This window comes from Rhodamnia argentea, chromosome 4, assembly GCF_020921035.1.
Source record: "Rhodamnia argentea isolate NSW1041297 chromosome 4, ASM2092103v1, whole genome shotgun sequence".
NCBI lineage: Eukaryota > Viridiplantae > Streptophyta > Magnoliopsida > Myrtales > Myrtaceae > Rhodamnia > Rhodamnia argentea.
Window position 1 is genome coordinate 8,446,104 of NC_063153.1, and position 122,321 is coordinate 8,568,424.

The 122,321-nt window shown below is 39.3% G+C and overlaps 6 protein-coding genes, 2 long non-coding RNA genes and 1 pseudogene across 17 annotated transcripts; 1 reads left to right on the forward strand and 8 right to left on the reverse strand.

The window, feature by feature from the left end:
* Positions 1-12,291: 12,291 nt before the first annotated feature.
* Positions 12,292-34,762, reverse strand: LOC115736128 (sister chromatid cohesion protein PDS5 homolog C-like). Of its 2 annotated transcripts, none has more exons than XM_030667648.1 (14): positions 34,749-34,762; positions 20,551-20,772; positions 18,286-18,489; positions 17,982-18,163; positions 16,962-17,088; positions 16,688-16,885; positions 14,705-15,523; positions 14,487-14,594; positions 14,043-14,116; positions 13,863-13,914; positions 13,616-13,702; positions 13,494-13,537; positions 13,233-13,295; positions 12,292-13,160 (listed from the first exon to the last, which is right to left on the reverse strand). In XM_030667648.1, exons 2-14 carry the CDS (start codon positions 20,644-20,646, stop codon positions 12,665-12,667), a joined length of 2,550 nt encoding a protein of 849 aa, XP_030523508.1. In that variant the 5' UTR covers positions 20,647-20,772; positions 34,749-34,762; the 3' UTR covers positions 12,292-12,664. The 2 variants fall into 2 exon arrangements, with proteins under 2 accessions (XP_030523508.1, XP_048133535.1); XM_048277578.1 differs by lacking the exon at positions 34,749-34,762 and having other exon boundaries at positions 14,705-14,815; positions 14,942-15,523; positions 20,551-21,010.
* LOC125314700 lies at positions 18,978-20,530 on the reverse strand. The gene is made up of 2 exons (XR_007198128.1): positions 19,538-20,530; positions 18,978-19,493 (listed from the first exon to the last, which is right to left on the reverse strand). It is a non-coding gene; the product is annotated as an uncharacterized LOC125314700 (long non-coding RNA).
* On the forward strand, positions 25,133-28,002 carry LOC115736134 (stromal cell-derived factor 2-like protein). Its single transcript, XM_030667658.2, has 6 exons — positions 25,133-25,588; positions 26,126-26,266; positions 26,355-26,495; positions 27,123-27,172; positions 27,251-27,380; positions 27,737-28,002. Exons 1-6 carry the CDS (start codon positions 25,484-25,486, stop codon positions 27,818-27,820), a joined length of 651 nt encoding a protein of 216 aa, XP_030523518.1. The 5' UTR covers positions 25,133-25,483; the 3' UTR covers positions 27,821-28,002.
* On the reverse strand, positions 31,725-35,237 carry LOC115736131 (U-box domain-containing protein 12-like). Of its 3 annotated transcripts, none has more exons than XR_004014856.2 (3): positions 34,398-35,237; positions 32,149-33,676; positions 31,725-31,988 (listed from the first exon to the last, which is right to left on the reverse strand). XR_004014856.2 is itself a non-coding variant. In XM_030667654.2 (3 exons), the coding sequence occupies exons 1-2, from the start codon at positions 35,006-35,008 to the stop codon at positions 32,743-32,745; spliced, it is 1,545 nt and encodes a 514-aa protein (XP_030523514.1). In that variant the 5' UTR covers positions 35,009-35,237; the 3' UTR covers positions 31,725-31,988; positions 32,725-32,742. The 3 variants fall into 3 exon arrangements, 2 of the variants coding, with proteins under 2 accessions (XP_030523514.1, XP_030523515.1); XM_030667654.2 differs by having other exon boundaries at positions 32,725-33,676; XM_030667655.2 differs by having other exon boundaries at positions 32,714-33,676.
* Positions 35,238-41,708: 6,471 nt separating this feature from the next.
* LOC115736127 (chaperone protein ClpB3, mitochondrial) lies at positions 41,709-49,572 on the reverse strand. Its single transcript, XM_030667647.2, has 10 exons — positions 49,152-49,572; positions 47,962-48,180; positions 47,630-47,867; positions 46,674-46,869; positions 45,990-46,044; positions 45,735-45,885; positions 45,139-45,447; positions 44,289-44,554; positions 43,275-44,204; positions 41,709-42,561 (listed from the first exon to the last, which is right to left on the reverse strand). Exons 1-10 carry the CDS (start codon positions 49,458-49,460, stop codon positions 42,253-42,255), a joined length of 2,982 nt encoding a protein of 993 aa, XP_030523507.1. The 5' UTR covers positions 49,461-49,572; the 3' UTR covers positions 41,709-42,252.
* A 7,101-nt stretch (positions 49,573-56,673) lies between these two features.
* Positions 56,674-57,590, reverse strand: LOC125314701. Its single transcript, XR_007198130.1, has 2 exons — positions 57,509-57,590; positions 56,674-56,771 (listed from the first exon to the last, which is right to left on the reverse strand). It is a non-coding gene; the product is annotated as an uncharacterized LOC125314701 (long non-coding RNA).
* Positions 57,591-57,859: 269 nt separating this feature from the next.
* Positions 57,860-107,115, reverse strand: LOC115736125 (disease resistance protein L6-like). 7 transcript variants are annotated; one of them, XR_004014855.2, is made up of 7 exons: positions 106,977-107,115; positions 106,284-106,883; positions 104,164-105,316; positions 103,361-103,642; positions 101,134-103,043; positions 100,656-100,783; positions 57,860-57,991 (listed from the first exon to the last, which is right to left on the reverse strand). XR_004014855.2 is itself a non-coding variant. In XM_048277572.1 (7 exons), the coding sequence occupies exons 1-6, from the start codon at positions 107,033-107,035 to the stop codon at positions 100,711-100,713; spliced, it is 4,077 nt and encodes a 1,358-aa protein (XP_048133529.1). In that variant the 5' UTR covers positions 107,036-107,115; the 3' UTR covers positions 66,560-66,681; positions 100,680-100,710. The 7 variants fall into 7 exon arrangements, 5 of the variants coding, with proteins under 5 accessions (XP_048133529.1, XP_030523506.2, XP_030523505.2 ...); XM_048277572.1 differs by lacking the exon at positions 57,860-57,991 and adding an exon at positions 66,560-66,681 and having other exon boundaries at positions 100,680-100,783; XR_007198120.1 differs by lacking the exon at positions 57,860-57,991 and adding an exon at positions 79,954-80,207 and having other exon boundaries at positions 100,659-100,783.
* On the reverse strand, positions 58,047-107,098 carry LOC115736129 (annotated as a pseudogene).
* Positions 81,368-91,621, reverse strand: LOC115736130 (disease resistance protein L6-like). The gene is made up of 4 exons (XM_030667653.2): positions 91,175-91,621; positions 84,453-85,617; positions 83,569-83,850; positions 81,368-82,619 (listed from the first exon to the last, which is right to left on the reverse strand). Exons 1-4 carry the CDS (start codon positions 91,546-91,548, stop codon positions 82,176-82,178), a joined length of 2,265 nt encoding a protein of 754 aa, XP_030523513.1. The 5' UTR covers positions 91,549-91,621; the 3' UTR covers positions 81,368-82,175.
* Positions 107,116-122,321: the final 15,206 nt, after the last annotated feature.

The following is a 122,321-nucleotide window of genomic DNA, read 5'->3' on the forward strand; positions in this document are numbered from 1 at the left end:
CTGTTTATGATAAAACTAATCAATGTTTTCCACTCCAATTAAACATAAAATCTTAATTAAAAAAAATTATGATGCTTGCGAATAAAGATATTATATTAAAGAATTCGATATTTATTTGTTTAATATTTATTTTGTGTTTCACTATTTGCTTCAAGCATATTGAAAGTAAAAAATTAGACGAGACAAATGTAAATGACTTATATTAACAAACACGTTGCTATTACATAGTATTAGATACATTAAAAACAAATAAGTTTTTTTTTTTTTTTGTTGAAGATGTAAGTACTACGGAGCGGATGAAGTACAGCAACTTAGGCGCAATCTCCAGTATTACAAGTAGAGCTAATATTTCAAAAAGATGGAGGTAGAAAGTCTCCACATTATTAATAGCCAATACTATATTTGTCTGGGAATGTCTAATTTTTTTGGTAAAGTTAAGCTTTACCTCTTTTATTTTTACGCACTTTGGCCAAAATAGTATGGATATCAGTTGACTTTTTTGAAACCATTTATGGTTGCGCCTTATCCAAATACAATATATGATTGCAAGGAAAGATACCTTAAGGAGTCTCGTCGCCAGTTCCTTGCCCTTTGTTGCCCTAATCATCCATGAAAGTTTCTTATTCCAGTCTCCTAAAGAATGCCTAATCCCATGTTGCTCAAGGATATTGTGCCGGATCTTGCCTATCCATTCACACGGGAAGAATAAATGTGATTTATCTTCTATACTAGCCCCGCAAGAGTTACACTAAATATCAATTGAAATCATCCATCGTGACATGATCTTTACTGTCGATAGTCTATCTTTACAAACTAGCCAGCTAATAAAATTGTGTTTATTAAGGTTGCTGCTCCAAATTAGTTTGTACCACTCCACAGCCGATCCCCCATGTCTAAGTTCGTCTATATATATATATATATATATATATATATATATATATATATATATATATATATCTCAACAACAGTACCGTGAGTTAGATATAACCGAGGTTAGAAAAGTTCGCGATTTGAGGAGACATTGCCAGCTCTTAGCCATAATACCCCTAATGTCAAGTTGCATAATTGGGGTACCTCTGCATTTTGTGTTGTGAACCCAAATGCTCCAAAGGGAAGAGGATGGATGATTGATGATGTTTCACAATGTGTGGCCTAACAAAACTTTGTTCCATAAGTTCAGATCGAACAATCCTAATCCTCCTTCCCTTTCGAGTGAACAAAATCAAATAATTTATAATTCAATGTTTCAATTGTTTCTGTATGTAATAAATTAAAATTAGGTTATAAGATGACATCGATTTTAAAAGTACACTTAAAATAAGTTATTGATTCGATTCAGTATATTTTCATATAATTATAAAATTCAAATCATTTCATTCATGAGGAGCCGGATGAGAAGAAACTCTCATGTCTAGTTTTGTAGTAGAGATGAAATTAAGAAAGAACCACCAACTATAACCCCAAAAGAACCAGATTTCATGAACATCATAGAGGAAGAATGAAAGGAATATCTTATCGAGGTAATTATATTTGTTTCGGCAAATATGCTCTTCGAGCACTTGAACCCGCTTGGATCACATCTAGACAAATAGAAGCAGGGTGACGAGCAATGACAAAAAATGTGCGCCGTGGTGGAAAAAGATGGGCACATATATTTCCAGACAAACTAGTTACGGTAAGACCTACGGAAACACTTATGGGTTCGGGTAAAGAATGTTTCGAATATTGGGTAGTTGTTGTTAAATCAGGTAGAATACTTTATGAAATGGGCGTAATAGCAAAAAATATAGCCACAAAGGCTATTTCAATAGCGGCGTCCAAAATGCCTATACAAACTCAATTTATTATTCCGGAATAGGAACGTAGAACTAAAAAAAAGAAGTCTTGCTGATAAAAAAACAATTGTAGATTTCTTTTTGACAAACAATATTTTGTTTTTTACTTCGCCTTTTGCATTAACATTGAAAGAACAGATTAAAAAAATGATATAAAACTCCTTGCTATGCTCTTTGTTAAAGAAATCACTTCAATGAATTGAAAAAAAAAAATCAGTTGATCTTTCAATTTCTCACTTTCCCCGGTCTTCGACGATATCCATTACTTTCCTTTTGTCTCCATCAGCTATTGTTACATTCCCTTACTTTCGCTACTCTCTCACTCTCTAATAAAATAAAATAAAAAACCATCCCCCCCTCTTCATACGTGTATAGTGAAAATATCATCATTAAAGAACTTAAAATACCTTATTATTAACTACATTCATTGTACATGTATTCCTTGTTATTACGTTTTCTTTTGATTTAATTAAAATGGAATAATACAGTAACCACAAGATTCATCAAAAAAAAAGGTTATGTTTTGTAGTGAATGTACATTGCGAATAGTACATGAGAAGAGTGGCAAAATAGTGTTTTAAGAAAGGGTAAGATTCTTAACCATTCACTAAGAACTTCTAACATAGTAGACAAGAGACATGCTTGTCACATATTTATAATTTGGTTGGGTTTATTAGTATTTAGACAATACATAATGATAGAATTCAAATTCGGTTGGGTGCATTAGTCTAGGATGGTTTTTGCTAGCATTAGTGAAACTGCATGAAGCATTCGAAAGTCAATCTTAGTTTGTGTATTATAGATGATTTCTGCATTAACGAGATTTGTTTACAACACAATGAAGGGTTAAACTTGTAAATAGCACTCTTAATTAACATTTCTGCTGTAAGGAACTTCAAGAGCATTCGAAGCACTTCCCTCAATGAAAATACTGCCTTTTAAGTCAAAAGGAACAAAGATGCCAAGAATGTCTGAATTTGGCCACAAAGGGTCACAAAGAGGAGCCTCTATCTCGACCAACTCGTCAAATTGAGCCAAAGTCCATTTTGAATTCTATACAAAAGTAGCAACTTCAGGATGAGAGAGAGAGAGAGAGAGAGAACCACCATGGACTATTCTATCATCAATTCACAAAAGACAAAATAGTAGCTTTTCCATCATGGGTGATGCTTCGTGGAAGTAGTTTTTATGTGATGTGGGTGTCACCTTGAAATTTCGATTTTTTTCCTCCAACTAAAGAAGGAATTTGAAAAGACAGAAATAGACCAAAAAGACTTTCTCGTCTTCAATTTTTGTTTTATAATAAATGTGCATGTACTTTTATGATAACATTCACACTGTAATTTCAGCAAGTTCTACATGGAATTATTCCGTATATTCAACTAATTTTGATTTTATATATATATTCCCTCGTTCAATGTTGGAAGATGGGTAATATATATAACATGAATATATCTTCAATCACTGTGCAAATTGATAAATGAGAATGAGCAGACTGGGAAGGTTGGGATTCCTGGGGAGTAGAGACCACGCCATTAAAAGACCTCGTTCATCCATTTGAGGACCCCAAAATCAACAAAAGGCCATGGACCACATATTTTATTATTTTTATCTACTATTTCCGATTAAAATAATTTGTACTCCATAGATTTTGGGCAGTGAAAGGCAATTCATATTTTAAGGAATTAGTTGATGTTTTGTCTGATTCCTGTCAAAATTCATTTATTTACTTTTTGGTCATCCTTATACGAAATCCAATATGATTATTAGGGCAAACTTCGATGAGAATCGATATTCTTTAAAGAGGAAGGAGACCAAATTATTATTCTATAATGAAGCATGACAAGACCAAAGAAGTTGCACGCGAGAAAACCCCCCAACATCGGGGATGCGCACCTACGGATCTCACCTATGTGTACCTACGACAGTGTTGTGCGATCCACCATCCCACTAAAATTTAGTTTATGAATTTTATCGACGAGGGGCAGAGGTGCTTTGAAATTTAACGAAGACGACACAGTTTTCAATACATCATTTGTTCTCTATTTCGCGTAATTGGTTGTTTGAGAATCGAATTATTCCAAATTATGAATCTTTATGAAAATTAAATGTGAACTATTTCGGGTTTCAGACAGGCTCCATCCGAAATTTAGAATCTACCCGTCCAAATAGGTTCCTCCTAGAACATATCATACATACCTTTGGGCACTACGTGTATTCTTAATTGAATGATTAAAATCAATTATCACATTTAATTATCATCAATTGCTGCTACAATCCACTAATCACAATTCATATTTAAACACACGAAAAATTATAGAACATTAACAAAGTAAGAGTCCCAGTCATAAATATTGATGAAAATGAAAAGCTCAGACTAGTAGATCCAGATTATATATTCATCATCGGACATCATGAAATACCGCAAAATAATGTGAAGACATATACCAAGAAAAACACGCAATTTTTTTTAACAGATTATAGGTTCCACTTACTTAGAACTTTAAACCTACCCGTCGGAGCATGTTCCTCAATTTTTGGAACCCGAGACCTACCAGACATGCATTAGAATCTGGAACCGGACAGATTCTCCACGGGTTTCACCTACCTATAATTTGAAACCTATTCCTCGAAATAAGTTCCTCATTTTTGAAACCTAAAACTTATCATGCATATCTTGAAACGTGACACCGAACGGATTCTCCACCAGTTCCAGGTTCTAGTGTGGCTCTCCTTCGTAGGAGGACCCATATTTTATTTAACGATCTTTCAACGGGCAATCATTTCACATGAACTTTACACATGTGAACAAATCATCAAAAGTAGTGATTCTAAAATTCAAGCTTCACGTATAGGATGCAATGGATATCATACAAGTAACGCGACTAGTTGAGCGCACCACATCAACATCATATCTAACACATGAAATACCTTTCCTTGCTAAGTTTCTAGGAATTTCATCAACACACTTGAAGGAAAATGTTTGATTTTTCGTAGCATTAATTATACACCAAACAGAAAAATTATGTATTGAAAATTAAAGTTATTTCCATGTTTATCGACTAAGGGTATCGACCGGACACTTGTTAACAAAATACATGTTAATCTTTGAAAAAGCAATGTCTTTCTTAAAAAAGCTGTCGAGATCAACAGTTTATGCATAGTATAAACCCCGTTATTTCCGCCGCATGAGGGTCTAAAATATGTCAACTTTTCGAACAAGCAAGATCCACTATTTTTGTTCTTCCTCGTTCATGCCAAGAATATAGTAAAATGGAATGTCCAAGGCCACTTTAATGTCGCCCTCCCTCCCCTCCTCGATCTCTCATTGTCATAGAGGCCTAAGCTATAGAGCTAGAGCTAGTCTGACTTGTGTTCTCAAAATACCAAAAAGTCATCGTTTCAAAGAAACGATACTCAAGTTGAGTGCTGGCTTTTCTTAACGGCCAACCACTGCCCGCATTACAAGAATATTTGACGTCTACGAAAACTCTAAATTCACTTTTTGACCTCCTGTCATCTTTTGAAATGGGAATGAAATCAAATTGAGTGCCCCCTTTTGACGTTCCGAGCGTGGGCTACATTCTCGTGCTAAAGCAGATTGAATCGTTTTGGTATTAATTCGCCGCACAAGAAAGTCCAATCCCAAAGCTGAGATCGAACGGCACCCCTAATCTAGACAGCGGTACAATGCATGAGATTTGACTAATGGGGGTGGATGCAGATATGTAAGAAGGAAAGCAATAATTCTGATATTATATTACAAAATTGAACCCAAAAGCTTAGTTGATAGAAAGAGAAAGACCACATAAATATAAAGAGCACGTATCAACCATAATCAATAAATATGGAACACTATCTCAACACCCCATACAAAAATGAGTCAAGGCGAAAAATCGGATCCATATTTTGTCATGAACCGTTTCTTGCGTTTGCCCTATCACCTTTAACATACAAGGTGGCGGGAAAAATTACCAAAAAAGTCTTAAACCTATTGCAATTGTGTTAATTCAATCCGAAACTTTTTTTGCCAATTCAGTCCTATAATTTTTGCAATTTTATCAATTCAATCCATCCGATTGGCTAGCCGACGCTGATGTGGACTCTGTACGGCAACATAGTAATTTAATTATTTTTGAATTTTTGAATTTTTATGTTCTTTTTCCTATTTTTCTTTTCTTTTTCTTTCTTTTCTTCCTCCCTCTCCTTCTTCTTCCTCTAGCTAGCCAACAAAGCTCGCCTCGCCATCCTAGATCTAAAATTCCATCATCGATGCGGGACTGAATACAGCTCAGAAGGAAATGGAGCGACTAAGGCTCATTTCTCCGTTCTTCGACCTTTTGCTCATGTCTCCATTCGCCTCCGTGACGAACGTGGGCGACCTCCGCCTCATATAGTCGAGTTTCCTCTTTGTCCAAGCCAAGAAGCTAATCAAGAAGCTCAATTTATCCCCCAAGCGAACGTCAACATCGTTGACAGTAGGGTTTACTAATTTCGGGCTAGAGTTGAGCGTTCCGTCAAGGATTTGGGCGGGCGAGGTCGAGCCTCGTCCAGTAATGGTGAGGCCGACCTTGCCCAACGACAGCGAGGCTCGCCCTCGCCAATGGCCTTCGGTGGGGAGGTCGACCTCGCTGGCTAAAGAAAGGAGAGGGAAAAAAAATAATGAATAAAAAAACACAATAAAAAAATTAAGATATTATCTCACCAGTCGACTCCACTCGGCGTCGGCCGGCCAAAATCGATTGGATGGACTAAATTGGTACGATTACAAAATGTTTAAAATTGAATTTGTAAAATAAAATTTAAGACTAAATTGGCACAATTACGATAAGTTTAGAATTTTTTGTTAATTTTTTCAGAAGTAGCAACATGTATGGTGGCAATAAAAAAATTTGTCGCCTATGGTACTAGAGGCGACAAAATACTACCCTTTGGTAAAAAGGTGACAAAACTCGTATTGTCACCATAAATTGGCTAATGGGACAAAAAATTCGCTGTGTTTGTATGTAGCCTTCCGAAAAAAATAATAAAAAAATAATAAAGAAAAAGATGGTAAGATTAGGTCCCTCAACACTAGTGACGCCTTCTTATGAATACCGGGCAGGGCCTATAGCTCAGAGGATTAGAGCACGTGGCTACGAACCACGGTGTCGGGGGTTCGAATCCCTCCACGCCCACAACCGGCCCAAAAGGGGAAGGACCTTTTTCGATGAGATCTTTAATACTATTTTAGACATGATTTATTCAAAAAAAAAAAAAGTACCAATTGTCTCCTTTGGTAAATCTTTCGCCGCGTTGGGCTTATTTTTAAGGCTATGCACCGAGACGAATATTTATGTTTTTGTCAAGAAATAGTGTGACGACGACGGTGACCGGGGTTGCTTGACAACGGCCGCGACCCGAACCCAATCACAATCGCGGCCGTGACAACCACGGATTAGGTCGACCCTAGGTCGAAAAAAAAAATTGTTTTTTGGTCCATCATTCCAAGTAATCCATCTTAAACCACAAGCACGAATGGTGGATCCATCCTTTCATATGGAAACAAAAGCTAAAAAAAGCAAATTCATAGCACTTGAAAACTCTCCATTTGCTAGGCCGGGATGCTTCTTAGCCGTCTCTCTCTCACTTGGTGCACGAATCACCACTCGATCACGTCAAGTTATATTCTTGATACGCATTATTGGAGCATCTCAATGCAGCTTGATTCGTCTCCAAGATACGGTGAACATGGACCATGATACATTCCTTCAAGCATTTGGACTACTTTTAGGGTTTTCTTTTAGGGTTTACTCCATGTGAATGCATTGGAGTTGCAGAACTTTTTTCTTTTTTTCTATTTTGGATGGCTAATCATATGATTTCATTGCGGACGAGGCGCGTGCAAACATTGTGGTGGAAAGTCTACTCCCAAGATGATTTACAAGGTGGATAAAACAAGAACTCTATACATGATGGTGACAAAGCTCCCATATCATCATGATAATGGATAAGTTATGAAAATATTATAAAAAATTGCGCGACTCGAATGTTAAGTAAATGGGGTATTTATACTTCAAGCATGGAAAAACTACCAAAAAATCCTAAACTTATTACAATTGTGTTAATTCAGTCCTAAATTTTTTCTCTTTTGCCTAAAAAATTATAAAAAAAAATCCTAAAACTATTGCAATTGTGTCAATTCAATCTCAAACCCCCCCTTTTTTTTTGTCAATTGAGTTATAAATATTTTGCATTTGTGCCAACTTTGGCCAATCGGCGACGACGTGACAATTTTTAAACAATAATCTAATATTTTCTTCACATTTTTATTCATTTTTTCAAATTTTTATTTAGTCCACGTCAGCACTAGAAGAACAAAGTTGGCTGGATGAACCGAATTAGCACAATTGTAATAAGTTTATGACTTTTTTATTATTTTCTCCTCAATTGGCCAAAAATGAAAGTTTAGTACTGAATTGGCACAAGTGCAATAGGTTTAGAAATTTTTTGATAATTTTCCACCACCATACTTTAGCATATTGAATGTTATTACAAATATGAGAGAATTTGTTCGAAAAGTCAGAAATCTATTGTGGCCATCTATTCAGTCATAAATCTTTCATTTTGATCAATATAGTCTTAAACCTTTTAATAATTTTTGAATGTAGTCTTTCTAGTCAATTTTGATCGAAGATCGCTTATTTTTGTCGATTTTTACAATTATTTAAAGATTTTCTGATGTTTTTTCCTTTGCGAAAAGAAAGAAAGAAAACTAAAGGAAAGAAAAGCAAAGGAAAAAATTAATAAAATCTTTTAAAAATTGCAAAAATTGTACACAATAATGCCGATCGTGCCAAACTGATTGAACCGCCGTGCCGATAATTTCCTGTTAAAATTGGTTGAAAGGATCACGTCGGCCAAGATTACAGGAGTCACTCAATAGTGATTACATTGATATCTACAAGATAGAATTTGCAAGATATGCTGACAAAGCATTAATCAGATAAGAATTGGAAAGATCACATGCTTTGGTGTGTATTGGCTAGGTTTGGAACCGAATCCATATCTCACAGGCGAAAAGCGTACAGTGGCGAAATTCCAGATTGATTTCCTGGACAGATTTCCTGGACAGCGCCCAATGAAAATTACTAGAAGACAAAAGCGACGTCGCCATCGGTTTTATCTATCAAATCTCTCAAGTCTAATGCTCACCTCTCTTCTAGGTTACACGGGCTCTGCGCTTTTCGCAGTAACATTTGACTTGGTTAAGTACCAAAGATAATGACCCTGAAAATGATGTGAAAGTAAAACAAAGGGGAAAAAAATTCTAAATTTTATCTAAAAGGGGTGTGTCCAATTAGTCTACGGAGCTCTTTTTAAGACGAATTAACAACAGACAAAGGCTTAGCCACTGTCTTGAGAGAACCTCCTCAGTGGGAGGCAAAGTGGATGTTCCGGGAGTAGAATAATATGGCCAAAGCCACTAAACACTCATCAATCAATGGAAGTGACAAAAAAAACACTGAAAGTAGGGTTTGAATAGTGGGGAGTTCATTTGATTGTGCATTGATTTATCTTTTCATGCAATAAACTTGGGGTTTTACAGGAGGACAAATGATATGAATAGTCTCTGAATTTTGGCCCGATATGTAATGTGATCCATAAATTTTTAGTTTGTTCAATGTAGTCGGAAAACTTTTAATTTATTTAATGTAATACCTGAACTTTTGGTACATATTTCATTTAGTCCTTGGACTATTTGAAAATATTTGATACTATCCATGATCTGAAATTAATGAAAGGACTAGATCGAGCATTTTCATATAATCCATCGACTATATTGAACATGTACTAAAAGTCCAGGGATCATATTGAACAAATTAAAAATTTATGGACCGCATCAAACGAATTAAAAATTCATGAATCATATTACATATTAAACCAAAGTTTAAAGACCATTTGTGTCGTTATCTTTTTATAGGATTGGAGGACCATTGATGTTGGGCTTTGAAAAGCAAAAGACAAAAGTGTATTATAGTCCAAAGTGGCTTATCTCATTGAAATCTAATCATGAATACCAAAAAGAAAGAAAGGAGGGGGAAAAAAAAAAAAAAAGAACATTGATTTGGTTGGGTTCGTGATTTTTCTAACAATGGCAATTACTAGACCATTCATTTGTGGCAGATAAGTGCGATAAGAGTCAAAGGTGCTTGTGTGGATGTGCCAGAACAAGTTGCTTGTCCTTTGACTTTTCGATGGTTGCTCCATTAATCGACCAAAAAGGTGAGGGAGAGCCAAACAAAAGAGAGAGAAATTCCGGTTATGGAATTAATTCACGATATGGTTTTGCCCATATACAACACATATGGGATTTCCATGGGAAGATGGGACCTGACCAGGGGTGGGGCTTTCTCACGGGACAAGATAGCATGATCTAAACACGACATGAAATAAGTGAATTTATGTTGAGATTAATCGTGTTTGGATTAATTCTATATCAATCTGCAAGACATGGTTAGTATTGTTATCCGATCGGGGTGACACGGAATTGACTTTGCATAACCCATTTAAATTAATGGGTTAATGTTGATATGATGATAACCGATCCATTTCGACACGATGATAAATGACCCATTTCGACATGATTAGCTAAAAGACTCTTTTTTTTTTCGAGTTGTTTACTGTTAAAGTTTAATTTGTTGGTATTTCACTATGAGCATGTCACTTAATTTGATTTGATGATTGTCCATTTATGTACTATCGCAATTCGTATATAGATTTTAATGAGAAACCGAGGATACTTCAGGTCGGCAGGTCAATGTCGTATCATGGTGAGTTATGCAATCATGTTGACCCAATAGCTTGATATTTAGTCGTGTTACACAGGTCGACAATAGGGTCATGTCGACTAGCTAATTTTCAGATTGTGCTCCTGTCGCATAGATCGACGCAATTAGCCAATCATGCCGTGTTTGTGTTAGACATGTTTTGTAGTACACCCTCACGCTAGATACCACACTAACAGAGTCTGCCAATACAAATTGCCGCCACTAGACCTTACACATGGTCCTTTCCCCATCTCTTAAGGCCATCCCCCATAGGTTTGGATGGACATCGCTTGTTATTCATCGCATTCCCACCACATAACTCTATTTTCGTTAAGGAATGGCAATGAGCTTGGGTCACCGAATTCCTGGCCAACACAAATCCAGATGGTTTATATGGAATTTTCGGATCGAAAAAGAGGGTCAGAAAGAGTCGCGTCGAATCTGTCCCGCTACCATTTCTAATTCCAGCTCCTCTCCCTCTCTCCCACGTCTATGTTTCCGGTTCGTAGCAGCCGGCTGGCGCCACTTCCTTTTGATCCGTTGTTAATTTTCACATTACACACATCCAACGTTATTGCTAGATAAAGGGGCAGGAGGTGGGTATGGAAAGGCGGATTCAGGTGGCCCTCCTCTCGATTTCGCCTACTTTCAACAACTACTTGCTGATTAAAAACCCTTCCCAAACTGTACAAGCTTCTTCCAAAGCATACGGCATCCTACTTAACTTTTAAAAGTCCTAATGACCCTGTGGTTAAATTTCTAGACTTCTGTTGCTTGGCTATTGAGACCAACTTCCATTTATCGTGCTTACAGTGTTGATTTGAGAGCTTTAAGCTAATTAAATTTGTCTGGTGGCAATCTCCTCATTCGACACTTCTTGACTTCTTTAAGCTTTATGAAAGCAAGAATCGACTTCATCAGCCTTCTTGGCCCGTATCTTCCTGAAAAGCGACCTTGATTATGGGCTTTCCGAGTTCAACGGGTGGAAAAGAAAGCCGAAAGATGCAAACTACTCCCACAGGACCATCCATGCCCAAGTTGAAAGGCTCACCTCACTCTCGAATGATCAATGCCTGATATACTTCTTTTTCACTTTTCTTCTTGTTAGAACATGTCTTCGATAGACTAGCAAAAAGCACAAAGTTGTTCGAGTCGCCTGCAGATCATAGGATGAACGCCTACGCACCGTCAAACTCATTTGCCTGATGTCCCCGTCAAACTCATTTGCCCGATGTCCCGGAAACAAGAATCTAACCACGACTTGGCTATGCTGAAGAAAAAAATTGGGAGGCAAAAGAAACGAGATTGGAATCGGAAAGAGGTTTAAGCCTGAGATTATTGCCAGGTACACTATTCAGAACCCAAATGGACACTTCAAAGCACACTTCCAGCAGCAAGGTGGCTGGTTTGCATTCCAAGCTAATGTCGGAAAAGCCGACATGAATAATGTTGCCACCAAGAGGTAATGGCAAAAGCATACCGACCGCATGCGCTACATCTCATGGGCTTTGTATGACCGAAAGGTAAGACAGGTGACATCAAATAACTCAAACTTGGTCATCGAAATAATTCGTCACTACACAACCACTTTCCATGTAAAGAACAGCCGAGATGGGTGGAAAAACTACATGAAAGACAGGCAATTTAACATGAAGATATCCTAACATTAACATTCTGATTCTTTACAACTATTGCCAACATTCTGCTACTATTTGGACAAAGCAACCTAGCACAACTTAATGTTGATTTTCTACATCTTTACAATGAAACACCAAGAATATAGAAGGAGACTAAATAACGCCGACAACCACTATGGACTAACGCTATCAGTAAATATAACCATGCCACGGTGCAGACCATGGATTCCACATCATGGCGAATCTCTACAAAATGGTTTTCTTCTTTTGGGCTACAGATTGCAGATGTTGCATTTCCACTAACACAAAGTGAAGGAAGAGAGGATAGAGAAGAGCACGAACAGCTTCAAAAACTAACACATTCAGAGGCAGCTGCTAAGGATTAAGCACCTCTTTGTCGTTTTTTCCCTGACTTTGACCCAATTCCTGGTACTGATGGGACCGACTTCTCTTCGTTAGTTTCAGTTTCTGCAGAATCCACCGAGTCATTGTCCATGATTCTATCTTCCACCTTCAATAAACCAGACTTTATCTTGTCAGATCCGTTAGACTTCAACTTCTCAGGCTTTCCACTACTATCGAGTTCACTGCCCTTAGAAGCAAACTTTGAGCCTTTCTTAGATTTTGTGGTCTCAGAGGATTCTTCCCCGGAATTTGTTGCAACATGGGGCATGCTGGGGTCTTCATCCTTGAGTTTGCCAGTCTTAGTCGTCTTACTCAATGCAACACTGCCAGATTTAGAACCATTTTCACTGGTGCGATCCTTAGATTTACCAATACCATCTTTCTCGAACTTGCCATCAGAATTACTACCTCCCTTAGACTTTCTGCCAAATTTTGTGGAACCAGTATTGGATTTGCTAGAGGAAGCATCAACCCTGGCAATTATAAATCCAAATTCATTAGAAGTAGTGTTACAATAGAAAGGGCTCAGACAAAGACATACTCACTTCTTCGCTGAAGTTTCCATCTTCCCTCCCTTCATTTTTGCCCTCTTCTTCAGAGGCCTAGTCCTAATAGTCAAAACAAATGAGAAATTAGAGACGACCTCACCGGATGTCAAGAAATCGGGAATAAGAAGAAGAGATGAGACCAAACGCACATAAATGATTTTCTTAGATTGCAAATGAGGGATGTTATAGAACATATAAATTTGCTTGGCTTGTAAACTAATGATTCAAGACAATAAAGTGCTAACAGAAAACACATACAATTCAGGAGAAGTATCAGGACTTCTGCCATCGCCTTCTTGGCCCTGTCCACAAAAAACATCATGTCAAATCCAGATGAAGAGATCCATGATGAGATTTAACCACACAGGCAAATTGCACACCTGATACGATACAGAGTTGCCTTCAACGAACTCCCACTTTTGCTTTTTGAGATTTAATATCTCTTGATCACCATCAGTGTATAAAACCTGTGTATAAAATGGAATCCGTTACATTTCAAGCAGATAAAAACGCTGTTCATATGTGAAAGAAGTGAATGCTGTTCATATGTGAAAGAAGTGAACAGGCACAAGGTGCATTTAAAAAAAAATAGAGAAAATAGAGCTCAACATCCTTCTCATGTCTTACCTTATGTCTCTTTCTAACAGGGTCAAAAGAATCCACAACACCTTCATAGAATCTGAAACATTTCCACCAAATAAAAAGCAGAAAAAGCTATTGAGTGTTACTCAAATGATAGCTACGCAGATAACTTTCATATATTTCTTTCTCTCTCGAGAAAGCATAAATTAAGAGATCTGGTCTTACGCTCGATCTTGAGGCCACCACACTTTGATTTTGCTACCAACCAGGTCCTCGCCATATTCTTTCGCATCAGATACCTGATAATCAACCAGTAGACATCTAACTTTAAAAGGTAAGACACTAGTTCCAAGGATTATGCTGAAGGAACTACAGCAAATGATAGCTATCTCCAAAATTTTAAGTTGCAGTCCTACAGTTTAATCATCAAAACAGAAGATGATGCATTGTCATCTCCATATCTGCATTTTTTTCTGAATGCACCGCGATAGAACTAATAGAAAAATCAGTTACATCGAAACCAAAAGGTGAAAATGGGTTAGGGTGAGGAATGACATTCTCCAAAAGTAATTAATACATCTCCAAATATCCAAATCAAAAACTTATGATGAGAAGTCTCAAGAAGATGCAAAGAAAATCAAAATAAAATACACATGAGAACCCACACACCTCTTTTCCCAGAGTGCGCTTCCTCTTTGAACCATCCTTAGGAGTCTCATGAGATTTTTCATCAGCTCCGCCAGCTTTCATGGCTGACTTTGGTGAAGCAGCAGCTTCCTACACAATGTCAAACCAACCTTCACCATTCTTAAAATCGAGAATACCAATCACAAAAAAACAACAGAGAGAATATTCAAGTTGATAAAAAGTCTGTTGTCATCACTTACAGCGGATTTTCTTAAATCCTTTTCAGAGGCCACTTTCCTTTTTGCAACCCCTTTCTTATCCCCTGAACGCTTTGTGGAAGATCCATCCTCCATATTGGTGCTCACAGAAACCTTCTTAGAAGAATTCTTTAGTGATTTTGCCACTACATCACTCGTAGCAGCATTTTCCTTCCGCAATATTTTTAGGGTAATTCCAGTTTTAATATCCTCAGATGATCCCAGGGAAGTATTTCTTCCCGTGTTCGAATGTGGTTTTACTTCCTTATCACTAGTTCGTTCATTTTTAGATATGTCAGCAGCAGGACCTGTGACCTCCTTAGCTAATTCTTGTTTCTTCCGCCGTCCACCTTTTCTGGGACGACTCTCATCAGGCTGACCTTCATTTTGGTATGGGAAAGCAACACTCATGGATTCATCTCCAGCAGGTTTTGGTGAAGAAGGGTTAGCGGCAGTTTCCTTTTCACTTTCTGAAGGCGAATATTCTGCAGGTGAGTTGTCATGGGGCAAATCAGGAATTGTTTGGGAACCGTCAGGAGTTACATTTGATTTTGTACTTGAACCAGGTTTCCTTCCTCTTCCCTTCTTCTTTTTCCCCAGCTTGCTTTCTTTCTTAGCTACATTCGCACTATTCAACTTGACTATGTTTTCATTGCTTGATGCTTTAGTGACTTTAGGTGGACTACTGCGGTGAGCATCCTCCGGCCTTCTATTGGAGATAGAGTCCAATCCTGCTTTTTGCGTGGCACCATTACTGATCACCGATTTTGGAGATCTTCCAGAAACAAGACCGACTTGATGAGAAGCCTTTTCTTTATTCACCTAACCATGTATAGGTTCAAAAAATACTCAAAATTATCTTCAGTCGCAGTGTTAGCCAGATAAACCAAAACAACAGAAAATGACACTCAATAACATAACAAAGAAATGTGTAAAGCACTCGTGCATAAAAGAAATAAACAGAATGAGGCATTAAAGGCAAGGTTTAGGAAGAGGTTTAGGCAGCGTTTGGCCAGAAATCCTTTGGGTTTGGTATATCCAATACATGTTGGTGAAATGAATGGATATAAAGCAGAATAAAGACATATCATATCCAACTAATATTCGATGGAATCAAAGAAAAGTTGAAATTGAAAACAACAAATCTCTACAGAGAGAGGGAGGGAGGGAAGGAGATCTTTCAGCACTCGCTGCATTTGAACAGCTAACCACCGCAGTGGACAACATCATCAGATGCCACGGCTGGCACCAGGTGCTCTGAGGAGAATCAAAAAGCGAGATCTCAGATGAAGAGAAACACACAGGTGAGAGAGGGAGCACCACGAGGGGCGGTGGCTTCACCGACGGCGACCACTTCACAATGGTCTGCTGAGAACATAGACCTCCGAGAGGGGTTCCTCGTCCCCACACAGCAAACTGCCAGGGGGGGAGGGAGAGAGACAGAGAGAGAGAGAGAGAGAGAGGGTGGCGACCTTCTCATGGTATTCATCAATCTCTCTCAGCAGCAAAGTCTTATTTTTGTTATTGTCTGATTTTAAAAGATTTTCCTGACAGGAAACCAATCCAGGTTTATCGCACCCCTCTAGTACGATCATTATACCTGTATATATCCCGTCCACAGAAACCATTAAACACCAGATTAGACAAATATTCCACCCACCAAACTCAGCCTTAGGATATTAGCGAATGGCCAGGATAGCCTTTTTCAACCTGCTATTGTAAGATAATGAAAAACCATGGGATCCTAATTGCACTAACGCTCCTCTGCAAACAACTTTCTTCTCTAGATCATACATACTTAGACACAATAAGTTCGATCAATCAGGAACCCCTATGCCAGGACATAATGAATAGAGAATACACTCTTTATACTTTACGCACAAGTACTCTAAGCAATAGTCATCTAGAATAACGAGATACGATGAATTAGATTCAGAGTTGATATATAATAGAGATAAAAGGAAATTTGAGTGACCTGGGGCATACCTTATGTTTGCTTGCAGCATGGTTGTTATTCTCTTCAACTGCAGCACTTGCCTCTTGATACATTGAAGTAATCACATTACTGTACTCATCTATAGAAGTTCCAAGGGCTTTCAATGCCTGGTAAAAGTAAGGCTGCAGCTTGGATGCACAGTTCTTTAGTACCATCTCTCCCAATTTTCTAGCAATAGGTAGAACTTCCTGAAAAAACAAATACAGAATTAGATGAAGAGAAAAAACTACATGCATAGTGTTCTCTATAGTAGGGACAATTGACCTTGTTATCACTCTTTACACTATCTAAGACGGGCGAGAGCAGATCTGGAGAAACATCTTCACTTTCATCAATGATGAGGGTCATTATTGTTTCCATTGATTGGAAGACATGTTCTGGGTGGTAGTCCCTGAAATTGTCCATCAGAAACCATTAATGCAAACTACATGGAAACACGTGCATATCGTCATACGCAGAAGAAAACCGCATGTAACTTCAAAATGTCAGCAAAATCAAAGATAAAGGAACTCCATAGTTGCAAGTACTTTCACATAACTAACAAGCCATTCAGAATACTCATTACGGATAGAAACATGCTCAGATAGATGTGTAAATTCGCAAAGAGAGACCCTAAACAATGACCTAACTAAATGAAAACTAGAGAAAGCAAATACATTGTACATCTCTAGGTAGGTCAGAAACAATGTGACTGTCAATGTACAAGGCCAAATCATTAGATATAAAACGCAAATCTCCACCATTATTTTCAACTAAAAGGTTTTTTAAAATTAGCAGTGAAGAATCCCATCGTTTTTCTTTCTTTATAAGACAGAAATGAAAAGAATGGAGAAGGAAGCTAAAAAATAGGAAGAGCTGCCACTATTGTTTCTAAGCTGTCATTGGACAAAACCCCTTTGTTGAACTACCCAAAACGACACAATAACCCTTAAATTTCCAAGAAAAAATCACACGCGCGCTTATCTAATAGGGAGCACAAGTGCCAATCCAACTCTTTCAATGTCATTCACAAAATGGCATGTCTAGAAGTGGATTGTTATTGTCTTAAAATAAGAGCTTCCACCCCACCATATCACTCTGCAGCCACATATTGCATCGCAGAAGCACGTCCACAATATCAACAATAATCTCACACAAACGCACGCGTGCATACGTATAACATGTATCTGATAAAACCCCGGTGGGCAGAACAACAACCAGCTTACAAGAGTTACTTTTCGGTGAATAAGAAAAATAAATGAGTTTTCCTTGTCAAGATGAGCGATCAACTGAGTTTTATTTTACCTTATTGAGTTAAGAAGATGCTGGAACATTTCGACAACCAAAGCATCACATTCAAGGTCCAACATCACGACACACGATCTGACTTTGGCAACAGTTTCAAGGATTGAGGCCCTCCTTGTGTAAGATCTGCTAGACTTGTCATACAATTTCTCAAACGAGGATACAATCAACTGAAAAACTTCCTGCATAATAGCATTGTGCAAAAGCAAACACCATCATAAACACATAGGAACTATAACAGATCGTACTAGTAGAACTCACAATTAAAGGAGCCCATAGCATAAAATCAATAGGTTCAAGCCACCTTCATTAGATCATCTTCATAGGGAGCTTCAGGAGCAGTAATTCGGGTAATTTCACTGATGCATGAGGCGGTTGCAACTCTAACATCAGCATCAGAATGCCTAAAAAGCTGATCAGCTACTAATGCCTTCAGGGATGGAGAAAGAGCATCTAGCATAGATGGGGTTGGCGATTGTTCCACTCTAGATAAACAATTTTCAAGCTCCTAAATTCATTAAGGAGACAAACAAAGTTAACAACAATTTTAGAGATATTCATAGAGAAAGTACTTGGGAAGTTCAAGATCCCAAAGCATTGATAATGCAGTTATCAATTTCAATGAAAATGCTAGTTCCTGACATGCTAGACGAATTATGTAATATCACAGGGAAATATCATGAGCATTTCAATGGACCTAAATTCTCTCCAATATATCCATACTTATGCTAGAGAATTTATACTTGAGTAATAATACTCTCCCTGCACTGATTAGTAGCAATTTTGGTGCATTTTTAGTATTGGTATGCAGGAGATCCAAACATTCAAACTCAATTTGACTAAAAACGGTCACAGAAACTGGTATTGAGGGGAAATATCATGCTTTCAAACCGATTTTGAATTTTTCCCAATTTTCTTCACATACAATCATAAAACAGCCAACTCCTATATTGTGACAATAAGCAGTGCGAACTTCTGTTTTTGACATGTTATTTTCTGGTTCATCCAATAACAAACTAGTTAGACACGACCATTTCTAGATAAGCAAGCATTCATAAAGTCCTAACGAAGAACACTTCTTATATAAAGTGGAAACATCTCTCCACTCAAGATTCCAACATCCACAAGCTTAGTTTCTTTTCTTCAAGCAGCAGGTGATGCCCTCGAAGCCAGGCTCTTGACACATCACTGACAACATGTGCTCCTTTTCACGTTATCAAAGCAGTAAGCATTTCTAAGGACTACATGCCACTAAATTCAACACAACAAGTAATATACTGTTATAGTGTCTCACAAGACCCATTATTTCTTGACTGGTTTAAACTGTTCTGTTATAATGCATTTGCAGTCTACAGGAAAATATATATGCACTTTGGACAATGATTAGAGCAGAACAGATGCATGCATTCTCATATTGCACAAACCATGGATGGAAGAAAAACGCGCCGATCCCAACAAAGAAATTCGTAACAATAGCTACCCGACAATAATGTAATAAACAAAGACTGTGAGCTATAAAGACAGCTAATATTATGTTATATTAGTAACTTTGTCACACTCAACAGCTTCCCAGGAGTTTCAACTTCAATGCAGATTTAACCAACGCCTGATGAATTTTGTACCATCATTTTTTAATCTCAAAGTATCAACTGGATATTGCATTAAGCAAACATCATGATCCTTAAACCTTATCCACGCACGTAACAACATATCGGTTCAAGAGAAAATCAGCATTCTCAAGCATTTCCTAAACAATACAATGAAGCCTATCTTTGCATTGCAGATCTTAACTAAAGATTAACTATTCCCCAGTTTCCATCTACACTGAATGAAAAGAGATGATTGATGGTCCAAGATAGAAGTCCACAACCTTCAATTTCGTATAATGCAAATTATAAATATTGAGTCAGCAAGCATCCACACACATATCCTGAGAAGCAAAGAAATGCAATTGACAGGCCAAGGATATTCCAGTTCCCTCCTCCTGTACAAAGTCATCTCATACAGAATCAACCTCCATATCTTGCGCCTTCAAACATCAGCATTAAGAGGAAATCCTCACTGAACATATGACTCGGATGCTGATTATATCCCCACAAGCACCAATATCCATTCACCATAACCAATGCAGTAAAGACAAATTCGAATCCCATTAAACCAATTCTTCTGTAAGTCAGCAGCTTTCACTTAAGACATTCATGCTCTGATGCACAAGCTCCGATCTTTATTCTTAATGCACGCAGATACACAGGTTATACGCGGAAATTCTCAAGTGGTGGACCACCGATCGCAAAAAAAAATCAAATCCTCTCTACTCAATCAACTGGAGAACTCTGAAGCTCTCTCGTCAAGGAAGCAATTTACGATCGAAACAACTGGATGCCACTTCCACTTAGCATGACCGAGACAGAATAGAAATTAACCGTACGACAGAGGCATGCAAAGTACTCTGACCAATCTCGAAACCCACATAGGAAAAGAGATACCCCACAAAATCCTCACAGGCCCCTCATCGCAGACAACAGAAAAACCGAAACTTTTTCCCGGAAAACAAACCGAATTCACTCGCCTCAAGAAGCGGCATGAGCTCATCAACCGAAGACGGTGGCTCCAGGAGCTCAGTCCCCGCCTTCACGAGCTGCTCCTGCAACTCCTTATCCGACATCGCACCGCGAACCCCCCCGGACAAAACTCCGTATCCCCAGATCTGGCAGAGCCTCACTCACCCGCGTCGAACCCACCGCTCGACATGGGAAGGAGGAGGAGAGGAGGGGAAGAGGGTAGAAAAATCCTCACTGGGAAGAGGGGGAGAGGAACTAGGGTTCTTCGGGAGAGGAAAGGGAGTGGGTGGACTTGGGACTTGGGAAATGAGGCAAATAGCAGTGTTAACTAAGGTGGGACGAAGCTACAAAGGGTAAAAGAGAAAACGGGAGACGATGAAGCAGGAGGGAGTAATTAGATTTGTCGGGGGTGTCCAGTCCGCCATGTCTTTCGATTTCCGCGGAGGTTTCTTTCGATTTGGCTTTTGAAAGAGCGAATCCAGTAGGGTGCGGACTTGGCGGGGTTTTATGGAATGGAGTTGAATTTGGGGGCTCAGACCCGCCCGTTTCGAATCAACGCTCTCGTCATGGGAGGCCGTGTGGCAAGCTTGGGTCGCGAGTCCATCGACACCCATCTCACCATCTAGAATATAACTATTCGTAACTGTCGAATCACAAAAACATAAATCTCAATCGTTACATGGAAGCTTTCTAAGTTTTCTAAGTTTTCGTATGTAATATAGACACTACGAATGAGTCGCCTTTGATTCTCTCATTGTAAATGTCATCTTATGGAAGATGGAAAAACGCCGGACTAGCTAAGATCGAGCCGCATAATTTATTCAACGAAACGATGCGTTATGATATCATCAGTTATTGAATAGGGCTCGCTCTGTTTAAAGGATCACTTACAAGTTTCACATCACTTAACAAAATGATTCTATTGGCATTACTTGAAAGGTTCCGAAGATTAACAGAGATTCACGGATCCCTTTACTTAATATTCTTTCGTCCAATCAGTTATATGAGCATTTTCTCGGTTAACAAATTAAGCGGATATTTAAATATGCGCTTTAAATGTGTATACATAAGAGGTCATTAAAAGTCCTTAATATGTCTATTTCAATGATTTAGACCATAGAAAATCTCAATTTTGTGTGGTCGTGTCGTATCTATCCAAAACTATTGTTCATACCATAAAATAAAAAAATAAAAAAACCCTCAAATTGGAATGCATATGTTACGTTTACACAAAATTAATTTTCATGTCACAAAAAACTCAAACCGATATACTAGTGCGGAATTTATGCAAAATTAATTTCCTCACCTTACAAAAAAATCCCAAACTAGTAAATCGATCTACCATTAGCTTTCGTTCAACGTCCCGTTCATTTTCTTCAAATTTGGCTTCATCGAAATATGCCATTTAGGAGACCCGCTTACATTGGATTTCCACACCGAGTGGCCAATCATGCAAGTTATTTGCCACATGTGTTTTCACATAATTAATATTATAAGGATATTGCGCATAATCTAATGGAGAGCAGCTTTACCGTATGATATATCGATTCGAAAATTTTTGGGATATAAAGATTTATGGGATATATTCGGTAGAAGTCCTAAAACTTGTCACGAAAGTGCAATTAAGTCCTAAAACTTACAAAAAATGCAATCAAGTCATAAAACTTGTCAAATTAGTGCAATGGAGTCCTTCCATTAACATCGTCAATTTGTCTAATGGAAAATGCTGACACAGCATTTATAAATTAATTTTTCTATCCCGTATGGCATTTTTTATTATTTTCTTTTTAACTCTTATTAAAAAAAATTATAAAAAAACTAAAATATTAGATTTAAAAAGCTAAAACGGAAGGAAAAAAAAAAAGAGCGGGGCCTCGCTAGTGAGGCGTTGCCCTCGCCGCCTATAGCCGGAGGGGCCGATAGAGGTCGCCGACCCTGGGCGAGGGTGGCTGCCACTCACCGGCCCCAAGCAAGGGCTGTCGAGGCTCACCCAAATCTGAGGGCCGGCTCCCCTCAAGAAATGGGCGGCAAAAATGACTGACCAGTAGTGGGGATGATGGTAACGATTTCTCCGAGCTTAAGCTTGCGCAAGATGGTGGTCTTATTAGTAGCATCCGGACCCACCACCAAATGTTTAGCCGGCTCTTTGCCAAGAAGGAGATGAGGATTCTAATGGTGGGTGAACATGGGAAACTATGGGTTGAGAACAGCTAGCCTTATCTTTTTTCTCTCTTCTTTCTCTTTTTTACACACTTTCTTCTTCAACCTCTTTCACGGAGGGCAGGGTTTGAGCTAGATTTCTCCCTCCCCTCCTCTTTCTCATAAACTATTTTGATTCTCTATTTCATTTTTCTTGCTTTCGGCCCGTTTGAATGCTTTTCTCTTCCAAATTAGTATAGATTTGGAAGCTTGTTTCTCTCTTTTTTGGGGAGATTTCTAGTCCAATCTAGGTTAGATTTGGAATTTTCTATTGGTATGCTTTCGGGGTTTCGCTTTCTTCAGCTTTTGTCGGTGAACAAATCCAGTTTTAAAGGAAATCGGAGGAGTTTTGTGAAGTTTTCGCTCTTACAAGTGTGAAATCTATGCTCGTTCAATCTTTTTACTCTGATCGATAATGGTGTTGGGAATGCCAAATCTAAAAGTGCATAGCGAAAAGGTAAAGCCATAGCAATAGATGGAGATCTAGGTGTGTGCTCGTTACTAAGGATGGATTCGGTGATCGGTCACCAATTTTGATGTGAAGAAGTCATAGATTTGCTCTTTAGGCGTGCGACCCATAATTGTGTTCTGATGATTTCCCTTATTATCTGAAACTTTGTTTTGAAGTTGTTTTGGAGTTGTTTTGGTTTGCGGTTGATCTATGATGTATCTTTCTTGTATCTCAAGAAAATGAATGAAATGTTATTTTGGAAAAAAAAAAAACTTCGTAAACATAAACCCCATGGTCCCAAACGCTCTAGCTCACCCCAAAATAATCACTTCGCAACAACGCGCCACCAACAAAAATCACAAGTATTAAAATAGAAATTGATCTCACCAAACAATATGAACCGATCCCGACAACAAACATTCAAACAAACATGTTGATCTAAACCAAATAAACCCAAAAGAGCTACGATCCGATGATTAGCGGAATAGGCCACACAAAGCTCAATGAAACAACGACAAATTTGCAATATAGCCGACTACTTCAATATATCCGGCGTCGTCTAGGGGCGAGGGATGATCATCGGCCCGAGGGAAGGGTTGGCCTTAACCAAATATGGGAGAGCATCGCTCGGGACTAGAGAGTGGCAGCCACCCTCCCCTAGGGCCTGCGACCTCTTCCAGCCCCTTTGGCGATAGGTAGAGGCAATCGCGCCTCACCGGTGAGGCCTTCCCCCTCCCTTTTTTTTTTTCTTTTGTTTTAGCTTTTTAAATTTAATATTTTCATCTTTTTTTAATTTTAAATTTGATTTAAATGAGAATTGAAATGAAAATAATAAAAAAAAATGCTATGTAGGATAAAGAAATTGATTTAAAAATGCCAAGTCAATATTTTCTGTTAGATAAATTGACGGTATTAACGGAAAGACTTGATTGGACAAATTTAACAAGTGTTAAGACTCGATTGCACTTTTTTATAAGTTTTAGGATTCAATTACATTTTCGTGACAAGTTTTAGGACTTTTAGTGAAAACATTCCAAGATTTATTTAATGTAAATATGGCACGGTAAACCAATTTGAAACTTCTCGTGACATGAAATTTAATCTGAAATAAATACCACGCGAGTTTATCAATTTAGAGTTTGTAAGTGTATTTAACCATTCAATTGGGGCCAAATTTTTTTTTTAAATTTCAAATTAGAGCTTGAAGTACTCTCATTTTCCGAAATAAGGTGAAATGAATGTTATTTCAAATAAGTGCCTAAAATGACATAACGGTTTCAAATAAGAACGGCCATATAATGTCAAAAAAGGGCTTGGCTTAAAGGGTATTTTCAATTTTAATTTTTTCAATTTTTTTATTTTTTTAAAAAAATTGAAAAAAAAAGAACACACGGGGGACGCGGCCCTCCCCAAGATCTAGGAGAGGGCCCAACCTCGCTCTAGTCGACGGGGTCGTCTGCCATTGCCGAGGCATCGACGACCTCGTGGGCCTTCTCCGACACGCCACCCGAGGTGGGCGATTGCCATAGGCCCGAGGGCCCCTCTCGCCCACGTGTGTTTGTCTTTTAATTTTAAAAAAAAGGAAAAAAGAAAAACAAAAGAGAAAATAAATAAATAAAGATGAAATGTGGAAAATACCCTTGAAATGAGGCTTTTATGAGATTTTATGTCCATTTTAAATCTTTATTTAAAATAAAATTTATTTCATATCATTTTTTAAGAAAATAATTATATTTCAAATTTTTATTTAAATAAAGTCCATTTCAAACTAATTGTGAAATCATAGGGGAGAGGGCCCGTTATTTTGACCAAAGACTTCAATCCCAGGAAGCAACATGACTTCCTCCTCTGGCAGCCGTCCACGCCATCCATCCTCCACGTGTAAATCTCTCATTGGCTGTCTCAACGTCACCGTTTAGCTCTTGCTCCTCTCTCCTCTCTCCTTCTCTATCGTCCTCCTCCTGTACCTCTCTCCTCTGTTCATCCTCCGAGCAGGTTAATCCAGAAAGCACACACCACCACCATACGCGATCAACGCTCCAAACCCTAATTCCCCTCGAAATCATCATCGAACCTCGCCCCTCGGCTCGTTCGCTCTGGATAGAACCGTGGCTCCTTCAGGAGCTCCGACAGTCTCTCGCAGAAGACCCAATCCCCAATCTTCTTCTTCTTCTTCTGCTCCGTCGTCGGCGGCTGCACCGACTCCTACGAGGATCATCTACAGAGAGTCCAGAACGAAATCGGGCTTCCCGTTTTGGCAGCAGAACTGGTTCATCGTCTTGCTGTTCGTGATGGCGATCGGGTTCTTCGGTCTCGCTCTGTTCCTCTTCCTCGGGCTCGATTTCGATCAGGGCTCGCCTTCCCCTTCTTACGCCGCTTCATCGGAAGGCGTCGAGGTAATGCCCGAACGTTTGTTCTCCTTTCTGGGGTCTGGGGATTGTTTGCTTGCTGAGATGAGATTCAATGGAACTGAAAGTTTAGATCTTGACATGTTCGAGAAATGTGAAATAGTTCACGCTGACGGAATTTGACTACTATGCTTGAATGAGTATTCGTTTTCACTCCTATGTTATTGGCTTCCTGTAAAGATGCAACAGGATGGAAATTGCTTTAGAAATGTAGACGAACAAGCATAGATTAGAGGGGGGATACATCGAATTTTATCTAGTTAGTTTCCTGATGGGGTAGTCCTAGCTTTCTGCAGTGGTGGAAATGATTTTTCTGTTTTTGATCTTAATCACGTGGACGCTGCTCGTTCTTTTTTCCATTCTATGAATGAAGAGGAACCAGCAAGTAAGTGATGCTCCGATGCTTATTTTGTTAGTTTCAAATGGGTGGTTTAGGCTATAGGAAGAGGTTGATTGGGGATCCAAATTTTTGTGGAATCAAATTTGTTTTTTGGTTAGTGTTTGCTAATTCTAAATCTTTGGCAGATAACATATGGGTCAGTTCTCAAGCTAATGCACGAGAAGACAAAATATCGGCTTCATTCCCATGATGTACCTTACGGTTCCGGCAGTGGGCAGCAGTCTGTCACTGGCTTTTCTGGTGTTGAGGATGCCAATAGCTACTGGGTAGACCAATCTTTCTGTTTGTTCGATAGTTGATTTTGTTCTGCGGTACATATAATTTGAGTTATGTCATGATCTATCCCTTATGCAGATTGTTAGGCCTCAGCCAGGTACATCAGCTAAACAAGGAGATCCAATCAAAAGTGGGACAATCATTAGGTTGCAACACATGAGGACTAGAAAGTGGTTGCATAGCCACTTGCATGCATCTCCAATAACAGGGAACCTAGAGGTTAGTGCTTATCTTGGCCCTTGAAGAAGCTCTCTACATTCCTCCTGAAAAAAAAGAAATATTTATATTAAAAACAGCAGCTTGTTGTGTTTTCCTGATATTGTTCTATCTCGTGTTCTCATTCAATTGAAGTTTTCTCCTTTTAATCTTATTCACAAAGCTATAATTTGCTAGAGCCTCGCATGGTAGCCAAGGGAACTAGCTTGAAGGTGCTTGTTTGCTTGGGTATATAGAGGTGGAGGATACCGTTCTATTTTCTGTCAATGACCTTGTGGTGGTCCTTCTAGTGTGATGATAAGTGCTGTTCCATTCTCTTAAGGTCGTATTCGATTTGTCTAAGTGACATAAGTACAATTTATCTCGAGGAAAGTTCATTGAGCAAGTAGTCTCGTCAGCGAGAGTTTTTCTCAAAGTTATTCATAATCTGTCTGAACCTTGGCCATTCATTTTTTTCCTACTCACCTTTTACTGGTTGTTATGTTTTGGCAGATATTTCTCGGATCACGCTGTTTGTGCTTAATTTTCCATTTATGTACAACTGACACGGGAGTTAATTGATGTACCTTGAGACAGTTAAACTGGTAGACGTGGGGTTTCTTATAATGAGAATTTTTCTGGTTGGCATAGGTCAGTTGCTTTGGAGGAGAGACTGAATCCGATACTGGTGATTATTGGAGGTAGGACCAAGGAAAGTTTTTCTACGACCTTTAATCTCCATGTGCTTAGGATTTTGAAATGACGGACATATTCTGCAGGCTTATGATTGAAGGTACTGGGAAAACTTGGAAGCAAGAACAGAGGATTCGACTCCAACATGTGGATACTAGTGGCTATTTACACAGTCACGACAAGAAATACCAGCGTATTGCTGGGGGCCAGCAGGAGGTAAGAATGGAATGGCATAATTTCCCTTTATTTCGTATTCTTCCACGCTACATGATGGAAACTGAGACATCTCACAACATGTGGAATGCAACACAGAAGCACTTTCATATAAAAAAAAATGATTCAGCTATGCTATGCTGCTTTCCTGGCTTGTGGTTGGATATAACATGTCTCGGCAGGAGTGGAGTATTGTATGGCCACCTGTCTTTGAATAAAAGTTCAACCTACTCAAAAATTTATTCCTCCTTGTGTGCATGCTTGGTCGAGATGGGCATTAACTGTTTGAAAGTTTACTTTCATGGGATGCTCTCTTTCTACAAAATGATTTGTTGAGCAACATTGGTTCATTTCTGCAGGTATGTGGTGTCCGAGAAAAGCGACCCGACAACATTTGGTTGGCAGCAGAAGGTGTTTATCTTCCAGTTACGGAAAGCAAATAGAGCACTTCCATCAAGCCGACGCATATTGTAGGACTCTCACTTGAGCAATGCGTTGACATCTTAGGAATAGGTGGGATGGGCTTAAGACTTGTGCTCGTATACTCGCAGGTGCCTTCCTTCTATAATAGCAATTGTAGACTTAAGCTCCTTAAACAAAGACCATCTCGGAGATTATACTTGAATTACTCTATCATCGATTTTGGTTGATGCATGTGACCATGTTGCTCGATTATCATGGCTGTACGCAAATGGGAGTGAAGAAATGGTGCATTGTGTTTGTGTGGGGCTTCATGAAGTAACGGCAGGCCACGGGCCATTTTGAGCGCTCTTTATTTCACTTAGGTGGACCTTTGCTGTTCATCGTGGGACTGGGACGTAGAAGTGTAAAACGTTGTCTGTATACACCCTGCTGCAGGTGGGCGAGGACAGCGCTTGTAATCACTCGGGTTTCGACACTTTCCGTGGTACAAGAAAGCCGATTTTCTTGCAGAAGTTTTTCTTGGTTGTTCGAAATCCATACCGACTCTGTCCTCATTAATCAAATGTTTATTGATTGTAAAACATGATTAAGTCAGATAAAAGATGGTTATAATTCAGATTAAAAAATTTTATATGAAGTGTAGGATAAAGATGAATACGATTTTTCAAGTCCATGGTATACGCTGCCCCTTGCATGAGGAGCACCATCACAGCAGCCACCACCGACCATCGTGTGGTTATTGTCATGTTCGACCTCAGCCAGTGAAGATCACTGGCCAATCGATTGTCATGTTGGCCAACCGATCGTGCCAAAGTTTCCCGATCAATGTCTCTACCTTCACCCATATATTTGGTGTGATGGTGAAGCTTTAATTCATTGTCCTCGCCGGATTGACAATGGCGGTGGGGAAGGCAGCGGCAACACCAACGTCGGGTTGATGACAATAGCGCAAAAATGGAGAGGATGGAGAGAAGAATTCCCGTTATGTTCGGACATTTTCCCAACACAATGTAAGGAACTACAAAATGTCATTATTATCCGACCAGATCTTTTTCTATATCACGAAAAGGTCCGAATGACCAAATGGAGCCAAACACAGGTCTCTTTCATATTTAAGAGGAAGTTTCGTTGCAAAAAAGCTCACAAAGTGAAAAACAATTGGACACATCTGCCATGGACTCCTCCTTAGCCTTCAAGCTCTCGATAAACAGGACCACAACGTCACAAAGGCATCAGTCAAACACTTAAAGTTTAGGTCCCTTTCATTACACCTTGTTGGTCACGAGTCCTCATCAAAGATCTTCCTTTGTAATTTTTGGTTTTTCCGGTCTCCAGTTGAGTAAAGTGACTGTCGTGAAGCCAATGATAAATGCATAATTGGGGGCGGCTCCAAAACAGTAAAGGCCAAAAAGAGTTAAACAAAATTGAGATAGATGGTATGGAATGATGACTCGCTATCGGAATCGTGGGTGCCGTAGAGCTTCTCACAAAAGTATATAAAAGTGCGTTGTCCACTACCCTACGGTCCAGCTGAACCTTGGAGGGTTGGCTATGCAGGATGAGCAACGTTAGCTGCACGGAGTACAATAGAATTCCTTCGTACGGTCATTCGGGAAGTCCCGCCGAGGAAAACTCGCAACAGATTCTTGCGAGAGCCGGAGAAGCCTGTGGAGCGCCGCATCTATAGAACTGCCCCAAAGAAGGGTTATCCCGAAAACGCTGGCCCGGTGGATCCACGAGCAGGAAAACCATATTCTCTAGGGGAAGGTCGGCGTCGTGTTCTGGCTGTCGGAGGTGTTCCCTTTTTAAATTATGCGTACTAGGTTAGGTTGCTATCTAGGTCGTGTCTCGGTCGGGGTTGACATACTTATTCAGTATATGACGCTCGTGAATAGATCTGATGCAAAATGGGCACTATTGATTACTAACCGAGGTTTGCGGGACGCATGTGCAAGTACATGTCTCTTAGCTTGAAAAGCAAGTTGCTTCTGGATATTCAATTGCAGAATCAGATGACTTCGCGAGCTCAGTGAGACTCCAGCCGAGGGAAACGGCGAGGACGGAAGACAGGTCAACAACAGAAGGTCAAGCAGCATTATACCTGTCGTTCAATCGCTTGTGTTGGTGGTGAGACATCATGTGAAGCAAAGACCACGACAGGAAGGGCTTGACATGATTCTAAACTAATCGACACCGTTCCGAAACAACGACATCCGAGAACAAAACCGAGCCGCGAAACGGAAAGAGGGCTTGCGGGATAGCATGAATAGGCAGGCCAGGACAGGCCTCATAATTTGAATCGAAACTTTGACTAAATAATAGATGATGCAACAATTATTTTCTTCAAATGTCTACCATGATTAACGCAAGGTTACAGCATCATGACCAAAGGTTGTCTCTATCTGTGCTCTTTCTGAGGCACATTAAATCGGCCTTGTCCGTTGCAGAGGCGTGTCTTGCTAGAGTCCGGGCATCTCAGAAGCCATCATTTAATACCTTTCTCCTTGGAAGTTACCTTTTTTAAGGAGGAAAGACAGCAGTACCATGGGTAGCGTACGTCTAGTATTTTAGGATTTCATAATGGAATCCTAAAGTGGGTTAAGGCGCTAGATCTCTACGCTAAAAAAAAAAGGAGCCAGTGATGGAAAAAATGGTTTCCGGCTCAATTCGTGCTGAGGACGCATTGATTCCTGAGGTTTCCTTTGGACAAGCCCTGTCGGCAGATGAGGCCACAGCACCTGTAATCTCGTTCAATCTTAAGGAAGAAAAGCAGGACCCCCCCACAACCTCATAAAGTGGACGGCCTCGGTCGGTGAGATTTGACAAAATCACATGCGCCATGCAGCGTAGGGTCCCTTGCGGTATGATTGAGGCAAGGACAACCATTTGATTTTCTGTCGCGTTTCATCAGAAATCAATGGGATTTTTTCCTGGCTTAGCTTCCGCAGCTCAAAGGTGGTCCTTTCTCTCATGACTCTTTCTTCTTGATCTTTCCGTGGACATATGCACAGATGGGAAGGCTTCCAAGAGCTTCCAGCATCAGAAACCATGTCTACTGAACAGAAATGGGCTTTTTTAACCAGCGTGTTGGCGAGCGAATGTATGCTTTTGCATGCACATGCTTTAAAGCTCGGAGAGAACAGATGCTTCTCATCGGGCATCTGTAAAAGTCGGCCATTCTTATAAATGTTTCAGGTGCGGTAAGAAAATGGGGTAGGTATGTGTGCAGTTCGACTCCCACGATCTGTAAAGAGGCAGAGTAAAGAGGAGAGTTCGAGTAGGACAGACCCCAAAAATATGAAAACTCAACTATTACAGTGCTTGATGACACCACCAACCTTTGGCCCAATAGCTTCCCGTGTATATGCATCAGATATGAGTTTCCGTGACACTTCGTAATTCATTGTACTACCTATAGATCTCAACGGTTCCTTAAAGTCTCAACCTTCCATTTGAATGTGGTCGAAATGGTTAGATGACTCGCCCCGAGAAAAGAAAGAAAAAATTCTGAAGTGGCTGCCAACGTTATAATGGAGCTGAATCTACCAACTCATGAGGACAGAAAGAGATGGGAGTGTCCCAGAATAACCTGAAGAGGACCAAGGAAACACCACAAAGCAGAACCTAACAACTTTAAATAGCAAAGATCGAAAGAGACATCCACCGGGCTCATCTACACAACCTATGATGTTGGTTCCATGACTCGGGGAGGGCCAACACAACAGTTTCCTCAATGCGATGATAAAGAAACTAGTTGCCAATTTCTTCGTAGTTAGTCGCTCGAATATACAGCCCCATGCCCCCGATATGGATGAGTTTTGAGCCAGCAGGTATGTATCTATAAACTATAATGTTAGGTGAATGTGAAGTGGAATTGTTGGTGAAGCCCTCAGGGGGCCTACATCTGAAGGAAACAAACATATAAAAAGCTACCCAGATAACACTGAAAGTTGCAGCAGCAGAACAAAAATATATACACAAAACCGAGATCACACAGTAATGATGCCGGTAACCCCTACATTAAACAGCGATAACAAGATGATCACTATGACTTAATCAGAACCACTCCCAAGAACATATTTATATACCTTGAGGGGAAGGAAACATGGGTTTATTCTTAATATCAACAAGCTCGGATTCTTCTCCTCCCACAACCAAAGCGAGAAGGGCGATTCATTTCCTACAGATCTGCAATCCGAAAATAGAAAATTCATCAGAAGACAAGGTCAATCAATGCATTAGCTAGGCACAGGGCGGTTAATTAAGAGTCATGTTAAATTAATCAAGCAAAGAGGGCACAATCGATCCATGTCCCCTTGGATGATCACAAAAAATAAAAAATTCTGACTTCCACCCTGTCAAGTGCTAATTAGATTCCATATGAAACCTTTTGTATAGTTCAGACCCACATTTGAAAAAAACAACTACAGGAATAGATTCCCATGTAAGGTCTAAAGCAGTGAATAGTCTCTATTTCCAGACAGAAGAAAATGACCGCCACCCCTTCCACTTCCAACACAAGCGAAGCCAATGAATATTAAATAGAAACAGAGCCCAGTGAGACTGTTGAAAATGACTCCCCCTTGATTGTTGGGTGTAGCGCTCCTAGTTACTTATGGACCAAAAAGTGCCCCCGAATTTCCTACATTTACATTCATACCACCAACCATGTAGTAACCCTACTTGATGGCTGTATAAGCCAGATTTGCCCAAGAAAAAAAAAAAAGAACAAACCCAGGTAGATCTGAAAGAAAAAGGTTGTAACTTTGGGCACTTCTTCCCTTCACACAAATTGAATTGATTCAGAAGAATGTGGAGCTGAAGTGAAATTAGGAAAACCAAAGACACGTTGTGAGCTCAGCTTTTTCACAGTGTAGGACATTTGGGCAATGTTTAAGACAAGGTAAACTAACTTCTAAATAACCTTTCGAAGCATCAGTTCTCAAAATGGCAAGCTCTTTGAAGTAGAACTAGCAGTGAGCGACTTGAGATGATCCGAAGGGACGAAATCTTGAGGCAAATTAGCTCTCTTGACAATCCTCCTCATGTTGCTCTGCAAACTCTGTTGAACCAATTGCTTCACCGCTTTCTTCTCCTCGCTCATCATGTCTTCATCCTCCATAGGCTCCTTCGAACCTCCATTAACACTCTGTGTAGCTGATGAAGCCCCGTATATAGGAGCAGATACTGCTGCACTCATGCTACTGCCTCCATAGCTCTCTGAAATCTGCTTCCCTTTATCCACTCTCAAACACTCCAGTATCCTCGAAGCTCTCTTCTGTGCCAATGTACTGCCAAGCAGCGTCAATTCGAGCAATGCCGATACGATTCCAGCCTCGATCATTGCCTGCCTATCACCATAAGCTTTGTGAGCCATCACCATCAAAATGTACGACGCTTTCTCTTGGCAACCTGGCGAGTCGGTCCAGTTTAATATGTCAACCAGTATAGGGAATGCATCTTTAACTCTGCTGATCGCCTTTCTGCCTTCGGGGGTAGATACAATATTGCTGAGTGTAGATAATATCCGTTCACTGATTTCCATGTCTCCCAAGGCATTCATAAGAAAAGGGACTAAATCAGTTTCGATTATTATGCAGACATTGGAGGGGAAGATCGAAAGGTTGTAGAGAGCTCTGAGAGCATCTTGCTTTGCTTGAGGGCTACTCTTGTGGTCTCTATCTATAAGGGTATTCACCAAAAAGGGGATTGCACCTGATGATCCGATGATGGGTTTGTTCGAATCTAAAGCACTCAAGCCAAGAAAATTCGCCACTATAGCTTCTGAGATTGACGGGTCTATGGTCTCCTCAGGAGATTCAATAAGCTTCAACATCTTATGAACAGCCCCTGCTTTGACAATGGCTGCCTTGTTCCTACAAATGAGTCAAAAGAGAGGAGATATATGAGTTCAGAGTCACAAACCAGTAGGAACTGGACAAATCCAAAATGCACTGAAAAACACATGTTGCTTGAGAAGCGACAAAAACTACAGTGGTGAGCAATTAGAAAAAGATAACACAATCTCTCAAATGCAGAATAATGAACTACATGAAGATGACACATGAGAACAGGGAAAACGACTCGTCAAAATACCTTCCAGAACAATTAAAAGTCATTATAAAAAACTGCGCATTTTACAGATGAAAATTGATGACACCATAGAAGATAGAGCTTAACAGAGAGCCTGAACCTGCATGTGAAAATACATCAAATTCACAAGCACATAACAGACAACATCGTGGTTGGTCAAGGTAAGAAAACGTATTTGATGGCGACACTAGAAACAGAGCTCGAACAAAGAGTTCATATCTGCAACACAAAACACGATCTAGACCGTCAAGTTGAGAATTTCACTAAAGAGCAGAGGCTGAACTGCAATCACGAAAAACAAGCAGAAAGGTTGTTCAGTAAAAAAAAAAAAACAGAACAAGATGAACACAGGCTCGTCATGAAAAATCCAGTTATGCATGCAAGAGGTGAAAAAGACTCGACTTTTTTTTCCCTGTTAATGGCAGAACAATGTGCCGAAACAGATCAAATGCAGAAATCAGGGAAGAACGATCTAACCCATTTCTAAAAATCCCAAGAACTCACATATCATTGCCAATGCCGAGATTAAGCACAGCGTAGAGGGAAGCAATCCGCGACTCGAGATCCGAAGAATCAAGCATTCCCACCAATGGCGGAATCGCTCCTAGCATCGCGAGCGTCGTCCTCGCCGCCGAGTCCTCCTTCGCAAGCAGCCTCACAGTGCGAGCACTCTCTCTCATCTTCCCCTCGCTGCCCACCTCTTCCTCCCCCTCCACATTCTGCAAATCTCTCACCACGCGCTTCAGCTTCTCCAAGACCTCCACCTTCTTCCTCGTCTCCACGTCGCTCTCCTGCCTCTCGTGGATCTCCGCCAGCTGGAGCAAGTCGATGAGCTTCTCCGACTTGGACACGAACGTCGCTAGGGTTCTGGGCCGCGGCGGGTCGGGGTCCGACTTTGGGGGGTCCGGGGGGGTCTCGGGGGCCCTGCGGTGGCGGTGGCGGCGGCGGGAGGAGAAGGAGCCGCCGCCGCAGCGAACGGCGTCAAGGAGGCGGCGGCGGAGGGCAGAGGCGGAGAACGAGGGCCAGGGGCGGCTCGAGGCGGTGGCGGTGGAGGTGGAGGCGCGGTTGAGGAGGAGGGAGCCGATGTCATTGCCCTGTGGGCAGGCTTTGGCCATCTTCTGCGAGGTGGAAGCAATCCCGGGGAGCTACATTTCACGGGAGACGGGTATTAGCGTGGATGTACGCGCGTCATGCTTCACATCCGGAGATGGGTTCGTCGTTTTCTTTATTAAAATTCGGAACTTGGGAGGAAGTAGGATGAGGGAGTCGGTCACTGCGCTTCACGGCTCGAGATAGAGAGAGAAAGAGAGGAGAGAGAGAGACTTTTCTCCTTCTGCTTCTCCTTCGTCGTCTTCGTTTCGTGTGCGGTTTTTTTATAGGTGTCAAAGCGTGCAGACAGCAGAGGGAGAGAGAGCGCGACTTGCGAAGTAAGTTTCTGACATTTATATTAACGGGCATTTTTTTTCTAATAACGAAATTGATTTTGTTTATTTTTATTTTGTTTTCCTTTTATTTTGGGCCTATTATTATTATTATTATTATTATTATTATTCCAGTCGTATTAAAAAAAGAGATATTCAATTTAACGTAATTTAATTTTTCAAAATACTGATTATGTAGGATATAAGCAGTGTTGTTGCACGGCCTAATTCTCTAAAAAAAAAAATCCTCAATTTTAAGTCTAATTTCAAATCTATCTAGAATTTTTTTTTTGTTCAAATAAAATTCTCAAACTTTTAATCGATTCTCGAATCCATCCATTTATCCAAAATCGCATCGTTTTGTATCAATATTAGGGAGGGTGGGCCAAAAGGTTTCGGACTTTATCAACACCCTCTTTGTATGGAACAACAACAGTCTCCTGACCACGTTAATCTTGAAGAAACTAATGGCGATTTCTGGACGATTGGACATAGTTTGTATTACAATGATAGTTGATGATTTTTATTCATAGCATATTTTAGGATTAGATCTCAAGCCTGAATTTTTCCTAAATTCAAAAGCTATGATATTATCCTAGTTGATTGCTTAATAAATGTCCGGACACTCAGTCTATGCTCTATTTTTGAGTTAGCCTTGTTAATTCCCCTTTTTCCCAAATATGAATGTGGATGGATAAATGTTACACGTCGAGTGAAATTTCAAATAGTAAATAACTTTCTTACTTGGCTTTGTTCCCTAATAAAGATCCCAAAATTTCCTCATAGTCACGGATTGTTTTCATTTAACTTCAAGACAATTAGTGTTGGGGTGACTCCCTTGACGCGTGGTTATGATTGAATTCACAGCTTTACATATTGCTTGTTCATTAGCCATTTAAAGAAGGTGTTGCTTGAATAGAAGTCTAAATTTAGCTAATTCCACTCGGATATCATTTCTATAATACGAGTAGATTGATGGATGGATATAATTCCTTAAATCCCACAGTAATTAAATAAGGACACGACAAATCACATGGATCTCTCTATTTATTAATGTACATTTTTTACATATAATTATATCATAAGAATTCTACCTTCATGCAAAGAAGTAAGTTTGTTCTGCTCTTCTTCCTAAACGTATAGATATTCATCGAGATTATTTCAAGCTATTAAGGATGATGAAAGACTGTTAAAACGTACGTCATAGACGTATTGATCTCTGTATATTTTTTTATTTTTTACACGTGTCCACTGTCGAACCAATATAACTCACTCTTCCTAATTATAGGACGGGGAAAAGTCAGATGGGAAAAATGAAAATCTCGGCATATCGTATACACACTTATAGAATATGCTCTTATTCAAGATGAAATTTGATTTCTCCTAGCAAAGAAGAAAAAAAAATACGAAATTAGAATTTTCTCCTAAGAAAAGTAGGCAGGTGTGAGACTGAGAGAGAGAGAGAGAGAGAGAGAGAGAGAGAGAGAGAGAGAGAGAGAGAAGGGGCTCGTTTGAAACGTTCTCCAAATGAGATAAATTCCAAAAATCACCCCAAAATTCCATACTTCAAATAAATAAATAAAAATCCCAAAAAAGGCAACGAGGCTCGGAAAAGCGCAAGCTTCCCTTCGGTGGGAGTACTACTTCCTCTTCCTCTTCCTCTTCCTCTTCTCGCGCATGGAAACTCGGGCAGAGCTATTTTATACTGCGGGTGCGGCGCACGACAAAGCATGGAACGAACGACGTCGCTTTCCTTCTTCCTTTGCTTCTTATTCAATCATCTATCCGGTGCAGTCCAGCTAAAAAGAGGGGCTGAACACGTGGCCACCCCGGTGGGCCCCACGTGGGGCCAGCCCCCCGTTCCTGCTTGGCTGGTGCACGTTAATTACGGTAGAGGAGGGAGCAGGGGAAGATGGGAGGGGTCGGGGGAAAGGGGAGTGAATGGCGGTGACGTGCCCGCGCAGGTGCAGGTGCAGGTGCAGGCGCATTTGCTTCTCTGACTTCAATGGAGAGGAAGCCTCCTCCGAGAAGCTAAGGGCTTTGGCTTTTAATGGAATCCTCGAGTTGCTGCTCCCTGCGATATTACCGTTTTGGGCTTCGGTTCTTGGTGGAATCACGGTGGAGCCACTTATCATTAGACCTGTCAAAATAAGTCATAAACTCGTTTTGTTAATTCGTATATAATGATCCGAGTCATTATGTGAGTTGGTTATATTCAATAGACGAGTTTTTTAAACGAATCTTTTTTTTTTTTGCATAAGTGTTTAATGGGTCGTAAATGTGTCATAAATGGATTTTACCACTTGCTCAAACACAATTCACGTCTGTGTGTGTGTGTCTCTCTCTTTTTTCATTCTCTCTCGCCCTCAGTCGATCTTGTGCTAACTCGTTTTGTACTATCGCCTCAATTTGGGTATGAATGAGCCGAATTCGATATGTATCGGGTATGAGTTGGATCGAATACGAGTCATTAAATTTGCATTGCAGTAAATGTCATAATAGGTTAAATGAGTCTATTTGGGTTAAATCATTTATGATTTGACTCCAAACCCAACTCAATACATCCGTTCGACGAGCCTATATTAGTGATGGACGGCTTCGGTTGTGAATCTTGTGATCGGCTCGAATGATGAACAGTTAGATTTGGTGGCAAAAAATTTATATGATTTGAGTCTATATCGTTCTTGGCCAAAATGGAAAAGTGCCGCACCTCTCGTGGGATCTGATTTTATATTCCCCTTTTTAAGTAATTTTCGTCACAAAAACCCCAAATTGGTTCGGCTACAATCTGATTCGTCTTCCACACCGGATTCGTCTCTCTTTTTTTATTTATTTTATTTTTATGTTATATTCGTCTTTCAATCGTTTGTCACGTGTGTTGAGACATATGGGTGGAGTGCTAACAGAGGGTAAATATTGCGTCAGGAGTACTTGTTTTGATTTATTCTTTTTTTTTTCCTATTGTGTTTATCAATTTGGGTTAGAAGCGTCATGGAGGTACGAGTTTGAGATTTTTTAGGAATATTTCAAAGAAGAGCTTGAAGGGACAAACCGATCTCAAATAAGGGCAAGCTTACAAATCAATCAAATCTTCATATGGCCAGAGGTACTTTTATCGAGGACTTTGCTAGCGTAATAGTCTTTAGGTGATTCTGAGTATAAGAGTAGGCTATGAGCCACAAAATTCCGAAAGAATAGACCCCACAATAATTTTTAATTAGTTATTATTTATTTTATGACCCAAAATAGACTGGTAGCATAATGTTATCACCTTAGGGACCTCTGCTCCGTTACTTGCTTCTGTCGACTCATCCACCTGAACGAAGCCCCGTGCATTGTCGAGGCGGTGGCGATCAGCGGCTTCGGGCCCCCAACGTCGGCATTTTGCCGGCCGGGGCGGACACTTTTGAGCGTTAGTCGACAGAGTCCGCCTCGACGATCGGCCGAGCGGGCAGCTCGGGAGGGGAAAGCCTACCGCCTCGACCTCGGCTCTTGGATCGTTCCTAACTGTGGGAAGGAATGGAGAGCACAACGGGACAAAGGTGCTGTCAATCTCCTCTTGATTTGACACGCTACCTAAGAGAAAACGACAACGGCTATTAATGAACACCTAAAATCTCCGGTTCACCATTCAAAGTGCATGTATTTAGCATTAACACCCATCAAGGCATCGATCGAGAGCAAAGAAGAACAAAAAAGAAAACACCAAAAAAATAGAAAAAAAAAAGGCTATTGGACGAAAATGTCCCTAGTCATAATGATATTTGGCTGGTAGGTGATCTCGGGTCTTGCTTTTATACGAGACTAAACTTGTCATTTTGGGTCTTTATTTGAGTCTTAATTTATTGCATCAAGTGCTTATTTAAGACAAGGGTTTACTTTTGGGCTCTCTTATGAGAAAACGCACCCACTTCAGGCTTTTATTCGAAATTTTCTCGAAATGCATTCGGTCGAAAATTAAATCGAAGTAAAATGTGTCACGAGCGTACCGATGTGAACTTTGTAACGGTATCATCACGAAATTTCGTATTCTTTCCCACGCACAATGCATGGAAGGACGAGAGTTTATGGAGACCCTCCGAATTTTGCTATGTGATTCACGGCATTAAGGAGAACAAAAAAGGAGCTAGACCTGCTCATTATGATCAAGCCGAAAGAGCTTTTTGGGACCACAGAGATGTGAAGGCACGTCCCAAAGCAACAAACATCAGAGGAAGAATTGTGTACAAGAGTACGACTGTACTAGGAACTGTACAGTAACATTGCTGTCGTGGCCTTGTTGGGACACCATCATGAACCAGAAATTGGTGAAAAATATGGAGTGGGGGGGACGATGCCGACGCGATCCACATGGGTTGATGTCATAAAAGGATGCCAATTCCTCATCTGACGGTGTTCCAGTACTAACATTCATTCTAAAGCTTGAATAATCCCCAAAAGCAGTTATACGAGCAGATGTTTGGTTCTATACGTTTAGGTTTGTTTGACAACGATTTTGATTTTCTGATTCTGGTTCCGGAACAAAAGAAGGATAAGCAACATGTTTGGTATCGTAAATGATTCTGATTCCGTTCCCAAAAACAATTTTGGAACAAAAAATAAAAATAAAAATTTGATTCCGAAAAAAAGAGTCACTTTTGAGTGAAAAAAGTCTCAATTTTTTAAAAAAGATTAAAAGTCCACGTGGACTTTTGAACTAAAAAAAAAAAATTAGATTTGAAAAATTTACTAACAACTGATTTTTTAAATTCATTTTTTAGTTAAATTTAAAAATAAGCTTTAAAAATTAACAAAAAAGAGTTAAAATTTTAAAAAGGGTGGGGGGGGTTAAATTAAAAAAAAAGATAAAAATTTAAAAAATTTAAAAGAAGTTAAATTTAAAAAAAAAATTAAAAGAAAGATGACAAATTTTAAAAAAAGAATTATAGCCACCGGGTTGTTCCCGGTAGAGGTGGTAATATGCGTCACAAACTCATTTTTTAACTTGGTTCAATACACCAAAGCCCAACTTAACCCACATGTAAACACTGTGGAACGAAACTCTGACAAGGAACAAAAATGGGTTCCTTGAGCACCGCCGTCGCCGCCCGGCGCTCGTAGCTTGTCGCTCCGACACCATCACCTTCCCCAATCGCTCGATGCTGTTATTGCTCGATCCTTGAGCATCACGGCCATTGTTTGTTCTGTTTTACATCTCTCTCCCAGACTCAACTCTCAGATTTAATGCCGACGAAAGGTTTGCGAACCTTGGATTAGAGTTCCTGGACCTCTAGATCAGCGAAGATGGAGGTTCACGACCTCCGATTTGAGGTCGAGGTCCTTCCACCGGCTTCAAATATGAGGCCGAGGACCTCCATCTTCTTCGGCTATGGCGTTGAGCTCTGTTTTCCAAGGGTCCTTTAACATGGGTTGGAAAAAAGGCGACGGCCTGAGGAGGTGGTGTGCATATGCTGGTTGGGGGAGAAGATGACATTCTGCCGCAACCATGCCGTGGAGTTGTCTTCTCTGTTTCAAACTTCCTTTTTATTTTTCAGATTTGGCCTCGAGCGGCGCCCACTCAAGGCTCGTCGGGACGGGGCTGGTGGCCTGGCTACCGCCCGTCGCCAACCCTCTAACCGGCGAAGGGAGGAGGAAAAAAAGGAAAAAAGAAAAAGGAAAAAAAGAAAAGAGAAATAAAAGATACCTTCTAAAAATTTGTAAATAAAAAAATTCACTAAATTTGTATTGCATAAAAATATTTTAACAATATTATTTTTTCAATCAAATTATAAGAAACAAGTATTGTATTATTTAATTAAATATAACAATGTTTAAGAAATATGGGTCGAGTATGAATCGGATATGGGTCGAATTGGATATGCATCGTTAAATTTGCACTGCATGAAAATGCATCAAAACGGATTAATATGAATTGAACCATATTCGACCCGATCTAAATCCGATCCAACTCACCCGTTCGACATCTCTAATTCTCAAGAGCCAAACGCGTTTCTATTCGGAAACATAAATTTTATGCGCTTATCACACACATTCTAATTTTCTAAAAATCATCTAGAGGACAGAATAAAAAAAATATGATTCTAATCAGAATTATTTTTTTGAATCAGAATTATTGCCAAACAAGCTCATAGATGTAATTTTGACGAGAATTAAAGCCTTTTTTTGAACTTGGTGGTCTCGCAGGAGGAAATTCTCGGTGATTTCTCGATACCATCCATTGGAAGAAGTTCTGTTGCGCCGCTGCGAGGCGGCCGCATCCGTTTGGCTTGACAGCATGCATGATGCAGTTCTGTCGTGCGATTGTAACTGCCTAACCAAAAGAGATCGAATCCTTAAAAAAGAGATGGCAACGATTCTAGCGGCGTCGCGTCATATGAAGTGCTGAGAATGAGAAGACAGGGATTGGTCCCGTCATCATAATGCAATTGCGCCCGCGAATATAGCAAATAACAGATCTTGAAAGAGTGACAGCTGCTGTCCTGTGCAAACGATGGATTTGGACATTTGACAACAACTGATTTCCGGTTTGACGCGGCCTAGTAACAGAATCCAAAGGTTGCTCGAACGCTTTCTCAGATTCTCTAGCTAGTGATAATAAGCTGGGCGTGCAAGGAACAACAATCAGAGTCAACCCTCTAAACCTTTTGCTCTGAGGAAACAGGAAAGCTCATGTCAGTTCTGAAGTTCAAAGAAACATTAACTCCGATATTGAAACGGGCCAATTAACAGAGAGGAACTCGCGCTGCATGGGACATTATGTACAGATAACTTATGGGACAAACCAGCTCAAGGTCCGCCTTTGGTTGCAACTATCTTGACTCATTGTACACTTTGAAGCTAACTTGAACACTAGATCATCACAACCAAAATCTTATCACTTACCAGCACGATGCAGGGCGACGCACGTGCAAGCAGCAAAGGATACGATTTATCTAATGTCAATCATTGGCAACCATCGCATCCATTGGGCTGCTCTCCAATCTCTTGATGCACAACCTTTTCTGCGGGGGGAGGTCCTTGGCTGAAGGCGACGTAACAGCATCGACAATCACTGAGTCGTCCTCCTTGAAAACTCCTCTCAAGATACCCATAGCGATTTCATTCTCGACCAGCTGTTGGATTACCCTCTTCACGGGTCTGGCGCCAAAATTTGGATCAAAGCCCAATGTCCCAAGAAGCTCAACGGCTTCCTCAGTGTAGTGAAGTTCAATCTTCTTCTGTTTCAGCCGTTCTTTCAACCGGTCCATCTGCATTAGGTGGAAAAAGGACCATCAAAATGTTTGCCATAAAAATCATATATGCCCTCCATAAAGTAGCATTTAGATGGTTATACGTGCATTAAGACACAGAACATTTACTCATTAGGATGTGCTAAGTGCATTTCGATACAGAACATAAGAATTGTGTTGAATGTATTACTCAGAAAGGTGTATCTTTATCAAACATTCAGGAACTAAAGGGCCCTAGGCATCCTGACATATAAAAAATACCAATATTGCTCAACAAAATTGATCATTTGGAGATTTAAGCAAGCATTGCAATATTCATTTTCCCCCAGACATCAAGTGCTAAATCATAAAAGTTACCACAAATGAGAATTCAACTTCTGCAACATATTGGACCTTTGCATCACAAAACAATAGCTATCAACGTGTAACCAATAAGAATTCAAGTTACTTAAACTACAGTAAGAGAATGCACAGAAGCTTTACGCGAGCAAGCGTTGGAAACCTATGCAATTGCACCACTGTTTGTTAGCATCTCATCCAAGTTAGTCATGATAAAAGGTTAGGAAAGAAAAGCTAGTTCTGCCTTTTCAATTTACCCCCACCGAGAAAAGAACATTGACGCAAGGATGAAGCTAGAATAATGGCCAACTGTAGTCTTTTTTGTGATTAAACTTTCTTACGCAATGCAACACCTCCAAGGAGAAAATAAAAGTGAGCTCAAGATTAGTTACCTGAAGCTTCACAATTTTGCCAATTTCCTTGGAGTCCAGTGGCTGGAATACGATGTACTCATCAATTCGATTCATAAACTCTGGGCGGAATGTTTGTCTGGCCAACTCAACTACTTGTCTTTTCATAATGTCGTAAACTACTTCCTTACTGTCTGTTGTATTACGGAGAGTTTCGAGTATAAAGTGAGAACCAATATTAGAAGTCATTATCACGACACAGTTTGTAAAACTGACGGTCCTTCCCTGGGAATCAGTAATTCTTCCATCATCCAACAGCTGTAACAAAATGTTGAACACGTCGTGATGTGCCTTCTCAATCTCATCAAAGAGCACAACTGAATAAGGTCTTCGGCGAACCACTTCAGTCAGCTGTCCACCTTCTTCATATCCCACATAACCAGGAGGTGCACCAACCAAACGTGAAACTGCATGTTTCTCCATGTACTCGCTCATATCTATTCTAACAAGAGCATTTTCTGTGTTGAAGAGAAATCCAGCTAAAGCCTTAGCAAGCTCAGTTTTGCCAACACCAGTAGGGCCCATAAACATAAAGCTTGCTATTGGTCGATTTGGATCAGATAATCCAGCCCTCGAACGACGGATTGCATCAGCTACTGATTTGACTGCTATATCTTGACCAACCACCCTCTTGTGAAGGACCTCCTCCAGCATTACCAGCTTTTCCTTCTCTGATTGTTGAAGGTTCGACAAGGGAATGCCAGTCCATTTGCTGACAATTTCAGCAATGTCAAGATCAGTGACCTCTTCTCGCAGCAAAGATTTTCCTGATTTCCTGAATTCTGCAAGATTCTTTTCGGCCTCTTCTAACTGACGCTGAAGGGACATGAGTGTTCCATATTTGAGTTCAGCAGCACGGTTTAAGTTGTACTCACGCTCGGCAGCTTCCATCTCCAAGTTAACTCTATCAATCTGTTGGATGGAGAGAAAGGTCAAACCAAGGTAAAATACGCAAAAGAATTACGAAAGAGAATTATATATGGGTAGAAGAGTTACCTCCTCTTTAATCGATCGAATCCTAGTCATAAGAGCCTTTTCACTTTCCCACTCCTCTGTCAGTTCTTTTTGCTTCTGTTTAAGCGAATTTAAGTCATTTTCCAACTTATGCAACCTTTCTTTAGATGCTTTATCTGTGTCATTTTTCAGAGATAACTTCTCCATCTCCAACTTAAGCACAGCTCTGTCCATCTCATCCAATTCAGTAGGCTTGGATGTAATCTCCATTTTAAGCTTTGCTGCGGCTTCATCAACTAGATCAATGGCTGAAGGACAAACACCATAACAACATACATTTAGACAACAGGAGGAGCAGGAAAGATGTGTGTTTAATGAGGTAAAGTAGAGAAGCACTCAAGACAAGAAGTAGGAATAAATTATCATATCTTCTTATCATAAATTTAAACTGTATGATGATTACATCTGAAAGTTTATCAGATGGAGTTATCCAAAAAAGTGGCATAACAACATCTTACTCCTAAGAGAGTACCTAGATAATGATCGAAAAAATTAAGCAAAAAAGGAAGAAGTCCACAGGAAATAAATAAAAAGAATAGCCCACAGAAAATACCATACTATTAGCAAATGTATATTTGAAATTGCAATGAATAAAAGTTTCACAGTTAAATGCCCCAGCAAAAGAAGAAAATAGTGCAGTTGCACGGTCTTTACACATCCTCGGGATTTAATGCGTCATTTTCAGCAAAAGGAACAGTAATCATCATTTAAAAATTCAATTGGAATATGTCACTATCAATTGAGTGTAATCAATTAGTTGCTCTCAGTGTGGAAAATGGCTAGAGTGATCAGCACAGAAATACAATCCAACAGTGGTGACATTCTTGATTACCTTTGTCAGGCAGAAAGCGTTCAGTAATGTAACGATCTGAAAGGACAGCAGCTGAAACAAGGGCACTGTCTGATATTTTAACGCCATGGTGTAGTTCATACCGCTCACGCAATCCGCGAAGAATGGAAATTGTGTCCTTGACAGATGGCTGCCCACAAAACACTTGTTGAAACCTACGCTCTAGAGCAGCATCCTTCTCAATGTACTTCCTATACTCGTTCAGTGTTGTTGCACCGATGCAACGAAGCTCACCGCGACCTAACATTGGTTTCAACAAGTTCCCTGCATCCATTGCGCCGCTTGTTGCTCCTACATGGATAACACAAAGAGTACTTTTCAACACAATTTGGATTCAGCAAGTGGTAGTAAACAGAAGAAAAGTAGCACATAGGCATCTGAATAAATCCATCACATGAAAAAGAAAAACAAAATGAAACGATAAAAGGATGTTGATTAGAATTTTCCCGATTATAAAGTTTAATTACATGATATAGGAATTAATGACTTTTTCATGCATGTCCAAAAATTGTTTTCCATTGTCGCTGATAACAATGATAGAGATGCAACCAGGAAAGAAAAGCAAGAAGGATACACACCTGCACCTACAACAGTGTGAATCTCATCAATGAATAATATAATCTGCCCATTTGAAGCTGTTACTTCCTTCAAAACAGCTTTCAGTCGTTCCTCAAAATCTCCACGGAACTTAGCGCCTGCAACTAGTGCTCCCATATCCAAGGAAATCAACTGTATAGATCAAGGTAAAGCAGACATCCTTTTAGCAGAAAACTCTGAAAAATCACATTATGATCTAACCAACATATCTTAATCAGAAAGCCAACAATTACAACCTTTCTGTTGAATAGTGGCTCCGGGACATCCCCACGGACAATACGTTGAGCCAACCTGTTAAGAGTGAGAATTACGCAAGAGAAATTACCATAGAATCCATAAAGTTACAACATTCACACTAGGAACCACGTCACTAGGCATGGTCACTTCCAAAATGACAATAACATGTACATAGTTTAACAATGACCATTCTGTGAATACTCTCTACTGCATAGCAAAAGTTACATGCTAGCTAAAAGGACGGAATCAGCACACTGACCGAGTGCCGCCAGCACTCTTTTCAAATAGTTCAGCTCTAGATTTAGATCTGTAGAACAACCTAGAGCCCAGATCAGCGCTACTGAGCCCAGATCTGTAACGCCACTGTACCTTACCAGCTTGAAGGTTAATTACATCTTCACTAACAAAGTCTGCTATTTATGACATCACAAAATAAAGGAAGCCAGCTTTTGGTCCATCAGAAAAATGATTTGCATAACTAATTTGATCCTTATAACTATAAATCACACAGAACTAAAGTTGAGAAAAGGTTAAAAACATTGAACTAGTCATACGACACTAAATAACGGCAATGTTACACTGGAACACACGAACATTATAAGCAAAAGAGAAGAACAAGTCTAACAACCCATCAGGTACTAAGATACTAATCTTAAGAAAATAAGATTGAACTGAGAACCAACCCTTCAGCAATTGCAGTTTTCCCCACACCTGGCTCACCAATAATTACCGGATTATTTTTAGTTCTCCTACACAATATTTGAATGCAGCGCCGGATCTCATCATCACGACCGATAACAGGATCAAGCTTGCCCCGCCGAGCCATTTCTGTCAAGTCATTTCCATATTTCTCGAGTGCTTCATATTTCCCTTCCGGGTCTGTTTGTAGGAGACCAAAGAAATTTTATGACCAATGCATTAGTAGTCAAAGAAACAAAGGAAATAGAACAGGACTCAAAAAAAGAAGGTCTTCATGCTTTGGCAGGACAATAACAAATCATTTGCTACAACATGCATGTTAGAGGGAATACTTAGCCAGCTGAGAAAAATTGTGAAAGGTCCGAGATAAAGCTGAGAAAGACAGTGAAATATTTGAGACAGTTTTAGAAGCTTCAGTTAAGCATGACAATATCTTCATCTTCCCCCAACTAGATATCCTGAACACCTTCGAGATCCTGAAAGCATATCTTTTTCTAATAGTTGAATATCATCAAAAGTTTCAATATGATTATTCCCACACATCAGATGGTTTTTTGCAGGATGAAGACTTGTTCAATAGCAGCTGCCAGTGGCACTGCTCTCTCGTCTCACAACTGACAAGCAAACTCTCAATGTACCTATGGACTTCTCATCGACAGAGTGAACAACCAAAATCTATCAGGAAAGCAGAAACCCATCCCAACAGCAACCCCACAGATGGACTTAGTTCGTCGATTAATAAAGTTTTATGAAGACAATGGCTAGCCTGTTTGTGGGGAATCAATGTCACGAATATGGTTAGCCTGTTCAAGTCCTAACAATTACAGGAACCTCTGAGAAAACATGGGAAGCAATGTTTTATAAGGATCGATGCCTTCCATAAGTATCGCATGATTCAGAAAGAAAATCGTTGCAGTAGTGGAATAACAATAAGACATACTTTGGTCTGTTACTCTTTGATTTCCACGTACAGCCCGAATGGCCTCCCTCAAATCCTTCTCATTAAGCTGGAGATTTTGAAATAATTGCTGCCCAAACCTCTTATCAGAATGAAATGCTAGCAAAAGATGCTCCACAGAAACAAAATCATCTCCCATTTCTTTCTTGTACTTCCGAGCATTGTCCAAAAGGGAAGCAAGATGTGAGCCCATTATAGGACCACTAGTATCACCCACAACCTGGTGCAAGATCACAGATTGTTACCAAACCCCAAATAACCTTTTGAAAAAGACCAAATTTAACTGAAAAACAAACATATAACTGAATACACGCCTTTGGTTGTTGGGATATGAAGTCGTCCACAGCCTGCAGAACTGATGTGTTGTCAAGAGCAGCTTTGGTGAGAATTCTCCTGGCTAAACCATCCTTTTGCTCCAAAAGAGCTTTCATTAGATGCTCAGTTTCCACCACTTGTTGTTTGCAAACTCGAGCTGCATCAACAGCGCCAACAATGCCCTCCCAGGCCATCTCAGTGAACTCTGATGGATTTGTCTGAGGCAAACAAAGCCGGACTTCAGGTACATTTATTAGAAAAACATATCAAATGAAACAGGACAACCTCTCTTCCACAAATTCCGACTAAAGCATGATGAGGAAAAAGTTGCCAGGTCAATCCTGCTATAATAAACACAAACATCCAGTAAATTTAACGGGGAGATACTTACTCGGTTGATAAGTAACCTTTTAATGTTTATCACACTAAACTCCAATCCACCATATCTTGAACTTTGAAGAAAATCAAAGAAAAACAAGCCGAGTACAAATTCATCAACAAAACATGAAAAAATTAAACAACCAGCTTTAGACTTTGGATGTTGAAAATCAAACACTTAGTTTTAACTCAAGGAACTGCGTTAACTTGTAAAATCAAGGAACCGTCGCCTCTAGTGCTTAGAAAATTTAATAGCTATTCAAGTGTTAGGCTGATCTTCATAAGCAAATGGTCACAGAAGATGGGGAAATTGAAAGCTGAATTTTGGTAAATTTTTTGGTTATACTTCTCTAACATATATCATAAAGGACCATCCAACGATATTCTAAATTTAATATTCATCGAGAATACAGCTAAAAGTAATGCACTTTCGCGATACAAGGACAAAAGTCCATTTCGTTAAGCTTATAATGTTTATATTGAACGCCCCGTAATCTTTTCTGTAACTGCAGCACCTTGGGAGATCGTTTCTAGAGGCGACAATCGTCACAAACATAACACAAAAAGCACCAAACTCAAGTCCCAAAAGCTTCAGCAACACCAGAAGAAAACTACAGACTAATTGCCCTAAACTCAATTTTCAAAAACAAGCACTTTTCCAAACTCTAACATAAAAAGCTCAAATTCAATGGAATAGTCCTAGGCTCCAACCATCAAGCCAACACTGAGCGACCAAGCACTTCAAAATCACACTTTTCCATAATATCTCAAAGTAACCGCATCCGACTAATGAATTCGATCGAATTCCAACCTGAGACGCACTCGCGGTGGTTGAGTAAGCCGAAGAGGAAAGGCCAAAGCTCCGGGAATCGAAGCCAATGACGCCGCGGAGCTTGACGGCACCGGCAGACGCCGAAGCGAGGACATTAGCTTCGCGAAGCAACGGACCTGTCAACGAGTTAACGGAGTTCCTCAAACCGGTAGCGGAGTCGGACAGCGACCGAGAGCGGGAGAGGGTATAGGCTGCTCCGGCGGCGGAGCGTCTTGGAGGCGCCGAGGCTGCGTTTATCGCGGCCAAGGCGGTCTTAGTGAGCTTCGAGGTGGTTCTCCTCGTGGCCATTGAGGAAGCACGAGAGGCTCTGAACTGGGTAGTGAAGAAGAAGAGTTTTCGAAGGAGGAGGAGGAGGAGGAGGAGGAGGAGAAGAAGAGTGGGGGGTGATTCGGTGATGCTTGGGGAGGAGGCAAGAGGAAGGTTGTGGAAGGAACAGGCACCTTCCCCTGCTTCCGCTATTTTTCCTTCTCCTTATTTTTCCCGAACGCAGTTTCGGATTTAAGAATTTCCACGTCGGAATGGGCTGGGCCACTGGTCTTGCCACGTCAGAGGTACGATACTGATTGGGGCTCGTGCGCACCCGAAGCATGTGATCGTTTTTCCACCGGGAGGATTTTGCCCTTGCCCTCCATTGTTGAATCCTCTCTGCTCTGTCTCTGTGCCACCTTGAAGGTCTGATTTTTAGCCACTTCCTTCGTTTTCCCAGAAAGTCGCCTTCTTCAACCTGCCCGCGTTGACTTTTCCCTCATCCTCTTCACCTTGAATTCGAGCTCTTGTTGACAGATAAGGCGCAAGCAAAGAAACTCTGCTCCTGGGCATGTACGATGCAATGCAGCCCGCTTGGTTCGTTTTAATTCCAATTCTTAAGTCTCAATCTGGTTAGAACTTTGTGAATTTTTGGCAGGGCTCTGAGGCAACTCACGAAATCGAAGAGGAGGACGGAGTGGGAGTCAACCTCGAGAACGGACGGTGCGCCAGGAGAAGAGAACGAGGCGTTGATGACGAGGGACTCGGAGTCGACCTCGAGAGCGGACGATCCCACCACAGAGTACGACGTGTTCTTGAGTTTCCGGGGACCAGACGCGCGACGGCTTCACCGATTGCCTCTACCGCAGATTGAGACTCGCTGAACTATACAGTATGAACTATGAAGAGTAGCTGTTTTGCTTCTTTCGATTTTGCTCGAGACCCCGATTTAATTTTTTTTTAATCTGTTGATGCAACTCTATGTCAACCCTATCCTATAAATCTAGCTCAGTAATACATGCATTTTGGATTTTATGGCATTGCATGCTAGTTAGCAGATCCAAGCATTATGAAAAATTATTACCTTCTTAGATTTTGGGAATCTCGTTCGTTCCATTGAGAATATCTGCTTCACATAGATCGGCTCGTACATTGTCTAAAGCATCTCCAATACATTAATTGAGTGACATTGCACGAAATTCCAATGTACGTAATCAATTGATTATGATGCTTAATTTCCATCATTAGTAACTGGAATGGTTGACTTATTTAACCATATGATCCCTAGAGACTCAGAGAAAGTCATACCCGGATCAAATTTATACCCTTAACAGCGGTTACGCTTTGCTGCAGTCATGGAGAACTAATTGATTTGGTTGTTGAAGAGGTATTGTCTAAGCTTACTGCCAATAATGTGGATGTGCCTGAATATTTGGTTGAAGATCATCGTCGGATAAAAGCCATAATAGAGAAGTTGGATGTTGACTCTGATGGTGTACATTTCCTTAGTATTCACAGAGTGGGCGGCATTGGTAAAACGATCTTGGCGAAGGTTGTGTTCAACAAATTATCTTCTCACTTTGACGACATTAGTTTCCTCAACAACGTTCGAGCATCATCACAACACGGTCTTATAAACTTGCAGAAAAAGTTAATAACAAGTTTTGTTGGTTCTATTGTTGCTGACCAAATTAAAGACATTGGAGACGGGATGTGTTGGATCAAGAGAGTATGTAATACTAAGAAAGTCCTCATTGTTCTTGATGATCTAGACAAGACAACGCAACTCGAGAAGCTAGCCGAAAAATCTGATTGGTTAGATTCAAGCAATAGAATCATCTTCACCACTAGAAACATAGATATCTTGATGACTCGAGTGGAATCATCCAGCAAAGAGGTCCTAAATCAAACGGAGGGAATTTTGGCTTATGAAGTTCATGAAATGGAATTTGGTCGAGCAGTTCAATTCTTTTGTAAGCACGCATTCGGAAGAGACTCTCCCATGGAAGGATCTACGTTACACAGACACGGTAATTTCAAAAAATTTGCCGTGTCGGACATGTGTCGGACACCGACATGTGTCCATCACGGCTGGACACTGCTGGACGCGTCTGAAGGCATGTCCATGGGTTAATGAGTCATAACACCTAAATTTTTGACCTAATTTCTATTCTCTCTCGCGTCGTCTCCTCTACCGATTGCGTTCTCGCTCCTCTCACGATTCACTTCTCTCCTCTCTTCTCGCGACCCGCCTCCTCTTGACGTAATTTTTTTTCTCTAAGTTTTATGGATTATTGAAATGAAATGTAGTTGAATTCTTCATATGATATATTTTTTGATCGCAAGGTATGATTTTGCTTTGCCGACACATGATATATTTTGTGAGACTTTTCTAAGGAGGAGATTAATAATAGTTTCGGCATCATGATGTTATTATTCATACATATAATATACAACGTGTTTCAACGTGTCGGAATTCTCTATTTTTGGAAAATTCACGTGTCGGCGTGTCGTGTCGCGTGTCGTGTCCCGTGTCTGTGTAACATAGGGAAGGATATGGTCATCTTGCAGAGAAAGTTGTCCCTAGAGTGGGCTTGCTTCCTTTAGCTGTCGAGGTGATAGGTTCATCTCTTTATTGCCAAAGCATTGCCTTGGGGCAACATTTTGATAAAAGAAATCTATGGGAAGACACGTTGAAGCGGTTAGATAAAGTCCTTTTAAAGATGTCCGGGATGCATTAATGATTAGTTATGAGGGATTGGAGAATAAGCAAAAAGAAGAATTTCTTGATATTGCTTGCTTTTCACCAACGAGGACCAAACATATCCGGTTATCACGTGGCATGATTGTGATTACCTTTCTCATAGTGCAATTGGCGTCCTTATCGTACGGTCCTTGATAAAAATTAGAGATGATAACAAGATTTGGATGCATGATCAAATTCGAGATTAGAAGGCACTTCAAGTTGACCATGTTACCAGACATGCAAGTTTCAATTGAATGAAGTAGTTTGAGGGTTATACACAATCGTGCATCACCCGTCAAATCCGAAGCAGTAAAATTTCACGTTCAATCAGTTTTTACCTTTCCTTGCCAAGCGCTAGGATAGAATCTGATCAGAGCACTTACAGTCCTCCCACCATCGCGGCGATGATGTTGCCCAGAGCGAAGCCTCCATTTGCTCCCATTTGTGCCCGATCCTCCAATAAATCCCCGAGAAAAAGTCGGAATTTGGGAGCGCAACACTGGGAAATAGAGATAAATGTGGACGAGTCCTTAGCGAGTTTTGGTCATTTTGGTCCTGCGGAAACCTTCTACGTTAGTGCCAGCGGTGCCTCATAAAATTCGTTCAAAATTAGCTTGATTCCGAAATTCGTAAAAATTTCATTTGATCGGATTGACTTAATTAGTAAAACGATTAGGATTCAATTGATAAAATTAAAGGGTTTATAATTAACTGAATTGGCAAACCTGTAATAGATTTAGGATTTTTTGGAAAATCTTCCTCCAATGGTGGAGATCAGCTGCATGAAGTAGCAATAGGCGAGGTCCTCGGGGAGGCGGCCCTTGGAGAGCTTGGTGGAGAGCTCACCGCCGTTGGCGAACTCCATGGTGACCTAAATGTTGAGACGGGTGGGAGGACTTTGAAGAGGGGTGGCGGAAGCGGCGGAGATCTCGCGCTTGATGTTGGAGATGAGGGTGGCAGAGTTGGAGGAGGAGAGCTTCTTCTCATGGATGACCTTGAGTGCCATGCTCTTTCCCTTGTGGAGGTTGTGACGGTGGGGCACCTTGGCAAAAGCACGGCAGCCCAGCAGCCTCCCGACCTCGTCCTTGCCGAAAAGGGCGTCCTCATGATGATGCTGTCGACGTTCGGTCTCTGGCATTAGTGCCATTTAGTAGGACTTAGCTTCTCATTAGTTAAACCACAACGCTATAGAACCCGAGACTCAAATTCGAGATTCGTTAAACCCCGAGAGAGAGAGAGAGAGAGGAATCCAAATTATCCCCTCAAAATTTCCCCAAATTTTCATCTTCAACCGTTCTTAGTGAATAGGGCCAAGATTTTTAGGGAGTGCAAGCCAAAATCTTTTTTTTTTTTTTTTTGTCTTCTTCTGACGGAACCCTAGGAGACTAGATCGGCGACCAAAGGCAGTAGATCAGACAAGGTGAAGCCAAATTTCCAGCATTTGATGGGACCCACGACGAGGGCTCAACAGGGAGAAAATGGCCGCGCTTGTGGTTGCCATGAACCTGAGGTTGAGGGCCAGGGGCAGCCCTCCGCCAGGCCTGGGCGAGGGCCGGCGTCCCTCGCCCGATTTGGGGAGGGCCGCGGCCATCTCCAGCCCTTGGTTGGGGCTCGGCAAACTCTGCCGACCAGCCCTCACCCATCGCCAGTTATTGTGAGTGATGGTTGGCGGTGTGCAACCCTTCTTTTTAATTTTTAATTTTTAATTTTCCATTAGTTTTTTTAATTTTTTATTTATTTATTGCTCGTGCTGTTGTGGAGCTACACGTGAATTTTCCTATGTAGAATATCGGGATATTTCCTATTGAGTGAACTTGTTCATTGAATGTTTATTTTTTACATTTTAGCTTATTTTTTAGTTTTTTACTTTTTTTAACTTTTAGCTTTTTTTTTTTTATTGTTGACTGGGTTCCTCTGGCTAGCCACTTCGGATTTCGGAAAAACTCATTAGAGTTGACACTCAAATAATTATTTTTCTAAAAAATTGACATTTAGGTGATCTAAAAAAAATTTGGCACCAAAGTGAATACCGTACACAAATTTTGACACTTGCGATGTCCTTCTGTCAAGAAAATGATATGAAATTACCACATCAAAACTGTTACGATTGATTTTATGTGGGAAGTTAACGGGAATAGAATTCGGGCACAAAGTGAAAGTTGTGATCTTTTGAGAGACAAAAAACTGCCAGTGTCATAGTTGAGACAAAGTTACTACTGAATGTTGAAAACATGTATGCATGTTTGTGGTGTCCCAAGCACGCCACCTCCTTACTAATCGCACTCTGTTTTAATTTGATATTAGCCATAATAGGACGCATGCAGAAGACAAGAAAAACATACATGAGGTCAAAACTAAAAAAAATCAACCAAACCAAACCAAACATGTGCTCCAAAATTTCATTTGGTTCTATTAACCACCGTGCCATTAATCAATCTGCAAGAATACAAATTCCACTTTGTAACGCCAAAGCAAGCGACTCTGCTTGTTAAATTATTCTAGCGAAATTCAGGTCTTCACAATGTTACTCTAACCGGGAATTCTAAGGTGGGTAGGACTTGCAAAAAATCCCACCCAGAACTAGAAACTTTAAACAATGAAAATATGGACCAAGGACGATTATTTGAAACGTCACCTTTTGACTTGGTGCCTCGCGCAGAGGAGAACTTTTATAACTGTAGTTTGTTGAGGCTAGTGGCAACACCCGGAATGGGATGAATAGGTGATTTCAAAGAAACCGATAAAACAACTCAAAATTTAAATAAGCAAGTTGAGAGCCTAGTTCATAACCAAGTCAAAGTCTGATTAAAGTAAAGATTTGAACTAGCTTCAGAGTCTATCTGTGCACAATTCTACTACTAAGAATAATATAAAGGAGTTAGTGGATAGAGAAATTGCACACAAAACTTATACGGGTTCGGTTTAGATTAACCCTACGTTCACTTCTTTATACCGATAGCTAATTGGTTGGATTCGACTATTGAATCGTTCAGAGGTTACAACTTAGTGGCAATCCTTGAGTTGATAAACCACTTTGTCTTATACTCAATCACTCGAATATGAACCTCTAATAGATTATTGTTTATAGATCAATAATGAATATGTAATGTAGAAGTTTTCTTGCACTTTGGAATTTCAGATTCTGGATTCTCACGTTCTCTTCAACGTTGAAGTCTCCTTTTATACTCATCCACCTCCAATCTAGCCATTGAAAACTCTTTAGAGGATCACTCTCCAATCAACCCGTTGGATGGGATCGTATAGGCAGGATTTCGTAGCAGTTGAGAAACAAGATTTGAATATATCGTAATCTGAATCTGAGACTTAATCTTATATAAGAATCTGAGGGTAGTGTATGATGCTCTCCTCAGAGTCCGAGCTCATCATGCATCGGCGTTTGAGTCTAAATTACAGATTTAAATCCTTCAACAAACATTCCCGTGCATTCCTTAACATATGAATGCAGTTAGGATGTTCTCCTTGTAATAAGTAAAATATGCACAAGAGTATATCTACGCATTTGTCAGATTTAGGATTGTTTTATCAACTTCAAAATCAATTAGGAGGTTTTTTCAACATAGTTTGCATGTGGACGGAATACATGTGATGTGCAAGGCACTAATAACTACTGAAATGTCTCCAAGATATGCTAACTTATCATGGCTAGTGGAATTATGGTTACCATGCCATTAAGTTTGGATACGAATTAGTAAAACATTTTCATCAAAACGCAATTGAGATAGTCAAGGGAAGTGTTTAAGGATCGAGAGGATCGTATATATTTTAGTATGCACGAGAAATGCGACACATATAATCTTCATGTAATACAACTTGAACCGTGTTCCTTGATTGTTTTTTAATTTCATGCCATAAGAGTTGCTATATAATATTCCTTCTAGGAAGTAACTTAATTCTTTGAATAAACCTAGCTGATTCGTTTAAATTGTCTTGATCACATCGTGAGACATTTTTATTATGCGAAAATGTTACACTTGATTAGAAGATTTCACTTATTTCACTTAGCTACTCGAGCCCTTGAGGATCAATACTAAATTTAAGCTACTGTCGAATCTTTCCTTCAGACATAACATTTAATAACGTGAAAGTTTTCTTTTTGACCGTATTTATCCTTCCATGGTGTTTGAGACGGACAAGCTGCTAAGTCTCCATGAATGGAACTTTAATGACTTTCTAGTTCTTACACATCAACATTTTGTTCACACTTCAAGCTAATCTTTCAACGAAAAAAAAAAAAACATAAATGACCATGCATTGGAATCACAATTATTTTCATTTCTCAATGAAACTTCTGGATCCTCCAAACATAAAGAACACCGTCCTCCAGAAGTTTATTACTTGGAATGGAAGCTCCCTCCTTTCTGTGCACGGCACCGCTGCAAAGACAAATGAAAGCTTCACTTGAAGCATAAACCAATTTCATGGCAGTTGTACGGAATATTATTAGCTACAAAGCAGATCCATTCTTCTTCTTTTTTTTTTTTTTTCCCTTTTGACAAAGAACCAAAAAAGACTTCAAGAGTCGACATCTAGTAATCCCCTTGCTCCCAAAACCCTCTTCAACAACCTTCTTAACTAGTTCTCTGGACCTACGGCAATGCACAGGCGAAGGATAGTCATTTAGTTGGGCCGTTAGAAAGTAACAGGATATCGAAATGACGATGTAATTGTTGATCTGTTGTCTTGAACAATGATGACCTAAAGATCTTTAACTCACTGCACAAATGAAACGAAATGACGAAAAAGTAGACCGTGGAGATACCGCCATGCAATTTTGTTCAACCCCAAAATTTCTCCGGATATGATAACCTATAGGGATCTACTTCTGAGAACATAATCTGTGAACGAAAACTTAATAGTTTAATGACTCTAGCGATTAAGTATTAGCACCCATTAATCTACTGCTACAACAAATTATCATCGAAAATTGCTCGTAGGAAGAAACTAAGATGCTCTAGAATTCTGGAACCAATGCGAAGTAGCTATTCTTGATAGAATGAATGAAAATGGATCCACTTACCAAGCTTGAGGATATAATCTCGTAAACAACATTTAAAATCCAGGGATCTATCTGAAAATAACATGTCAATCACTACAACAAATAATATGGAGTATCAGATGCGGGTTCCAAGCAAGATCTTGAGAATTCAGGGCATATTCTTTCAAGCTATTTTTAGGGCTATTCTGAAGAAAACAATCGGTAGCATTAAACTAACATGTGATGAGTAAGAGGTGCTCCTCTTTCTTTGAGCATTTTCTTCATCTTTGCATTTAAATCAATTGAATGACTTATCTTGTCATAATTAATCAAAATGGAAGCAATTACCCGTTAGTTTTCAGGTCGACTCCCTTGACATTCCGTACAGCTTCCTTTCAACAACCACTGATGCTCAACTGGCCTCCTTAGGTTGGCAAAGAGACCTCTTCAGAAACCAAGTCAATTACTTTTTCGAGGCTGCAGCAATGCATAAAGAACGTAATGTTTGTTTTCGTCAAGCATGCAATAAGAGGATATCGAAATGACAACCTAATTAATCTACAACTACACCAGAATTTGGTTGGACATTGCTCAAAATGAAGTACCATTAGAAAATTCGCAAACCAATGCGATGTTGCTGTTCTAGATGGAATCGGGGAAATCGAATCCAACAATCTGAAATGATATGTCGGAGCACCCCATTAAACATGGGTGTGTGAGCTTAACTAACCCTCTAAATCTAATAAACCATCGAGTTCACTGATATACTTATTCATACAGATATTCTAACCTCGTAATTAATGCACCTTAGCATTACCATCGTAAACCAATTTCATTACCACATAAGATATCTAGATCCTCCAATCAACGAAAACAGAATGAAGTTGGGGAGACTTTCATTACATTGATAGCAATTCCCTTGACAACCGACCAAAAGACGGCTTCAGGAGTCAACTTCTAACAATTTCCTTGCTTTAAAAACCTCTGCAAGAACCAATTCAAGTACTTCTTCGTAGCTGCAGCAATGCACAATGGAAGGACAGCTCATTTTAGTTGGACAGACAGAAATTAAAAGGATATCCAAATGACAATCTAATTTTTTATTTGATTTCTCAAACCACTGTAGCCTGAAGACCTTTAACTCAGACAACAAAACAACGGAAAACAAAATATGTATGGCTGTACCAGTATGCATTTCTGTTCTTCTACCACAGAGTTCCTCCGGATAGTTCTAACTAGGAGGATCTATTTCTTATTCTGTAGGATTGGATTTGATTGAGTAGACAATTATTTTGTATGCAGAAGGGTTGCTTGCAGTAACTTTGATGCTCTCTGAGTTGGGACAGTTCAATTGAATAACTTATTTACCTCATGATTTAGTGGTGAAATAGCAGAATTACCTGTTATTTTTCAAGACGAAACCCCTCATTGCTGCAACCACAATTAAGGCCTCTTTCCATGACTTCACTTCGTTGTGGTCAAAGTTCGTCCGGTGCTTGTCCAGGTCGCTTTTGTATAAATCAGTTTCGAGCTTAACATCATCAATCTCCACATCGTAGAAGATGGGGAGGATTCTTCTTTTCCCCTTTGATTCTGACGTGCATTTTACCATGTGAGCAAGTTCACGGAGACACCAATGACTGGAAGCGTAGTTTCTAGAGAAGACGGGTATGTAGATATTGGAGTTAGCAAGTGCTTGCAGAATCTTTTCCCCAATCCCTTGGTTGGACCTAAAGTCATCAATATTACTGTAAACAGAAATTTGATTGCGTAACATCCGAGCATGAAGATAACTGACAATGCTTTGATGAGTGTCTGCTCCCTTAGAACTCAGGAACACGTCATACATAGGTAATCTGTGGGAAAGCCAAGTCGATCTTGAGATATTCAACAATCTTTCCAGGATAGTGTGGCCACGAGTATCCAACACCCAGCTTTCTAAGCCCTTGATGCCCTCGATGGTTCTTAAATTTGGACAAGCTTCTAAATCTAGATGTTGTAGCTTACCCAACTTGGATAAATTGGGTAACTGTCCTATTAAATCACAATTGGAAATACGGAGGTGCTGCAAAGATTCCAGTTCCGAAAAGATTCCAGTTCCGACAAACCTTGAACCTCAACTAGCTTGTTTAGGCCCTCTAGTTCCAACCGCTCCAAACTGGTCAAGAGTGATAGACCGGGTATTTTCTCAAGGGATTTACATCTACGTATGAACAGTTCTCTCAAATGTGTTAGGCCTGGATTGACTGGTAGGTGTGAGATTGCACGATCAATTACATGCAGAACTGTCAATTTTGATAAGTTGGAAAAGTATGGCGGTGGACTGATACCCCCGAGTTTCACGATCGACAAATGAGATGGAAGCTGATAGGACGGTTGCTCTCTCATCGAAGCTGCTTCAATTTTTGAATGATAGTCCCGCCAAGTAGTGCGAGGTATATTTATTGAATTGCTGAATCTTTGTAATTCCAGATGTTCCAAACCGGTGATACTTGAGGGGTCGGGGACAAGAGAGAAGTCTAGAGCTTGAACTGCAAGGAATTTCAAACTTGATGGAAGAGCCGGCACTTGTTGAAGCTCCATCGAACCCACTTCAAGCTTTTGGAGATGGAGACGACTTATCTCTGGAGGCAATCTAGAAACACTAGTAAATGCTAAGTCCAATATCTTCAAATGGAATAGCTTCCCAATCCCCTCCAAATTTTTATCCGTCGGATCCCAAGATCCGTGGGCATGTAAACTTTCAAGCATCTCCAATCCTCCGATAGTACGAGGGAATTCCTTTATCTTTGTCCTACTTATATTCAACACCCTTAGTCTCTTTAAGTTTCCAATTGAATCGGGGAGTTCAGTTATGCCCGAGTTTGTTACATCCAACTCCGCCAACATTTTTAACTCCCCAATTGAGTTTGGAAGTTCCTTTATGCCCACACACTCGCGTAACGTTAAGGATGTCGGATTCGCCGCCCCTCCGATTGAGTCCGGAAGTTTGCGGATTTTAGGGTGGTAGTTTAATCTAAAACTCGACAAACATTTCAAATTGCCAAATCTCTCTGGAAGCTTCAAGGGTTGAAAATTTTCGGGCATGATGATCTGCTTCAAAGATTGTAGGGAACCGACTTCTTCAGGCAACTCCCCAAGACAACTACATCCTTTGACATTCAAAGTCTCTAGGAGTTGAAGCTTAGAAATGGAGGGGTCAATTGTGATTAAGTTGGAACACCGAGCAAGTACTAATGTCTCCAGCGACGTGAAATTAGAGAAGTCGGGTGTTCTTCTCAACTTTCTGCAATCCGTTAAATCAAGAACTTTTAATTTTTTTGTCATCTGCAGAAATAGAAAATGTCTAATTTAAAGATGGAAACAATCAATCAGCTTAGATATTTTATATAAGTAATCATTCTAATTTTTGTAATTCAATATACTCCCTCGTTTACTTGCAAACAGCGTAAGTTGCTCATTGTAAAAAACGAAATGCTGTTTATAATCTTCAACGGCAAGCCTGGTAATTCCACTATTTCGTTACTCTTTACTGACTCACAAGCGTTAGTACTCGTATAATCAAAATAAAACTAAAAAAATCCTACGATTTTAGAGTAAAAGAATAGTTTATTCGTTCGTAAGTTACAACAGTTATCCAATACTACTAGTAAAGTAGGCAAGCAATTCATAATCTACCAGCTGAAAAACGTGCTCGCTTGTCAAAGCGAACGATAGTTCGTAGTCTACAAGGGTATTTCAACCTGACAAATCTCTTATGATATTTGTATGTTACTGAAAAATAAAATTTGTTACTCGGTGAAATAGATAGGTGCACTGAAAGTCATAAAATTTGTCGCAAAAGTGTAATTGAGTCCTAAAACTTTTAAAAAGTGCATTTAAGTCCCATCAAATTGGTAAAATCAAAAACTTTCATCAACTCTGTCTAACTAAACGAACGAAAATGTTTATGCGGCTTTTTATTATTTTCTTTATCATGTGTGGCGCCGACGTACTAAAATCACATGGTTTGGTCCAAATTCGATTGTTTAATATAAATTTATTTAAGTTATATAAAAAATTGAGGAAAATTTAAAAACACAAAAATAAAAAGAAAGAGTGAAAAAAGCAGGCTGCCCTTGCCATTGTGGCACTACCCCACCATCGCCGGCAAGGGTCAGCACTTGGCAAGGGCCCGGGGGCTTGCGGACCCTCACTTGGATGAGGGTCGCGACCCTCCCAGATCGGGCAAGGGTCACCAGCCCTCGCCCAAGTCTAGGTGAGGGGCACCGGTTTCCCTCGCCTACGGTTTGCGATGGTAGTCGGCCATAGGCGGCCGACCATTTGCCACTATCGTCACCCCTTCCCGACCATGGTAGGGAGGCGGCGGCGATTGCAAGCCCTAACCTACTTTTTCCTTTTTTTTTTTTTTCTAATTTTCGATCAAATTGAGGTTGTTTTAGCCACATAGAAGAGCAAAAATAATAAAAAAAGCTACGTCAATATTTTTGGTTAGTCAAATTGGACGGAGCTAACAAAAAAACTTGATTGTACCAATTTGATAAATTTTAATACTTAATTACACTTTTTGAAAGTTTTAGAATTTAATTGTACTTTCGTTACAAGTTTTACGACTTCTAGTGCACTTATCCCCGTTAAAATTGAAGTGATGGCCATAACCTAGTAACCATTTACCATGATAAATGGTACTTTGTTTGTAAGATACAATAACTAAACAATACTATCAGTAAAGTATGTATGCAAATCGTAATCTACTAATTAATCAAAGTGATAACTTGTATTATTAAAAAACAATTGGTAATCTACTAATAGGTTTGATGATGGTAAAATTGTTATTTTGTTGATAATTATCGAACTAAAAAGTTGCCAATCAGTTCTTACTTATTAAGAAATAGCCCTTGAATTCTAAATCTTCCCATGGTTTAAAAGCGTTACACATGGAACTATATCTCGAGTCTACCAACTATACAAGAATGAGGCACTTATGTAAATCCCTCGCTCGTGCATCCTCATGATGTAGAATAGTAATTAAGTTCAAAAAACAGAAGATTGTAAAGCGTCATAAAATAAATTTACGATATTACAATATTTCATCGTGATCCCGTGAAATTTGATCACGGCACGTGTGGGTGGACGCATAGGAGAGAGACAACAGGGATATAAAGAGCAGATAAAATTTGTTATCAAGCAATATGACACGATATTTCAAAAATTAACCTTTAGAAATGGGACTACAACAAGCCACAAAGCATCCACAGTCCAAACTCCAAACCAAGGAGACGCACAGCTCTATGATTTTTGCTAGTACGGATTTGACGCATATCATATTTATCTGTGGCTCGATTGCTAAAACAATCTGTAATGAATGGATGAAATATAGTACAACAATCACTGCGATTATATGATGCTGCCATGTGATTCTATAACTTCCTCTACTTTCTTTTCAAATGTGTTTAGCTGGTTGTAAGCAGACTCTAGATGTTAGACTAGCACAAAATTTTTTTAGATCCGGGGAGCACCCCATCTATGCGTACCGTGCATCGAATGATCCGTGAATATGGACAGAAGGTGACCGGATTAAGGGATATTGTACCTGGATTTGGCTCCATCCACCCCAGTCATCTTCGATATCGCTCTTTGAAAGGTCTAGCACGACCAAATTAGCACAATGAAAACTCTCCCCATAAAATTTCTTTTGCGTAATTTCCCAAGAAAACCATCTCAGCTCAGAAAGAAGATTCTCGAAGTTGCCAAAAAAATCAACGCCTTTCACTTGAAGGAACCTTAGATTTGGTAGAGCAGCTAATTCTTCGGATGCAACGTTGCAGCTACAACCATCGAAATCCAGGCTTAGTGCTACAACATCTTCCTTTCTCTGCATATCACAAACTCAATACTGAGCAATGAATACAGTTTACAGAGCTAAGACAGAGGAATAATTAAGAGCTATCAAAAACTTTCTCCAATGGTTGAGCACGTGACCTACGGTTTCCATAACTATGGCTTACTCTTTTTCCCAGCAAGAAGTTATTTCTTCCATTTCTCACTGAAGATATCATCTATCCGGTTTCTGCTTTTTAGGAAATTTAACTAGTATATTAATTCAAAAACTTCATAGTTTACCTCTTTTCTCTCCAGTAGGTTTAGGGCTTTCTCACGAATCCACACCCTACAAAACTTGCGAGGATATTCTTCAAGAACAATGTACCTCCCAAAGTCTCGAACTTGGTCGTGCATCCAAAACCTATCATCTCTAATTTTTATCAAGGACCTATGAGAGAGAACCCGCGTTGTAGTGTGAGGAGAGTAACCACAACTTTTCCACATGATGACCGGATATGTTTTGTCGTCATTGGTGAAAAAGCATGCTATATCCAGAAATACTTCTTTTTCCTTATGCCCTAATCGTTCATAACTTATCTTTAACGTATTTCGGACTTCGTCAAAAGGACCTTCCTTTAACTGCTCCAACGTCTCGTCCCATACTTCTCTTTTATCAGAATGCTCCAAGTCATTGCCCAACTCAAAAAGATGAGACCCTATCACCACAACGGCCAAAGGAAGCATGCCCACTATGCGAACAATTTCCATTGAAGAATCTTCATATTCTTTAACAGCCAAGTCACTTCTGAATGCATGCTTACAAAATAGACGAAGTGCTAGATCGAATCTCATTGGATGAACTTCATGAGCCAAAATTCCTTCGGATTGGTCTACTTGAGTCTTCAGGATGCTTTCTTCCCTAGTTGTGATAATGATTCTACTACCAGAACAAAACCAATCAGATTTTCCGGCTAGCTTTTGGAGTTGTTCTTTACTATCTAGATCATCAAGTACGATGAGTACTTTTTTATTGCTAAATACACTTTTGATCCTCGTGATCCCACCATCAACATCTTTAATTTGGTCAGTAATCCCGAACTCGACGAAACTTGATAAGAGCTTTTTCTGTAAATTTAAAAGACCATCATGAGGTTGCGATGATGCTCGAACATCTTCAAGGAAACAACAGCCTTCAAAGAGAAATGATAATTTGTTGAACATAACTTTGGCAAGAGTTGTTTTTCCAACACCACCCATGCCATGGATACCAACAAAATGCACACCATGAGAACCAACATCCAACAATTTCATTATGGTTTCCATCTTAGCATTATCTTCAACCAAATGTTCAGTCACGATCATGTGTCTTGTATTTAGCTTACGGCAAACCTCTTCAACAATCGATTCGATTTGTTCTCCTTGGCTGCAGCGAAGCATGAAAATTTCGTTTCAGTCAAAGACATGATAGACCACGGGACTCTAGGGAACATGTGGATGCATAACTCAGCTATTTCAACAACTTTTTTTTTTTTTTTTGGTCCAATATTTCAACAACTTAAACGGGTGGAAATTAAGCATTATAATCAAGTGCACTGGAGATTATATTTTGGGTACAAGTTGGGTTTGACATAGTTTTTTGCGGATTTGAGAAAAAGATCCCCTTCACCCACACCTCATGTCCTCTGTAGGTTTTCGAGCACAATTTCTTCCAGGCAGACGTAGTTTGCAACTATTGACCATCAGAAAAAGTGCAAATCTTGAAATATTATTCTCTTTCACATATTATGTTCAATTTTTCCGTATTGTGTCGATAATTTTTACATCCATTTTCTGCATACACCCATCGCACGCGTACTTCAGTAACGTTTATTGTGCACTCTTTTTGGAACAAAGTCTATTCATATCTTGGAATAGGCTTAAAATCTCAATACTCCTATTTGATTCGGCAATTTACCTTGAGTATGTTAATTCTGCGAAATTTTGTGATTCGAAAATTTACCTTGAGTTTTTCCAATTTACATGATTTCCATTATACCTATTGTGATTGTGACCAAGAAAAAAAATTATACATATTGTGATAGTATGATTAAGTCAAAAAGTGACTAAGTAGAAAATATGATCAAGCAAAAGGTTGGTCTCACTTTCGGGTCATATTGGGGCGATGGGACATGAATTGAAAAATGCCTTGTCTGGGTCGGGTTTGACACTGGCTTCTTGTGCTTTAGAAAAATCAGCCATATTCTATTTTCTATTCTGGATTCTCGGATGTTTGGTCTAGCTTTCATTACGTTGTAATGCAAATCTTAAATACATGCCCGAATGCTTTATGTTCGGAAATTTGGATGGACAAACTTTTATCCAGTGAAATGTAAATATTATGCTTAGTAACCCATAAGAGGTCGAGGAATTTACCGTTTGCCAATAAGTTCCCGTCCAATTCTACCTCCAACCGTTTTAAGGGCATTTTCCCACCGCTCCAATTCACCGGAATCAAACTTCTTCTTGTGCTCGAGTATGGCGTCCTTGTACAAATCAGTTTTGAGCTTCACATCATCAGCCTTCACGTCATAGAAAATGGGGACGATCTCCTTTTGATCTGATTCTAAGGTGCATTCTACCATGCGGGCTACCTCACGGAGACACCATGAGCTCGAGGCGAAGTTATGAGAGAAGATGGGTATGTAGATCCGAGACTCATTCACTGCCTTGAAAACTTCACTGATTTCTTGACCACCTTCAAGTTCTTCACTGTCAAGGAAAACGCGGATACCTACACGTACCATGCTGCGGTAAAGGTGATCAGTGAAGTTGAGGCGCGTGTCGCTTCCCCTAAAACTCAAAAACACATCATACTCCTCCGAGCTCCTCTTCCTCTTCATTTTTGTCAGTCGTCTTAGAACCCTACCAATAATTATGGATTTCAACTTAACGAGACTCGGAAATAGGAATACCATCAAACAGGCACAGCCAATTGCTTCAAACATTTATGTGCGCAAGTTTCTTTTTCGCGCCTCAACGTCCGTCAAGATAAGGATACATCACAGCAATTATTCAAGTAGGTTACGTACCTAGAGTCCCCCCAGGGGACGAAGTTCCGAGGGTGATTAAAGCGACGCCTTGATGGAGTTCAATTTGCGGCCGATCCTCTGCTCTGCTTTCACCAAAAAATCCCAAAACAACTGGCCACGGTGCGTGAAAACAGCTGATTGCTACAAGATTAAGCGAAAGAAGAGCGACTATCGCTTGAAATTTTGGCTCTGCGATTGCTCTCGATATGAAGAAAACATCAAGAACGCCGGGAGGATGAAGGTGAACTTCTGTGCAAGAGAGGACCCGGATAAAGAACGAAACAATAGGAATTGGTGAGGTAATAAAATATGCAAACCCCCAAACAAGTTGAAGTAAATTATTCGTTCTGTCTATTATTGATGACTAGTCTTGGCCGGACTTGGAGCATCTTTTTGCGGAAGAACAGCATCTTTCACTATTGTGTGTGCCATCTACAATTATCACTGCCGTCCAAGGTATTTTATTCATTCTGTCTATTATTGATGACTATTGTTTTTGATAATTTTCCCGTCCAATTTGCGGATGATCCTCTAAGCTGCATTCAACAATCATTTGAATCAGTGTGTGTATAAAGGGGCAATTGTGAGATATAAAGTCACAAACTTCTCTGCTTTTTGTGCCCATCAATATTACAATTTACAATAAAAAATTAGGACAAAAGGGCACCACAAGTGCCAATATTTGTGTACCTCGCTCACTTTGGTGTTAATATATTTTTTTGGATTAATTAAATGCCAATTTAAAAAAAACGATTATTTAAGTGTCAACTTCGATAAGGTCTCTGGAATTTCTTGCTGTTGGCACTAAAATGATAGTTTTTTCTCCAATTTGGCACTAAAATGATAATTTTTTGGACCAATTAAGCACCATTTTTTTGAAAAATGATTATTTAAGTGCCAACTCCGGTGAGGTCGCCAAAATTTCTCGCCGTTGGCGTTAAAGTGATAGTTTTTTTTAATTTTGCATTTAAATGATAAAAAAAATATTAGCGTGAAATTGAGCGTCGTACACAAATATTGATACTTGAGGTGTTTATATGCCCAAAAAGTAGTATCAAAGCTTTTCCAATTCATAATAGGGGTGAGTGGTTCCGGGTTTCGTATGGGTTCCGCTTGGAACCCGAAACTTACTCGTCGGAACATGTTCATCATTTTTTGGAACTTGGTACTTACCCGTCATACCTTGGAACCTGTAACCTACTCTGTCACAGGTTCTAGAGTCGGTTTCAGGGTACCCGAGAACCTATCAATTTATTTTATTTTATTTTATTTTTTCATTTTTAGTTAAGCAAAATGAGAGTGAATGCTACAACATCTAAGAGAAAGTAGAGGTGAGTAGTTTTAGGTTCTATACAGGTTACATTTAAAACCCGAAATCAATCCATTGGAACAAATTTATCATTTTTTTGAATCTGAAACCTAAAAATTTGTTTGGCTCCAAATTATACACTCATTATCGGACGCCATAAAACATTGTAGGATCGTGCAAAAACATATACCAAGAAAAATATAAAAAATTTATTTTAGGATTTAGGGTCCAGGTTCTAGGTTCTAGATAGTGGAACCTGGAACCTACCCATTGAAACAGGTTCCTCAATTTTTGAAACTTGGAACCTACCTTACATACCTTGGAACTTGGAACCGGACCGGATCTTACGGGTTCCGGTTCCAGGTTCTCGGTTCTACCCTGGAACCATGCTCACCCCTAATTCATAAAGTTATGTCAGAATCGGATGGTCAAGATTGTCCGCATCCTATTAGACGCCCATATAAAGCTACATACTATACTCAACATCTCTATCGGAGATCAAGAGAAAAGAGTACAATTTCAAATCAAATAGGCATAGTGGATACCGGGGAAAAAGAGGCCAGTGAAGAGTACATATATATTTGACCAAAATAAAAAAAGTATATATATATATATATATATATATATATATATATATATACTAATCTTAAAAATAGGCAGAACTATTAATTTGAGAAATGAAGCTCTTAGGTGTTTTAATTGGGACAGCCCGTATAATACGATAACAATTCATAGATACAAAGTTTTTGGACAACAAAAGATCAACTCAAGCGTCGACATGTTTATAAACTAGTGCATGATGGGATGAAGCACTCACAACTCAAAGAACTCAAGAAGAGAATGAGATGAATAGGCCTTTCTTTATATTTCACCTTTATTTTGCGTTGATGAAAGGATCGTGAGGCTTGCCTTTATATATACTTGCTACATGATTCTATGACTCATAAATATATCTAGCTTTTCGAGGAGGTAGTTTCCTAGGAATTCACAAAGCATTAAACTAGATATAAAACCACGAACAGACTCTTGAAAACCACACTACAATAAAGACTATCAATTCGTGCAACCGTCTTTGAAGTCGAACATGTAGAAGAATATTTTCCTATATATAGAATGAATCTTTACAGTATTACAATCATTCTTATATACAATACGGGCGCTACCCTTAGCATCTCAATAAATTAGGAAAAAACTGTAATAAAGAAAAAGAAAAAGAAAAAGAAAACGAAAAATCCGTAATTTATAGGAAATATAGCTCACGCCAACACTCCCCCTCAAGTGGGTGAGAAGATGTCTTCGATACCTATCTTGACGAGTGAGCTCTCAAACACTCTACTTGACACGGCTTTGGTTAAAACATCGGCTAATTGATCTTTAGATTTGACAAAGGGCAACTGAATTACTTTAGCATCCAAATTCTCCTTGACAAAGTGTCTATCAATTTCAACATGTTTGGTTTGATCATGCTGAACCAGGTTATGAGAGATAGCTATAGTGGCTTTATTATCACAAAACAACTTCATCCCGGACTACGGTGGATACCCAAGTTCGGACAACAGCTTTTTAAGCCATAATAACTCACACAACCCCTTCGCTACTCCTCTGAATTCTGCCTCGACCTTGGACAAGGCTTCAACTTTTTGCTCCTTGCTCCTCCACATTACCAAGTTACCTGCTACAAATGTGAGATAACCCGACGTAGACCTTCTATCCATTGCGTTCCCTACCCAATCCGCATCCATATATCCTTCCACTACAAGGTGACCATTCTTTGCAAACATTATCCCTCTCCCTGGAGCCGACTTTAAATATCGAAGGATACGATATATTGCATTCATATGTTCTTCACTAGGAGCATGCATAAATTGACTCACAACACTTACTACATAAGCAATGTCCGAGCGAGTGTGAGATAAAAAAATTAATCTTCCTACTAACCTTTGATACCTCTCTTTATTGGTCGGCACTTGATCATGATACTCTCTAAGTTTATGATTTTGCACCATAGGAGTATCAACGGGCTTACAATCCAACATTCCCACTTCAGCCAACAAATCAAGTACGTATTTTCTCTGTGACTAAAAAAATTCTTTTCTTAGACCTAGTTACCTCAATACCAAAGAAATACTTCAGTCCTCCCAAGTCCTTCATCTCAAATTCTTCCACCCTTCCTCTTGAAGGTTATTGTGGTTTTGTTTTTTTCACTACTCGTCATGGTGGAAACAATGGCTGGATTATCGACTCGGGTGCTATCGATCACATGACGCCCGACCCCAATGACCTAGTCAATCATACCTCACCGCGGCGAGACAATGTGTACAATGCTAATGGACGTCGCCATCCTGTCACCGGGGCTGTGAGTGTGGCTCTCACGCTATCTCTTTCTCTATCTCATACATTACTTGTGCTCTCTTCGTCCAACCGTTTATTGTCCGTTGGACAAATTATCGATGAGTTGAATTGCCGTGTTCTTATGTACCCGGATTTCTGTTTGTTTCAGGACATTCTCATGAAGGAGATTATTGGGAGTGGTACTAAGGAGGGGCTATACATTGTGGATGATCTCAGCTCTAGTTGCGCTTATCACACTCCTTGTCGGTCTATTAGTGGAAGAATTAGTTGAAGGTACCATTAGAACTAAGGAAAGAGACGAACTCCCAGTCACCAAGGATTCCTGGCCTGCATTCTTGCCTGGTTCACGCTTTGATTTCTTCTTCTTCTCTTGAAAATCGTCCCACCAATTCGGGAATCCATGTAGCTTAAAACAAGTGTCCCTGGTGTGTTTGGGATTGCCACGGTGAGAACAGCCGCCGGGCACCCGAGACTTGGCCTTAACAATAAACCGAGAGTGCCCACCTCTACCCACCGAACTGTCTGTCATCAATTGCAGAGACGGGTCTCCTCGACCGCTCCGTGAAACCATTGTTGTACCCGTAGGCAAACCATCGGCATTGGTTAGCATCACGATTTGGCGCACATCTTTCCTCCGGACGCGTGCATAGGCTTGCTCAACGGAGGGGAAAGGCTGCATCTGCAAGACATCTGCACGAACCTTGTCAAGACGATCATCAAGTCCATCCAAAAAAAGGTAAACCCTGTCCTCTTGAACATCATTATTGTAGCGCTCAATGTCTACGGGACACACCATAGGATTAGGCCTGCGAAAATCAATTTCACACCGAAGTCCTTGAAGATCGTTGTAGTATTTTTCGATTGGACCTCCAGCTTACTTGAGTCGTGATACCTAGCGCTTTAAATCATACACCTGGGAAGTATCGGTGCCATCAAAAAAGGTGGTAGCTACGGAATCCCACACAGCTTTAGCGGTGGGGAATCCGATAAAATTGCCAATCAACACCGGATCCATGGAGTTGACGAGCCATCCTTTCACGGTCGAGTCCTCGATTTTCCACTTCCGAAAAATAGGATCTCGTAGGCAAAGGTGGGGGAGGTCTCCATTGATATACCCCAACTTGTCTTTGCCTGTGATGTACATCTCGACCACCTGAGACCATAAGCCATAGTTGGTTACATCCAATTTAATCGCAATATGAGATGAAGCGGAATCATTATGCGGTGTTGGTACTGGAGGAGAAGGAGGAGGAGTTTGGTTCTGGGTCAAAATCTGAGTCAATCTTGTGGTCAGATTCTCCAAAAACGCTTTCGTGGTCAAATTCCCCCCTTGATTTTGGTGTGGAGTCACTGCTCCTCTAGGGTTTTCATCCGCCATGGATTCGAGGTTCGGTGTGATCGGGCAAAACGAAGTCGGCTGGTATGAGACAACGGCACGGTGAAGAAGAAGAGCGGGACTGCCGTAATCGGGAATTAACATATAGTACTCAAAAGGAGCAAACCCTAGGCTCTAATACCACGTAGAAGAATATTTTCCTCTATATAGAATGAATCTTTATAGCATTACAATCATTCTTATATACAATACAGGTGCTACCCATAGCATCTCAATAAATTAGGAAAAAAATGTAATAAAGAAAAAGAAAATAAAAAATCCCTAATTTATAGGAAATACAGCTCGTGCCAATAGAACATACCTCGATAACCGCATAGCTGATCGACATCGACAACTTTTCAACTTTGATCGACAACATTGATGAATTTGGTTTAGTTACCAACAATACATCAATGCATGCATTACCATATTTGTTTTTCCCTGCTTCTTGGATAATTATATGCCATATATGTTATCCCTTATATTATATGTGGCCGCGAATTTTCTTTTTCTCTTTCTCTATTTTGAAGCTATAAAAATTACTTTCATCAACTGTGCACCTCGCATGGTCCCTAATGAGAAACCCGATCTAAAATTGGAGGGACAACTACGATAGGAGGAAATAAAGCTTGCAACAGATTAACCAAAGACTATGAGGAATACTTCCTTATTGAGGAATATACTCATTGGTTTTTCGATTGACTCTTCTTTCAATATATGAACATCAGTAGCTTGTTGAACGCATAACACACATATGTTGGAACCAAAACAATAATGATGACTTTGAAATTTAGAACAATGGCACAAAATAAAGATCGGAGGGAGAGAATCTCTTATTGGAATACTTTCTGATGGATGCCTATTCCAATACTCACCCTCTAGTCTTTATATAAAGTTCAACATATGAAGTACATTTGATGAATACACATTTTTGAAAGGCTACATTTAATGAGGACATGCGTGAAATCTTCTCAGCACTAAAGTCCAGAAATAAAAGACAAAAGTCCACAAAGTTGAAACATGATTAGAAATCTTTTGACACAAAACTAAATGCACGCATAGCAATCAAGAGGCTTGTGGTTCCGTTTGGTCTTCATTTTTCTTCAAACGCCTATCATGAATCGCGCTTTTGTTTTTATTCTTCTTCTGACACCCACCATAAATCAAGGCATGGGTCTTAACCAATGTGCTCAAATATTCAACAATCAATTTTATATTTTTTAAACAACCTCCTTTAAAATTGATTTTTGAATTTAACAACACCGAGCATCATCTTTAATTTTTTGAATGAATCCCCTTTGATGGTTTCGAGAAAATATTTGCAATTTGATCTTCTGATTTGCAGAAATCAAGCTCAATTTCATCATCTTTGACTCGCTCATGAATGTAGTTGTACTTGATGTCGATGTGTTTATTCCTGCCATGAAAAACTAGATTCTTGGCTAGCTGACTTATTATCATACATCATTTTAGTAGGACCTGTTTGTTCATGCCTTAATTCATACAGCATCCTACGAAGCCATATCGCTTGACAAGCCGCTAATGCCGTGTATCTTGCTTTGGTTGTCGAGAGTGCAACGACTTGCCATTTTTTCGAAGACCAATAAATTACTCCTTATCCAAGAGAGAAAGCATATCCTGAAGTACTCTTCCGAGTCTCAGTATCACTCTTTGTGTACCCTACTAAACTAAAATTGTTAGTACAAAAATATAGAATTCCATGGTCATGAGTTCTACTGACTTACCGTAAAATTCTTTTTGCTATATGCAAATGTGATTGGTATGGTTTTTCCAAAAACGTGCTAATAATTCCCACGCCATAAGTAATATTTGGTCTCATATAAGCTAAATATCTCAAACCACCAACAATGTTTTTGAAATAAAACTACCAACGATGCTTTTGAAATAAGTGGGATTTATCGGTTCACCGATTCTGTCTTTCTTCGGTTCCAACGGTTCTACTACGGGAGTCCGAATTGGTTTGAGCAATTCCATTTTTAATTGCTTCAAATATCATTTGTATATTTATGCTATGAAATAAATGTGCCATCATGTGCTTGCGTCACTTCAAGGCCAAGAAAATAGGACATCAATCCCAAATCTGTCATCTCAAACGGGCTGGTCATAGCCACCCCGAATCCAGCAAATATTTTTTCACAGCTTCTTGTAAATATCAAGTCATCAACATAAAGGCGCACAATTATGATGTCACCGTTACTATTTGACTTGATATACAGTGTATGCTCATACGGACACTTTTGAAAATCATCCTTTAACAGGTACGTGTTGATCTGCGTGTACCAAGCATGAGATGCCTGTTTTAACTCATACAATGCCTTTTTCGGCTTATAAACTTGATTTTCATGCCCTTTCTTCTCATAACGCTATGGTTGCTCCATGTAGACTTCCTCTTCAAGAACTTCATTAAGGAATGCTGATTGGACATCTATTTGATTGCTTATCCAACAGTTTTGAACTGCAAGTGCTAAGATCGTCCGAATGGTATCCATTCGAGTCACCGGTGCAAATACTTTAAAGTAATCAATACTTGGCTTTTGCTTGTAGCCCTTTATAGCCAATCTAGCTTTGTAACGGTCCACTTGACCATCGGGTTTATTCTTTGTCTGGTACATCTACTTGACACCAATGAGTTTCTTACCAGGTGATAAAGAAGTTAGAACCAATGATTCATTCTTCTCAATGGACTGAATTTCTTCATCCGTTGCTTGGATCCACTTTTCATCTACATTTGCTTCATCATAGGTTACGGGGTCACATTCAGCAAATAAACAAAAGTGCATTTCATCGGTGATTCCGTCACTATCACTGTCACCTTCTCTTATGACAACATAATCCCTAAATTTTGCTAGCTTCTCCCTTAGTCGTTGTGAACGACGTGGTGGTGGTTTTGAAGCTGCTGTTGGTGAAGATGTACCACTAGTCGAAGTTGATGGAGGTTTTTCTATTTCTCTCTCCAATGGTTCATCTTTGATGGTGATGCTTTGCTGGTCACCCTTTTGGTTCGGGTCCCAGGCTGCATCTTCAAAAAACTGGACATCCCCGCCGATGATTACCTTTTCATTAACGGGGTTGTACACCTTATAACCTTTAGTTGTGTCACTGTAGCCAATGAAGATGCACTTCTCGCTTTTGTCATCCAACTTCTTTTTTCATTCATCCAATATATGGGGATATGCCACGCATCCAAATACTCGTAGGACCGAAACATTTGGCTTGTTACCGCTTCTAGCCTATCCTGGGATTCTTCCAAGAACTCATTGTTGGACACTTGTTTAGTACAAATACAATACATGCGACAGCTTCTGCCCAAAACTTCTCGGGAAAATTTTTAGGTTTTAGCATACTTCTTGCCATTTAAAAAATTATCCTATTCTTTCTTTATGCTATACTGTTTTGCCGAGGCATATAGCTGTCAATCTGCTGACGTTTTATTCCAAGAATTTTATAGTATTTATCAAATCCATTTGAGGTAAATTCTCCCCCTCTATCCGATCTCAACATCTTCAGATTAAAGCCACTATGTTTTTCAGCATAGACTTTAAATTCTTTGAACTTGCCAAATGTTTTAGATTTTTTTCTCAAGAAATATACTCAAGCTTTTCTAGTAAAATCATCCACAATTATTAGCGTGTGCTCTTTTTGTCCGAATGATTCAACCTCAACAGGGCCACATATATCGGTATGTGCTAGCTCTAAAGGTTGCTTTGCTTTTCTGGCTTTCCCAACTGGAAATGATTCTCGATGTTGTTTTCTAACGAGACATCCTTCGTATGGACGATTTGGACAATCAATTAAAGGACTCTCGGTCACCATCTTTTTTTGGACCAATAGTTTTAGTCCACAAAAAATTAGATGCCCGAATTGAAGATGCCACAACCAGTTGTTGTCTTTCATCATCGCTTGAAAACCCAAGAGATTCTTTGTCGGAAGAGGCATGGGGAGCATATGGTTCTTCATCATCTATACCATCGTGATCAATTTATTGTTGACACCTCCGATGGTGCAAACTCTATTTTCAATGTGAACTTTGTGGCCATTTTTGGAAGTTGCCCAATAATTAGCAAATTTCAAAAAAGTCCGCGCCCAAAGTAAACATCTGCAATAGCAACATTAGTACCATCTTTTGACTTGATATTAATGTTACCTTTGCCCATCAGGGGAATTTTTGATTTATTCCTGAAGTTAACTTCACCATAGCTCGTCTCATCCCACTGCAAGAATAGTTCCTTCCGGACAGACATATGATTGTTGCAACCAGTATCCAGGTACCATATGTTGGTGTCTACAATGCTCGAGTCATCCTTCTTACATGCTAGCACCATGTATTTCTGCATCGTTGGCATGTGCTTGCTCCGCTTGCTTGTACGTTGTATTTACCTAGAATTGGATTTGTAATGTTCGAACATGTTGCTCTCAAAACACTTGACTTCTGATTTGTCACGTGTTTTAAATTTTTTGGTGAAATTTGAATTTCCACCTCTACCTCGAGCTCCTCTGCGACCTTGACCACCTTGATAGCCTCCTCTACTTGATGGAGAGACCCGACTTTGCAATGCTTGCCCGGGAGTTGAATCAATAGATTTTTTATTAATTCTTTGCTCATGTGAGAAAAATGAACCCATCACCCGCTCCAACGTTAAGGTTGACGCATCTTGCCTTTCCTCAATCGTTGTGACGATGTAGTCATATCTTTCGGACCTCAAGATTTTTTCTTCGACACGTACACCGTAGAGTTCTTCACCATTAATCCTCAATTGGTTAACGATGGTTTGTACACGATCAAAATACACCGAGGTTGATTTGGACTCATTCATGCGTAAAGACTTGAAATCACCTTGAAGTGTTTACAGCTGCACCCGTCGGACACGATCGTCACCTTTGTAGGATTTTTGTAAAGTATCCTAGGCTATTTTTGCGGTCTCCGCATTCGATACTTTTTCAAATATCGTTTTCTCCATGACTTGAATGATCGCATACGATGCTTTCTGATATTTCTTTCGGGACTCCACCAAAGATTCTTTCTCCTCCTTTCTTAAAACCTTGAATGCTTCGTGTTGAAAACAAATGCGAAAATGAACACAGAACACAAGGATTTATGTGGTTCGATCAAGGTGATCTACGTCCACGGGCGAGGCAAAACGAAATTCCACTATGATCAAAGAGAGTACAGATTACAGAAGTCGGTCTTATAGATCGAACAAAAGCACACGGCTCACTCGTCTCTTACATAAGGAAAATTCTCAATATCAATCAAAAAGAAACCGTAGTCGCAGTATAAAATAGAGCCCAAAATTTTTTCTGAGTTGGGCCTATCGGCCCAACTCTCCGCATCACGAACTAAATCTCAATTTTTCCTCCACTTTTTGGGCCACACAAAAATATGTCGGGTCGGGTGATAAACCGGACCGGGTACATAAAAGTCAAGACATATTTAACACTTCGGCATCAGCCTCTTCGTTGTAGCTATTTTCAACCAGATTCCACAAATTTTGGGATTGAAAAGAACCTTCATCTGGACGGACTAGTTGTTGAAATTTTGTCCGTTCAAATTTGAAAGCTGCAATTGAACGGAACTAGTGGATGCCATTTCTAGCTCTGAAACCAAATGTTGGAACCAAAACAACAATAGTAACTTTAGAAATCTAGAACAATGGCACAAAATAAAGATCTGAGGGAGAAGATCTCTTATTGGAATGCTTTCTGATGGATGCCTGTTACAAGACTCACCCTCTAGTCTTTCTATAAAGTCCAACACATGAAGTACATTTGATGAAGACACATTTGTCAAAGGCTACATTTAACGAGGACATGCGTGAAATCTTCTCAGCACTAAAGTCCAGAAAAAAACACAAAAGTCCACAAAGTTGAAACAAGAATAGAAATTTTTTGGCACAAAACTAAATGCACGGATAGCAATCAGAAGGCTTGTGGTTCCCTTTGGTCTTCATTTTTCTTCAAACGCCTACCATGAATCGCGCTCAGTCGGTTCTCTTTTGCTCTTCCTCTGACACCCACCATAAAACAAGGCATGGGGTTTTAACCAACATGCTCAAATATTCAACAATCAATTTTATATTTTTCAAACAACACACACATATAAAATTAACTAGTCGTGCAATTGCTGACTAGGAAATGTAAACATCAGCAGGTATATATGCATATAAAATTAACTAGTCATGCGAACATTAATTAATTAGTCATGCGATTGTTGATCAGGAAATGTAAACATCAGCAGTCAAGTTGGAGTGCAGAGAAAGAAACAATCTGGACACCTCAAAACCAAGTCTACAAGGTGCGCTAATACAGATTGAATCATTGGCCGTTCGAGTAAAATAAGAGGCTAAAACAAAAGTGGGTTTGGTAATTACTATGAATTATCTGGTGTGTTTGTTTACAAGTTTTCTATGCTTTTAGCTGCGGACTATGAGCTGATTATCATGCCTGTCCATGTCATCAGGCAATAATTTTCTCTTAGGGCAATCTGAGATGGACGAGATAATCTCACCTGATATTGACATATTTGGATAGCGACTAGCCGAAAAAGAGAGGAATTTAAAAAAAAAATAGAAAAACACATATATATATATATATATATATATAGAATATGAGAAAAAAATATAAAAAAGAAAAAGAAAAATTTAAAAATAAAAGTAAAATTCATGCAAATGAGTGCATTGAGGAAAATCTCCATACTAAACGGGGAGAATTATTTTTTATGTCATTTTCAGACTTCAGCCGAACACTGAAAAATATTATCATTTTTCAGAAATATTTCATTTCTTGCGAGACGAACGAAGTCTTGATAACCTTCTCTTGAAGAGTAACTCCCGTAGAAAAACACTTTGACTGAATGTGTTAAGACTCACGATAAACCAAATATAAATCTGTAATCTTCAAAATGTGGGAGGTACTCTCAACATGGATGACCTTGAGTACCACCCGCTGCCCCGTGTGGAGGTCGTGAGTGTGGTGCACTTTGGCGAAAGCGCCGCAGCCCAGCAGCCTCGCGGCCTCGTACGTGCCGGAAAGGGCGTCCCCATGTTAGTGCTGTTGTCGTTCCGTCTCTGGCATTAGTGCCGTTTAGTGGGACTTAGCTTCTCACTTAGTTACACCAAAACGCCATTGAATCCGCGACTCAAATACAAGATTCGTTAAAGCCCCAGAGAGCACTAAAAAAAAAAAAAAACCAGAGAGAGAGAGAGAGAGAGGGAGGAACCAAAACTAGATTAGGGTTTGGATCCATCTCCCCCTCAAAATGGAGGTTCAATGACTTCCTAGTTCATGCACATGAATAATTTTGTTCACACTTCAAGCTAATCTTTCAAAAAAAAAAAAAAAATACTACCAATCATCAGAATCAAAATTAGTTTCATCTCTCAATGAAACTTCTAGATCCAACAAACATAAATAACACCGTCCTACAGAAGTTTATTACTTGGAATGTAAGCTCCTTTGTTTCGTTGCACAGCACCAAGGTGAACACTGACGTTTCAAACTCCTCAATCTCCCAGCACCGCTGCAAAGACGATGCACAGGACAGTCATTTTGTCGGACAGATAGAAAGTAACAGGACATCAAAATGACAATGTAATAGTTGCTTTCATGTCTCAGACAATGGTGACCTGAAAATCTTTAGCTCGATACACAAAAGAAACGAAACGATGAAAAAAGTAGACCGTGAAGATACCGCCATGCAATTTTGTTCGACCCCAAAATTTCTTCTGATATGTAACCGATAGGGATCTACTTCTGAGAACATAATGTAAATGAAAACTTAAGAGTTTAATGACTCTACCAAAGTTTAGCACCCATCAATCTACAGCTATAACAAATTATCATCAAATACTGCTCATAGGAAAAAAATTAAGATGCTTGAGAATTCAGGAACCAATGTGAAGTAGTGATTCTTGACGGAATGAATGAAATTGGATCCACCGACCAAACTCGAGGATATAATCTTGTAAACAACATTTGAAATTCAGGGATCTATATGAAAATAGCATGTCCATCTAAAAAAATAAATAAATAATTTCGTGTATTAGACGCAGGTTCTAAGCAAGATATTGAGGATTCAGGGCATATTCTTTGAAGCTATTTTTCGGGCTAATCTGAAGAAAATAATCGATAGTATAAATTTAACATATGATGAAAAGAGGTGCTCCTTTATCTTTAAGCATTTTCTTCACATCAACATTTAAACTGGGGCAAATCTAAACATTTTCTATATAAAAGAAGAAGAAGACATAAACGTTCATTTGGAGGACAAAAATATCTCCGCTTCTGAAAGGACCCAAAAGCGCACGAACCATTACCATAGTCGATAAAAGTGTCCACAATCAAATTTTTCATCCATGCAAATTAATGTCGCATTTAACGTGGCTAATGGTCCGGATGATTACAATAGACATGTCAGGTAGGCATATGTCAGTGAGACCAAACAAAGTTGTTTCTCACCAATCAATAACGACAGCGTTTTTTAAAATTTTGAAATCAATGACCCGTCTCTTTCCTTGAGGAGAGACAGAAAGAAACCGAGATTGAGAAAGTCGGGGTTGTTGATAGAATTCTTTTTGCGCCAAACCGAGAAATTAGTGTTCCAAAGAGACTATTCGGAGCGAATTCATGAATTTGAATGGGTGGAAAACTTCAAGGTTGATTTTTTTCATCCCTTCGGCCATTTGGGAAGTGGGGATATTTTTGTCTCGTGGATATAAGTCCATGCAGTACTTTCGGATTTGGCCTTCAAGCAAGTAGAAAGCCCGTGTAAATTTTAGAAATCCTCTTCGTTAACTTAAAGATCTTAAAATTGTTCTGAAGAATAAATACTTGCTTGAGCGTGCGGCTATTTGGATGAATAAGGCTGCACTGTAGTGACTTTAAAATTCTATGTGGTGCTTAAATCAACTGAATGACTTATCTTGTCATAATTGATCGAAATGAAAGCAATTACCCATTAGTTTTGAGGTCGGCTCGCCCTTGATATTCCTGCAGCTTCCTTGCAGCAGCCACTAATCTTCAACTGCTGGAGGCCTCCTCACGTGGGCATCTAACAGCTCTCTCGAAACCTCTTCAGTGACCAAGTCAATTACTTTTTGGAGGCTGTGGCAATGCATGTCGAAAGGAGAAGTTCGTTTTGTTCAAGCATGCGATAAGAGGATATCAACAACCTAATTGATCTAAAGCTACACCAGATTTATGAAATGATATGTCGGCCTCAACAGAACTTGAATTCTGAGATGAGCAAATTAGGGGAGCGGGGTCTAGGTGAAATCTCGAGAAGACTCTGTATTCCATAGAAGAACCTTTTTTTTTTTTCTCCTTCATACCAAAAATTAAAAAAAAACTTGGAATAGACAAAATAAAAATGGCTTCCATTTATTTCCCTATACCTTAGTAGTATCCTAAACGTCAACAAAGAATATAATTTCTCCACCTCAGATTTCTTCACCCACCTTAAAAGCTCTTCCAAACATAGCGGTGAGAATCTAGTTTGAGTGTACTCGAGTATTTTTGCGCAAAAGTTTACATTGCAGTGACCTTGAAATTCTTTGGTGATAATGTTGAATTGAATGACTCGTTAGCTCTTAATTTAGAAGATAAAATGCAATTAATAAGAAGCAGCATTACCTGTTACTTTTCAGGTCGTACCCCTCCATGTCCCCGACATATCTAAGAGCCTTTTCCCATCCCTCCACTTTGTTGTCGTCGTATCTCATCCTGTGGTAATTTAGGGCATCTTTGTATAAATCGTTTTCAAGTTTAACATCAGCCTTCTCCACGTCGTAGAAAATAGGCAGGATTCTTCTCTTTTCGCCTGACTTCGTGCATTCTACCATGCGAGCAAGCTCATTGAGACACCATTGACTAGAAGCATAGCTTTTAGATAAGAAGGGTATGTAGATATGGGAGTCGTCGAGTGCTAGTAGAACCTCTCTGGGGAGTCCTTCACCAAGGGGCAGCCCCTCATAATCCCTATAAACCAGAATATTGTTACGAAGAAGGTTCTTGTAAAGGATCGTGACAATGCTATTACGGGTGTCCGGTCCCCTAAAACTGAAGAACACGTCGTACGTAGGTATTCTGTGAAAAAGCCATGGTGACCCTGGGTCATCCAGCAATCGTTCCAGGACAAGGCAACCACGATTATCTAACTTCAAGCTTTCTGTGCCCTTGAAACCCACGACCTCACTTATGTTTGGACAAGCTTCTATCTCAATGTGCCGTAGCTTATCTAACTTTGATAAGTCGGGTAACCTCTCTACCTTATGACAATGGGCAACACGGAAGTGCTCCAACGATTTCAGTTCCAACAAACCATTAATCTCAACCAGACTTTCCAACCGATTCAGATCCAAGCACCGCAGATTCTTCAAGAGTGGCAGACCACGTATTTCCTCCAGCGCTTGACATTTTCTTAGTTTCAATGTTTTCAAATGTGTCAGGTCCTGAGAGATGGAGAAGCATGGCATTGGATATTCAATTATAGGCAGTTCCAACAGTTTTTCTAAGTTGGAAAAAGCTGGTAGTAGATTGATGCCCCTACATGTCATGGTTGACAAACTCGATGGAAGCGAATGGATCGGTTGCTCTTCTGGGGAATCGTTCGTCCAAGCTATGTTAGGCTCCTCCATTGAACCAGTTACTATAGATAATTCCAAATAATCTAAATTGACGAGGGTTGAGAGCTTGGACATTGATGGGAAGTGAGGTGCTTGCATGTGAAGGTGTGTCAAACTTGAGGGAAGATCTGGTACTTCTTGTCGGTCACTTGAACTCATTTCAAGTGTTTCGAGACGAGAGAGACAACCTAGCACCATGGGAAATTTAGATACACCAGTAAATGATATGTCCAATATCCTCAAATTGGATAGCTTCTCAATTTTCTCTAGATTTACATCTGTCAGTTTCCAACACTTCTTGGCATGTAATTCTTCAAGCATTTCCATGTCTCCGATAGTATGAGGAAACTCTGTTATCCTTGTATAACTTACCCTGATCACTTTCAGTTTCTTTAGAGATCCAATGGACTCAGGCAGTTTATCTATTCCTGACTTCGATAAATCCAACTCAGCCAACATTTCCATTTCTCCAATAGAGCTTGGAAGCTTCTTTATGCCCACACACTCGCATAAAGATAAACGTTGGACTTTCACCAACTTTCCAATAGTCTGGAAGTTGGCGGATTCCAGGGTGCTCGTCCAATATTAAACTCGACAAAGAATGCAAATTGCCAAATGTCTCCGGAAGTGTGAAGGGTTGATAATTTTGGGGCATGATAATCTCCGTCAAAGATTGTAAAGAGCCGAATTCCAGAGGCAACCCATGAAGAGCCCTGCATCGGTTGATATTGAAAGTTTCTAGGAGTTTTAGCTTACCAATGGAGCGGTCAATTGTGGTTAAGTTGACACACCAAGCTAGAATCAACGTCTCCAAAGACGTGAAGTTCGAGAGGTCAGGTGTCCTTGTTAAGCGCATGCAACCTGTCAAATCTAGAACTTTCAATTTATCCATCTGCAGAAAAGAGTTGAAGTAAAAAAGGGAATGAGAAGCATCAGCATATATGATAGTGTTATTAACAGCTAACTATTCATAAGTCAATAATTGAAAATCTATTTCGGCATTGATGAATACGACAATCCATTTTAAGTTGAAAACTTTCAGAAAGAATCTGAGGTGGAAGGAAGGGTTTGCAAGAGGTGACTCATGGCAACTGTTAGTGGGCAGGTCCTTTGACAGGGGAAGAAAATAACAAGGATTCAAATTTCTAATCGAGCTGAGTTGATTTCGCACAATTTTTGCAGCCCAAGAATTGGTTAAAATTGTAATGCCAGAAGGAACTCCATTACATTTGGTCTCTACCCTGAACTGAATTATAGATTTCCATGAGACTTGATTTGGTACTTTAGTTAAAAATTAGATTCAATGGAAAGCTCGAGCCTTCGCTCATTAAGTCGAGTTACATAAAAAAGTAAGTAATATCATTTTCATTTATTTTACAGTTCATTAATGCAATTATAAAGAAATACTTACCCATTAAATTAGGCTAGTGAGCCCCTCGAATCAAGTATTATGAAGTTCAAGCACGCCTCGATTCAAATCATCAACTTGGCTATTCCAAATTAACCCGTGATCCTTTACGCCATTCAAGTGGAGTGTTGCCAATCTCAAACTTTATTCCAACTGACTTTTATACTACGAAACTTGACTCAAACTTTACAGCCATTCAAATCATTTACTGGAAACCACCAATTCCAAAGCCTAAGCAACTTGGGACATGATTGCGTTTTGCTTTGATACTCATGCAAAATGTATTCTATACTCAGATGAGTTGGGGAGTGCATGCAAACATTACGTCATCTGTATGAGGAAACGGTACAAAGAAGTGAAATATATATCTTCCTTCTATCATCACCAATGATAGAAAAAAAAAAAAAACTACATAGAATAAGACATATCATACCTTCATTTGGCTCCACCCAGCCCAGCCATCTTCAATATTGCTATCCGAAAGGTTGAGCACAATCAATCTACTAAAATGAAAGTTTTTTGCCTGGAAAGTTGTTCGACATGTCTGCCAAGAAAGCCATCTCAGCATCGACAGAAGATTCTCGAAGTCACCGGAAATATCCAAGCCTTTCGCTTGAAGGAACCTTAGTTTCGGTAAAGCAACTAATTCTTCAGCTGCAAAGTTGTGGCTGCTCCCGCCGGAAGTCAGGCTTAGTGCTTGTACATGTTCATTTCTCTACCAACAGAAACTAGAGATTAACTGAGTGCACAACATGTAACACGCTTACAGAGCCATAAAGAAAGGAAGCATATGAACACTGGTAGACAATTTTTCCAACAGGGAACCTACCATGGTACACGCCTTTTCCCAGCAAGTAGAATTCTATGTTTTCGTTCACACCATTAACGAAAATTTTCAGCTTCCATTTTAAGATATCTTCTAAATTATTTCTCCATTTCCTGTTTTCTATTCTTCAAGAAATATAATTAGCAAATCAATTCCAATGTTCTCAATTTTTCTGTTAATACGATAATTGTGTTCGAAAGTAATTTAAAAAGTCCAATCGGATAGCACGTGAACGGGCGCATTGTTGTATCAGAATTTCCCCAAAACTATTTTCCATTCTATAGAACCTAGAAAAGAAAGCTAACTATTAGGCAATCTATTTGGTCTCGCTCCACCAATATACAAGACATTTTTGACCCAAATGTTGACAGAGAGCTTCTCGCCAATAGGGCAAACGGTAAGTTAAACAAAGCTTGCTACAATATTAGAAAGAAAATTCAACAAGTTACTCCTTCCAAATGGAAATTATGTGACATACTCTACCATTTTACCTCTTTTCTCTGCAAAAGTTCTTCAGCATCCTCATGAGTCCACACCCTACTAAATTTGAAACGATTTTCTTTGCAAGGATATTCTTCAAGGACGATGTACCTTCCCAGATCTAGAACTTGGTCATGCATCCAAAGCTTATTTTCTCTAATTTTAATCAAGGACCGTAGGCGGAGGACACGAACTGCACTATCAGGATAGTATTTACAGTCGTACCACATGATAAGGGGATATGTTTGGTCCTCATTGGTGAAAAAGCAAGCAATATCCAGAAATACTTCTCTTTGCTTGGCTTCCAATCCTTTATAACTGATCATTAATACCTTCCGGACACCCTCAAAAGGGCCTTCATCTAACTTCCGCAATGTCTCATCCAATAGCTTTATTTTATCATCATGTGGCTCCAGGGCAAAGCCCAACCCATAAAGATAAGAACCTATCACTTCGATAGCCAAAGGAAGCATAGCCACTTTACGAATAATATCCTTTGAAAGAGCATCGTAATCTTTTGTGGGAGAGTTACTTCTAAGAGCATGATTATAAAACAACTGAAGTGCATGATCAAATTCCATTTCACAAACTGGATAACGCAAAATTCCTTCGGGTTGATTTTGGCCATCTTCACTAGATGATTCCACTTGAGTCATTAGGATACCTTCATCCCGAGTGGTAATAATGATCCTGCTACCAGAACCAAACCAATCAGATTTTCCAGCTAGCTTTTCAAGTTGCTCTTTCTTGTCCAAATCGTCGAGAACAATAAGGACTCTTTTATTTTGGCAAAATGCCTTTATCCAGTACATCCCACCTCCAGTGTCCTGAATGTGGTCAGCCAACGAAGAACTACCAACACTTGTTAATAACTTTTTCTGCAAGGCTACAAGACCATCAAGACCATGTTGCGATGATTCTCGAATGTCGTTGAGGAAACTAACGCGGTCAAAGTGAGAAACTAACTTCTTGAACACGACCTTTGCAAGCGTTGTTTTACCGATACCACCTAATCCATGTATCCCAAGGAAACGTACACCACCGTAATTAAGATCCAATTTTTCTATAATGGCTTTTATCTGACGATAATCTTCAACCAACTCTCCAGGAACATCCACATGTTTCCCAAGCATACACAAAACCTCTTTAACAATCGATTCAATTTCTTTTCCTTCGCTGCATCAAAGCAGGAAGAAATTGTTTCAGTCAAAGGCAAGAAATAAACGGATATAAATAATGGCTTACTTCCATGGCACCATATGGTTAAATAAGTAAATTAAGTATTATAATCAGAAGATACGTACGTTGAAATTTGATGGAATTATTTCACTCATCATTTTGACGAACATTGAGGCGTTTTAACAATGCATGAGCCGATAAGAAGGAGATATTCTTCATGGAATGAACTGAATGAGACTCATAAAACTGGACAAGGTAATTTTGTTTCCCGAATGCTTAGACCGACTCACTAAAATAATGCTGTGACATAAAATCCAAAAAGGGTCGAGCCATATTTACATAGTCGTGGCTATAGAGGTTAGATCCTCCGATAAAACATAGATCAAGAAAAATATTGTCCAAAAAGTTCTAAACCTATTGTACAACGATCGATTCAATCCTAAATATTATAATTATGATAATTTAGTCCTTAACAATTTTGACGATTTGCCAACATAGTCCTAAATCTATTAATTGTGTTAATTCAATCCTAAATCTTTTGCCGATTTGTCAATGTAGTCCTTTTGGTTAACTTTTGTAAAAATTCCTAACGTGACTGCTGGCTATCTTACGTGGCATGGTCCATGCTGATGTGGACAATTCTTACATTTTTTTAGATTTATTTGAATTTTTCCTTTTTTTTTTTTTCCTTTTCTTTTCCTTTTGCCTGTGGTAGGTAATCAGCCATTGCCAGCAACCGGCTAATGTCAAGGGTTGGTGAGGACAACAACCAACCACAAGCGAAAGGAAAAGAAAATAAGAAAAAAAAGGAAAACGGAAAATTTTAGATTTTCTTTTAAAATATTCAAAAATTATCCACGTGAGCATCGGGTATGCCACATAGAATAGCCGACAACCATCGTGCATCCACGTCAGTGATTTTTAGTCAATTTTAGCAAAAGGTTAACCAATCATCAAAAGGTTTTGGACTAAACTAGCAAATCTTCAAAAGATTTTGGATTAAATTAACATAATTGAAATGTTTAGGACTAAATTGGTAAATAGACAAAATGTAAATTAGCACAATTTAAATGCTTATGACTAAGTAGGCCGCCATACAATAGATTTAAGACTTTTTGGATAATTATCTCTAAATCCCTGGCTCAAGCAAAGCAAGAAAGATGGTGATTCTTACATGACATAGCCGGCGCTAACGTAAACATATTTTGCATTTCTTTTAATTTTGGGGAATATTCGTATTGTGTTTTTTTTTACTTTTTTTTTTTTCAACAATAGGCCGACAACCTCGCCAGCCTCGGGCCTTATCAAGACCGGGCAAGGACGCAGAGGCCCTAGCCGGCCCACGGTTATGAAAAAAAAAATAAAAGGAAAAAAAGAACAGAACATTAAACTATTGCCAAAGTTGACCACGTCGGTGCTAGTCGTACCACATAAGACAGTTGGCACTTACCGGACTATCACGTTTGCAATTTTGGATCAAAATTGGCTGGAATGACTAAATTGGCCAATCGTCAAAAGGTCTAGGGCTAAATTGGTTGATCGTCAATAGGTTTAAAACTAAATTTGCAAAATAGAAAAGTTTCAAATTCAATTGGCAAATCGTCAAAAGATTTAGGATTAAATTGGCCAAATTGAAATGTTTATGACTGAATTGACACAAGTATAATAGCTTTAGAACTTTTTTGGTATTTTTCCCGAGCATTTTCTCAATTTCTAAGTTAAGAAATCATACTTTTTGCCCAAACAGAAAATCACAAAATGGGTTTAGTTTGTAAAATTTCAGTAGATAAGGCACACAACCGGATCAGTTTCAGGTAATAGTTTCACGAAAATGGAAATGAACCGGACTAATCTTATCTGGTTTATGATTGAGTGGGGAGACATGAAGTTTGCTCAGTTCATAAATCGGATCATTTCAAAACAATTAGATCAGAGTTGACCAAATTGATATCAACTGGTAAAACTTCTATTCGTTCTTGTGATTCTATATAAATTTTGATTATAATAGAGAAGTAACCCAAACAATCTACAAGTTCAATCAATCTGTACGAAAATTCTATTCGTTGGTTTGTTTTTCTCATCCTTCAATGCACCCTAAGAAATCAAAGTACCTTATACGTATAATGTCTAAGGCAAGGGTATTTCTAATTCGATTCGGCTTTCCGGTTTGGTTTTGACATCCATAATATATAATATCTAAGGCAAGGGTATTTCCAATTCGGCTCAGTTTTCTAGTTCGGTTTTGACATCCATAATATATATGTATGTATAAGGCTGAGGTATTTCCAAATATGGAGGCGCTTCCGTGATGGACGTATTGTTAATTGCTGAAAATAACCTCTCTAAAACTATCGCTATTTTTCGATAAAAAAAAATAATATGGCTCTTCATAAGTATGCCACTACTTTAACAGTTAAAGATATCCCTCTAATAACCATCTCTCCCCATAAACGTTTTTCACTTGACACTCTGCCCCCTCTCCACCCAATTTTTCGCTCAACCACGTAACCTACCAATGCACAGAAAACTGAAAACATTACATACAAATCTAAACTATTCAAACAATAAGTTAATGTTTTTTTTGCTTTCGAGCATCATCATTTTTATTTTCAGACGGTTGAAACGGTTGAATTTTCCATGTAAACATTGTAAAACACTAAAAAATCATTAAAATTAACAAATGTGTATTTATATATATATAATATGCAATTAAAATCACATTTAATGGATCTAAACAGTAACATAAAATAAACTACAGAAAGATGAAAATGGTATGAATTATATTAATGTACCTCAGCTATTGTTATGTTGGAGTATATACTTCTTGCTTCTCAATCTTTTTAATAACTAAAAAACTCGATAAAAGTCTAGCCTCTCTATAGCGCTCTCCTTTTTCCAAAACAAATAAACTTCTCCCTATTTGTTCTTCTTTCACCGAATAAATAGCCTTATCCCACTTTTTTTCTCAATAATGATATTTCGAATTCATGTGGCATTTCCCAGGATAATAAAAGCTTTGCAAGGACCAATTATAATACGCATGCGCATTCTATTAATCTTCTAGAACTCGTAATAAATCTTTTTTTTAAATAATTTACTCTCAAGCATTATCGGGTTCTTTTTACATGGGTGCACATGGTGAGTAGTTAGAACTTCAAAATAGTGAGATCCCCAGTATTTCTTTTACCACAAATTAGATAAATCAATATACAAGTCCAACACGATTACAAAATAAAATTAACAGCAACAAGATTATAACCATATATCTAAGTTATCTTATGTCATGTTTGTCTATTTGTTACTTAATAGAGATACGTGAAAATTAAAACATCTGATAAGAATCTAACTTGGTTTCGGACCAAAAAAAAAAACTTGGTTAAAAAATTTAAATCTGCTTTCATATACATTACATTGCATATTTTTGATTACACTTAATCGTAAAGTTACTTTATCAACAGAGACGTATTTAACTAGAGAATAATACAATCCGTCATTACATAGAAACAATTTTGGGTAAAAATACAAACTAAAGATGTATGTAATTGGTGTTTACTCATTATACATCATACTAAACTCTAGCAACTTAATTTTCAATAAAAATAAAAAATTAAAGTGATAGGACTGATTTTAGATAGAATTGCTTATGGTAATTCAGTTTACAACCTTCTGCTAGTGTGCTTATTGTAAGTACACAGGAAGATTAAAATATCAACTTATAGTCTTACTTTAAACATTAATTCGCATTTCAAATCTTTGGATCCTTATTTAACATTATTTAATAGAATTTCAGTTAATTTTAGTATGAGGTTATTACAAACAATTAAATTCATTTTACTAGAAATAAATATACTAAATAGATATAAATTATGTAAAACTTGAACCTTCAAAATGTGATCGTCAAAACTTTTTTATGACAACTTTTGAAGTATTGATAAAAAAAATAATAAACCACTAAAAGTAATTAAGGATAAAGTTGGCATGTCGTTCCCAAGACAATTTCATATATTATTTCAATTCTGGGCTCTTGGTCCTTATTGTTAAGGAAGATATTGACGGAAGCTATATGACCAGATAGCTGATTGTGAAAATGTGACTTTCTTGTTCTCAGAGATGTCGTTTAGCCATATTTCACTTGATGACAAAAAATGTCTCTTTTCGAGTGCAAATATACAGCTCAAAATAAAAACCACATAAATAAGCCATATCTGGTATGTTTGGTTAAACAAAATACTTGCACCCAACATTTACATCGAGGTATGTTTCGATATCATTGCACATTAGTCTAGAGTGTATGTTTTGGAATTTTTAGGCCTTTACTGTAATAAATATACTTATATCTGTAAATTACATGCAATCAAAGTGTACTGCGAGGACAAAATCAAATCAATTGAGCTCTTCCGCTAAGGAAACATTATATAAGTGAAATTTTTTTATTTTTACCTTTTCTTTTTTTGGTCAAAGATTTTTACCTTTTTATCGAGTGAGTTTTTTCACTTTTCAGCCAGAAAGAGTTAGAATATTAGCCATACCCTTTCTTTTTTAATCAATTCAAAAATATAGACGAAACGTTCATCATCATGACATTATTGGAACCGTTGGAAGAAATCGGTACTTCCGTCAATAATATTATATTACTCAAAGAGTTCCTACTTGATCTTAATTGCTTTTTTTTTTTTCTGTCATGTAATATCCTCGATTAGTTGTCTCTGAAGTATTTCATTCTGATTATGATATAAAAATAAAGTATACAGATAAAGGGAAGGTTGAGAGAAAGAAAGAAAAAGATTATCAATGATATAGGATTCCAACATATGTAAGGTTTATGAGTCATCCCATAAAAGGCTGTGTAATAAAGCATCAATACTTCTATTTTACCCATCACGAATTCCAATTTTAAAATTTGAATCTTTCTAATCTTACAAACAGATTTATTGAAAAAAGGTTCAAATCTTGAAGTGACTTTCTCTTTCCATATATAGATGTCCAATTTCTTCATATCAAGTGAATAAATCAATAATTCTACTATTTCATAATAGGGGATTTTGTAAAAATCTTTTAAACGTTCATATTTTGCATACAGGCACCTCATGTCCTCATTCACTCTTTCTAGAAAAAGCCGTGTCTCCGTATGATTTTTAATATTGCACTTTTCCTAATGATTCAACAATTTAACTCGAGTTGGTAATTGTACAAAAGCTTGCAATTACCGTGGGACGGTGGGAGGGAACAAGTACATAAAATTGTATGACTTCTACAATACTTATTGTGAAAATATGATTAACTAAAAAAGATGATTAGGTAAAAAGTAGGCCTACCTATTGGGGTCATACTGGGTTAACCCCATAAAGTGGAAAATGCCTTGTCCGGGTTGGGTTTGGCCCGGTTTATTATGCTTTTAAAAAAAACCAGCCATATCATGTTTTCTACCATGGGTTCTCGCGTTTAGGATCTAGCTTTCGTTAACTTCTAATGCAAATATTAAATGAATGCCCCCATTCATCCATTGAAATGTAAATGTTGTGCTTGTCAACCATAACAAGTCGAGGAAATTTACCCTTTTCCTTCAAGTTTCGGTCCAATTATGCCTCCAACCTTTTTAAGGGCACTTCTCCACCGATCCAGTTCTCTGGCCTCGAAGTCTTTGCTGTGCTCGAGTATGTCCTTCTCGTACAGATCGGTATTGAGCTTCACATCTTGAGTCTTCACGTCACAGAAAATAGGGATTATCTCTCTTTTCCCTTTTGATTCTGAATGACATTCTACCATGCGGGCTAACTCGCGGAGACACCATGAACGGGAGGCGAATTTCTTAGAGAAGATGGGTACGTAGATTTGAGACTCATCAACTGCCTTCAAAACTTCCTTGATGCTTTTACCATATCTGAGCTCTTCACTGTCAAGGAAAACGCGGATTCCAGCACCTTTCATTACGTGGTAAAGATTGCTAGTGAAAGTTTGGCGCGTGTCGCCGCCACAGAAACTCAAGAACACGTCGTATTGATATGCCTCCGAACTCCTCTTCCCCTTCATTTGGTCAGTCCCTTCAGAACCCTGCCAATAATTGGGGACTTCTACCTAATGAGACTTGGAAATAGGATCAATTGCATCAAAAGCACATTATATCCAGATATTAAAAGAAATCGCAGAAAACACCTTGATTCCCAGTGAATCGAACGCCTCATCATCTTCTCCATACACATTGTCCGTCCTCGACGTCGACTCGGAGGCCCTCCTTAACGCCTCAGTCTCTTCTCCAGATCCATCGTTTGTTCTCGAGGTTGACTCCGAGTCCCTCCTTAACGCCTCATTATCTTCTCCAGATCCGTCGTTCGTTCTCGAGGTTGACTCCGAGTCCCACCTTAACGCCTCATTATCTTCTCCAGACGCATTGTCCGTTCCGGAGGTTGACTCGGAGTCCCTCCTTAACGCCTCATTATCTTCTCCAGATCCGTCGTTCGTTCTCGAGGTTGACTCCGAGTCCCACCTTAACGCCTCATTATCTTCTCCAGACGCATTGTCCGTTCTTGAGGTTGACTCCGAGTCCGTCCTCTTCGATTTCCTGAATTGTCTCAGAACCCTGCCAAAAAATTACAAACTTTTAACTTGATGGAGACTCAAAATAAGCAAAGTGATTTGAACAAGCAGGCCGAATTGAATCAACCATGTACGGGATCAAGAAAGTTTCTTTCTTTGTCAACAGGAGCTCGTATCGAAGTGGAATCAGAGCTACTTACAGTCCTCCTAAAGCCAAAGTGAGGATGGCGATAAGAGCCTGACCTCCATTGAATCCCATCAGAATAGAACCCCGCTTCTGTTAAAAAAACAAAAAAAAAAAGGAGCTGATTCGGAGAAGTAAGATCGACTATTAACTTCTCAAAGGTCAAGAGAAACAGAGAGGAAAAAGAGGGAAAGGGCAAAAGTCGGCCCGCCCGGGGGGTGGGGGGGGTTGTTTTTTTTTTTTTGAGCATTGGGGGGGGGAGGGGTTGTTGTTGGAGGGGAAGTTTATGGCCCAAAATCAGCAGGTCATGTGCGGCGCACGTGGTCCATCACTTGTAGAAATGGGAAAGAAACAAAAGCAGGTTAGGCACAGCCCTAGCTCCTGCGCCAGATCCAGCTCCAGCTCCAGCTCCAGCTCCAAGCTAGTGACCACCAGGGGGAGGTGTCAGGTTTGGCGTGGGAGACAAAGTCAGGTTTCCTTTTTTAATATCTACTGGTAAGTTTCTGTGAAAGAACGGACCCGCAATGATTATTTTTTTTTTATATAAAACAACTCCAGAAGATTTTTTTTTTTTTTTACCCTTCAATGAGGTGCATCCGGATTAAGCAGAGTTTAAACATTGCTAAGCGCTGCTTGCTTTAAAGAAGATTCTCCACTTGTTTCGTTCGACGACCCTCGCCAGGCTCGGGCGATGCCTCGTCGGCCCCTCACCTGGGACTGGCCTTCGCCAAGCCCAAATCTGGGCGACCTCGCTCGGGCTTAGCGAACGTCTTTGGCTAAGCCTCACCCTGGCTAGACAGTGGTCACCAGCCCCAGGCAAGGGCCGGCGGATCTCCTCCGGCGAAGGGCGGTCGCGGCAGCTGCCCTTCACCGGTATTCTGCCAATTTTTCATCATTTATTTTCAGTTTTGTTGTTTAAAATAAAATTTTACCTTTTCTTTTTTACTTTTTCTTAATCTAATTTAAATATTATACAAAAAAACTCTGATTTAAATAAAATTTAAATAAAAATAAATAATGCCACGTCAGTATTTTTTGTTAACTAAATTGATGATGTTAGCGGAAAAACTTGATTGCATCAAATTGATAAATTTTAAAATTTAATTGTATTTTTTATAAATTTTAGGATTTAATGACACTTTCATAATAAATTTTAAGACTTTTGATACACTTTTTTTTCCCTTTTTTCGTGGTCAAACTTTAAGTCTTGTTCACTGGCACGAATTTTTTTGGTTTTGTCCAAATCTTCGCTAGCATAGTGTTTTGTCTTGGCTGATTATCCAGAAGAGGTTGTCCACCACAGAAGGAAAGACATTGGATCCCACTTGTGTACTTTCAATGCTGCTAAAACATCTTTCTTTCAGTTTCAGCTTTTCGAAGGAAGTACACAACTAGATTTTGCAGCTTTCAAGAACTTCTGAGCAAGTACTTTCTGGGGAGGAAGTGTTGGTAAACACACGTAAATATTTTAGGCGAGCATCAACGAATCTTCGACTTTCATGATTTTCATGGCAAGAAGGATGAACATGTATGTTGGTTCATAACAATAGCTTCAAGGACGATCGATGCAGAGTATGAGATAATAAAGAACTCTGATTTCTCTCCTTTAACCCACTATTCTCTTAACTGTCACAACCCACCTTAATGTCTAAGGTATCGAGTGGTGAGTGAATGGATTACTAACCCTTTAGGACGGGCTTAGCTCGGGCCCTCCCGCACCCATATCAAATTATAACGAGAATATATCGAATTCGATCTATATGTGATTAGTGACATGTGTATGTGTACATGCAAATGAGTCGTCACCAATCTTTGAAGAAGGTAGACTGGAAACTTTATCGAATGATTAGGAAAAACCGTTCGACTCTACGCAACCGGAGATTTTGGGTTTGAGGACTTGTTTACGCAAATTAGATAATTAATGCCCTTTCGATACCTAACCAATTAATGTTCCTAAAGTGACCATGCATTTTGCTTATCAATCAAAGCCTATCATGTATCAAACCAGTGTTAGACGATTATGCATAATGATTTTCTGTCCTTTTCGTGCAATTACCCGCTTAATTCTTACCCTAACATTTAGGAAAACAATTAACAGGAAATTTACCGAAATACAAAGCCATAATTAAATACTCAAATATTTAAAGTGGCTACATATTGACTGGAAAGTAAACATGCTAGCCAATCAATTTAGGTTACAATCCCAAATAATCGAACATGAGACATGATCGGTTGTACAAAAAATCGGAACTATATTGAACATTAAACTAAACTTCAAGATCAGCAAGTGGACTTTTTAAAAAGGTTTTGAAAATTTTTAGAGATCTGTAACGGCCAAGCATTTTTTTTTGTTTGGGTGCAAAATGTTCAATCCAATCCCTCAATTTTTTTTTTTTTTTTTTGCCAATTTGGTTCCTAACTTGTACAATTTTTTCGCCCAGCAGCTCAGGTCCATCACCCGAAGTCCAGGCCCTTGCAATCCGGATTAATTCAATTGAGCCCAGCAGCTGAGGCCCATCAGCTTCACTACTTCATTCGGACCATAGAACTAATAAGTGACGCCCAATGGTGGTGGAAATCAAGGAGAGAACGGATAGAAAACCTTGAAGCCTGGCTCTCTCTCTCTCTCTCTCTCTCTCTCTCGCTCTTCCCAATGGAATTCCTCTCCTCTCAGGTGCTCTCCTAGCTCTCCGAACGCACCCATGCGCTAAAGATTGTTCAAATATGAATTGTTACAGTTTGCCGATATGAAAAGAGAGAGAGAGGGGAAAAAAACATGGAATCGTTCTGTTGTCTTGAGCAAATTGAAATCGAACAATCCATAATTCATAAATGCTTGCATTGGTCGTGAGATTCATGATTTTTGTTCAATAAAGCCTCTTGATAGATCTGTGAAACTTGTTAAGTATGATTGTTCGAGAGAGTTCAGCGCCTATATTGTGTTTGATGGTGTGCTAGGCTATTGATTGTTTGTTCATGTTGCATGTGTGCTTGGTGGTTGTTGATGGTTGGTGTGTGTGTGTGTGTATATATATATATAATCCTTGCAGTATCGCTGCTTTATTTTTCTTTGGATAATTTCTTATTCAACCATGAGATTTTCATTAAGCTTGCTTCATTTTAGCCCCTTTTCATCTACGCATTGTGTCTTCAACTCTGGTTCACTTTGTTATTTCCTCTGCTGTATATGGATCAGTAAATGAAACTAGTAAATCTTCCATGAGTTGCACTGTATAACTGAGTGAACCATTGAAAAATGTTAATGGAATAGAAGTTCGTGTTTGCTGGGAATGATTCAATGAAGAATTGGGAATAGATAATTGAGTTTAAGCAAGTGTTTGTTTGAACATAAAACAGAAAAAGAGAAGAAGAAAGAGTGAAAGAAAGGAAAGCGTGAGAAATAGAAATCTGCAGGAATACTTGTTCCTGAAACAATAGATCAAAGAAGAAAATAAAAGATGGGTTGCGCTTTTCTCACTCCCTTTTTAGCTAACACACTCCCTAAAATTGTGTTTTGACTATAATATCCCTTATGGGTCTCACCTTTTAGCGCATCATTTTCATTGACATATGGTTAAAACCTCCTCTCTCTCTCTCTCTCTCTCTCTCTCTCTCTCTCTCTCAAGTTGCTCAAGTTCGTCATCATCGGTTGGATCTTCATCCTAAAAATCATTTAGGCACACGATGGGGTCAAGCAATGCCTCGTTGATTTTGTGCCCCTTTACGACAAAGTATACGATAATCGGGAAGGTTTCGATGGCAGCGGGTCGAGGCCGCAAGGGGCGGCGAGGTGGAGAAGCAAGCGAACGGTGCAGCGGGTTAGAGGTGTGGGTGAAGGAGGTCGGGAAGAAGACGATGGACACACAAAGAGAGAGAAGAGAGAGATAGGGAAGAACAAGAAAAAAGAAAAAAAAAAGTAAATACAAAATGAGGCCCGCAAGGGATATTATAGTCAATACACTACTTTTAGGGAGTGTGTTAGCCAGAAAGGGAATGGAAAACGCGCGACCATAAAAGATATAGAGAAAGACAAAATTAAAATCTGATTGTGTGTCATCTACTAATAATAATAATAATAATAATATAAAGACTGCAACACATATAAAATTTGGTTATCTAAGCATGAGCTTGGATGATTCTTTAGCATTTATTTGTGAATCTAACCCATAAGAATCCCCATCTAGTTGATAGTTGCTAGATAGCGCATAGCAATGCAATTAATATGTTGCGCTTACCATATATGAAATTCTAAACTGTAGGAAGCCAAATCATGATGAATCAAAACTCACAGCGGGAAACAATAGTAAAGTTGACATCAAGTTCGCTCGATATGTCATTTTAATTTTGCATTTTGATTTTAATGTGATGTTAAAAAACACATTTTATGTGAAAAATTTACCAAAAGAGGGAAGAAGTGTTAAAAAAATCCTAAACCTATTGCATTAGTGCAAATTAAGTCGTAAACCTTTTTTTGGTGCCAATTCGGTCCTAAACCTTTTGCATTTGCGCCAATTAAGTCCTAAACCTTTTATTGATGTCGATTCAGTCCTAAATCTTTTGCGTTAATATCAATTCAGTCCTAAATCTTTTGTAGTTACGCTAATTGATTTAACCCGGCCAATTTTGGCCAAAAATCGATGATGTGGACGGCGATTATCCTACGTGATATGGCTGGTGTTGACTTGGTCATTTTTTCGTGTTATTCTACCATTTTAAGTAATTTTTAAGCATTTTTGTTTTTTTAGAAATTATATTTAAAAATTATTTAAAATATAATTTTTTTAAAAGAAATGTCCCACGTTAGCACGCTAGTCATGCAAGGTAGGACAATTGACGTCCATGAGAGCGATTTCCAGTCAAAATTGACCGAATTGACTCAATTGGGATAAATACAAAAGATTTAAGACTAAAGTTGCACTAATACAAAAGGTTTATGATTGAATTGTCACCAAAAAATGGTTTAGGATTAAATTGGCATTAATGCAATAGGTTTAGGACTTTTTTGACACTTTTCCCACCAAAAGAGTTCTAAACCTATTGCAATTGTATCAATTCAATGCTCAAGATTTCTTTTACCAATTGAGTCCAATATATTTTATATTTACGCCAGTTCAATCCATTTGGGCAGCCGACGTTGACATGGTGCTGTTGGTATTGAAGTGGCTGACTTTTAATAATATTTTAATTTTTTGTATTTTTTTTTAACTTTTTAAGTAATTTTTGAATTTTCGTTTTGTTTCTTTTTTACTTCCTTCCTTCACTTTTTGTTTGTGGCCGAAGCTCACCGGCCACTGGGTGAGGACAGCCTCGCCCGTGGCTGGCGAGGCCATGGCAACCTTGCTAGCAACTCGCTGGCCATGGGTGAAGGCAACCATGGCTTCGTTAGTCATAGGCAAGGCCACCTTTGCCTGCGGCCTGGGTTACAACCTTCGCTGGCCACAAACAAAAAGCAAAGGAAGGAAGGAAAATTCAACCAACCATCCAATAGCGTGCAAGCTATAAAGAAAGCACAATGAAAAACATAGACTTGTAAGGAAAGTGAGTGTATGTTAGTAGGGGATTACTACTTCTTAGTAGCTTCCAAGACAGAAGAGTCTGTTAACAACTAGACACCGACAAAGTAACAAAGAAATCCGGAGTGAGAAAAAAATATAACCGAATTAACATAAATACAAAAGATTTAGGACTCATCTAAAAAAAGGGGGAGGGGGAGGGGGAGGGGGAGGGGGGGAGACCGAATTGATACAATTACAATAGACTTAAAACTGTTTTAGTAATTATCTCCATTTTGTGTACCTTCCTTTAGATAGAACTTAGTTTCCGTATCATGTCTTGACATGTATGACTACTCTTTTGAAATAAGGAACAATGTTGTTACTATGTTGTTTAATTCAAATAATGATGGGTGCTGCAATATATCCAATAGATTGTATAGATCATTTTTAACTCCTAATAATACATATATTGGACTATACATATTATTTTTAACTCCTCATAATACATGTATTGCTTATGCGGCTGAAAAGTTATTTTCAAAAGACCTCTATCTAAGGAACAATCTTGTGTGTTGTGGCATAAACAGCTTGATCACATTTCTAGGAAAAGAATGATGGAAAGGCTAATATAAACTGACGACCTAGAATCTCTTAAAAGTGTCCTGGAAATTTGTATATATTATTCAAGGGGCAAGATGACTAAGATAAATAAGAAAATGATAGTCTGATGTTCTGAATTGTTGGAAGTCATTTACATCGATATTAGTGGACCAAATACTACAATATTATGTAGAAATATTTATTTCATCACTTTTATCGGTGACTATTAGCAATATGATTGCCTGTATTTGATTAAGAAAAGGTCCGAGTCTCAAGATTTTTTAGAATGAAGTCGAAAAACATTTGGAAAAAGTTATAAAGGTTGTCGGATTTGACGGGGGTGGTAAGTATTTTAGCGGGTATGACGATGCTGGATGGCTTAAATTTGGAGGATTCTGGGATAGTCTAAGTAGCACCGACAACGATACGCGACATGTGACACGACACGACACGCCATTTTTAAAAAATAAAAATTTCGACATGTCAAAGACACGTTGTATATTAAACATATTTATATTTATATAAAATAAATTATTATTTTTATGATTTTTTATAAAAATAGAGAATTTACAAAACAATGCCTTTATAAAAAAGAAAAATTTTCTACCATAAATACTGTCCCAATTTAATCTAAGCCAGTCTAGAAAATGAATAAATAACAAAAAAAAAAAAAACAAGTCACTTGAATTGATTGCTTGGATTAGACCACTCAACACCCCATACCTCTGTCCTCTATCTTGCTTTTTCCCACGCTCTCTCCCTCCCCCCACTCCCTATACTTTTTCAAAAAATTTCACACACTTTCCACGCTCTCTCTCCTCGCTCGTCTCTTCCTCAGGCTCTGTGTTCTCTCTCTGTCTTGCCAAGTGAACGAAGCAAGGAGAACCACCGTGATTTTGGCTGCCACGTTTCTCCTCCGACGCTATCTCCGCCGTTGGTTCACTCTCTCCTCCGGCGCACACAAAACCCATTCATTACTCAGATGCTCGCTGCTCGCTCTAGCGTTGGCTCGCTCGCTGCCTCCCTTCTTCCAGATCCGCAGTTTTTTCGCCCTCCTCCATCACCGTCGCTGGCTCCGTAGACATCCTCCTCCCCCTCTCTTTCTGGTCTCATAATTTCAGATCTCCGTTTTCCCCGCCCTCCTCCCTCACTGACTCGCGCGTCCGTCGCGTGTCCTTGGCGCTGACCAGTGTCGGATCTCCGACACGGGTTGACTGTGTGTCGAACGCGTGTCGGTATCCGACACGTGTCCGACACTGATGCGTCGAGGGGATCAGCATGTCGGTGCTTCACGGGGGATAGTAGGTCGGTGTACTTGTTTGGGAGTCACGAACAAAATGATGTGGTCAAAAGGTCGAGTCACACCCTTATAGAAATGATTAGGAATATAATTAGTAAAACTAATTTACCTAATTTTATGTGAGTTGAAGTTTTGAAAATAACACTTCACATACTAAACTTTGTCCATACCATAGCTGTTCCATGAACTCTTTTTGAGTTATGGACTTTAGTAAACTTAGCGTGAACCATCTTAAAATTTGGGGATGTCCCGCAAAAGTGAGGTTATGTAATCCAAGAGTGACGACCAAGAATCAACATATATATTGTCATTGGACATCCGATGACAGGTAGATTTACCAAATTTCGTCAAGTTTCAAAAGTATGGCAGCGGACTAATGCCTTTGAGTTTCAGGAACTTCGAGAACCAAGAGTTCTTCAAGATTGAAAACTAGCAGTACTTCTTAAGCCAAATTGGCAAGAATGACAAAGTGGACTGGTGGATATTGGTCAAGGGAAATGTCAAATGCGTCCAGAAAATCTAAATTAACCAGATTCATGAGACCATGAGCAAACCGGATGTAGATGCATTAAAGAAGGTCGCGGCGACTGTCAAATTCGATAACAAGCGTCCACCAAGATCCTCGAACGACCAGAGACTTCACCTGTCTGACCCCTATACTGGCATCAATATCACTCTTGTGGATGAACAGTACATCCAAGTCAGTTTCAATTCTTTTAAGATTTTCGATTGAATCAGGTACATCAACTATCTTTAACAGTTGCCAATCCCTACTCCAGCAGCAATTCAAATTTTCCCAACTGGGTATGGAGGCTCCCTCTCTTTTGTTGCAGAGCACCCTTCTGACAAAGCACCTAAGCATTACCATAGTAAACCAATTACATTACTAAATGAAAAAGAATGCGGTTGGGGAGAATTTCATTACATTGATAGCAAATCCATTCACCTTTTCTTTGACAACCGACCAAAAGAAGTCCTCAGGAGTCGACGTCTAACAATCTCCTCGCTCTAAAGATCTCTGCAAAAACCATCTGAAGTACTTCTTCGTAGCTGCAGCAATGCATAATTGAAGGACAGCTCATTTTAGTCCGGTAGCCAAAAATTTAAAGGCTATCAAACTGATGATCTAAATGTTGATTTGATTTCACAAACCGCAGTAACCTGAAGATCTTCAATCAGAAAAAGAAAAAAAAAATGTGCTGCTGTACCAGTATGAAATTCTGTTCTGTTCGAACACAGAGATCCGCTGGATAGTACAAACTAGAAGGACCTGCGTGAGCGGACAACTATTTGTATGCAAAAGGGTTGCGTTGCAGTAACTTTGAAACTCTCTGTGTTAGGGAAGTTCAATTGGATGTCTTATTTACCTCATGAAATTAGTGGCGAAATAGCAGAATTACCTGGTATTTTTCAAGATGAAACCCCTCATTGCTGCGACCTCAATTAGGGCCTCTTCCCAGGACTTCACCTCGTTGTGATCAAAGTTCATCCGGTGCCTGTCTAGGTCGCTCTTGTATAAATCAGTTTTGAGCTTAACATCATCAATCTCCACATCGTCGAAAATGGGGAGGATTATTTTTTTTCCCTTTGATTCTGACGTGTACTTTACCATGTGGCCAAGTTTGCGCAGACACCAATGACCGGAGGCGTAGTTTCTAGAGAAGACGGGTATGTAGATATTGGAGTTAGCGAATGCTTGTAGAATCTCTTGCCCAATCCCGTCATTGGAAGTGAAGTCATCGTTATCACTATAAACAGGAATTCCCTCTAAATACATCCCATTGTGAAGATAGTCGACAATGCCATGATGAGTATCTGGTCCCTTATAACTCAGGAAAAGATCGTACATAGGTAATTTGTGGGAAAGCCAAGTCGATCCGGAGATACTCAACAATCTTTCCAGGATGGTGTGGCCACGGCCATCCAACGCCCGGCTTTCTAAGCCCTCAATGCCCTCAATGGCTCTTAATTTTGGACAAGCTTCTAGCTCTAGATGTCGTAGCTTACCCAACTTGGACAAATTGGGTAATTGTCCGATTATGTCACAACTGGAAAGAAGGAAGTACCGCAAAGATTCCAATTCCGACAAACCTCGTATCTCAACTAGCCTCTTCAAGCCCTTCGGTTCCAAGCGCTCCGGACTCTTCAAGAGTGGCAGACTGGATATTTCCTCAAGGGATTCACATCTTGTTATGCTCAGTTCCCTCAAATGAATTAGACCTGGAGTGACGGGTAGGTGTGATATTGGACATTCAGTCACATGCGGAACTATCAAATTTACTAAGTTGGAAAAATGTGGCGGTGGACTAATACTTTTGAGTTTCAAGACCGACAAATGAGATGGAAGCCGATAGGATGGTTGCTCCCTCATCAAAGCTGCTTGAAGTTTTGAGTCATAGTCCCGCCTAGTAGAGTGATATCTATTTCTCAAACTGCTGTATCTATGTAAATCCAGATGTTCCAAATCGGTGATGCTTGAGGGGTCGGGGACAAGAGAGAAGTCCATAGCTTGAACCGCAAGGAATTTCAAACTTGATGGAAGAGCCGGCACTTGTTGAAGCTCAATCGAACCCACTTCAAGTTTTTGGAGACGGAGACGACTTATCTCTGGAGGCAATCTAGAAACACTAGTATATGCTAAGTTCAATTTCTTCAAATGGAGTAGCTTCCCAATTTCCTCCAAGTTTTTATCGATCGGATCCAAGGATTTGTTGGCATACAAACCTTCAAGCATCTCTAGTCCTCCAATAGTATGGGGAATCTCCTTTATCTTCGTTCTACATAAGCTCAACACCCTTAGTTTCTTTAAGTTTCCGATAGAATCGGGTAGTTCAACTAAGCCCGACGATGATACATCCAACTCCACCAACGTTTTTAACTCCCCAATTGAGGTTGGAAGCTCCTTTATCCCCACGCACCCGCGTAAAGTTATGCATGTGAGATTTGCTGCCCCTCCAATTGAGTCCGGAAGTCGGCAGATTTTTGGGTTCTTGCTTAATGTAAAACTCGACAAAGATTTCAAATTGCCAAATCTCTCTGGAAGCTTCAAGGGTTGAAAATTTTGGGGCATGACGATCTCCTTCGGTGATTGTAGAGAACAAACTTCTTCAGGCAACTCCCCAAGGGAACTGCATCCTTTGACATTCAAAGTCTCTAAGAGTTGAAGCTTAGAAATGGAGGGGTGAATTGTGACTAAATTGGAACACCGAACAAGTAATAATGTCTCCAAAGACGTGAAATTAGAGAAGTCGGGTGTCTTCCTCAACTTTGTGCAATCTGTTAAATCCGGAACCTTTAATTTTTTTATCATCTGCACAGAAAGAAAATGCAGAATTGAAAAGAATGAAAAACCAAGTTTCCGTCTACCAGTTGAAAAATGCACTCGAAGTCTATCAACCATACGAGAAAGAAAATAGCCCTTGGAGACGTTATAGAAGTCTGCAGAAAAAGAAAAATGCGTTTTACAATGCACAAACAAGTTTCCGTTTTCGGCAATGAACTAATAGAAATCTGCTTGCAAATAGCCATTGAAGTTCAATCTTCCCAAGGTTTACAAAAGTTACATATGGAAATATATTTTGAGTCTATCGACCATACAAGAAAGATAGATGGCAAGGCATATCGCACCTGGATTTGGCTCCACCCACCCCAGTCATCTTCGATATCGCTCTTTGAGAGGTCCACCACGACCAAACTAGCAAAATGAAAACTCTCCGCATAGAATTCCTTATGCGAAACTTCCCAAGAAAACCATCTTAGCTCCGAAAGAAGATTCTTGAAGTTACCAAAAAAATCAATGCCTTTCACTCGAAGGAACCTCAGATTTGGTAGAGCAGCTAATTCTTTAGATGCAAGGCTGCGGCTGTAGCCATCGGAATCCAGGCATAGCGCTTCAACATTTTCACTTCTCTGCATATCAAAGACTCAATTGAGCATGCAACATACAGATTACAAAGCTACAACAGATAGGACGCAGAAACAATGTCAAACAATTTCTCCAATGGTTGAGCTCACCACATACGCTTTCCAGAATCTATAGTACCCTCTTTTCCTAACAACGAGTTGTTTCATCCTCTTCTACATGAACAGATTTTCTAGGCTGAAGCTCTTGATAAAGCAAGTTTTGTTTTCATTTTACCTGGAAACTGCTCTTTGTATTTTCCAATATTACAAAAGAGCTATTTCCCATATGCTGGAACCTAGAAAATAAAGCCAACTATCAGGTAATCTCCTTTTGCTCCCTCTGCATATTTTGAGTCCTTTGACCTGAAGGTTTGACTGAGAGATGTAACCCCGCAAGACAAAAGCGATGTTAAACAAAACTATTTATTGGATGCATACTTTAACTGAATTGCTGTTTTAAATGGGAAAGAAAGATTCAAAGTATTTCTTGCACCACATATTTTCAAACATATGCAGTTCCTGTTTACCTTTTTTCCCTCCAGTAGTTTCAGGGCATCATCACGAATCCACACCCTACAAAACTTGCGAGGATATACTCGAAGCACAATGTCCCTTCCAAAGTCTCGAACTTGGTCGTGCATCCAAAACCTATTATCATGTGTAATTTTGATCAATGACCTTTGAGAGAGAACCCTCATCGCAATGCTAGGAAGGTATCCACAATCCTTCCACATGATAACCGGATAAGTTCTGTCTGCATTGATGAAAAAGCATGCTATATCGAGAAAAACTTCTCGTTGCTTATCCTCTAATCGTTCATAACTTATCATTAATGTATCTCGGACATCCTCAAAAGGACCTTCCTTTAACTTCTTCAGCGTCTCATCCCATACTTCTATTTTCTCCAAATGCCCCAAATCTTTGCCCCAGTCAAAAAGATTGGACCCTATCACAGCTACAGCCAAAGGAAGCATGCCCACTGCACGAACAATTTCTCTTGAAAGAGCTTCATATTCTTCCACAGTAGAATCACTTCTGAATGCATGCTTATAAAACAACCGAAGAGCTAAATCAAATCTCATTTCATGAACTTCATAACGCAAAATTCCTTTGGGTATGTTGAGGACCTTTTCACCGGATGAGCCCACTTGAGTCATTAGGATGCTTTCGTCCCTAGTTGTGATAATGATTCCGCTACCAGAACAAAACCAATCAGATTTTCCGGCAAGTTTTTCGAGTTGCTCTTTCTTGTCTAGATCATCGAGAACAATGAGTACTTTTTTAGTACTTAATGCCTTTTTGATCATCTGGATCCCACCATCAACATCTTTAGTTTGGTTAGCAATCCCATGACCGACCAAATCCGACAAGAGCTTTTTCTGCAATTCTATAAGGCCACCATGAGATTGCGATGATGCTCGAACGTCTTGAATGAAACTACAACGTTCAAAGTGAAAAGATAGTTTGTTGAACATGACTTTGGCAAGAGTTGTTTTTCCAACACCACCCATGCCATGGACACCAACATAACGTACACCACCAGAGCCAACCTCCAACAATTTCATTATGACTTCCATTTGAGCAGTATCTTCAACCAAATGTTCAGTCACAATCATGTGTCTTGTATTAAGCTTACGAGAAACCTCTTCAACAATCGCTTCAATTTGTTCTCCTTGGCTACAGCAAAGCATGAAGATTTCTTTTCAGTCAACGACATGATAGACTACAGGACTCAGGGAACAAGCGGGTAAATAACTTTCAATTACTCAAACAAAGGGAAATTAAGTATTATAATCAGTTGAACTGGACATTTTCGGGTGCAGGTTGGTTTGACATAAATTTTTTGCGGGGTTTGAGAAAAGCTTTTGGCCTTTTGTAGGTTCTCGAGCACATGTTAGTCAGGATTCCATTAACTTCTAATGTAGTGCCACATTGATATAAGTTTGACAATTTGGACACACAAAGTTTCTTCCAAAGAAAAAGTGCAGGAAAATCCCCGCCTTCTTCTGCCGCTTCGATCCATTAGGGCCAAACTTATTGTCATGGAGACGCTTGTGCGTAGATATAGGTTTTGAGTTAACATTAGCCTTCTAATATTTCATAACAAAATATTTTGTAAACGTCCCTTTTTTGCATAGATGCATCGTATGTGCACTTAACTAATGTTAACTATGCACTCTTTTAACAAAAAAAAAAAAAAATACTAATCATGTCTTTGTATAACATTAACATTACAATACTCTTACTAATTCAACAATTTCGAACGAGTTCGTCACTGAACGAAAGCTTTGAATACCATGGGAGGTGAAAAATACAGAAAATCGCATGAATTCAAGTATACTTATTGCGGTAATACGGTTTAAATAAAATAGTTGATTAAGAAAAAAGACGGTCTTACCTGTGGGGTCATATTGGCTTAACCCGACCCGAATTGGAAAAAGCCCTTTTCTGGGTTGGGTTTGATCCGATTTGTTGTGCTTCAAAAAAATTAGCCATTTTCTATTTACTATTGTGGGTTCTAGGTTGTTTTGGTCTTAGTTACATTTAACTTTTTATGCAAATCTTTAACAAAAGTGTCCAAATGCTTTACGTTTGGGAATTTTGTGGGAAAAACTTTCGTTCACCATAAAAAGTTGAGGGAATTTACCCTTTGCCTTTAAGATCCCATCCCTTTATACGTGCAACCTCAAGAAGGGCATTTTCCCACTGCTTCACTTCATCGGAGCCAAACTTCGTCCTGTGCTGGCGCATGGCTTTTGTATACAACTTGGTTTTGAGCTTAACATCGTTAGAATCCACGTCGTAGAAGATGGGAATTATCTCCTTCTTCCCATCTGAAGTCGAGGTGCACCGTACCATGTGCGCAACCTCGCGGAGACACCACGCACTGTCGGCGTAACCCTTAGAGAAGATAGGTATGTAGATTCGAGACCTGTCGTGTGCATCCAAAAGCTCCCCTGCGATTTCTTTGCCCATTTGGAGCTCTTCGTTGTCCAGGAAAACACGGATTCCAGCATCTCTCAAGCGATGGAAGAGGCAATTGGTGAATCCGTTGCGGGTATCCGGTCCCCGGAAGCTCAGGAACACATCGTACTCTTCGCCGGACGCATGGTCGGTTCTCGAGGTTGACGCCGAGTCCCTCCTCAACGCCTCCTTCTCTTCTCCATACCCATCTTCCGTTCTCCAGCTCGACTCCAAGTCCTTACTCCTCCTCGAGTTCGTGGGGCAAAAATTACAGACTTGTAACCTGATCCAGACGTAAAACAAGGAGTGTGAATTGAACAAGCAGGCTGGATTGTATCAAACAGTTGCAGGAGCGAAGTGGAAGTAGAGCACTTACACTCGTGCTACAGCCAAAGCTAAGATGGTTAGCAAAGTCTGACTTCCATCGGATCCCATCGGCGGACCGATCCTCTCAGCTGTATCCTCACCCGAAGAAGAGAACTACGCTTCTGTAAAAAGTAGTGTGGGGAGGTTGAAGGCGAGTTTCTGGGAAACGAAGGAAGTCGACGAAGATCAGAAGAGAGAGGTTGCACAGGGAGAGACAGAGAGTGAGAGGAGCGAACAATGTCGGGCACGGGCAAATTTAGTACTTAGAGCCCAATACGACAAGATCATGTGCGGTCCACGAGGTCCTCCACTAGTACCGGTAATAAATAGGTCGTTGAAGATTAAAAAAGAAAAAAATGACAGTAAAAACGACTAAAGAAAGGGGAGGGTTGTTGGGGAACGTTGAAGATTTTTTTTGGATATTGGCCTATTTTCTTCGTTGACGAAAAAATTATTAAAAAAAATCTTAAATTTATTATAATTGTACCACTTTAATATTAAATATTTTTTTATATTAATTTAATTTTAAATCTCTTACATTTATATTAATTTAATTCTTTTGACCAACTTTGACCGACCGACGCCGACATAGATGTATATCGATGCTAATGTGATGCCAATACCGATGTATAATTTTTTTTAACTCTCAATTAATTTCCGTTAAATTGGTTAATACTAGGAAAAACTTCAGACTGGTTCACCTGTGATAAACAGAGGGTAAAAATCATAAATCGGTACACTCGTGAACTGTCACTTGTCATCCAACTCAATAATTTGACGGTAAAATTAAATAGAAACTAAGGGAGGGTAAGTTTGTAAGAGGTGTACCAATTTGAAATTTTTTAAGGCCAAAATATAAGTTCGGGATAAATTTATCATAAGTGTATCGGTTTGAGATTTTTCGTGATATTGACCCTTTTTCTAGCCTTGCGATATGAGACTTTCGCGTTGTACAAATATTGACATGCAAATTTAATTACATCATTTTCTAATAGTTGAAAGCGAGCTTTAGTTATAAAGAGAGGGTGAAAAAGTAGATTTTCCGTTTATCGCCTAAGAATTGTAAATGAAACATTCATTATCAATATATTGCCAGAAGTGTATCAATCAACAAAGACCTAAATTTCGACCCCCCATAAATAAATAAAAAAACGAAGACCTAAATTAATATTACGATTCTACCTTTCGCGTAATTCGATTTGAATCTTTCTTATCTTACGGATAATTCTAATAGCGAAAAATTCGAATCCTGAAATTATTTTATCTTTCCGCATATAAGTGTTCAATTTCTTCATACTATGTCAATAATTCCATTTCGTTTATTTAATAATCGCATTACTTCATAATAGGGAAATTTTGTAAGACCTATTAAACGTATGTATATTGCTTGCAGATAAGCATCACGCGGTGCGCTTTTGTAATGTCAATAATGCACACTTTATAGAAAAGCACCAAAGAAGCTAAGTGGTCTAGGACAGACCGGGAGTACCTTTCCCTAAAGATTAGCCGCCCACGGTTTTTTATAATGTGTGGTTGTGGGACATTGTCGTTGGAACTTGCATGTGCATTTCCAAGGGATCTAACACTTTTGCAGTACCTTGGACGACTCAAATATGCAAGCCAGCTGCTGGGATTGCAAAGGATGACCAAAGTCAATGTGTTTTTTTTTTTTTTGTTGGTCAACGCCTAAGTCAATGTGTTGTCGTGTATTAAATGTCAAGAATTGGTGGCGTTACACTTCGAATTTTTATGTCAAAATGAACTACTAAGCATCTCCACAAATTTCTTTTTGACCGTTGAATCAGGTGCGTTCAGATTAGGCAAAGTGCCCTTTTTTGACAAATTGCTATTTGCTAGGTGCTGTTTTCTTTAAAGAGAATCCTCCATTTTTCAGGTCTCAGTTACTTTTTTTTTTAAAAAGAAAATTAGTATCACGAAAAATTTCAAATTAATACATGTTTTTACTAAAGAAAACCTTAAATTAATACACGCGTGACAAATTTACCCTCCGTTAATTTCATTAAATATGATTAATACAATAAAAAAATTTAAATTGGTATACCCGTGATAAATGAATGATAAAAATCCCAAATTAGTACACCCGTCATCCGCCATGTGTCACAAATATACCATTTTGATAATTTTGTCAAGGTGTATCGGTTTTGGATTTTTAATGATATAAACCCTAAGCGGGAGTGCTGTTAGGAGTTTTACTCCATTGAGAATACGGAATTGAGCGATAAAGGAGGCTGATGGTTGCAGAAGAAACCCTTGTACCATTCCATTGACACGAGCCTACACTGGCCATATCAAAGGTATGTATCATTCCATACCAAGATACCTTCGATTCCTGCAATTTATAACCAATGTTGCGTGTGTTATATGCAGTGTCAATCTCTCCGTACATAAAAAAAACTATCGTATAAGCATATTCTTATATAAATAGTCGTGCAACTTATTGATCTGGAAATGTGAACATTGGCGGTCCAAAGCAAGTTGGAGCGCCGAGAAAGAGAGAATCTGGGCTCTCCAAAGCGGATCTAGAAGGTGCACAAAAACTGATAAAACCATTGGCCGTACGAGTAAAAAAAGAGGAAACCGCAAAAGTGGGTTTGTAATTACTATGAGTTTATTTGTTTGGGCGGATGACCATGCCTATCAAACTCATTAGGTAATAATTTTCTTTTAGGATCTATTCACAATCATAATACATTACCTTCGTGATTAATTTGATCTTTAAAAATGGATGAGATAATCTCTCTTGAAATTGACGCCATGAATGACGAATGAAGGTTGCGCCTGACCTTTACTATTTTGCATGTAATTGCTTGGTCGGTTGTGTGACGAAGACCTCATCAACTACGATGTCACTAATTAAATTTTGGCGATTGTTTAACAATATAATCGTGCAATATTAACCGCAAGTGCTATGAATGGCAAAAAATATTTAACAATCATGAGGAACTCACTTTTGATTTTATGCCTAGCATTCCATCATTATATTGTCACGTTGTATGCTAGTAGGACTTTTAAATTTTCACCCTTGATTATCTTAACAAGTTGTTGCCAAACAAATCCTTCTAAGCACAATTGACCCAAAAGTATTATAGCTTAACTAATTTAAGGCAATGGACTCCGATTTTCACCTTCCCATATTGAAGCTTTTATGACATGTTTGCGGGGCACACGATTATTTGGCTTTGTCCAATTAATCGCTAGCATAGTTCATCGCCTTGGGTGATCAATCATAGGAGACGTTAGATTCATATTACAAGGTGTAGATATGGCAAAGAAATTGGTTCTTGAACTTTTGAAAGTACTATACATTAAATCGATGGTTGAGGCACGGAATGCTCCATGAACTTTTTAGGTGTGTGTGTATATATATAAAACTCGTTTTCAATAAAAGAAAAAGAAAAAGAAAAGAAAAACATCGGCCGAACTCAATTATTGGATCCCAAGTCAAAGGAGGGGAAAAAAGGGAAAAGAGGAGGAACTTGCTTGGGGAGTCCGACCTTGACTGAGTAAAGTTCCCCGCAATCCCTTCAACAATCATAGTGCGCTATTCATATGGCTTGTCGATAAACATTGCTTTTTCGTTTTTTTCTCTCGGACAAGCGCTAGAGATCCATACACAAACTCACAAAAATTGCTAGGAGATTAAGACATAGACATACTAACAACCACTTGGCGATATCCAATCACCGATGAGGTTCATGCACAAGAAATAGCGTGAACTGCGAAGTCTTTTTATCAGTTTATCAGTGAGGGTTCATACACCAAAAGAATTCCAAGTGTTTCAAGTCGTTAAAGTGGAGCTCTTCAAATATGGAAGTTTTCTTATCCCGTGAAAAGTAATATCCAATCGTGGATATCCCACTAATCATGTTGTAGAATAATCAAGTTAATCAAAGACCACGGACTTCCATAAATAACTTAGCCATTATCGGAAGTTGCGAAACGTGGGTCTTCAAAATCTGAAAATAGAGTATCGCAGAATCTAAATAATTTTTAGAGATAGACTTCGAAAATAGAAGCGGTCTCTTAAATCTGAACAGATTAGAACATTGAATATGAGCTCGATAATGTCCTCGTTGATGCATGCACATAAATCTTCTTCAAATATGATAGTTGAGCCTTCTTAAGTGATATTCCACTCAATCTAAATAATACGATTCAACTTTTTCAGAAACAAATATGCGATGACTTTATCTTGAGTCCGAGCACCAATTTGGATCAATATAAGCTTCCCCAATCATATGTTACACATATGATAAAATATTTAGAGCATTTACCAAATTTTATAAAACAATGACAGTTTTGTCATAATCAAAATATTCAGAAAGATTTTTTCAACATAACGCGCCGATGGAATGAGACTAAAACAAGGCAAGCTTAGGTGGGAAATAGACATTTGAGGGATCTAATTGAGCATTTTGCAATAGTTTAGCGACTTGATTCCTTTCTCCCAAGGAGACAAAAAAAAAAAGTTTTGATTGGTCATTATGGTCATCCAATGAGTCTTCAAAAATTTCGAAAACTTGTTAGAAAGTCTTGGCACCTTTAGCATTGTCCACTTGCTAATGCAGAACATTAGGTGGGAAATAGACAATCACACTTGATTTTGACCTGAGCCTGCCAACTTTGTTTCTTCCTTGAAATCACACCAGAAAAAACTCTCCTATTCTTTTGTGAAAGATTCTGACTTGATCACGACCGTGCGTCCCTTTGTACAAAGGGATTTTCACGCTATCTTGAAAAACAATTTTTATCAAGAAAAAGGGTTGAGTTTGTGTGATTTTATGTGTTCTAGTCTAAGAAGGGGGGTCATTTCCAGGAAATGCCCGCATATCTTATCAAGCCAAAATATATATATTTGCATGCTCAAATATAACGTCAAATGTGGCAGTGCATGTGCAAAGAGTCATAGCAGCCATTGCTCGCGAGGAAGAAGAGGACGAATCGGGTATAAAATATTTGCAAGGGAAAATCCCATTAAGGGCAAAATCAATACCCGCCTCTTTTGTGATAATTGATTGCAATTAAGGTAGATATTATTTCCTATTTTTATTATTATATACAAAAGACTCTCTAAAATTCTCTTGGTGAAAACTTTTTCGAAGAACGATCGAATGTTGGATGTGGATCATTTTCTCACTTGCGATTAGGGCTCTTAATTTGTGGCCATTGATGTATATTCGTTAAGCGTGATATACTTCTCCGATTAGTGATTCAAGTTGATCTAGCTGTCATGACCCGATCTCGAAAAAATCGGGTTAATGGATTGCTAAGCCTCCATAACGGGTTTCGCACGGGCCCTCCAGTGCTCATACCAAATCGTAGCGATATAATTCGAATTCGATCTTAGCGTGATTAGGTGGCATGTGTATGTGTTCATGCAAAAAGGAGTCGCCACCGGTCTTTGGGGAAGATAGACCGAAAACTTTATCTAGCGGTCGGGAGATGTCATTTGATTCCACACAACCAGAGATTAAGGGTCTGGATACTTGGTTATGTCGATGTTTTCACCAACGGCCTTTCGATACTGGAATTGGGTGTTTTTCTAACTTGCTTGTGCATGAGTGAGTCTGTCCTATCAATCACAATAAAAGCATATAATATGGGCAATCAAGGAGTCAATGGCAGAGTATAAATTGCATCAAACGATCCTAGTAAAGCTTTAAAGGCTTAGAGAAATGTTCACCTAGGGTTTAATTCAATTATGGGGACGATTTGCCCAAAAGGGCAAAATGGTCATTTTTTGAGGTCCTAAGTTTCAAAACTAGAGAAATTAGATCAATCTAGCCATTTCCTATTTTCCACGATTTTCTGGAATTTTCGGAATTTTTTTTATAATTTTAGAATATTTTTTATGTTTTATTTTATATTAAAAAGAGGACAACCGGGTTCGGGTGGGGTGGACCGGACCGGACTCAGACCTCTAAGGTCTGGGCCCGGCACGGACTGGGCTCAAAGAGTGAGCCCAATCAGAACCAAAAAACCTAAGGAGGCCAACATAGGCCTAAGCTCGTCTGGCCCACTCCACAATGCAGACCCTCTCTTTTTTTTTTTTAAAATCGGCCCACGCTTTCTTTTTATTTTTATATTACTTTTCTTTCACTTTCCTAATTGTTTTTAATATTTTCTTGTCCTCCCTCCCACTGGGGTGGTGGTCGTCTTCCTCCTGACATCTCCCCTTCCCAATACTCCTCACTCACAGAGACTTCACCAAGAACTGCGCTCGCTCTATCAACATCACTGGAACCAATCAGTAAGAAGACTAACCTGTTCATCGTGCGAGTCTGTAACACTTGACGATGCCAAATTCGCTCGCCACTGAGTCTTGTTCGTCAAGTCGCCGCTCCGTCTGGGCCCGCTTGCCACGCCGCCGTCGGAAACTGCTCACACACGGCCACTGGTTCGGGTCGCCTCGACACCACCACTGGGGCCGCTCGCGCGCGTTGCCACTGATCCAGCTCACCTCGCGCGCGGTCACTGGGATCTGCTCGTGCTCCGCCACGTCCTTTGGACTGGCCCAGCTGACGCCGGACTGGTGGCCGGCTCCGTTCACCACCAGACTTCCCAGATGGTCTGGTCCGACCTCCTCGAAGCCGCCTTGTTGGGATTTGGCCATCACGCCACTTCTGATCCCGTGTCTTCGGAACAACCGAAGGCTGCCCTCACCTCCCCTGTTCACACTTTCATGCGCCCGCGCCCCCACCAGACTAAGAGATTCGCAGCGATTCCTCTAAGCGACGATGAGCAGCGCCTCGCCTGAAACCACCTTCTACGGACTGGGATCTTCTCGGCAACTGAGCCCTCTCTCTTTTCTTCAGTTTCACGAGCTCTTTCTTTTTTTCAACCCTTCTTTGCCTAGTTTCTTTTGTCCTTTTTTTTTTTTTAACCAGAGCTGTTATCGATTTCACTGTTTTGGTGCCGAGAAAGTTCCCACCCAAACCAAGCTCGCACAACCAAGCTCTCTGCTCAGCTCTCTTTTGCTCGTCAAAAACGAGCCCCCATCAAACCACGGGCTTGCGCTCTCCCTCTTTTTTTCCTTGTTCTCCTTTCACGAACTGGCTACGGGGCCACGATGCAAGCACGGCGGGATGCTGGCTGCGACAGCGGTGTCGCGACTGTGAGACGGCGATGCGGGCTTGTTGGCCGCGCGACTGCAAATACGGCGAGAGCTCTTCTTCTTGGCCTGCTTCTCTCCCTCTTTGAATGGGTAGTAGATGAATGAATTCGGTTAGGCAACTATCTCTAAGTACACTCAATATGGATGTATAAAAATCCATTACATTGTCGTTGGAGAATACCACCGAAAACTACTATACCCACCATGAGCAAAACTTCTAGTTTTCTTATATCGCAAAGCATCCCAAACTTGAACCGATTTAACAAAATAGACCCTCTGCAATAATTTCATCCAAGACAGCCATTAAAATCCTTACCTGGTGGCTTATGTGGATAATGACAGGCAAACGAAATTCACGTGTATCCAACGTGGCTTTAGACAAGCCAAGATGATGCCGTTTCAGCTTGTTTTTAGTCTTGCTAGCAAAAATTCATGTGTCAATACATGTGATTTGAGAAGCCCAAATTTAGGCCGCTTAAGTATGAAATGGACTAAACTCAAACTGGTTAATACTTTATTTGAGAGGTCTCTCTACATTTTATTGAACTTTTGTACATCGTGAATGTCAAGACATCACTTGTTACACTTGTGATGCAAGAAATGTAGCCTAATTTGTGTGTTTAATCCCCTCACATGTCTGTCAAGAACTCATAATAGAATTATTTTTCGGTCGCGCTTTTTCCGCTTTCAATTTGGCTTAAACACTCCCTTGCACAGTGTATTGACCATATTACTCCTCCCTTTTTCTTCTTTTAGAATTCTATACTTGCATAGAGACAAATGTGGGGACCATTTAGGATTTATTTTATTTGTTTCTTCTTTTTCTTCCACTTTCCTTTTTCTTCTTGGTGGTTTCGTTGATTAGAGATTCTTGGATCTGAGGATGACACTGCTACCCATGATTTGAGGATCAGCGATGAGAAAAACCCAAGCAATGCGGTAAAAGAATTGTATCAACCCCATAACATATTGCTTTTGAATTATTCAATGATTATCGACGATGAGAAGTCGTGTTCTTAACGTGAACGAGACTCTTCCTAGAATGATTCTGTTGATTTAGTCTGTGACACTTTTGTGATCTAATTGCATTTTCATCTATATGAGAAATCTCAAAGAGCTTGTAATCAAGTTCTCTCTTTGTTCATCTTGTCTATTATAGCTGCTAATTTACGGTAAAATCGAGCAACGAGATATTTGACTGAATTTAGAAACATTTGTAACAAAAGTGGCTTCTCATTCGCAATCTAAGAATCATGAGTGGATTTCTCATATCACTCCAATCCAGGTCATCGAGGTATTCTAATTTCAAATGGGTTCCACCATGCATTCGATTCTTGATTGTTCGACACGAAATGAGTAGAACTGCTTCAACAATTACTCCACAAATTCTCCTCCTTCATGGACTTGACTATACCTATACTTAATCTATGCACTCTTGAAAGCTTCCTTCGTCATCTTTGGAAATCGGATTACTTAGACAATTTCCCATCTCGATAGTAACAAGTATACTACAGAAAAAAAAAATAGAAAAAGAAAACACGACGGATAAAAAGTAGGGGTGAGCCGTTCTAGGATTGATCCGGGTTACGCTTGGAATGTATCCATTGGTGTGCATAGAGGTCTTAGAGGAGGAAGATGAAGAAGTCGGCGACGCCTCTGACCCCAAGTGAGGACAAGAAGAAGAAAAGTGGAAGGAAAAAAAAAAGAAACAAAAAAATCAAAATGGGCCCCATATCGAGGGGTAATATATTCAATACATTGTGAAAAGGAAGTGTTTAAGTCATGCAAAGAGTGAAGATAGAGCCGCCCTTATTTTTTCTCCCTAAATTTTGTTTTAATAGCTTGATTACAACACTAATCACTCGCTTACATGCACGATTCGTGACACATTAGGGCCCGTTTCACTCTCGGAGTATTCTCATCCGAACCTGAATTAGCAGAGCCGAAGGATGGTCAAATGAGGAAAAAAATGTCATTCACAATGAGCAACTATAATGCAATTATCCTTACCAAAAAAAACTATAATGCAATTATCATGATTTCTTATTCCTAGCAATCCAAACATGTTACAACCTATGTAGTAATTCCAAGCACGTTTCCAAAAGAAAGAGGATGGCAACTTCCATTTCGAGCCGATGAAACGGTCCATTGGATTTCATTCGAAAAGCTGAAACTGGAAAAAAAAAACAAAAAAACAGAAGGAGTAGTCCCTAGAATTTTAACAGCATTACAACGTACACGGATAGGATCAAATATTGAACGTTCGATCCTTGGCGGACAACCTCTCATGAATAATCACTCAACACAGTAAACTCTGCTAGCCAATGTTCGGAAAAAATCTGAACAAAAAAAAAAAAAATTCTGTTGCCCAAGGCCTCAACGGAGGCCCGACGAGCTGAAACTTGGGCGCGAGGTCACGAATGTAGGACCGAAAAGTGGGCCTCACGACAAGCCCATTTTTGCCTTTTGGTTTATTTTTTTCCCCAACTTTTCAACTCAAATTGTTATAGATTTTTTTTTTTTTTTGTAATGGCTGCTGAATCAATTGAGTAACAACAAGTTAATGACATCAAAATTCTGTTGTTACAGAATTAATATTATAACGGCAGATTTAATCAGCCGTTATTATTCTCGAAATGCCCCCTAATTACCTTGTAAATAGATGGCTTCTCCCTCTATTTTTCACGCCAGAAAACAAAAAAAACTCTTCTCCCTTTCTTTCTATTCTCTGCATTTGCATTGTTTTTTTCAATACTGTTCAATACTAGTTTGTTCAAGTTTGCCAAAAGCTTTGAAGTGCCGTGCTTGCTTCTTCGCTGCCAACCATTGTATCCTCGTAGACAAATGTTCACGAAACCTTGAGCACGTACTAGATAGGACGAATCCGTTATAAGGATATTGTGTCAAACACAAGCATTGGTATTTATTTGTATCGATTCCATTTCTTTTCAATACTGTTATTGCAATTTCATCTGTGTTCAATTCTGTTATTGTACTATTATAATTTCAATTTTAGTACGATTATTAGTTTGTATACTGCTCATCACGTTTATACTAAAGCCATATTGAATTTGTTACACAATTTTCATAATATTTGAATATTTTTTTCAATATTTTTTTATTTTTTTCTCTTTTCTTTCTTTTTATTTAATTTCATTTTTGGTTCTCCTTCTTCCTCTAGCCGGTGGCGACCGGCTAGAGGAGAGGCCCGGTGGGTCACTAGCGCCTTTGCCGTTGGGCAAGGCCGGCACCGGCGCCGTTGAGTGAGGCCAAGCTACGCCATGGCTGGGTGAGCTCGGTCACGCCGGATCCGGGTAGGGCCGAACCTTGCCAGCCATGGCGTTGCCATTGCCGATTCATTCCTCCAAATCGAACCTTAGACATTACAAAGAGCAATAGAGAGAGAGAGAGAGAGAGAGAGAGAGAGAGAGATGGCTAGCTTGGGAATGAGACGAGGGATTCGAAGGCTTCGAGTCAAAGGAAGGAATAGGCAATGGCGACGCCATGGCCGCCTTGACGCCTTTCTCCTTTTACGAGTAGAAGATTTGACAAAGTTTCAATTGGTCTTCTTTTTCTTTTCTCTTCAAGATTTCTCTGGTATGGAGTTTTAATAGTTTGCATTTGCATTTTCTTGATCGGAAATTTTACAGAGGGACTGTCGATGAGCTCGACTTGAGTATTTGACTAAATTTCGCTTTTCTCGTGCTTCATTTGACTCGTCCTTAGAAGATTTTTCGTACAATCCTGTAGTGTCACTCTTCATAGATAGATCTTGTGTGTCTTCGCTTTGATGAGGTTCTCTCCCAATGACATGTCGTCGTCGAACTCTCCAGTGCACCGCGGGCAAGTGCCTCCGCAGGAAGTGCACCCAGGAGCACGTCTTCATCCCGTACTTCCCCGCCGACCAGCTGAGGAAGTTCGCCTTCATCCACAAGGCGTTCGGTGCCAGCAACGCGACCAAGCTCCTCAACGAGCTGAACGTTTCGTAGCGTGAGGACGCCATCAACCCCCTCGCCAATGGGGTCGAGACTCGCCTCTGATTGCGTCGGCTTCATCGCTATCCTCCAGCACAAGCTCGACCTGCTTTCCAGCTGTGCCAGTGCCAGTGGCCTACCGGCCCTCTCCTCCAACTGCTTCCAATCGATCGCCGGCGGCTGGAGGATGAAGGAGAACCAAAAATAAAATAAAATAAAATAAAGAGAAAAAACAAAATTAATAAAAAATTGAAAGAATATGAAAATATTATTAAAAATTGCCACTTCAGTGTCGGCTGACCAAAGTTGGCCGGATGGACTAAATTGACACAAATGCAAAATATTTAATACTGAATTGACAAAAAAAAAAGATTTAAGACTGAATTGACAAAAGTCCAATAGGTGCAAGACTTTTTTGACAATTTTCTCCTCTGTCAAACAATGCAACTCATGGAAGACTTACTTGGTTCGTATATTGATCCGGACACAGCAGAGGAAATAACAAAGTGCACTAGAGTCGAAGACACTATGCGTAGATGAAACGAGGCTAAAACAAAGCAACCTTGATCTATGGAAATCTTGTGGTTGATTTAGAGACAATCCAAACTAAAATAAAACAGCGATACTACGTGCATTAAGAATACATATAAATCATTGACAATAACCAAGCACACATGCTATATGAATAGACAATCAATAGCCAAGCATGCTGCTGACTTAGGAATTTCATCAAACACATTTTAGGGGATAAACTCTCTCTCGACCAATCACACTTAAAAGTTTCATAGATTTATCCGAGAGGCTTAATTGAACAAAAATCACAAACTTCTGAAATATCGATAGTTCCATTTTAATTTGTTCTCAACAACAGGACGATTTCAGTTTTTTTTTGTTTTTTGTTTTTTTCATATCAGCAAACTGCAACAATTCAAGTTTGACCAATCTCGGACGTACGGGTGTTGTCCGAATTGCAAGGGCTAGCACCTAGGCGATAGCCTGAGCTGCTGGGCTAAAAAAACACACATGCTAGGAACCCAGTCTTAAAAAAAAAAAAAATGGATCTAATTGTAACATCTTGTAATAGTTTAGGGACTTGATTCCTTTATTACATGGAGATAAAAAAAATTTGATTGCCCACTATGGCCATCTAAGGAGTTTTTAAAAATTTCCAAATCTTGTCGAAAAGTCTTGGCACCTTTAACGTTGCTAATGCGGAAAATTAGGTGGAAAATAAATAATTATATGTGATTTCAATATGAACTGGCAACCATTGTTTCTTTCTTGAACTACACCAGAAAAACTCTCTTATTCTTTTGTGAAGGATTTTGACGTGGCCATTATTGTGTCTCCCTTAGTATAAACAAGATTTTCCTGTCATCTTAGGAAAATAAATTGATCAAGAAAAATGTGTTGAGTTTGTGTGACTTTATGTGTTCTAGTCTAGGAAATGCGACCCACGACCAGAGGGGTTGCGCATATCTCATCAAGCCAAAAAGAGACAAAAAGAAAAAAATATGAATGTGTAAAAAATTGCATGTTCGGATATGAAGACAAATGAGGCGGTGCATATGCTAACATTTGCAGTCACCATTGGTCACGAGGAAGAAGACGACGAATAGGAATTAAAATTTGTGCAAAGCGCGCTTAAGGGCCGGCTGAAAAGTTGTCAATTTGCCCATTTAAATGACTAATTGTCACGTCCTCCATCAATAAAAAAGGAACTCTTACATTTCCATCTTTGAATGGGTAGTAGATAAATGAATTCGATTAGGCAACTATCTCTAAGTACACTCAATATGGATGTATTAAAATCCATTACATTGTGATTGGAGAATACCTCCCAAAACTACTATTCCCACTATGACCAAAACTTCTAGTCTTTTTATATTACAAAAAATCCCAAACGTGTACCAATTTCACAAAATAGACCCTCTGCAATATTTTCGTCCAAGATGGCCGTTAAAATCCTTACTTGGTGGCTTACGTGGACAATGACAGGCAAACGGAATTTGTGTGCATCCAACGTGGCTTTAGAGAAGCCAAAATGATGCCGTTTCAGCTTGTTTTTAGTCTTGCTGGCAAAAATTCATGTGTCAACACACGTGATTTGAGAAGCTCAAGTTTAGGTCACTTAAGTATGAAATGGACTAAGCTTGAACTTGTTAATACTTTATTTGAGAGGTCTCTCTACATTTTATTGAGCTTTTGTACGTCGTGAGTGTCAAGACATCACAAATTACACTAGTGATGCAAGAAATGTAGCCTAGTTTGTGTGTTTAATCCCCTCACACTTCTGTCAAGCACTCAAAATAGAATTATTTTTGAGACGCGCTTTTTCCACTTTCAATTTTGGCTTAGACACTCCCTTTCACATTATACTGACCATATTACCTCCCTTTTTCCTCCTTTAGAATTATAGAACCGCAAAAAGTCAAATGTGGGGTCCATTTAAGATTTATTTTATTTATTTCTTCTTTTTCTTCCACTTTTCTTTTTCTTCTTGATGGTTTTGTTGATTAGAGATTCCTGGACCTGAGAGTGACACTGCCTCCCGTGATTTGAGGATCAACAATGAGAAAAACCCAACAAATGTGGTAAAAGAATTGTATCAACCCCAGAACATATTGCTCTTGAATTATTCAATGATTATTGGCGATGGGAAGTCGTGTTCTTAATGTGAACGAGACTCTTCCTAGAATAATTCTGTTGATTTAGTACGTGGCGCTTAGCTAATCTGGTTGCTTTTTCATCTATATGAGTAATTTCAAAGAGCTCGCATTCAAATTGTCTTTTTGTTCGTACCATCTATTATAGCTGTTAATTTCTTGTAAAATCGAGCAACGGGATATTTGACTGAATTTAGAAACATTTGCAACAAAAGTGGCTTCTCATTCGCAGTCTAAAGATCATGAGTGGATTTCTCATATCACTCCAGTCGAGGTCATCGAGGTATTCTAATTTCAAAGAGGTTTCGCCATGCATCCGCTTTTTGATTGTTCGACACGAAATGAGTAAACTTGCTTTAGCAACTACTCCACATATTCTCCTCCTTCATGGACTTGACTGTACTTGTACTTAATTTATGCACTCCTGAAAGTTTCCTTCGTTTTCTTTGGAAACCGGATGACTTAGACAATTTTCCATCTCGATCATAATAAGCATACTATAGAAAAACAAAAAAAACAAGAAAATAGAAGAAGAAAACATGATGGACAAAAAGTAGGGAAGAGCTGTTCTAGGGTTGATCCGGGTTCCGCTTGGAATGTATCCATTTGTGTGCATAGAGGTCTTAGAGGAGGAAGATGAAGAAGTCGGCGATGCCTCTCAACACAAGTAAGAACAGGAAGAAGAAAAGAGGAAGGAAAAAAAAAAAGAAACAGAAAAAAAAAATCAAAATGAGCCCCACATCGAGGGGTAATATAGTCGATAAACTGCGAAATGGAGTGTTTAAGCCATGCAAGGAGTGGAGATAGAGCCGCCCTTATTTTTTCTCCCTAAATTTTGTTTTAATAGCTCGATTACAACACTAATCACTCGCTTACATGTACGATTGGCGATATATTAGGGCCTGTTTCGCTCTCGGAATATTCTCATTTGAACCTGAATTAGCAGAGCCGAAGGATGGTCAAATGAGGAAAATCAAATGAGGAAAAAAATGTCATTCACAGTGAGCAACTATAATGCAATTGTCATGATTTCTTATTCCTAGCAATCCAACATGTTACAACTATGTAGTAATTCCAGGGACGTTTCCAAAAGAAAGAGGATAGCAACTTCCATTTCGAGCCGATGAAACGGTCCATTGGACTTCATTCGAAAAGCTGAAACTGGAAAAAAAACAAAAAGAACAAAAGAAGTAGTCCCTAGAATTTTAACAGCATTACAATGTACACGGATAGGATCAGATATTGAACGTTCGATCCTTGGCGGACAACCTCTTATGAATAATCACTCAACACAGTAAACTCTGATAGCCAATGTTCGGAAAAAATCTGAACAAAAAAAAAAAAATCGGAAAAAAACCAAATGATCTCGTGCAATGCGGACAAGTCATAAAGCAGGTGAAAATCTAACTCAATCGCCTAGTTCAGCAGTAATTATTTGGGGAATACTATAACTATTTTGAGAAAAAACTTATGAAAAAAGTCCTAAAATTTTTGCACTTTTTCCAATTCAGTCCTAAATCTTTTAAGTTTGCCGACTCAATCCTAAACATTTCCACCTTTTATCAACTCAATCCTATTGG

Excerpts from the sequence above, each read along its gene's own strand:
- LOC115736128 (XM_030667648.1), bottom strand. The coding sequence starts at position 20,646 with ATGTCGGATAAGGAGTTGCAGGAGCAGCTCGTGAAGGCGGGGACTGAG. Across the intron at positions 17,089-17,981 it reads CATCTTCTTAACTCAATAAG|GGACTACCACCCAGAACATG; the intron begins GTAAAATAAAAC and ends GGACAATTTCAG. Across the intron at positions 13,161-13,232 it reads ATGGAAACTTCAGCGAAGAA|GGTTGATGCTTCCTCTAGCA; the intron begins GTGAGTATGTCT and ends TATAATTGCCAG.
- LOC115736134 (XM_030667658.2), top strand. The coding sequence starts at position 25,484 with ATGGCGATCGGGTTCTTCGGTCTCGCTCTGTTCCTCTTCCTCGGGCTC. Across the intron at positions 25,589-26,125 it reads CTTCATCGGAAGGCGTCGAG|ATAACATATGGGTCAGTTCT; the intron begins GTAATGCCCGAA and ends AATCTTTGGCAG. Across the intron at positions 27,381-27,736 it reads TTGCTGGGGGCCAGCAGGAG|GTATGTGGTGTCCGAGAAAA; the intron begins GTAAGAATGGAA and ends TCATTTCTGCAG.
- LOC115736131 (XM_030667654.2), bottom strand. The coding sequence starts at position 35,008 with ATGGCCAAAGCCTGCCCACAGGGCAATGACATCGGCTCCCTCCTCCTC. Across the intron at positions 33,677-34,397 it reads CTCGGCATTGGCAATGATAT|GAACAAGGCAGCCATTGTCA; the intron begins GTGAGTTCTTGG and ends ACTCATTTGTAG.
- LOC115736127 (XM_030667647.2), bottom strand. The coding sequence starts at position 49,460 with ATGGCCACGAGGAGAACCACCTCGAAGCTCACTAAGACCGCCTTGGCC. Across the intron at positions 48,181-49,151 it reads CCACCGCGAGTGCGTCTCAG|ACAAATCCATCAGAGTTCAC; the intron begins GTTGGAATTCGA and ends TGTTTGCCTCAG. Across the intron at positions 46,870-47,629 it reads TCAAAGAGTAACAGACCAAA|ACCCGGAAGGGAAATATGAA; the intron begins GTATGTCTTATT and ends TCCTACAAACAG.
- LOC115736130 (XM_030667653.2), bottom strand. The coding sequence starts at position 91,548 with ATGAAAGGTGCTGGAATCCGCGTTTTCCTTGACAGTGAAGAGCTCAGA. Across the intron at positions 85,618-91,174 it reads CCGAAACTTGAAGGAAAAGG|CGAAGGAAAAGAAATTGAAT; the intron begins GTAAATTTCCTC and ends GCTTTGATGCAG. Across the intron at positions 82,620-83,568 it reads CTGGGTGGAGCCAAATGAAG|ATGGATAAATTGAAAGTTCT; the intron begins GTATGATATGTC and ends TCTTTTCTGCAG.
- LOC115736125 (XM_048277572.1), bottom strand. The coding sequence starts at position 107,035 with ATGGGATCCGATGGAAGTCAGACTTTGCTAACCATCTTAGCTTTGGCT. Across the intron at positions 106,884-106,976 it reads GCTTTGGCTGTAGCACGAGT|GTTACAAGTCTGTAATTTTT; the intron begins GTAAGTGCTCTA and ends CGTCTGGATCAG. Across the intron at positions 100,784-101,133 it reads TTCATCTTGAAAAATACCAG|CTACGAAGAAGTACTTCAGA; the intron begins GTAATTCTGCTA and ends GCATTGCTGCAG.